At 32.0% G+C, this 117,040-nt stretch overlaps 5 protein-coding genes across 8 annotated transcripts in view; 3 read left to right on the forward strand and 2 right to left on the reverse strand.

Annotated features, from left to right (window-relative positions):
• The first annotated feature begins 22,458 nt into the window (after positions 1–22,458).
• On the forward strand, positions 22,459–72,241 carry LOC143046090 (protocadherin Fat 4-like). Its single transcript, XM_076219077.1, has 52 exons — positions 22,459–22,567; positions 23,132–23,271; positions 23,528–23,706; positions 24,331–24,434; positions 25,534–25,659; positions 26,339–26,400; positions 26,530–26,797; positions 27,449–27,673; positions 28,156–28,253; positions 29,522–29,690; positions 30,039–30,153; positions 30,659–30,777; positions 31,379–31,500; positions 32,440–32,618; positions 33,561–33,784; positions 34,311–34,494; positions 38,290–38,429; positions 38,933–40,180; positions 43,567–43,671; positions 44,269–44,409; positions 45,037–45,183; positions 45,863–45,979; positions 46,436–46,526; positions 49,687–49,817; positions 50,208–50,298; positions 50,622–50,755; positions 51,444–51,575; positions 51,996–52,176; positions 53,660–53,778; positions 54,409–54,618; positions 55,559–55,663; positions 56,533–56,652; positions 56,913–57,083; positions 57,441–57,693; positions 57,849–58,118; positions 58,435–59,037; positions 60,340–60,455; positions 60,983–61,090; positions 61,558–61,726; positions 62,330–62,424; positions 62,661–62,798; positions 64,133–64,238; positions 64,713–64,970; positions 65,431–65,567; positions 66,426–66,588; positions 67,173–67,310; positions 67,948–68,084; positions 68,600–68,785; positions 69,444–69,532; positions 70,052–70,138; positions 70,665–70,733; positions 71,258–72,241. The coding sequence occupies exons 2-52, from the start codon at positions 23,207–23,209 to the stop codon at positions 71,505–71,507; spliced, it is 8,994 nt and encodes a 2,997-aa protein (XP_076075192.1). The 5' UTR covers positions 22,459–22,567; positions 23,132–23,206; the 3' UTR covers positions 71,508–72,241.
• A 1,796-nt stretch (positions 72,242–74,037) lies between these two features.
• Positions 74,038–80,161, forward strand: LOC143046093 (uncharacterized). Its single transcript, XM_076219079.1, has 3 exons — positions 74,038–74,105; positions 74,560–74,718; positions 78,259–80,161. Exons 2-3 carry the CDS (start codon positions 74,645–74,647, stop codon positions 78,971–78,973), a joined length of 789 nt encoding a protein of 262 aa, XP_076075194.1. The 5' UTR covers positions 74,038–74,105; positions 74,560–74,644; the 3' UTR covers positions 78,974–80,161.
• Positions 80,162–81,016: 855 nt separating this feature from the next.
• On the reverse strand, positions 81,017–95,951 carry LOC143046092 (synaptotagmin-2-like). Its single transcript, XM_076219078.1, has 8 exons — positions 95,747–95,951; positions 92,228–92,393; positions 91,550–91,759; positions 91,219–91,352; positions 88,337–88,467; positions 87,565–87,726; positions 85,498–85,618; positions 81,017–82,719 (listed from the first exon to the last, which is right to left on the reverse strand). The coding sequence occupies exons 1-8, from the start codon at positions 95,841–95,843 to the stop codon at positions 82,397–82,399; spliced, it is 1,344 nt and encodes a 447-aa protein (XP_076075193.1). The 5' UTR covers positions 95,844–95,951; the 3' UTR covers positions 81,017–82,396.
• Positions 95,952–100,270: 4,319 nt separating this feature from the next.
• LOC143046105 (TNF receptor-associated factor 6-A-like) lies at positions 100,271–113,766 on the forward strand. 4 transcript variants are annotated; one of them, XM_076219102.1, is made up of 7 exons: positions 100,271–100,331; positions 102,747–102,892; positions 104,416–104,482; positions 108,303–108,407; positions 109,999–110,157; positions 110,685–110,849; positions 111,837–113,766. In XM_076219102.1, exons 2-7 carry the CDS (start codon positions 102,747–102,749, stop codon positions 111,996–111,998), a joined length of 804 nt encoding a protein of 267 aa, XP_076075217.1. In that variant the 5' UTR covers positions 100,271–100,331; the 3' UTR covers positions 111,999–113,766. The 4 variants fall into 4 exon arrangements, with proteins under 4 accessions (XP_076075217.1, XP_076075215.1, XP_076075218.1 ...); XM_076219100.1 differs by lacking the exon at positions 100,271–100,331 and adding an exon at positions 100,340–100,449; XM_076219103.1 differs by lacking the exon at positions 100,271–100,331 and adding an exon at positions 100,373–100,393.
• Positions 113,767–117,017: 3,251 nt separating this feature from the next.
• LOC143046094 (ADP-ribosylation factor-like protein 4C) overlaps positions 117,018–117,040 on the reverse strand; it is a 3,973-nt gene continuing 3,950 nt past the window's right edge. The window contains exon 1 of the mRNA XM_076219080.1: positions 117,018–117,040. This exon is cut by the window's right edge and continues 3,950 nt beyond it. The gene's annotated coding sequence lies outside the window, so the exon portion shown is untranslated.

Here is a 117,040-nt window from a genome sequence, read left to right on the forward strand (position 1 = left end):
TACAAGGAAAAGTCAAACAAGTCAATTATCTGAAGTTTCTTTCATTTAATTCTCTAAATAACTGCACTGGAAAACTTAAACCAGCTGTTCAGAAAGTGAAAATAATTATTCAGGTATTAAACTTAAAATTCAGTTTTATGACATTAAAAATTTGACAAGATTTTAAAAATAAAATTAACTTATAGGATGAAATTATGACTTTCATGTAATTGTAAGGACAATGTCATGAAACTTGTCTGAAACAATATAGATAGTAAATTTATCTAACTTTTCCATACAATATTGAAAGTTATGGTATTAGTATAGAATATCCAGTGTTTGAGAAAAAACTTTTTTAAAGGAATACAATTTTTTATCAAAATTATAGAAGAAGACAAAAAACCACCATAAAAATGCCTTACCAGTATTACTAATTAGAATGTTTTTCTTTCACTATTAGGATGTCAATGATTACAGTCCTAGGTTTAATTCCAGTAAATATTTATTCACTGTGGAAGAAGATGCTTATCAAACAAATCACATAAAAGTTGGCAGGTAAATAATAAGATTTTATGCAAATCAGGATTTATGGAAGGGATGATAGATTTATGAGATTGCACTCATATGTTAATTAAGAAATAATTCATGGAAGCCATCGATTTGTTGGACATGAACACATGGCCTGGGCTGTGATATTCAAATTTTATTGTGAGAGTTTAAGCTTGTATGGCTGTTTTATGTTACTTCAGATAGAGTTTTCATTCATATTACCTTATGTTATGACATGACGTCAATGTGCCAAAATCATTCATGAAATTTCGCAGATTTTTTGTTTGTTTTTTATTATATACATTTTTTATGTTCTTGAGCACTAAGAATAGGAATAATGGTAAAAATATGAATCATTGGACAAATATATAAGTAATAATCAACACTAATATTTCAAATGCCCTGAAAACTATGATGCTTTTTGTTACAAAGTGTACTTGTACATCTTTCTATGTACTTTTTAGCTCACCTGGCCCACAGGGCCAAGTGAGCTTTTCTCATCACTTGGCGTCCGGCGTCTGTCGTCGTCCGTCGTCGTCCGTCGTCGTCGTCGTCCGTCATCGTTAACTTTTACAAAAAACTTCACCTCTGAAACTACTAGGCCAAATTGAACCAAACTTGGTCACAATCATCATTGGGGTATCTAGTTTAAAAAATGTGTGACGTGACCTGGTCAACCAACCAAGATGGCAGCCACGGCTAAAAATAGAACATAGGGGTAAAATGCAGTTTTTGGCTTATAACTCAAAAACCAAAGCATTTAGAGGAAATCTGACATGGAGTAAAAATGTTTATCAGGTCAAGATCTATCTGCCCTCAAATTTTCAGATGAATCGGTCAACCCGTTGTTGGGTTGCTGCCCCTGAATTGGTAATTTTGAGGAAATTTTGCTGTTTTTGGTTATTATCTTGAATATTATTATAGATAGAGATAAACTGTAAACAGCAATAATGTTCGGCAAAGTTAGATTTACAAGCAAGTCAACATGACCGAAATGGTCAGTTGACCCCTTTAGGAGTAATTGCCCTTTATAGTCAATTTTTAACCATTTTTCATAAATCTAAGTAATCTTTTACAAAAATCTTCTCCTCTGAAACTACTGGGCCAAATTAATCCAAACTTGGCCACAATCATCTTTGGGGTATGTAGTTTAAAAAATGTGTGGCTTGACCCGGTCAACCGACCAAGATGGCCGCCATGGCTAAAAATAGAACATAGGGGTAAAATGTAGTTTTTGGCTTATAACTCAAAAACCAAAGCATTTAGAGGAAATCTGATGTGGGGTAAAAATGTTTATCAGGTCAAGATCTATCTGCCCTGAAATTTTCAGATGAATCGGTCAACCTGTTGTTTGGTTGCTGCCCCTGAATTGGTAATTTTGAGGAAATTTTGCCGTTTTTGGTTATTATCTTGAATATTATTATAGATAGAGATAAATTGTAAACACCAATAATGTTCAGCAAAGTTAGATTTACAAATAAGTCAACATGACCGAAATGGTCAGTTGACTCCTTAAGGAGTTATTGCCCTTTATATAGTCAATTTTTAACCATTTTTCATAAATCTAAGTAATCTTTTACAAAAATCTTCTCCTCTGAAAATAATGGGCCAAATTAATCCAAAGTTGGCCACAATCATCTTTGGGGTACCTTGTTTGAAAAATGTGTCTGATGACCTGGCCATTAAACCAAGATGGCCACCACGGCTAAAAATAGAACAGGGGTAAAATGTAGTTTTTTGCTTATAACTCTGAAACCAAATCATTTAGAGGAAATCTGACAAGGAGTTAAATTGTTAATCAAGTCAATATATATCTGCCTTGAAATATGCAAATGAATTGGACAACCGGTTGTTGGGTTGCTGCCCTCCAATTGGTAATTTTTTAAGAAATTTTGCTGTTTTTGGTTATTATCTTGAATACTATTATGGATAACGATAAACTGTAAACAGCGATAATGTTCATCAAAGTAAGATCTACAAATAAGTCAACATGACCTAAATGGTCAATTGACCCCTTAAGGAGTTATTGCCCTTTATAGTCAATTTTTAACAATTTTCATTAATTTGGTAAATTTATGTAAATTTTTACCAAATATTTTTCTCTGTTACTAATGGGCAAAGTTCATTATAGATATAATTGTAAGAAGCAAGAACGTTCAGTAAAGTAAGAACTTCAAACACATCACCATCACCAAAATACAATTTTGTCATGAATCCATTTGTGTTCTTTGTTTAATATGCACATAGACCAAGGTGAGCGACACAGGCTCTTTAGAGCCTCTAGTTTTGTATATTTATTCAGTTTGGTTAGGATATGTTGCCATGGTTTGTCTTTCAGGTTTCATGTTCAACTTATTTGTATCTTGAAATAAACTTCAGTTTTGTCATTTCAGTGTGCATGCATATGATAAGGATGCTACCGTAGAGTATAATACAGTTCATTATGGTATTAGTAATGGGAATAGTCGAGGAAAGTTTTACATTGACAAACTAAATGGTGATATACTCTTAGTGAAGAAGCTGGATTATGAAACAGAACAAAACTACACATTGTTGGTAATATAAAAATTATTGTTTTAACCGTAAATAAGACAGTTCAAAAAGATTATTTTTGAGCTCAAAAAGTCTAAATGGAAAATCATCCCTTTATGTATTAAAATCTAAAATTCCCCAGGGGCTATAATGCAATCATCTTGTCCATCCATACGAAGGTTCATCTTACAAATATTCCCATTACACTTTTCTCAGAAACTACTGAACAGAATGGCTTCATACTTAGTCATCAGCTTAACAGTGATTGTTTGTTGTATGTGAACCTATAAGATCTGTTAGATATCTTCTATATCTTCTCCCTGTTTGCAAATTCTTTGAATTTTTCAACATATTAAATGATCTAAAAAAGTTATGTTACAGTTTTTATACGCCGTCAAAATTTTGACGGGACGTATTATGGTATACAAATGTCCGGTGTCCGTCCGTCTGTCTGTCCGGCGTAAACATGTCGTACCGTAACTTGAGAACGACTTATCTAAATTTCATGAAACTTAATATAGTTGTTTTTTATGATGGTCAAATGATCTGTATACTTTTTGGTGAAAATAAGATTTAAACTTTTTGAGTTACGGCACTTTGTAACTAAAACAGGGGTGTGTTTTTTTTCACATGTCGCACTGTATCTCAAAAACGATTCTTGATTATTGCTTAAAACTTTACACACTTCTTAGTTATATCAATCTTAATATCTGTATACTTTTTGGTGATGATTAAAAATTTCATTTTTGAGTTATTGAGTGTTTTGTAAAAAAGGGGAGGTTTTTTTTTACATGTCGCGCCGTATCTCAAAAACAATTTATGATTATTTCTTGAAACTGTACACACTTCTTTGTTATATCAATCTAAAGATCTGTATACTTTTTGGTTTGATTCAAAATTTTATTTTAGTGATATTTGTAAAAAAAAAACCAGGGTGGGGGGGGTTTCACATGTCCCGCTGTGTCTCAAAAGCAATAAATGGTAATTGCTTAAAACTTTCTCAGAAACTATTTATGATTATTGCATAAAACTTCCACACAAGACGTCGGGCGTATCATGCGCTCATGGCGCAGCTGTTTATTTCAGAAACTATTGAACAGAATGAAATAATGTTTTGCCAGTAGCTCAACAGTAATGAGTTGTAATGCAAGTAGGCTTTTCAAATATGCCAGACTTCCTAGTTTTAGCTAAAGATTGCATGAAATGCAATCAAAACTCTATGGTACTGACTTGATATCTCAAAATCTTCCAAGGTTTATCACAGATTATTAGATACACAAAATATAGTGCATTGATCATAATATTCTATACATCCTTTTTCCATGAACATTTCCAGAAATTTATCAAAGAAACATATGCTCAGATATTCAATTCATAAAATGATGTTATACTTGTCAAGAAATTAAATTACTTTTTGCAAGGTGCAGGAATCTAATACATCTGTTTTAAAAAAAACAGTGATGCCATTATTCAAGTCATCTTTAAAAATTGGAGTTATCTTTCTTTGGCAAGAATTGAAGTTGAATCAACTTCAACCAAATCTTTTTCCACTGATAAATTAAAGGAATCTTTACCTTTCAGTGCTTACAAGCACTTTGATTATACTTTAAATTGTTCACTGAGTGGCCATTGGGAGTATGCTCAGCAAGACAACAAGTGCATTATTATTAAGTTACTGGTTTCTTCTCCTATTTCAGGTAACAGCTACAGATGGAAAGCCTTTCAACAAAACAGGGAAAATACTGACATCAACAGTAACAGTAGAAATAACAGTAAATGATATTAATGACAATCCTCCTGTGTTTGACAAAGGTAGGTAACTCTTACTACAAGAGTACTACATGTTATAGAGATGATCATATTAGAAATCAGTGTCTGCCTTTAACAACAATACAGAATACTTCTTCACAAGTAAGAAGAAAAAAAATATTTACAGTTATCAGGTTTCATTTTTTGTTTTTCCTCTAAATTTCTAGAATCTCCCACTTCATGCTTGTCTACAGTATAGTTCAGCAATCATAAAACTTTTTTTTAGAGATAGTTGATTTTTTAAAACTACTTTATTGTCATTTTTTGTGTTGCCTGAAAGGAGTACATGTATATCAAAACAGCTTTTTCAAAATGAGTACTTTTTTCAATAGTTTTTTTTCTCGTATTGTAATGAGAACTTTTATAGATATTAAAAGAATATCATGGAAAGATGAATGATTTATCTGTTTAAACCCAATTTTTTAGTGAGGTTCTGGTTGATCAGTCTTTTTCATGTTGTGTTTTGTAGACTGTTGTTTGTCTTTTGTCAGTTTTTATGCCCCACCTACGATAGTAGAGGGGCATTATGTTTTCTGGTCTGTGCCTCCGTTCGTTCGTTCGTTCGTTCGTCCGTCTGTGCGTCCGTTCGCTTCAGGTTAAAGTTTTTGGTCAAGGTAGTTTTTGAAGAAGTTGAAGTCCAATCAACTTGAAACTTAGTACACATGTTCCCCATGATATGATCTTTCTAATTTTAATGCCAAATTATAGTTTTGACCCCAATTTTGTGGTCCACTGAACATAGAAAATGATAGTGCGAAGTTCAGGTTAAAGTTTTTGGTCAAGGTAGTTTTTGATGAAGTTAAAGTTACATCAACTTGAAACTTAGTACACATGTTCCCTATGATATGATTTTTCTAATTTTAATTCCAAATTAAAGGTTTAACCCCAATTTTCACGGTCCACTGAACATAGAAAATGATAGTTCGAGTGGGGCATCCGTGTACTATGGACACATTCTTGTTTAAACATTTGATGAGTTTGTCTTTCATTTATTTATATTATTTGTGAAAATTTACTTGAAAAAGAAAAATCATTGACACAACACTTTCATTTCTACCAAAACCATACAAGATAGACCTATACTTCCAGGTCTTAACAAATTCATAAGATAAAAGATAAGATTAAATAAGGCTGTTAGTTTACTCATTTGAATTGTTTTACCTTTGTCCTTTCAGACTATTTATAGCTGACTATGAGGTCAGGGCTTTGCTCATTTTTTAGGGCCATACAGTGACCTAAATTTGTAAATTTTTGTGTCATTTTAGTCTCTTGTGGAGAGTTGCCTCATTAGCAATTATACCACATGTTTTTAGCTCACCTGGCCCAAAGGGCCAAGTGAGCTTTTCTCATCACTTTGCGTCCGTCGTCCGTCGTCTGTCGTCATCCCTCATCGTCCTTCGTCGTTAACTTTTTCAAAAATCTTCTCCTCTGAAACTACTGGGCCAAATTAAACCAAACTTGGCCACAATCATCATTGGGGTATCTAGTTTTAAAAAAAAAATGTGTCCGGTGACCCGGCCAACCAACCAAGATGGCCCCCATGGCTAAAAATAGAACATAGGGGTAAAATGCAGTTTTTGGCTTATAACTCAAAAACCAAAGCATTTAGAGCAAATCTGACAGTGGGTAAAATTGTTTATCAGGTCAAGATCTACCTGCCCTGAAATTTTCAGATGAATCAGTTGCTGCCCCTGAATCAGTATTTTAAGGAAATTTTGCTGTTTTTGGTTTTATTATAGATAGAGATAAACTGTAAACAGCAATAATGTTCAGCAAAGTAAGATTTACAAATAAGTCAACATGACCGAAATGGTCAATTGACCCCCAAAGGAGTTATTGTTCTTTATAGTCCATTTTTAATAATTTTCATAAAGTTTGTAAATTTTTATTAACATTTTCCACTGAAACTACTGGGCCAAGTTCATTATAGATGGAGATAATTGTAAGCAGCAAGACTGTTTAGTAAAGTAAGATGTACAAACACATCACCATCACCAAAACACAATTTTGTCATGAATCCATCTGCTTCCTTTGATTAATATTCACATAGACCAAGGTGAGCGACACAGGCTCTTTAGAGCCTCTAGTTTTATATTTCAAAGATAAATATAACATTTGGCAAAAAAATATTTTTTAATCAATCTCTTAATTGAAACTTAGACACTATTATTTTCTTATTCGTGCCCTCAAACGCAAATAAAGTATTTATGAACAAAATATCAAACACATATCGTATCTATGGGAAACAGCTCGCCTAGACAAGTGCAGCAAAGTTTTATTATCAAATAATTCAACTGTCCTCAAATAACTTTGCCAGCACACAAAGACCACAGCAACAGACATGTCTTACAAACATATCTACAATGAAAAATAATGAAATAGAATCTTTCATATCACAAAAACCATATTTTCATAATGTTCTTTTTAACATCTGCAGAAAAAAACGTATTGCGTTTACAATATTATAAGCTTATACAAAACATGTTCACAGGGGGGGGAGAGGCAGAGGTGGATTTATGGGGGCAGGGGGCCCGGCCCCTTGTTTTTGGGGAAAAAATTGGTTGCATATATAGGGAATCACTGACACATGACTGGGGCGGACCCCCTCATTGACAGTCAGTGGGCCCCCACTTATGAAAATTTCTGGATCTGCCAGTAATTAGGGGGGGGGGGGGAAACTTCACTGCACTAAGACTGAGCTATGAAACAGTATTTTCAATGTTAATTTTTACCGCAAATGACCAGTCTGTGCTATCATACAAAGAACTTTAAGGTGACTTATTGTTATGCTAAAATAATTTCAATACTATTGTAAACATAAACACATGTTCCCAATATAGCAACAAACCCATGTGCTTTTGATAGTTAAAAGATACATTTGTACAATGGCCATGTGCATTTGTGGATCCAGGAGGGGTTCCAGGGGTTGGCCCCCCCCCTTTTTTTTTTGGCTGATCAATGCATTTGAATGGGGACATATAGTTGCCCCCCCCCATTTATCCTGGGTTGGGAACCCCCCCTTTTTAAAATGGCTGCATCAGCCCCTAATGTAATGTGTTAAACAACCTTATCTACCCTCATAAGGGTCTTGCAGAGTTACTGGTAGTGTTCCATTCATAAGGATATTATTTAATGGGTTGCACAAAGATTTTAGAAAAGTATTTGTCTTTTGACCAAGAATCATCTGTCAACTTACACTCTGTGCCTCCTGATAGGAGTTTATATAAAATATGTTTTAACTGCTTTTATCAATCATTAAATCATTCATAGTTACTTCCCTTTGAAAGTGTAACTTTTGTTGTTATTGATGATAGAAAAAGATTAATGCAGTAGAAAACATTATAGATTATAAAAAATATCCCTTAAACATATTTAAAGGAAGAAAAATAAACAGCATTACAGTATTTGAAATAAAAATTGCTAAACAATATTATTTTAAAGACCTTGTTTTTAAAGATGATGTCAACTGTTATATAAATTGTGAACACAATAGTCATTATCTTACTAAACTCTTAATTTAAAAAATTCTCAATTTTGGCAGTGGTTCAGATAACTGGGCTACTTTATACAAACTATGTGTGCATCCTGCAGAAAATAATTCATTGCTAATACTACCGTTCTAATTAAATGATACAAAATATAAAATAAACTCACATCTGGAGATTAGGTCGTAAGAACTTTTCATAAAATTGATTGTTTCTGTTCACATAATCTTTGATAATGAAAAAAACATTATACATTTCTGACAAAGGGTGAATAACATATTTTATGTTCTCCAGTATTAATAATCTCATGTACATATTACCAGAAAAGTTTATAATCAGTTACTTCCCCTTAATTAGGCCAGTTTGTATTTTTAATGTAAAAAAAGATTTTTTTTGTAAAAAATGATATTCCAGATATCCAAACATTTTTTATTGTAATTTTGATTTTTATAGAAATAAAAAGCACAAAAATATGATTATTGTGAAGGATTATTGCAGAACGTTTTATATATACTGACCTATATATAACAATGAGGTAAAAAATATCTGTATTTTATTTCCACCTATTGTTTTTATAAAATTCCAAATTAATAATTATTCTAGAAAAAATTGTGGAAGTGGTCATCAATATTGGCCACTAAAGTATACCTGTTAAATGTAAATTGTATGTGATGGAACATCATTACTATATAAAGTCACTTTAAGTCAAGATAGTACCTTGTCAAAATCATCTCCCCATTTATAGCCTAGGCCAGTCAATTTTACAACCATAAAAATGGAAGCCATTGTATTGATGATGCTACCAATTTACCTCTTGAAAACCAATGAATTTATTCACATTGCACTATTACCATACTTTTTTGCCAATTGTATTTTTAAGACAAATGTATCTACTATCTGTTGAGCATCATTTAATGTACTTTTCAGTCAAATTAAAACTATTATCTGATTGGTTGTCAGATGAAATTTTAAAAAATTCAAATACATTTATAACACAGATGTCCCACTTACGGGTCCGCAGAAATACTGCAAAGGACCTCCTTAGTGCACTAAGAACAAAAATGTGCACTAAGGACCTGATTGAATGATACAACTGGCACAAAAAACATGGTATATAGAAATAGACTTTGTAAAAATACATAATTTCAAATTTTATAATTATATTTTTTTTAATTAGAAAGTTATTTAATGTTTTCTTGACACGTGCCTCAATCAGTTGATTGTCACCTGTGTAATCGGTAGAAATTCATGTTCGCTCAACCTTGACCGGTTTATAATCGACTTGTATACTGATTAAACATGTTTATTGTATGTCAAATTGTTCTTGTTTTTTTTTTGTTTTTTTTTGTTTCTGCCATGTTTATTCTGTATTTCTGTCTGTTATGTTTTTTACTTCTTATATAATAGCATATTTTCTACTCTTATTTTGGATTCTTTTATCCTTTTAATTTTAAAAGACAAATAATTGTGAACTCTTTACGGAAAGGTGAGGATTGATATTTGGTTGCTCAACGTCCAGTTACCAATATTTCATTCATTTTCCAGATGTCAGGAACCACACCTCACAGCAAGGTTTTTAAATGGACAAAACACAGGCAAATGCAAAAAGATTCTATTGACTATCTTTGCGGCCTTGGTCTCTATATGGTGATTTATTATGTTTTATGGGACACTGAACTCATGTTCTACAAAAACAAATATATTCAGTTTTCATGAGGTTTTAGTCTAATAAAAGGGTCTGATCTGATTTACTGAAAACTTGTTTACAAATGCATTACAAGTAATATGTATAGGTTGATGTTTAGCCGTAAACACATTTTTTTAGAGTGTAAATATGACCTATTTATTTCTTACATCTACTTCATTTTAACTTTTATGGATAGGTGTCTCATTGACAGCCATACCACATCTCCTTTCGCTTATTTTTGTTAAATATATTTTTTTCTTCATTTTCCTTGTCTTTTCAAATTTTAAAATATATTTATTCCATTATAAATTTTATTTGATGCCGAAAATAAGAATACGGATGCTATAATAAAGCGAAGTAAAACATTAACCATTATGTGTATGAGCATTATATATATTTATATATTATTTCACATACAAGCAGACATACTATTTGTGACACCCATTTCATTTATTTCCTTATCTTAAAATCATATATTTCCACAGTTAGTGTCTCTTAATAATGACAGAACGGGCTTTGGAGTCATATGATTAAGTTTACTAAATTATTTAGTTCGCCCTCATTGTGAATTATATTTCATACATCACTATGCTTTTTACATTATAAAACAAAATGGTATTCATCTTCAATTGTTGAAATAAAGATGGATTGTCAAAAAAAAGCATTGACAACAGAAATAAAGTTACCTTTCATAGAAGACAGTCATGATTTATATTCTCTTTGTAAAACATAAAGAAATGCTATTTCATAAAATAGTATTTACCTCTTGGAAGTTTACATAGCAATTTCCTTAAAAACAAAATAAAACAACAGCAAAGTAAACACAAAATTCAATTTTTTCTTTTTCTTTCATTAACTTGAAATTATACCACGCTAAACCGTTAGGTTTATTCAACAACAACCATTATTTAATCAATTAGTAACGATCAAATGACAATTGTTTATTGGATGGGCGCACTACGTTTGCGCGCATTTGGGGATTAAAATGTTTTACGTTTGCGCGCAGCTTTTGATTACATTTGCGCGCATTCATTTTACAGGTAAATTCAGGTAAAAATTTAAATTAAATTACAATTGACTATATATATTTTTTCATTTTCATAATAAACATGACTATCAATTATTAATTTTAAAAATATTTCTTAATTCAAATTATAATTTGTTCATATAAAATTGTAAAACAAATTTTAAAGTGAGCATTATAAACTCCGTAGTATAGCTCAAGACATACATGTAACTTCATTGCGAATGTTTCACAATAAAAAGTGTTTCAATGAATAGTGATCGTTTATATACGACCGCAAATTTTGAAAAAATTTTCGTCGTATATTGCTATCACGTTGGCGTCTGCGTCGTCGTCGTCGTCGTCGTCGTCGTCCGGCGTCCGAATACTTTAAGTTTTCGCACTCTAACTTTAGTAAAAGTGAATAGAAATCTATGAAATTTTAACACAAGGTTTATGACCATAAAAGGAAGGTTGGTATTGATTTTGGGAGTTTTGGTCCCAACATTTTAGGAATAAGGGGCCAAAAAGGGCCCAAATAAGCATTTTCTTGGTTTTCGCACCATAACTTTAGTTTAAGTTAATAGAAATCTATGAAATTTTGACACAAGGTTTATGACCACAAAAGAAAGATTGGGATTGATTTTGGGAGTTTTGGTTTCAATAGTTTAGGAATAAGGGGCCAATAAAGGGCCCAAATAAGCATTTTTCTTGGTTTTTGCACAATAACCTTAGGTTAAGTAAATGGAAATCTATGAAATTTAAACACAATGTTTATGACCACAAAAGGAAGGTTGGTATTTATTTTGGGAGTTTAGGACCCAACAGATTAGGAATTAGGGGCCAAAAAGGGACCCAAATAAGCATTTTTCTTGGTTTTCGCACTATAATGTTAGTATAAGTAAATACAAATCTATGAAATTTAAACACAAGGCTTATGACCATAAAAGGAAGGTTGGTATTGATTTTGGGAGTTTTGGTCCCAACAGTTTAGGAAAAAGGGGCCCAAAGGGTCCAAAATTAAACTTTGTTTGATTTCATCAAAATTGAATAATTGGGGTTCTTTGATATGCCGAATCTAACTGTATATGTAGATTCTCAACTTTTGGTCCCGTTTTCAAATTGGTCTACATTAAGGTCCAAAGGGTCCAAAATTAAACTTAGTTTGATTTTGACAAAAAATGAATCGGTTGGGTTCTTTGATATGTTGAATCTAAAAATGTACTTAGATTCTTGATTATTGAAGTTTTTTTGGTCCAGTTTTCAAATTGGTCTACATTAAGGTCCAAAGGGTCCAAAATTAAACTTTGTTTGATTTCATCAAAAATTGAATCCTTGGGGTTCTTTGATATGCCAAATCTAACTGTGTATGTAGATTCTTCATTTTTGGTCCTGTTTTCAAATTTCAAATTCTACATTAAAGTCCAAAGGGTCCAAAATTAAACTAAGTTTGATTTTAACAAAAATTGAATTCTTGGGCCTCTTTGATATGCTGAATCTAAACATGTACTTAGATTTTTGATTATGGGCCCAGTTTTCAAGTTGGTCCAAATCAGGATCTAAAATTATTATATTAAGTATTGTGCAATAGCAAGTCTTTTCAATTGCACAGTATTGTGCAATGGCAAGAAATATCTAATTGCACAATATTGTGAAATAGCAATTTTTTTTTTTAATTAGAGTTATCTTTCTTTGTCCAGAATAGTAAGCAAGAAATATCCTATTTGTGCAATAGCAAGAATTTTTTTTAATTGGAGTTATCTTTCTTTGTCCAGAATCAACTTAAATCTTTGTTATATACAATATACAATGTATATGCACTTTTTACTACCAACTGATAAATTTAAATAATCTTTACCATTCAGTGTTAACAAGCAGTTTTTTTACATCTTAATATTTTATGATGTATTTAAATGAGTAGTTATTGTTGCAAACTCCATTAGAAATTTGAATTGATATCAGTTTTGAAAAAGGGAAACGGGGATGTGAAAAAAAAGGGGGGGGGTTAAATTTTTCTCATTTCAGATTTCATAAATAAAAAGAAAATTTCTTCAAACATTTTTTTGAGAGGATTAATATTCAACAGCATAGTGATTTGCTCAAAGGCAAAAAAAACCTTTTAAGTTCATTAGACCACATTCATTCTGTGTCAGAAACCTATGCTGTGTCAACTATTTAATTTTAGATTTAAAAAGTTTGAAGAAGAAATCTTTAATTGATTTGTAAAATCTTGGCATTTGTTTTGTGTAAAAAAAAACCATGTAATGTCAAAAATTTGATCACAATCCAAATTCAGAGCTGTATCATGCTAGAATGTTTTGTCCATACTTGCTCCAACTGTTCAGGGTTCGACCTCTGCGGTCGTATAAAGCTGCGCCCTGCGGAGCACCTGGTTAAAATTAGTAAATAATTTAAGTTATTTTTTTAAAGTTACACCAAGGCACAAACATGGAGTTTCGGCACGTAACAACATGTGAAGTAATGAATTATACCTTTACCTTTTTTAAGATTAGCTATGTTTAAGCATTTTAACAATTTTATCTGTATAGATTTCTAGGATTTAGTGCTTGTGCAAAATAAAACGGAATTATCTTGCTCGAAATCCCACTTCCACCACATCGTTTGTGAGCAGGGTAAATAATTGAACAAATTATAAATAAATAAGTATTATTACCTGTATTTTACAGGGTTTACCTGTCAAAAAAATGCGCGCAATTGTAATCAAAAGCTGCGCGCAAACGTAATGATTTTTGCGCGCAAATGTAGTGGTAATGCGTGCAAACGTAATGCACCGTATTGGATAAGGTTGATTGAACATGATGATTGGGAAATTGCAATAAGCCAACCATTAGGGTCACGTGTCCAGTGGCACACGCTGATTAACAAGTCCTTTAACCTCAAAATTACAATATCTATTGTGACCATACTTTATAAATATGAGTTATATACTCATATCCTCTTATAACCAAGTTCTTTGGGGTCTTAAAACATCGTTTAATGTCCTTAGTGCAAAAACTTTCTTCTTAGTGCACTAAGAAGTCCTTTGCAGTATTTCTACACACCGCCCACTTACACTATTTTTCTATATTCAGTGGACTGTGAAATTGGGACATATTTAGTAGACAATTGCAAGAGTTACAAATATTTTTGGTCATGCATTGTAAAAACATTTATTTGGCAGTAAAATACCTTCACTTCATTTCCAGGGTATTGATAAGCTGTAATCCTTTCATGCAATGGGCCATTCTAATTACGGTAATTTATGACAGGTGGGGATGGATGGCGAGATTTTTTTTATACATATCAGAAAAAAATCATGAAAAACTACCTATCAGATCTTTTACCTTGAAAACTTTACTGCTGCAAGACCCTTAGAAGTTTTTTTTGCGAATAATTGTATGTGTCAGATGAAGAAAACAAAATTACACCCCCTAAGATGTATAAATTTTACACCCCTCAGAAAGGACCATCTATACCCCTTTAGAAGACATTAACTGGAATGGCCCAATATATTGCAGCCTCCAACAAAAAATGTTATTTGGTTCCAACAGACAAATTTTTATTTCCATTTTATGAAAGAACTGCCCCAGTTGACCCATGTTTATTAGACAAAACACATCATAGGGCATTGTGATATGAAGATATTTACTTTGAGATGTGAACTTTTTCTTGATAGAAGCATTAATTTGAAAATGGTATACATATAAGATAAGATAAGATAAGAAAACTTTATTTTGATTTGGCATAAGTTAAAATATACAACACAAGCTCTAAGGAGCTTTTGAACCGAATATAAAAATACTTATACATAACATAAAAACAGTCTAATTTGACATATAAAACAACCTGTAATACTTGGTTGACCCCCGTGAATCTCACATACATAGCATGCGATAAAAATGAGCAACAAATTTAGAATGAAGTAAAACATGTTAGACCAGAGCAACCAAAAGCAACATAAATAATAAACAGCTCAAGAGTTATCTGCAAACAGAACAGCGACATTCCAAACCTTTCCATGACTGAACAAGACTCTTAAATATGAAAAACTATTTTCAGTCCTGAAATGGTTTGGAAGGCTGTTCCATAAAGTAGCAGCAGCAAATTTGAAAGATTTTTTACCGTAAATGGTTGACTTTACTTGTTGAATTTCCAGAATATTTACACACCTAAAAAGATACTTAGTTTTTTTGACACTCACCAAGTTTTGTAAGCACACAGGAGCCATATTGTTTATAATCTTAAAAACGTTTCTAGAGCCATTGTTCTTATCTGTCTGATCTGCAAGGAGGGCACTTTAGCTTTAAGTAAGAGGTCCTCTTTAAGTAAGAGGTCCTCGTAGGAGCTGGTAAAATCCTCATATACAAAACAGAGTGCTCTTCCCTGCACCTTTTCTAGTTTTTTTTTTAATTTCTCTCTGTGCAAAAATGCCATGCCAAAGGGCAATTAAAATTACTAAGAATGTAAGTTTGAAAAATAGTAAGTTTACTAAGTCTTTATAAAACTGAGACTAAGCTTTTTAAAACATTTAATTGCTGTGATGCCCTCCTACAGATTCAGCTGATATGAACATCAAAATTTAAGTGATGCCAGAAGTCAATTTCAATGCCTTATAATTTTACTGTTTTTTCACATGTAAGGTTGGAATTTAGAATATGTATAAACTGTTTTTTTCAAAGGTCTTTTTGCCAACAGCCAAAACTTAAAACTTGTCAGGACTTGCTTGCATGTTATTTACCCAGAACTGTTCGATAAGTATTTTGGACTCAGATTCCCAGATTTCAAAGTTGAAATTAATAAATCAAAATCTGGAGTACAGAGTATTGTCATCTGCATATTTATATAAACTACCATTTTTAACCAAAAAAAAATATCATTTATAATTATAAATATGTTAAACAACAATGGCCCTAGTATAGAACCCTGTTGTATGCCTTTATGGATGTCAGCCCAACCACTCAGAATATTGTTGACGTTAATTTGCTGTTTACAATTAGATACATAGGACTTTAAGAGAGCAACTGCATGGGGGGGGGGGGATAAACCATATGCTGATAATTTATCTAGAATTATATTGTGAGGCAGGCAGTCAAAAGCCTTAGAAAGTTCCATTTATACTACTTCAATGGTTTTTGTCGAGCCTTCGACTTTAGTCGAAAAAGCGAGACTAAGCGATCCTACATTCCGTCGTCGTCGGCGTCGTCGTCGTCGGCGGCGTCCACAAATATTCACTCTGTGGTTAAAGTTTTTGAAATTTTAATAACTTTCTTAAACTATACTGAATTTCTACCAAACTTGGACAGAAGCTTGTTTATGATCATAAGAAAGTATCCAGAAGTAAATTTTGTAAAAATAAAATTCCATTTTTTCCGTATTTTACTTATAAATGGACTTAGTTTTTCTGCGAGGAAACATTACATTCACTCTGTGGTTAAAGTTTTTGAAATTTTAATAACTTTCATAAACTATCCTTGATTTGTACCAAACTTGGACAGAAGCTTGTTTATGATCATAAGATAGTATCAAGAAGAAAATTTTGTAAAAATAAATTTCCACTTTTCCGTATTTTACTTATAGATGGACTTAGTTTTTTTGCCAGAAACAAAACATTCACTCTGTGGTTTAAGTTTTTAAAATTTTTATAATGTTCTTAAACTATCCTGGATTTCTACCAAACTTAGACAAAAGCTTGTTTCTGATCATAAGATATTATTCAGAAGTAAATTTTGTTAAAAAAAAATTCGCTTTTTCCGTATTTTACTTATAAATGGACTTAGTTTTTCTTTCAGTTACTATTACATACAGTCTGCAGTTAAAGTTTATAAAACATTTATTAGATTCATAAACTATCCTGGATTTTTTACCAAACTTGGAAGCTTCTTTCAATCAAAAGACAGTATCGAGAGGGAAATTTTTATTGATGTTTTTCCTCATTTTTGTTGAGTCTGCGATTAACAGCAAAAGTAGGCGAGACACTGGGTTCCGTGGAACCCTTACGAATTTTTATCAAGAGCTTCACACTAATCTTCTAACACTCTGAGAAGTGTGGTCTGACACCCATGTCCATGTCTAAATGCACACAAAAAAGGATTAAATATTTTATCAAAGTACTCAGTTAGTTACATTTCATATATTTTTTCAAAGATTTAAGAAAATATGGGTAAGAAACTAACTGGTCTACAGTTAGTTTTTAATAATGGGTCACTCTTTTTATGAAGGGGGGTCAATTGAACTATTTTTAGTTTATAAGGGAAACTGTTATTTTCAATTGATAAATTAGCAAGAGTTTTCAGCGGTGGTGCAATATAAGATTTACAATTTTTTACTATTGTTGCTACCATTAGCTCCTGTAGCCTTCTTGATGTTTATTTTATTCAAGATTTTATCAACATTTTCTCTAGATACTTTCTTAAATTCAAAATCAGAAACATGCTTTCTGTTACTCAAAATTTCTTTTATTCTTTGGTGATTTGAGGGGTCATATACCACATCTGCTCCAATTTTGTCTGCTACTACAGATAAAAAATTATTAAAAACATTTGAAACTTCATTTGGACTGTTGGGCAATTTTGTCATTTTCACATAATAAGATTTTTTGTTCTCCACAGTTCCCCTTGTTTGAGAAAAATGGTTTGACTGTTTTCCAAAACTCGCATGATTTTGACCCACCAGAGCAAGGTTCTAAAAAGTATACTTTTATTGCTTTTCTCTTTATCTAAGTTACCAAATTTCTTTGTTTTAGGTGTCAGAATTACTCCTTCCAATTTAGAACGTATGTGAAAGTAGGCCTACTCGGACAAAAAATAGTGCATTTGATGTCATTGTTTACTAAAACTAACCAACAAATTGGCAGAAATGAAACTTTTGGTGAATATTAAGACCTTTTGAACCAAAATTTACTTGTCTATGAGTTTGCATTCAACATTGAGGATTTATGCACTCCATAGTGTACTAATTTAAGATTTCCAGAAAACCAGGGGTTATTTTTAGTGGTACCTCTATTCGGGAGACCTCTCATATGATTTTAAACATGGGTTGAAAATTGGCATGTAGAAAGGTGATACATGTACAATTCAGGATACACCTGGTGTCTATGAAGTTAAACTTAAGGTAAAATATTAAGAGAGCTGTGAAAATTGAAAAATTTGGTTGAACAGATAGGGACTTTTAACTGGTGGTCTGACACCTTTCTAAATTGCTCCCAATTTTTGTCACTCCGGTTTTTATACGTTCAAAATTTTGACGGGACGTATTATGGTATACAAATGTCCGGTGTCCGTCCGTCCGTCTGTCTGTTTGTCTGTCCGTCCGTCTGTCCGGCGTAAACATGTCGCACCGTAACTTGAGAACGACTTATCCAAATTTCATGAAACTTAATATAGTTGTTTCTTATGATGGTCAAATGATCTGTATACCTTTTGTTGAAAATAAGATTTAAACTTTTTGAGTTACGGCACTTTATAACTAAAACAGGGGTGTGTCTTTTTCACATGTCGCACTGTATCTCAAAAACAATTCTTGATTATGACTTAAAACTTTAAACACTTCTTAGTTATATTAATCTCAATATCTGTATATTTTTTGGTGATGATTCAAAATTTCATTTTTGAGTTATTGAGTATTTTGTAAAAAAGGGGGAGGTTTTTTTTACATGTCGCGCCATATCTCAAAAACTATTTATGATTATTGCTTAAAACTTTACACATGTCTTTGTTATATTAATCTCAATATCTGTATACTTTTTGGTGATGATTCAAAATTTCATTTTTGAGTTATTAGTATTTTGTAAAAAAGGGGGAGGGTTTTTTTTACATGTTGTGCCGTATCTCAAAAACGATTTATGATTATTGCTTAAAACTTTACACACTTCTTTGTTCTATTAATCGAAAGATCTGTATACTTTTTGGTGATTATTCAAAATTTTATTTTTGAGTTATTGAGTATTTTGTAAAACAGGGGAGCGTTTTTTACATGTCGCGCCGTATCTCAAAAATAAGTTATGATTATTGCTTAAAACTTTACACACTTCTTTGATATATCAATCTAAAGATCTGTATACTTTTTGGTTTTGATTCAAAATTTTATTTTGGTAATATTTAGTTTTTGTAAAAAAAAACAGGGTGGGGGGTTTCACATGTCCCGCCGTGTCTCTAAAACAATATATGGTTATTGCTTAAAACTTTCTCATAAACTATTTATGATTATTGCATAAGACTTCCACATAAGACGTCGGGCGTATCATGCGCTCATGGTGCAGCTGTTTATTAGAATATTGTGAATAAAGCATTTGTTTTCTATATATAGCTCATCTTATGCAGTTGCATGTTTCTTTAATATACTTCTCATTCTTTAAGAGGTTAAGCTGTTTTTATATTGATTTTTAAGTTGAGGCATCTATTTTCAACCTAAGACAGTTAATGGTAAAGATATCCACATGTTAGGTGCAGTTTAAACCCTACTCAAACTTTAAAGATTGAATTGACGTAACATATTAATTTTGGAGGGTTGGGCTTTTATACCTGATGGAGGCAGTACAGGGGTCTTTTGTACAATATTCTACTGTATGTTTTGGGACATGATTACCCACTTTGGGGATGTAACTTGATGTGACGTAACTATTTTACTTTATATGTTTAACAGATTTGTATAAATGTACAGTATCAGAGAACAGTACAGGTCCTATACCTGGTTGTAACCTTATTGTGACGTAACTATTTTATTTTATATGTTTGACAGATTTGTATAGATGTACAGTACAGGTTTTATAGCTGGATGTAAGCTTATTGTGACGTAACTATTTTACTTTATATGTTCGACAGATTTGTATAGATGTACAGTACAGGTTTTATAGCTGGATGTAACCTTATTGTGACATAACTATTTTACTTTATATGTTTGACAGATTTGTATAGATGTACAGTATCAGAGAACATTACAGGTCCTATAGCTGGTTATACCCCCGCTTTAAAAAAGGGGGGGTATACTGTTTTACCTCTGTCTGTCCGTCCGTCCGTCCGTCCATCAGTCCGTCAGTCCGTCCATCAGTCCGTCAGTCAGTCCGTCCCATGAAACTTTCGTCACATTTTTCTCAGGAACTACACATCCACCCTTTCTGTAATTTGGTATCAACATTTATATATGTCAGCCATACCGTGTGATGCGTTTTCAGATTCATCACTTGACAACTTCCTGTTTACCGAACACTTGTCTGATTTTACACATGATAGCCAAGTTGAAAATTTTCGTCACATTTTTCTCAGGAACTACAATACAAGGATTTCTGAAATTTGGTTTCAGGATTTATATAAGTCAGCTATACCGTGTGATGCGTTTTCAGATTCATAACTCGACAACTTCCTGTTTACCGAACACTTGTATGATTTTACACATGATAGCCAAGTTGAAAATTTTCGTCACATTTTTCTCAGGAACTACAATACAAGGATTTCTGAAATTTGGTTTCAGGATTTTTATAAGTCAGCTATACCGTGTGATGTGTTTTCAGATTCATCACTCGACAACTTCCTGTTTACCGAACACTTGCATATTTTTACACTATTAATATTATCCACTTGCGGCGGGGGTATCATCAGTGAGCAGTAGCTCGCAGTTTCACTTGTTGTATTTTGATGTGACGTAACTATTTTACTTTATATGTTTGACAGATTTGTATAGATGTACAGTACAGGTTTTATAGCTGGATGTAAGCTTATTGTGACGTAACTATTTTACTTTATATGTTTGACAGATTTGTATAGATGTACAGTACAGGTTTTATAGCTGGATGTAAGCTTATTGTGACGTAACTATTTTACTTTATATGTTCGACAGATTTGTATAGATGTACAGTACAGGTTTTATAGCTGGATGTAACCTTATTGTGACATAACTATTTTACTTTATATGTTTGACAGATTTGTATAGATGTACAGTATCAGAGAACATTACAGGTCCTATAGCTGGTTGTATTTTGATGTGACGTAACTATTTTACTTTATATGTTTGACAGATTTGTATAGATGTACAGTACAGGTTTTATAGCTGGATGTAAGCTTATTGTGACGTAACTATTTTACTTTATATGTTTGACAGATTTGTATAGATGTACAGTACAGGTTTTATAGCTGGATGTAAGCTTATTGTGACGTAACTATTTTACTTTATATGTTTGACAGATTTGTATAGATGTACAGTATCAGAGAACATTACAGGTCCTATAGCTGGTTGTATTTTGATGTGACGTAACTATTTTACTTTATATGTTTGACAGATTTGTATAGATGTACAGTACAGGTTTTATAGCTGGATGTAAGCTTATTGTGACGTAACTATTTTACTTTATATGTTTGACAGATTTGTATAGATGTACAGTACAGGTTTTATAGCTGGATGTAAGCTTATTGTGACGTAACTATTTTACTTTATATGTTTGACAGATTTGTATAGATGTACAGTATCAGAGAACATTACAGGTCCTATAGCTGGTTGTATTTTGATGTGACGTAACTATTTTACTTTATATGTTTAACAGATTTGTATAAATGTACAGTATCAGAGAACAGTACAGGTCCTATACCTGGTTGTAACCTTATTGTGACGTAACTATTTTATTTTATATGTTTGACAGATTTGTATAGATGTACAGTACAGGTTTTATAGCTGGATGTAAGCTTATTGTGACGTAACTATTTTACTTTATATGTTCGACAGATTTGTATAGATGTACAGTACAGGTTTTATAGCTGGATGTAACCTTATTGTGACATAACTATTTTACTTTATATGTTTGACAGATTTGTATAGATGTACAGTATCAGAGAACATTACAGGTCCTATAGCTGGTTGTATTTTGATGTGACGTAACTATTTTACTTTATATGTTTGACAGATTTGTATAGATGTACAGTACAGGTTTTATAGCTGGATGTAAGCTTATTGTGACGTAACTATTTTACTTTATATGTTTGACAGATTTGTATAGATGTACAGTACAGGTTTTATAGCTGGATGTAAGCTTATTGTGACGTAACTATTTTACTTTATATGTTTGACAGATTTGTATAGATGTACAGTATCAGAGAACATTACAGGTCCTATAGCTGGTTGTATTTTGATGTGACGTAACTATTTTACTTTATATGTTTGACAGATTTGTATAGATGTACAGTACAGGTTTTATAGCTGGATGTAAGCTTATTGTGACGTAACTATTTTACTTTATATGTTTGACAGATTTGTATAGATGTACAGTACAGGTTTTATAGCTGGATGTAAGCTTATTGTGACGTAACTATTTTACTTTATATGTTTGACAGATTTGTATAGATGTACAGTATCAGAGAACATTACAGGTCCTATAGCTGGTTGTATTTTGATGTGACGTAACTATTTTACTTTATATGTTTGACAGATTTGTATAAATGTACAGTATCAGAGAACAGTACAGGTCTTATAGCTGGATGTAACCTTATTGTTACAGACTTAGATACAGGCATCAATGGACAAAGTCAAGTGTCTGTGAAGGTATAGTTAATTGTTAATTCATATATCTGACTCAAGCAGAATAGAAAGTTCTTTTTCTAGATGGATTCCTTTATAATTTATTCCCCCAACATCTATAATAGATGCAATCATAAACTTATAGGAAGATATATGAAACAGTATTCTAGTCAGTAATCATTGGGACAAAGCTTAGACATTATAAACCTTAGTGTTGTCTCTTAAAAGAATCTTTAATATGTTACTTATGTCTTAAACTTTAAATTACACAAATGGTAAAATCCAATATATGACCTATTTGAACAAATGATTCACAAATGTTTGGAAAATTATACCATTGAGATTCCCTTAAAAAAACTTCAGATGTCTACTGGACTGAATATAATAAGGCTTTCAGGTAAAGAAAGCCTGATTTTTTTCAGTCCAGTTTTACTACTTTGAACATCTTCTTCAATTTATGTTTGTATCAAGCCACATATGCTACTTTTTTTTTGCAACAACACCAAAAGCTTTCTTTTAAGTCATGCTCAGAATAATCACTTCTGCTAGATTAGTCACTGTTGAATGAATATACCTATTACATTGCAGAATGATACAGGATTCCAAATAAAGAAGACAGGAAGTTTATGGCAAGTAGAGGTAGTCCGACCTTTAGATTTTGACATGGGACAAAAGATATATTATTTGAATGTGACAGCTGAGGATAAAGAAACACCATCTTTACATAGGTAAGGACAGCATTCAAAATTGATGCTTTTTAGACCTGTAAACCAACTTTGCAATAAATACACCTCTGAATTACATAAAGCAATAGAAATAACAAATCACTCAGCAATTTCTGAATGTTTTTCTGCTATGTATTTTTTTTAAGGAAATGAACTTAAGACTATTTTGCATTTATGTTTCAAAACTTTGTTTGTAGGGCAAGTACATATACCAGGGTGGACAGCTATTCAAATTGATTATTCTGAATTTATATTTTAGTTCTGTATTGGTTGAGGTTGTGGTAACTAATATAAATGACAATGAACCATACTTTATCAGCACTTCTTACACCTTTACAATACCTGAGGACATAGAGACGAATGTTCTGATTGGTCGAGTGATGGCTGATGATGTGGACCATGATAATCTAACATTCTCTGTCTCTGGTTCTGGTTCTAGTAAGAATATTTTTTTTTAATATTTTGTTGTACATAAAAAATTAAATCATGAAAATATTTTTTTTTCTCACCTTATCGACTGTAAAATATATATTATTAAATGAAAAATGAGTGTGATTTAAAAATACATATGAAATATGTTGTTACTTCTTTATGGCATTTCACATCATTTCTGCATTTAACATGTGGTATGTTTATTGCTACTGAAATGCCAAGAAAATTGTAAATAGCTATATAACTTCATTATTAGAACTTTATAAATTTAACCAAATTTGGTAAAAGCACATGGTACTTAGACAACACTTATAAATTAGACCACTAAAAAAGAATACAAAGAAAACTTAATTATCTAACCATTATAAGGTATTCCAAAAATCATAGTGATGTTAAGCAAAAGATTGACTTTCATCTAAATAATGTTTGTTTATAACAGAGGAAAATTTTCAGCCTTCTATAAAAAGTTGTCACATAAAAAAGTTACTCTTGAAAAGATAACAATTACGAAAGCAAAACAATTAGACGATATAGCAAAGTCAGTGCTATACACTAGGTTTACATCTAAAAAAAAAAATATTATAATTAATCTGGTACATGTGGTAAAGAAAGTGATGATTTTTCTTTCAGATTTTAAAGTTGATTATGTGACTGGAAATATTTACACAAATGCTGTATTTGTCAACAAACTAAATTCACTGTATTTCCATGTTGGCGTATTTGATGGTAGTTATGTAAGTAAATGCTTTTTATATACTGTTAATGCCTTATTGCACCATTGTTGCTTTTTTATACCCACGGCTAAACAAAGGTGTATTTTTTGGAGAGAGGGGAGACATCTGTCTGTTTGCTGTCCATACTTCTTATTTCTTGTCCAGCTCATTATTTTTTTAACATTTAACTTTAGGTTAACCAAACTTGGTATACAGTTGCATCTTAGGCTAAGGGTGTATCTTGCATCAAAGTCAGGTAACTCTAACCTTGACTTGTTTTGAGTAATGTTTGACCCCTCTGATAGAAAAACCATGTCTGGTTGGTGTCCAGCACATAACTTTTATGCCATTCAACTTAGGTTAACCAAACTTGGTATACAGTTGCATTATGGGCAGAAAATATATCATGTACCAAATTCAGGATCGTCTGATCTTGATCTTGACCTTTTTTACCCTTATAGTAGTAAAACTAATTTGTGTCTTGTGCATAAAAGAGGGGCGAAAGATACCAGAGGGACATTCAAACTTTTAAATTGGAAATAAACTGACAAGAAGACAAACAAACAATAGTACACAAAACAGCATTAACAAATAAAGACTCAGCCACATGAACCCCACCAAAAACTGGGGGTGATCTCAGGTGTTCTGGTAAGGTGAGCAGATCCTGATTCACATGTGGCACGCTCGTGTTGCTCATGTTAGTACAAACCCTAATAAGTCTAATTTGGTAGGTCATATTCATGAGAAGGGAACAGGATTATAGTTAGGTAATAAGGATCAAATCCAATATCATCTGTAAAATGGATTTTCCATTATGGTCAACCAACTTGTGATTTCGTCAGTGAAATTTACGGAGGGGTAACAATTGTATCATAGAACTTAATTTCAACTCCAGCTCACTTTGAAGTAAACTATTATTCCGAATATTACTGTTCATTATAAATACATATTCCTTTCTTTGAATTGACCAAGTATCAAAAGATACCCTTTAATTTTTAATTTTATTGATAAAGACTGAAAAATATATAGACCATTTGTTGGGGCGCATTACGTTTGCGCGCATTTGGGGATTAAATTATTTTACATTTGCGCGCAGCTTTTTATTTGCTTTTATTTGCAGACTTCTACTACCAATGTAACAGTCCACATCGAAGATGTCAACAATAACGTTCCACACTTTCTGAACTCATCTTACCATTTTAGTGTGGTAGAGAATGTCAACAATACTCTATTAGGAAGAGTACAGGTTAGTGTGTATGCATGAACCTTTTTATTACAGGGGAAGCATTATAAATTTCTTTTAATGGAACTATATATTCAATTTGATCATACATTTCAGTATTTTGGGTTTGAACTGTGAATTAACTTTTTAAAATAAAAGCAAGTGTTTACTGGCTTATAATTAATAGATTTGAATTTATACATCACATAAGTTTATAGAGTTATCTCCAATTTTAGATTGATTTGCATATTTTGATATCTTATTTTATTCTAGAATTGTTTGAGATATTATTAATTTGTTTCAAATGAAAAAGGATATTTTATTTTAATATAGTTAGTTCTCATAACATTTATTACAGAAATTATTAAATGGGGTCTTTAGATGAGATAAGATAAATTTGATTAAATCCTTAGGAAAGAGTATCATATTGACCTCTATCACATTTTGCTTAGCAGCTAGAACAAGTCATAGATTTATAATAATTGCACCTAGCTTAATCTAGTTATATGACTGGTATTTAGTTCCTTTGATATTCTAGCTTCAAAATCAAGTCAAGTAAATAGGATTTTAGTTCAGTAGCTAACAGTACATCTTGTTTTTCTATAAGATATAAGTTTGACATATCATGAATTGAGAAATGAAAAATTTACAAAAATCTATGATTGACATATGATACTTTAACATTGTGATTTACATATTTTAGGCAAAAGATTCTGATAAAGGGAACAACAGTAAGATCCAGTATACACTACTGTCATCAGAATGGTAAGTTATCTTTATTGTCTCTTTGTTTGATGTGAATAAATGTTACTTTTTCATAGTGGTAAAATTTCATGTCAGTCAAAATTGATATCATAAGTTAAAACACAATGTTGATATGTTTAAATCTTGTAGGGAACATAATTTGAAAGTCAATATTCAAACTGGTGCCATTTCTGTATCTGGCTCATTGGACAGGGAACAATTAGACAGCACAAATGGTAAAATATATGTTGTTGTCATGGCAATAGATCAAGGAACACCTCCATTGACTGGAACATCTGAGGTCATTATAGAGGTCAAGGATGTTAATGATAATTGTCCTAAATTCCCTGGAGATGATAGAAAGTATACGTACCTATTGACAGAATTAACAAAACCAGTCAACTTCCATATAGCAGATGTAAGTCACTAGTTTTAAGATAGTCATAATTTTGTAACTTTACTCATAATGTGCATAGGTTCTCTGGCAAACACAGATATGTTAACAAGGTTATTGACTATAATTTTCCATGTAAGGATTAAGGAAAATCTATATGTGTGAATGTGGTGATTTGTTTGACAATTTCAAGATCTCTATGTGTCGGATGAAGAAAGTCTCTTCACCCTTTAATTTTAGAATAAGTCTCAGTAAAACATATAAAATCCCATTTTTCTATTCTAACCTTTGTCTCTTTAATCTACCAAATAGAACATGAATAGACTTAGATAGACACTGTCTTAGTTAAAAAAAAAAACAAAAAAAAAACACCTTGCAAACCAGCTTATTTTTAAATTGGATGTAAAAAGTGATAGTTCCAATTTCAGGATGTATCCCAACATAGAAAAGGAATTTTATTCTATTAAGATGACTTAAAATAATTGCAGATTCTGGGTTTTTTTTATAACAAACTATCTGTATCCCATATCTTATTTCTGAAATGTTATATTTGATTTTATATATTATCAGTTTGACAACAATTCAAGACCCAACATTGTTTTATCATTTTGTATAAGGTTATTAACCATCTTTATGTGTGATAAATAAATACTTGTTTGTGTGTTTATTTTGAAGGCCATAGACAAAGACAGTGATGTCAGTAACAACGGAATAGTATACAGTTTAATAAGTGGTGGACCTTTCTTCATAATACATCAAAATGGCAGCCTCTCAGCAAAACAGAATCTTAAAATGGAAAACACTGCCAAAGGAAAGTTTAAAATTGTTATAAATGCCAAGAACAGCAAATTTTGTGGCCACATTTCTCATGCTTCACAAGAAGTTGAAGTTGTTTTGGAGGTAATAATAAAAAAATTACAAAATAGTCACAGATTCATATTTATTTTATCGTAAACTTTTTCAATCAGTATTCATGTAATATCTTATTTAACGTTATCCTCCCTAGATGGAGTTGTGTGGGAGATATAACATTTTAGGCTTTGTTTCATCTGTCTCATTGGCCAATAACTGAAAATGAGTAGAACATTATACACTTTATGGCTATTTGTCCACCATTACTGAACTTTATAGAAGTTCCTATAAAGATTTGAAACCATAAGAGAAATGTTCTGACATCACAAAAGAAAAGCGCTTGTTGTATGATGTTAATAGTTCAAGTGTCGCAAGTTCTAATGTCAAGTGTTTCAGATTCCAAATAAAGATAAAACCTATAGTTCATCAAACTTCAAAAACATTTTGCCTGAAAAAAGTTTCCCTGCTGACTTTGTGTTTCTTTTTTGTTTGTTTGTATTTTTATGGATTACATTTTACTTCCTCTATAGGATGTTAACAATCATTCTCCCAAAATGGCAAAGAGAACATTTTCAGTGACTTTACTGGAGAATTTTATAACAGGGTCATCTGTTATGAACAAAGAAAGGTTAGTGATTTACATTTTTTTAACTGTAACAAAGGCATTTACTTCATTAAACTGAAGACAACCTAGTAATGAGTTTCAGTTTAAATACTAAGTATTTAGAAGGTTATTGGATGGTTTTATTTACAGGTTTCAGTGCAAGGTACATGCCATTTTGATTTAAAAAGACTTTAAAGTTTTTGTCAGCCAAACAACCTTTTGTCTCTGTAAAACAAGTTTCATACAAACAAACTATTCCATACATGGAGGATTAAACTAGAATAATGAGATATCTACCTCTGTTAAAACAGGTGAAATCATTTGAACAAAAAACTAAAGAAGTTAAAAACAAAGCTTTTAATTCAATTGATATACAATAAAAGAGATTTAGTATTGATGTAAATGAGACACTAGCATTACACTACATATATTTTATAATTAAAACGGAAATCTAGAAAACAACAAGCAGTCTCAAAAGATGCCCTTTTTATATGGCAAGCTCTAATTTGCTACTCTGTAGTATTTGCTTGCTCATGGTAGAAGACCATACAGGGACATCTGGTTGTTAACTCCTCGGTCATTTGGTCTCTGGTGAAAAGTGTCTTGATTGCAAACATACCTTTAATAAAGTATTTTCAAGTTATAAATGAGGGTGTGAGCAGGTTTGTTAGATTACAATGCAAACACATGTAAAAGTGTTGTGTAATTATTGCTTATGGTGTTGCATTATCTTACAACTGACCTTATATATGTACTTTACAAACAGTTGTTCTACATTGGCACCATTATAACATTTAAATTAAATTTTCATATACAAGTGCATATTTTAGTGCAAACGTATGATAGCCAAAGAAACACTATTGTTATAATAAATTTACTAAGAAATCATAGAATTTGGAAATGCTCATGATTAAAAATGGTACAATGTTAACAGCTGAATTCATTATGTACTGTAAATTCAGAAATTATTGCAATGTTTTTTTTATTGGGAAATTTTTTTACAGGGTTATAATCCCATTAACTTAAACTCGTATTTTGAAATTTTCTATACCGGTATATATGAATTAAGCAGGATTTCTCAAGATTCCAAAAATTAAAATTGCATTTTCAGTCTCTGAAGACCGGTCAGGTTTAATATCATCAGGCCCTATAATTAAGTTTGTAACGGCATAAATTTCCTATATTTTACTAAAATTGCATTTTAGTCTAAAATGACAAAATCAAAACTATAAATGCATGCAATAATTTCTAAAGTTACAGTAGTGAATTAATTACACAAAAATGCCTTGTAGAATAAAAGCTACTGATGCTGATACTGATAAAAGATACAACACAGTAACTTACTGGATAACTAGTGGGAATAACAATAGTACATTTGTGATAGACCATTATACTGGAGATATCATCCTGGCCAAACAACTGGACTATGATGATGGTGGAAAGAAGTCTTACACATTAGTGGTGGGTATAAACATTATAAAAATTTCATCTTTAGTTGATAAACTGATATTTGAATGAAATGAGTGTAAAAAAGGTTGCTTGTGTTTTCATTAGTATTTTTACATGATTGTGAATTTTATAAGTTGTAAAATGAAACCCTTTTGTATAAGAATTACTAAGCATAAACATGTAAATGTATTTCAAATAAAACAAAAAATAATCTGTAATTGCTATGTGGTATGGTTTTTGCTCATTCTTGAATAGTGTATTAATGGTGACCTATAATTTGTAAATCATTTGGTCTCTGATAGAGAGTTGTCTCATTGAAAATAATACCACATTTTCTTATTTTTATACTGCTTGTTGTAGGTTTCAGCCATTGACTGTCTGGACTCTGTAGATGGACATTGTAACCATAGTGACACAGCTACAGTCAATATTGGTGTCACAGATATTAATGACAACAAACCTACCTTCACCAAAGGTAAAAGTGCATAAATAAATATATGACCATCTTACTGAAATTTAAAAAAAATTGTTAGGAGGTAACATGGGGGACATAATGGAGGTTAATAATTCGTTAAGGGGAACTTCAAATTTTGAATTGAGTTTCTTTCGTAGCTCATTATATTGAAAATCATGAAATATGGATAATGTCTAATATGTACAACATTACTATGAAATGAAAAGCCAGATGTGCATCGTCAGACATATCATGCTACCTTAAATATGCGCAATATATGTTGTTTCTGAAGTTTGTTGTTTCTGTAGTTTCCCGAAAAAAAATCGAAAATACTGTTATAAAACAGTACACTATAGCCATGAGGACAACCATAAGTACTTTCATGATCCTGATGCTATTATAACTAACATAGTTGTTTATATCCCTGTTATTTATTTTTTTATTTTTATGCATATTTCATTTGCTAACAACAAAATGGATAAGTAAAAAGTAAGACATATTACTGTAGATTATTCCACATTTGTAGGGTTATATGATTGTACAACAGCTGAAAACATGATAGGAACAATACCTGGCTGTAAGATATCTGCTACAGACAAAGACTCTGGACAAAATAGCAACTTTACCTTTAAATCAATGAATGCTGTAAGTTTATTGTTATAGGTTTTGAATGACACAATTTTAGCAAGAGTTACTTCCCTTTTGGCACAATATTGGAGGTCTTCAAGCACTAAATAATACCTTCATTTATTAACAAATTCAGCTCACTTTACTGACCTCTCAACAACCTGACAAAAGAACAGAAAAAAGTCCAAGGCCATTAACCAGTCTTCAACATAGCAAACAAATCCAGTAACCAGAGGGGGGCTTCAGCTGGCCCCTAAACACAAATGTGTAATAATTCAGTGAAAATGGATGTTCATTTCATACTATTTAAACTATTTGATTCAATGGGGCCCTCAAAATAGAATTTCAATTTATGACTAGGCCTTCTTCATACCACTGGAAGAGTAAACCATTTTAAATGAAATAGTTTATAATGTGTCTAAGTTTTATTTATCACATCCCAATAGATGTTTAGTTAAAAACTGTCTAATAACAATATTTTGCAAGAAACATATTGACAGAAACGACTTTAGACATTGCATCAAGAACATTATGTACATTGATGCATTGGGATATGAAGTATAAGTAATACATTTCTTGACGCAACTATTTAAGTATTCTTTTTTTTATCTATTTTTAGAACTACAGTATGACCAGCACGGGTGGTGTTATATTGAACTCAAAGCTTGATTATGAATCTGGTCAGACAGACTACACTGTGATTATAGAGGCCATTGACAAAGGAAAACCTTCACTTACTGGGTAATTATAATGTTAAATTTCATATTTTCATGAAAATTATATTGATTTCAAATTACTGCTCTGGATGTGCCAAAACTTGGGATCCGAAAATCCAAGAAAAGAAAAAACACAAAAATTAAATGAAAGCCAACACTATCTATGGTAAGGTAGTTGTTATTGAATGAAAATCTCATTTTTAATATGACTATGTAGTTTTACCCTTGTCTGTCATTTTGAAATTCCTCTTTGAACAGTAATACAGATTCTTTTTTTCTAAATACTTCACCTATTGAGCTGGTTTTCAGTATGTGAGACTACTATGATGAGTTACATATCAAGTTTATGTTTGGGTCCACTGTGCTGATTTTGCTGAATTTACAGGCTTCGGACTTAAATAATTAACAGTCATAAAGACTTTTTTTTTTAAATGCCTTCACATATTTAGCTGATTTTTAGTGAGTGAGTCTTCTATGATGAGATATAGATTGAGTTAATTATTGGTTCCTCTTCCCTCTCCCCTGATTTATGCCGAAATTAGAAGATTTGGACTTTGAAAATTAGTGTTGGGCTTATTCTGTCGTTACGATACACCTAGTTTGTTTAAATAAGTTCAAATATGTTAACTGTATCAAATTAGCTAAATAATAAAGAAATATCTTCTTGTTTACAAATAAAAATGCCTGGGACAGGCTGTCAATAAAGATATCAATCTATAGGTGTTTCATTGGGATGAGCTAAGGAAAACATCAAGCAAATACTAAACCTTATTATAAAAAAAATTATACCTAAGTTGAAACATTTCGAAATTTCCCTCAAGGAATGTTATGGAATGCAATTTAAACATCCAGATAACTTGCATGTGTTTTTAGAGACATTTTTTAAAATAACATTTAAAGAATGAATTTTAGAATAAACAATAATATTAATAGTGATGTTTATACTGGTGTATTTCTACCACAGATCAGCCACTATAGTTGTCCACATAACAGATATAAACGACAATCCACCAGTGTTTGGAGGAAAATATGATTTCAGTGTGCCTGAAAATGAACCAATAGGAAGTTTAGTTGGTATAGTCATGGCTACAGATTTGGATGCTGACTCAACATTGAAATTCAGTCTTCTTAATCACTCCAAAGGTTTGTGAAAGGGGGAGATGTAATCTAGTCCAAAGATTTATATAGAGGGAGGATATCCAATTGTACTAGTCTGTCCTGTTTTATTTTGTGACATAACAAGATACAAAGATATGGCGATTTCACAAACTAAACAATAATTTATCACATAAAAGGGTTAATATGAACTATTGCCATCATATATATATAATTCGTCTAAATATATATATATATGAACAAGTCTAAATTGAAAACAACGTTCAATCCTTTGATTGCGTTGGATAAAAACCGCAATTTTTATATGTGTGCATGTAACAAATTTCGTTGTATATATATTTGTGTACAGTGGAAATATATCTCTTGAATGTAATATGAAAATTACTCCTGCTTTGAACTAGATTGACATGCTAAGCCTTATTTTTAATTTCTTATTTACAAAATAATAATCTTCAGAAAGACATACCACATAACACATTAGTCTGACTCCTGAAAAATTTGTCTCTGTTTACCCTTCAATGTCCTATGATTAGGAGAAAAGCAGCAAAGAATACTGTGGATAAAAATTGCAACCTCCCCCTCCTGAGGCCAGCATGTTACCTTTAGACTCCTTGGGAAGTTGTTTTGAAATAGTCCACATTTTCATCTTCTGCTCAGAAACTGGTAAGCTAATTATTTGAAAGCAACAGTTAAAGATGGCTGGAATAATGTTTTGAACATCTTCTTTGAAATTTTATTAATTGATCAGGTAAGATTTTAAAAAAAAACATGGTCAGATCTAAATCATAATTCTGATTGGTCAATTTTCAAATGGAATAAAATTGTAAATTCCGTGGTATTCATATATCTACTTGAAGCTTGAAATGCTTAATTAGGTAAAAAGGGAGGCATTGTAATGGTTTGAGAATTTCATTTTCAGATGTAGATTTCTATGAAATTAAAATATTATTGACTTTTTTTCAATTATAGATTTTACAATAAATAATAATGGCCTGCTACAGTCTAAAATGATGTTTGACTATGAGAAAGGTCCTACTAAGTACAACATACTTGTTAAAGTATCTGATGGGAAACACAATGTAACTACCACAGTGTCTGTAAATATACTGAACATCAATGATAATCCACCACAGTTTACACAGAACACTTATAACATCAGTGTGATGGAGGATGTAAAAACAAAGACAATTCAGGTAATACTTTTTTCAAAACATTTCCTTTTTTCCTTTTTAATTCCATCTAAATGGTATGAAAAGAATGAAATAAATGCTTCTATTTATTATTGCTAATGTTTTTTCTTTTTTTCAAAAGACTAAATTTTATGTGCCTAAATTTTTAAAGGTAGGTAGATAATTATGGAGAAATTAATTGTAACTTGTATCATCGTTCAATACTAGCAACTTGATATATGTTTCACACAACTGGTAAACTCTTGCTAGTGTATTATACAATTTTGAATTTTTAGAATATTTTTTTTTGTTCTACAGATTAAATCCTTGTTGTTGAAAAATAAAAAAATAAATCTCTGTTTTAGTAAAAGAAATGTTTCTGTATCAAGCATAAGTTGTTAGTCTAATTGATTTTGCAAATTGATGTTCACATCAAGATTTTTTAAAAGTTCTGTGTTTATATTTCTGCTTGAAAATTTTTTTTTTTATATATTTGACATATAATCAGAAACAAATGTTTGTTCAATTACCTGTATTTTTAACATTTTAGGTTATGAATGCAACTGATTTAGATAATCTTGGTTCCATAACGTACAGTATTGTTGGTGGAGATGTAAGCTGTCATGATGTCTTTTCAATGGCTTCTTCAGGGATTTTATATATAAATGATACACATAACTGCCTGGACTATGAACTAAGACCAGTTCATACATTACTAGTTCAAGCCTCGGATGGTATGTAAAAAGTTTCTAGTGTGACCTGATTATGTAATTCGAAAGCAATCATCATTTTATACTCTTTTTCATTGTCCTTTTAATGATGATGACAACAATAATAATATTTACTCCGGTAATAAATCAAGTTTTGCTGGAAGATAAGAATTGCATATCTGGTCTTCTTAGAGGTAAAACAGAAAATAAGTGGTGGTATTATTTTATACCCCAGACTATTATGCAGCAGGAGGATACTGATTCATTTATTTTCGTGGGTACCAATTTTCGTGGATTAAGAAAAACTTGCATGTACGTGGATATTTGATTTCATGGTTTGACCAATCTCTCCATACAAAGCCTACGAAAAAATTGTGATTCATTGATTATTAGAATTCGTGGTTCACTTGTATAAACGAAACCCACGAAAAATTGTTATTCAACAGTATATGTATTTAGACCTGTCTGTAAGTCAGTCATTTTCAATTCCAAAAACTTTATATCAAATTGCAACCATATTTGGATATTTAGTCACAATATTATAATGAGAATTGAGGGAGATCCCTATCAATATTGAGGAAACTGTCTAAAATCATAATCTAAAAGAATAATATCATAAAGTAAACAGAATTAAAACCAGGCCATCAGGTCAAAATCAGCTTTGCATCTTTATAATTGGGGATCTGTGTTTTGTAGTTTGCTCTCTTATGGTACTTTAATATATTTGGAAAGAGTGAAATATCTAACAATAAATAACCACCAATAGAAAAAAAGTTTGAAAAAACAACATTTTGTCTCCTCTAACAATGGTAAACCAGTTATGGGACCTTTGGGACATTTGAGCTTGCTCATAAAAGGCTCTTAATTATCATTTGCATTTATTGTAAGTCTGTCACTGGTAGAAAAGATAGCAGAGATGTTGTCAGGTGAATATATAACTCTTAGAGAATGATAATTGTTGTATATTTCTGGCCTGTATGCTACTGGTCTAGACGGATTTTCTCCCCACTTGTAATTTGGGCCTTATAGTTCTAAGTATATCTGTCTGTCTGTAACAAATTGTATCTAGAGAACTGTTATAATTTCAAAGTCAGTCTGTCTGTCTGTCTGTCTGTCTGTCATGGAGATTTTGAAAAGTAAAGTTGTCAGGTATAATTTGACAATTTTATAGATATCTAACCTTTTGTGCATTTTAACTTAAAAACATGTAAGCTCTAAAAGTGCTTTAGCTGCTTCAAAGACTGTTAAGAAAAACATAGAAATACAATATTTTTTAAAAGTGTATGTCATTTTGGTCTTTGAATTGGAATATACAATCTTTAGAATTTCTAGAGTTATGCCCCTTTTTAACATGAAAAAAATGCAAAGCTTTAGTATGGGCATTCATATCCTTAGACACATTCTTCTTTAATTTAATCAGAGCTGCATAATTGGCAAATAAATTTTGTAATATTATGCTTTATAGATTTGATTTGATTTTTGGTGTTTTAACGCCTGTTTTAAGCACTGCTTTTGGGCTATTTAGTGTGGGCCAGTTTTTATTGGTAGAGTATGCTGGAGAAAACCACCTTGATAGGAAAAATAACAATCCTAGTCAATAAAGATTTGAGTCGAGTGCACCTGCATGAGTGGGTTTTGAACTCACAACCTCAGTGTTGACTTGCTAGTGATTACAGTAGTAACTTAGCCCCTAAGCTTTATAGAAGATCTTTCATTATTTTGTTTTCATGAATGTTGGGCACATAGTAAATTTTAGCATGCACTTTAAAAAGTTGTAAAGAAAAATTTTACCTACATAAATTACTTTTTCAAGTTTCAGTTTAATTTTGCCATGTTTAAGTTAAAATAACTTTATATCACAAAAAGTATTATCTTTACTAAATTTTAAGTAATGGATTTGCTATGTACAAGTCGTTGCATAAACAAAGAAGCAAATTGTGAAGTTAAAGACATTTTTCTAATTCATTATTCCTGGTTAGTTGCATTTATAAGTATAAATACCAATTAAGATAACCAAATTTTTAGGTTTCTTCCCATGAACTTAAACAGTGGAATCATTTAAAAATAAATGTAGCATTGAGAACTACTAAAAACATGCAATGTTCAAATTTTATATATTTCACTTTTGTTTTTTCAGAGTTATGTCCCTTGATAATTCATTTGAAACCTATATGACATATCTGAGATATTTTGATAGCCAATACTTATTATTAGCTATGACTTGTCTTAGTTAACCCTCCTATCCTATTCAGAACTTAGTGGAAGGTCTAAAGAAAGTGTTTATTTACTTTATCCTAGTATAACCAGTACCAGTAATGGAAATATCAACCAGTATTGAAAGGCCTTGACTATATATAGTATATAATTTAAAAGGAAGACTTAAATATATTTTTAAAATATTGTTTGCAAAATTTAACAAATATATACAGAAAGCATATTTGTAAATCTGATGTTTTGTCCAAAATTCAGTCATTCAGATTTTCAAACAGATGTTATAGAATTTGATGTTTGCTAAGAAATTCTCGGGGGAAATTGAAAAGGTGGTGATTAAAGGGTAATAACTGTGAATAATTTAAATAAAACTCTTGTCATACTTTAAATGTTATAAACAAAAGATTTATATGCACCTGATAACTTTAAACTAACCATTTAAGTTTTAAAGTTTCAATTTATCAATGTATTTTGTGTTATATTTAAAGTTCTTAGTAAAAGCAGATTTTTGTTTGGGAATATCCAATATAAGATATCCTTCAATTAGTCACATAAAATATCAATAGACTTTTAAGCAAATTACACATCTTTAAAAAAAAAAGTCACATCCTTAAAAGGATTCAGATGGTTAGGTTCTAAAGACCCAATTACCAAAAAAATAGGGCAAAATCTCCCCTGTCCTGATTAAGCACTGGACATTAAAAGGATAACAGCAACTAATCAATTATTATCAAATCCATAAAATCAAAGAAAAAAAATACAAATAATAAGAAATGCAAACAAGTTTCAATTTTAGAAATTTTATTAAACCTTCTGTCACTAATTATAGATCATTTTAAAAATACATGCATTTAAAATTTGTTGAATAACATACTAAATCAGAATTAAAAAAGTTTTCACAGGAAACGAGTAACCCTTCATAAGTTGTTATCAAGTATCAACATAATAGAATCTGATCGTAATCTCATAAACTGTAGACATGACCTCAGTAGATTGTCGATGTGACTCATATATAGATATAACTATAGACAGACAAGTAAGGACATGCAATAGTATAAGGCTGTTTTTCCTTAGTTTAGATATAACTAGAAGATGTTGTATGAGTGCCAATGAAACAACTCTCCATCCAAGTCACAATTTGTAAAAGTAAACCATTATAGGTCAAAGTACAGTCTTTAACACTGAGCCTCAGCAGAATTATTTGTGGAATGTAAAATATGATAGTTGCTTTCCAGTTGTCAATTAAAAAAATCATTTCTATTTTTTTGTAGATCTCTATCTTGTCAAATAGGTTTTGAAAGAGTTTTTTCAGTTGCCTACAATGGGTTGTAGCTTTCTTTCTTGCATGGCTATTTAAAAAAAATAAAAACTCTTAACTGGGAATATAAGAAAAATTACAAAAGATTGAATAAATGTATACATTGAACATGTTATGTGTATGGTTATATTCATGCAGTCAAAGTTTCACTTGATATGGTTGCTATTATTATATGGTATCTACATTGGAAAATACATATGCTGAAGATAACTTTATGCCATCTTATATATTCTCTATAGGAAATGAAATAGAAAAAGAATGAGGTATTTTATGTTGTAATATTATTGTAGGGACACCATTCTCACATACCAGCAGAGCTTTGATCATGATCAATCTCGAAGACAGAGACAACAAACCTCCTGAGTTTTACTGGAAGACTTATACTGCTACTATCAAAGAGAATAGTCCAGCCGGGAGTTCAGTTGTTAAGGTAAAAAATTATATTGAATCTCTGGATGCCAAAATTCCAAAGCCTGCTTGTATTCTTTTTTTTAAGAGGAAAATCAAGGAACTGTTTGAATGTCCAATATAGACATTGCCTTTCATGTGATTTGTTTTAGTTTCAAAATTTGTAAAGAAAATTTACTTGAAACATTGTTGTATGAAAATAAGAAGATGATGTGCCAATGAGACAACTCTCCACAAGAGAACAAATGACAAAGAAATTAACAACTATAGGTCACTGCAAGGCCTTCAGAAAATCCCATCATATTGATACATATCATAAAAAAAACTTACTCACATAAACCTCCTCCTTGTCATATTAAAAGATATCGTGAAAAAACCCTGATCTAAGAGTGTTGTCTGTACTGTAGGAAAACGATATAGCTTAAAAAATGAGTGAGTCTTTACTTTCTAAAAAATATTTTATGCAAAATATATTTTCTAAAATTATATGAAAGGAATAGAATGAATATGACTTTATTATTTCAGGTTGGGGCATCTGATCCTGATTCCACAAAATTGATATATACAGCTGTCAATTACACAGATGAATTTGAATTCCAACAAAATATGTTAGTAACAAAGAAAGAAATAGATGCAGAAGTCCATCAGAGATATACAGTGAATATTTCTGTCTCAGATGGTTCAAATGGACATGATTACGCTACTGTTGATGTGTTGGTAGAAGACGTGAATGACAATGTACCTTTCTTTACCTCCAGTCTGAAGAACTTCTCTATCCCAGCTAATGCTCTAGGCAATAGAAGAGTTGGACAGTTGACTGTGAAAGATAAAGACATATCAAATAGAGGTTTTACATTCTATCTGGCAAATGAAGATCATTTCAGGATAGATAACATAACAGGAGAATTGTTTGTAATGGATGATCACGTTAAGTTCCAAGCTAATGTGGTGTACAATATGACTGTCAATGTCATGGACCATGGACAACCTCCATTGACTACATCGGCAGAAATAAACATTTTCATTGACATTACAAATCACAACCCTCCAAAGTTTATAAATGGGCCATACTCAAAGAGCTTAAAAGAAAATACCAATATCAATTCTAGTGTGATAACAGTTCAAGCTGAAGATAAAGATCCTGGAGATGCTGGCGTTGTCAGGTATAAACTGGTTCCAAACTCAAAATACTACGGCAAATTCTATATTAATGAAAACTCAGGAGAAATAACTCTTGTGGGTAAGCTGGACTATGAAGGAGATCAATTTTACGAGTTGACTGTGCTGGCAATAGACAAAGCTGATGATCCTAAAACTGCCATCACCCATGTTCAAATACACATAACTAATGTTAATGAAAAACCACAGTTCTTGGAAAAAATGGATGGATTATGTGTAAAATCTCCTATAACTAAAGACCAACTAGTTGCTATAGTTAATGCTAGGGATCCAGATGCAAATGATGTTCTAAGTTATTCTCTTAACGATACAACAAATTTTAGAATTGGAAATGAATCTGGTGAAATCAGAGCAAAACATAATGTGGCTAGCAATTTAACAATATCTGTCATCGTCAAAGATAAAGGCGGACTGATGGATACTAAAGAAATAGAATTATACAATAACCCCAGTCTTGTCATCACACCCGCCATTATTACTGTGGACGTGACAGAAAACAGTACCGACCATTACATAACTAAAGTCAATGCAAGTTCTAAACAGACACTAACCTACACATTATTCAATTCCACTGGATTCACCATTGATTCTAATGTAAGTACACACACTATATGTGTTTAAAATCGTCATTTTAGTTCAATGGGACTTTCACATATTTTTAACCACCATAGCATTTTTGACGGGATCTTTCTCAATACAATCACTCAATTTGGGTTAAAATTTTACATAGCTACCCTTAGATTTTAAGTAGATTAATACACTCAAAATATTAAGTCAACAGCATAATGAAAAAATGTTGGAGCATAAACTTCTTTTTTAAAGGTATGATTTTACCATTTTGACAATAATTTAAAGGAACATAAGATAAAATTTCATTTTTGTCTATTTTATTCTTTAATAGTTGGAAATGATTAGATACACATGGTTCATTTGTCTATATTTAAGCGATGAGTACTCATGTAAATTAGCAGTCAAACTTGTTAACACTATTTAATTCTGAATGAGATTTTCACCAAAATGAAGCAAATTTAAACATATGAAATAAAGTTAGTTATAGGTTGCATTTCTGTAAATATTGACAATGCAATTTCCCATAGGAACTCCTTTTGCCGCTAAAACTGTACCACTTTTACTATGAAGTTTTGAAAAAAATCTTATCCTAGAATTGAAAGTTCATATATGCACTACAATTTTTTTCAAAGGTCAAAATATAGGACTGTGTGGCATATTTTCAACGTTTATATGCCCTGAACTTTCAGAGTTTAAACTAACACTAATTTTCTTAACTACCCCTACCTCGAAAGGAAAGAAGGGTTACCACAGATTTCAATGTAAACAATATGCACATGTATATTTACTGGTAATATTCCCAAGTTATGTCTCTGTGAGATGGAACACAGAGAGCATAACTGGGAACCAGTATGTAAACAAAATTAATTATGGCCCTGCCACTAAGTGGTCAGGGACATATAGTGTTACCCTTGTCCGTCATTCCGATATTCCGTCATTCCGAAATTCCGTAATTCCGTCATTCCGTCATTCCGCAACAAACCATTATACAGAGTTTTTTTCTAAACAGTCCTTTAGATATTGGGCTGAATTTTGATATGTGAGTTAACCATGATGAGTTACAGATCAAGTTTTAGTTTCGTTCCGCTCCACTAATTTTTGCCGAAATTACGGGCTTTGGACTTTGAGAAATTGTTGAAAATCACAGTTATAGAGACTTTTTTTTAAACGCCTTCAGATATTGGGCTGACTTTTGGTATGTGAGTTAACCATGATGAGTTACAGATCAAGTTTAAGTTTCGTTCCGCTCCGTTAATTTTTGCTGAAATTACGGGCTTTGGACTTTGATAAATTATTTAAAATCACAGATTTATTTTTTATACGCCTCCAGATTTTAGCTGATTTTGATATGCGAGACTACCATCATGTTTGAGTCCATATGTGTTATTGAAATTGCAGATTTTTCTAGTTTTTGGGACGGGGCCATTCGTGTTGCTTTGACACATCTAGTTTTTTATGAATATTCTAAATCTCCCCAAAAGAGGCGTGGTTTGAGAAACAGCTGACGCTGTATTTACAAAGTGCAACCTATATATTTAATTTTGCAGATTTTGTTGTAGAAAATAAATCTCTGTTTTGCCAAAGTTAACCAAACTTGGCCACAATCATCATTGGAGTATCTAGTTTGAAAAATGTGTCCGGTGACCCTGCCAACTTGAACCAAGATGGCCTCCATGGCTAAAAATAGAACATAGGGGTAAAATAAAGATTTTGGCTTATAACTCTGAAACCAAAGCATAAAGAGCAAATCTGACATGGGGTAATATTGTTTATCAAGTCAAGATCTATCTGCCCTGTAATTTTCAGATGAATCGGACAACCGGTTGTTGGGTTGCTGCCCCTGAATTGGTAATTTTAAGGAAATTTTGCCGTTTTTGGTTATTATCTTGAATATTATTATAGATAGAGATAAACTATAAACAGCAATAATGTTCAGCACAATATGATCTACAAATAAGTTAACATGACCAAAATGGTCAGTTGACCCTTTAAGGAGTTATTGCCCTTTATAGTCATAGTTTACCAATTTTTCGTAAATTTTTGTAATCTTGTACAAAAATCTCCTCCTCTGAAACTACTGGGCCAAATTTAACCAAACTTAGCCACAATCATTATTAGGGTATCTATTCTCCAATTCTTTCCACTTCTCAGTCATTACAGCTGAATGGATGTGCTGGGCCAGCTCTCCTTTACCCGCTATTTTCGATGATGGTTTACTTTTAGATGATTAACGACTTACTACTTTAGATGACAGAAACCAATCCAACGCTGTACAATAAACGTTGTAGTCGGTGTATTCCACGTTAACATGCACTCCAAAACCTATTGTTGATGGGGGAGTGTTATGCTGATTAACGTCTGAGGGCTGTATCCTAGGTGTTAAATGATTGACCTTCATTTCACTGCCTCACGGCTTTGGTCCTGATAACGCTTCCTGTCATCTTTAGCACTACGTCCAAGACTCATCTACCAATACTCCATCATCGAGGTTAGCGGGCTGCCAAACTGACCAAACTGGCCCCGAAAGCAGCTGTTGTTAAGAAATAACAACAAAATAGTAAACAAACAAAAAAGAACTCTCAAAACCTATATGGCGACCTCCAAAATGGCATCCACCACCTGTTCCTGACTGATGGCACAAAATTATTTAAACGCTTACCAATCGCCTTCAGGGACCGAGCCGACCGTGCGAGGGCTGTATAGCCAGTCAAGGTCGTTAAAAACTTCCATTTGTTGTTGTTAGGGTATCTAGTTTAAAAAATGTGTGCGGTGACCCAGCCAACCAATCAAGATGGCTGCCATGGCTAAAAATAGAACATAGGGGTAAAATGTAGATTTTGGCTTATAACTCTGAAACCAAAGCATTTAGAGCAAATTTCACAAGGTGTTAAATTGTTTATCAAGTCAATATCTATCTGCCCTGAAATTTTCAGATGAATTGGAATTGGGATTTTGGGTTGCTGCCCCACAATTGGTAATTTTTAAAGAAATTTTGGCGTTTTTGGTTATTATCTTGAATACTATTATAGATAGAGATAAAATGTAAACAGCAATGATGTTCAGCAAGGTAAGATCTACAAATAAGTCAAATGACCAAAATGGTTAGTTGACCCCTTAAGGAGTTATTGCCCTTTATAGTCAATTTTTAACAATTTTCATTAATTTGGTAAATATTTGTAATTTTTTACAAAATATTATCCTCTGTAACTAAAGGACCAAGCGTATTATTGATACAGAAAATTGTAAGTAAATGTAGCAAGAATGTTTAGTAAAGTAAGATCTACAAACACATCACCATCACCAAAACACAATTTTCTCATGAATCCATCTGTGTCCTTTGTTTAATATGCATATAGACAAAGGTGAGCGACACAGGCTCTTAAGAGCCTCTAGTTTATTTTTATTTTTAGGGTACAATAACATCAGATGGACCACTGGACAGGGAGACTGAAACAAAGAAAATAACAGTCATACATGTACAGGTCAACAGTTCTTCAAGTTCTTGTCTAGCGCAGGTGAAAAAATGTTAAGATTATTTTTAATTTACTTTTCAAATAGTTTGCCAGGTGTAACAAATACGATATAAAAAAGATATGGTATGATTGCCAATTAGACATCAAGAGACCAAAATGACATAGAAATTAACAGCTATAGGTCATTGTATGGCCTTCAACAATGAGCAAAGCCCATACTGCATAGTCAGCTATCATTCTTTTACAAAGTACTGTAAAGATTGTCTTTTCTCCAAAAGGGTGTTTATACATGTTTAACCTATTTTTAATTTACTTTCGATAATGTTTCAAAATTTTATTGTAATTATTCTTCTCATTTTGGGCACCATAATTGGCAAAAAAAATATTTGTTTGTTTGTGTGTTGTTTGTATAGCTTTTTTTATAAACTTTGAGACAGTGTTAAACATAAAGTATAATGAAAATATGTAGATTTCAAGGAAACTTAAAATGAGAAAGAGTATGATTTTAGCAAAATAAAATTGTAGGCATACTTGGTCATACTATGTGTTGGATATTTTGAGTACATATCCAAAGCATATTTCAATCTGTAATAATAAGAAACATAGGATTGAATGAAACCCAGATTTTACATATTACAGGTCAACATTAATATCCAAGACATTAATGACAATCCTCCACAATTTGGGTTCCAGTATGACACAAAAACTATTCCTGAGAATTTGTCAACAGGAACATGTTTCTTTCCATTACCTGTGGAAGATCCTGACTTAAATACAAAGGTAAATGACTCTGTAATTTTTTTTTATATACCGGTACAGGTGAATATTTTGTCTCTATGTCTAGAAATATACAGGAAAATTGTAAAATATTTTGGCTTTAGTACGCAGGTAAATAATGCTTAAAGATAACAGGTAAAAAATCTTTTTGGTACAGGTTTTTTTTTTTTTTAAAGTATTTACATATCGCCATGAAATTTTCTTTTTTAAGATAAACTACAATTCAGACCATCATGAAATTTCAAAGAAAGTTAACAAGATTTTAGCTTGCTATATGTATGATGTATTTTGATATTCATTGCTCATTAACTTTTTTGTTTACTGAATACTTATATATTTGAGGGCATTATGGCCATGATCTGAAAAGACATTAGGCCAGTACAGATTCCTCAGTTAAAATCGATTATCTCTGGACATAACATGCTTACAAATTTTAAAAGTTGTATGAAATCAAAGACATTGAAGTACACAAATAAAAATAATTTTTTTTAATTGTCCAATGTAAATGCATCTTTTAAGGTTCATATACATATACATTGTATTCCATTTGTATTATGAAAATGATGGATTATTTTATTTTTTATAGTAATTCTACTTATAATTTATTTCTTTGTCTTTTCCTTTTCTCAGCTTAATTTCAGTATTATAGAAGATGATTCCCATGGCAAGTTTAAAATTCAGCCATACTCCAACCAAACAGGGGGGTGTCTTGTCTTAAAAACAAGTCTAGATTATGAATCTATGCCTGATAATCTAAATGGATTATACTCATTAAAGGTAAGCATTTCTAATTCCCAAAATTTTAGTTTGAAGTAGATCAAATTATTTTTTCATTTTGTTTTCTATAAAGTTGTGGTCACTTCAACTTGAAACTTAGTTTAAATGTTTATTATGACATGAACTATAAAATGAATCCCAAATTTCTATTTTTAAAACTCATCAAACATAACCTGTTTATAATTCAGTAATGTAAACATGATTTTTTTTTTTTAATAAAACTTACATCAGTGGTTATCAAATCAAAACATTTTGAAGACCAATTACCAAGTTATTAAAAGGCATTGAAAACCAAAAGTTCCAAAAAGTCTGCCATATCTGGACCATCTATGTCTGTAAAGGTGTTGAATGATTGATTTTTAGATTTTATTAACAGTAAATTTACACAAAACAACTGTATCAAGTAATGACTACTGAGCTTTGTGATAACATTGGGGAAAACATCTACAAGCAGTGGTTTTTAAATACAAAAAAAGGACCACACATATAATTTTACACTCCTGACTCATTTTGTCAACATTAGAAAGACTAATTTATGAACAATTCAATAACAGTTGGGACTTGGGGTGCAAAATAATTTATTATTTATTTGTGAGTAATTTAAAATGAATAAGATGAATATTTTAGATGAACTTGAGATACTATTGTGTGAGATTATTTTATATTAATTATGATTTAGGCAGAAGTAAGTGATGGTAAATACAGCAGTACAAGAGAGATCAAGGTCCACATACAAGATATCAATGATAATGATCCTATATTCAATCAAACACAGTATTATGCTGAAATCAGTGAAGTTAGTACATTTGTATGTAATGTTTAGTGCTATCATATGTTATAAGACTTCGAATAAGGAATAGACAGTAAATTTGATAATGTACAAGGTGCTGGTTATATCTAAAATGGAATTCAGTTTATTTTGTATATCAAATTAAGATCTTTTTGAAAAAATATAAATAACCCTTAAAAGAGTTTTTATCGAGAAGTGTGACAATTCACAGTTCAAACACATTTTCTACAGCTAGCCAAATAGATATTTTGGGCAAGATGTTGATTGTTAGAAATTGTCAAAGAATGTTTTATACTTGGATGTGCTTTGCCATAAGGCTACCATTATAAATCAGGGGTATATTTAATATGGTTCAGTTGATGGTTTAAATCAGAAACTTTACTCATGTATACAATATTGCTTAATTGTTTAATTTAAAACTATAAAGAAATATTCACATGATTTTTATTTGTGTTATTATAGAATGTACCTCAATATACCAGTATAATCCACATGACTGCCTATGATAAAGATGCTCTAGATGAGGGGAAATTGAAATACTCACTTGAAGGAGGTAGGTACCTATATATTAACTCAAGCTCTTTAATTTGTATACATTAGTATTTCAAGTTGAACTGCAGTTTAAAGCCCTTTATACTGCAACTAGTTGTGTTTATTTCCTAAATATAGTAACACAGCTATATTTTGTGCAATGTCAATTTCATCATGGAACACCTTTTCCACAGTTAGAGGTTCATTAAGGGATGAAAATAAGTTTGAAATCTGTGTTACAATTTAGATAGCTATCAATTTATTTATTTAAGTTGCAGTATAAAAACAATATTAGGTCAATGTCAGAAAAATATCAACTTTTATGTACTCGGCGCAAAACTGGGGAATAGCTCGGTAGAACCTCGCCCTTCCCCAGTTTCTCAGCCTCATACAAAAAAGTCAATATTTTTCTGATATTGACCTTATATTGTATATATATAAAATTAAGAAGATGTGGTACAATTGCTAATGAGGCTTCTCTCCACATGAGACCATATGACACAGAAATTAACATCTATAGGTCACTGTACGGCTTTCCACAATGAGAAAACCCATACCGCTAGTCAGCTTTTTAAAAGGCCTTGAAATGATAAGTTAACATCATTAACAGTAGAGAGAAAAACATGACCTTGTGCAATGCCAAGATACAGTAGCCATTTTCACAAAAAAATCTAAGTGTAAAATTAATCTTACGATAAAAATATTTAGTTGAATTGTTAAGGAATATTTTAGACTTACGATAAATTTTACACTTCAGATTTTTTGTTAAAAGGGCTACAGGTATTGACAGAGTGTAGAGCTATTAGGCCACAGACCACAATTAATTCCTCTATCAGTTCTTTATAACGTTTTGTATCATTAAAAAAATTGCACCATGCACTTTTGTCAAATTTTTTGTGTGTGTAATGTATAGTCTTAGTCCAAATATATATCCAAAATTCAGAAAGATTGACGCAACCACTTTTACAAATTTAGCCAATACACATCCATACCCCTATTGACAAGTCAAGAGACAGTTCCAAAAACTGTAAATATGACCTTTTTGCACTTGGCCTAATCACTCATTCCACATCAAAATCAGTTTAAATACAACATCCAAAAATTTATTTCACCTCTCTTAAAATCTAAGAAATGAGTGAGGAAGGGAAAGAAAAAAAATTAAGGAAAAATACACTCTATTTAAAGGGAACTATATTCGTGGACAACGAAAAGCGGGGTCATTAATTGTGGTCTTGGGCCTATTAGGGGCCTAAAACTTGACCAATTCTTATAAAACTTGGCATGATTTAAGCTTAGTATATTATAAAACAGTTTATTAATTTCAAAGCCATATGATACCAAATGAAAAAAATGTGGCATTTTTTATATCTGAACTTTGGGGGCTGAATTGTGGCGTTGAATTAGGACAATTTCAACTATCAAATTTGAGCTTCTAAAAACCAAAAGATACCAAAACTAACACTTTTTAATTTCTCTATGTATAAGTTATCATCTTTTTAAAGCAACAGATAGCATACTTCATGTATCAGACTTATGAAAAATGGCCAGAAGTTAATTTTATATGAGCCTGTGCCAAAAAATAGAGGTTTGCAAATAAAGTGAGGCCTTATAACAAATGTAACATTTTTCACTTACCACAATTTTCTGAAGTTGTTAAGTTATCAAAAAAACTATATCATGTTATAAATGTACTTTAAATGGAAATATAAGTTTCAAATAGCATAACATATGTGGATAAAATGGTCTTTAGCGGTGTCAAGCTTATAAAAAAAATTGTCAATTTAGGCCGTTCCCCATATTTGCATATTAAAAAGCATATAAATGATATGAGAGATGGAGATATGCTTCTTTTTGCTTAAATCTGTGCTTAGATATGATAAAACATGGAACCTGGATGTAACAAGACTGTCAATTTCAACTATATATGTAGACAGTATGGTCTGAGGCAAAGTTTATTAACTTTACTGTTTAAAACCTGAATGAAATTTCAGCCTCAAAAGACCAATATTTTAACCACTAGCTATCCAACAGAAGAAAATAAAGGTAGTCTGTGAAACAGAAATGGTTAAACAACCAGTAATAAGTGTTTTTAATATAGATTCAGTGCAATCTGCTTAGGAATACAATTTTAAGTGCATAGAACTTCACATTTCACCTGCTGCGTATACTGACCGTTAGACTTGGACTATTAAAACAGCACATTTTGCACTCTTTTTATGTTTATATCTACTTTTTTTTGTGTTCAGAGTTCACAAATTAGTAAAACAACTGTAATAAATACCACAAACACAAATAGATATCAGAAAAAATCTGTCAGAGAGAAATTAAGCATGCTGTTCTGCAAAAATATTGAAAAAAGTGAAATAGCTACATTTGGGCATTTAACCTGAAAAGTGACTTTTCCACAAAATTTCTATCAAATGAAAGTGAAAACCATTTCTTCTCATGTAGTTTGACAAATTAATACCAATAGATCATTCAGAGAAGATGTCAAAGTAAAAATTCAAAATTTGCTGAAATGCACTTCTTAGGCCACAGACCACAATTAATTCCTCTATCAGTTCTTTATAACGTTTTGTATCATTAAAAAATTGCACCATGCACTTTTGTTAAATTTTTTGGGTGTGTAATGTATAGTCTTAGTCCAAATATATATCCAAAATTCAGAAAGATTGACGCAATCACTTTTACAAATTTAGCCAATACACATCCATACCCCTATTGACAAGTCAAGAGACGGTTCCGAAAACTGTAAATATGACCTTTTTGCACTTGGCCTAATCACTCATTCCATATCAAAATCAGTTTAAATACAACATCCAAAAATTTATTTCACCTCTCTTCTTTCATTTCCACCCAATAAAATCTAAGAAATGAGTGAGGAAGGGAAAGAAAAAAAATTAAGGAAAAATACACTCTATTTAAAGGGAACTATATTCGTGGACAACGAAAAGCGGGGTCATTAATTGTGGTCTTGGGCCATTATAATTAGAAACTATTTTTTTATGTTTGATTGTTTTGGTGGGGGTGGGGGGTCTTTTTATTTAATTGTCCACAAGGAAAGTGTGTTTCTCAATTGAATTGATTTATTTCTGCAACATGCTAAATAGACCTCTGATAGATGTATTGTTAAATAACCTTTTATTGACATTATTAACCCAAGTTATTTCTTATGTTTTCAGATGATAGTATGTATTTCATCATTCAGAACAGTAGCCATTTTGGTGACTTAGAAGTGAACACAAACCTAAATAGAGAAAACCGATCATCATATACAGTAACAATTATTGCCCATGATTCTGACGGACATACAGTGAGTTATAACATTCAATTTAGTCTGGTAGTATAAGATGTTTCTGATCAAATAGAATATATTTTATCTTAGGTTCACTTTGTTTTCTTTCAATGATTTCAATAGCATATGCCTTTTTCAAGATATCTTTATTAATTACTTAAATTCATGTTTTTAAAATTCTTTTCATGGGTTAATATAAAACTCCAATGTGTAAAATTAGTTTCAAAATCTGGAACTTATCAATAAACTGAACTGGAAATTAACTCATATTTTTAAGAGAGACTAATCCATCGAACTAGCATATCAACTTCATATGTACCAAATAAGTAATGCAGGTGTATCTTTATAATGCTCTGTCAATCTTGTTTACCAATGCATGAAGTTAAACTCAAAATGTTTCTGTTACAGGGAAGCACAAATGTAAGCATAACCATTTTAGATGTCAATGAATTCAAACCAAAATTCAACAAAGACTCATATTTGTTTGAGACATTAGAAGGTAAGTTACATTAGAATTCATAATTATGCAATTTTAAGCTAATAAAGGCATAGAGGTTATTCTTGAATTTAAGATATTGTTTAAAGCAATGAGACAATTAATTGATTCAAATGCTTCTTTAAATCATATGTTTTAAAATAATTTACATGATGTGCCAACAATTTCATACCATCAAACATGGAGTTGATAATCTGAAACTTGTGGTATTATCCAATCAAAATGAACATACCAAAAGTGTAACATCAGAATTATGTATCTTATTTTCTTAAGAATGTGTACAAATAGTTACAATGTTTTACTTTGATCTGAATGTTTTCTTTCAGGTCCTAGCAGTAAAGGTTTTGATATGGTGATATCAACATCAGACCCAGACTTGGGTGAAAATGGAACAAATAGTTTTACATTGATAAATGATTATGGTGGATTGTTCAATATAACTACATTACCAAATAATACTGTAAGTAAAAGGGGTGTGGCAGTCCAATATAATATATCAGTTTGAAATAAGTGGAAGCCTGAAATATTTAAAGAAAAAAAAAACGATGTTAGATTTCTTATTCATGTTATCATGAGGTTTATGTTTTATCAATACCACATCAAATGAATGTGATGAGTAGTTTCAGAAAGACCAGGATTTAAATACATCAACATGGCTACAACTATGGACATACCTGCCAACTGTCACTATTTGTGGGGGATTTCCCCCATGAAGGCTCCTAAAAAATAATTTTGAAAGATCAATTTTGTCCATAATTTTTAACAAAACAATTAATTTTAAAATGGCCATAGGCTTGTTAAAGTAAGGAGAAGCCAAAAAACAGCTTTAAAATGTATTTGAAGGCCCCATTGAAGGTTTTGTAGGACTACAATAGCCATTTTGCACGTAAAACCCCCATGGGCATTTTGAAAAGTTGGCAGGAATGTATGGAGAATTTCAAACTCCTCAGAAAACATTGAATTAATATGGTACATGTAACATATTGCAAATTTAATCCATTAAAAAAATGCTAACTTTCATACATTTGACAAATTTCTGATCTACATCTTTTAGTAAATAGCACAGATGCAATATGAAGACTTTAACATGTCATACTTGTGTTGATGATATTTAAAATGAACAAATAACAATGACATCTGTATTTTAGGGTGTTATAACAGTGTTGAAGGAGCTTGATAGAGAATCTCAAAATAGTCAGAAAGAAAATGGAACAGCTGTTTATAGGTTACATGTAAAAGCCGAGGACCATGGAATCCCAGCTAAATCTGAAGTCACTGTGGTAAGAAGACTAAAACAAGATAGCAACAAATATCCAAGCTCAACCCTAAATTATTCTTAGGTATAACAGGGAAAACAGTCAACAAAGTAAATACTCTAAATAAGTCTGTTATATTTGTACAAGTTATGTCATGACTGCCAGACATGACTGTGCCTGAACCCTTGCAAAGCTTGAATTCAATGTTTTGCACTATGATTCTAATGAAGAATGCCAATGAGACCACTCCTCTCAAAAGACCAAAAGACACAGAAATTAACAAATATAGGTCACAATACGGCCTTCAACAATGAGCAAAACCCCATAACACACAGTCAGCTATAAAAGGCCCAAAATGAGAAAAATGTAAATTAATTTAGATAAGAAAAACTAACTACCTAAATACATTTCAGCTGATTTTATTATTAAATTGCTTTGTTTTAGGTGGTTCTACATGTAGAGGATATAAATGATTGTAAACCACAGTTTACCCAGCCTCATTACCATACTGAAGTGTTAGAGGGGTCACATAAGGGTTTTTCTATCCTGACGGTCACAGCCACTGATTGTGATTACTTAGAACAGTACAACAACATAACATTTAGTTTAACAGGCACAGACTCAGGTAAGATATGATTGTGATTACTTAGAACAGTACAACAACATAACATTTAGTTTAACAGGCACAGACTCAGGTAAGATATGGTTGTGAATACTTAGAACAGTACAACAACATAACATTTAGTTTAACAGGCACAGACTCAGGTAAGATATGATTGTGATTACTTAGAGCAGTACAACAATAATTTAGTTTAACAGGCACAGACTCAGGTAAGATATGATTGTGATTACTTAGAACAGTACAACAACATAACATTTAGTTTAACAGGCACAGACTCAGGTAAGATATGATTGTGATTACTTAGAACAGTACAACAACATAACATTTAGTTTAACAGGCACAGACTCAGGTAAGATATGATTGTGATTACTTAGAGCAGTACAACAATAATTTAGTTTAACAGGCACAGACTCAGGTAAGATATGATTGTGATTACTTAGAACAGTACAACAACATAACATTTAGTTTAACAGGCACAGACTCAGGTAAGATATGATTGTGATTACTTAGAGCAGTACAACAATAATTTAGTTTAACAGGCACAGACTCAGGTAAGATATGATTGTGATTACTTAGAACAGTACAACAACATAACATTTAGTTTAACAGGCACAGACTCAGGTAAGATATGCTACTATGGAAAAGAAGTGGGATTTTTTTTTACAGTAAATTTTTATTTTTAACAGCTTACATACCTGCCAACCCTCCTGTTTTGAGCGGTCCAAATGGTGAATTTCCGGAAATCTCCCGCTTGCCGGTCTGCTCCCATGCAGGATTATAGAATCTCCCACTTTCGGATATTTCAACCCGGAATTACCTGCATTTACAATTCTCAGGCTTTTTCATAACTGTCAATAGAAATAAATAAACAATCCCCAATTATTGGAAAACTTTGGTCAGTATTTTTTTATGTTCGATTTATAAGTAATAGAAATTCATTTCTGCTCCATCAACTGCAGCAAAATACAGGTCTTTGTCTGGACCAAGCGGTAGTGTAAAAAAAGAAGAATTAGATAGCTGCAAATCGATGTCAAGCAGACTAAATGAAATTTTTCTAAATTTTACGACCGAGTTCAGTGACACTTGGCAATGAATCTTCATGTTCAATCAACTTTCATAATCAAAATTTCCCCATCAGCTATCATAGATCTCCCTCTTCGAAGGTTTCAGAGGTTGGCAGGTATGCAGTTTGTTTAAGCTGACATTACCACCTTGTTAAAGAAATTGCTTTACTGCTATACACTAACAATCATGGAGATCAATACCAGACAAATCAAAAAGATAAGTACACATAGGAGTCTTATTTTATCTTGGTGTATGTAACTTGCAGAGGTTTCAATGTGATGTAACCATGAAAATGGAAAATTAGTGGGAGAACAAGATACCAGGTAAATTATGAATGTCCTGAAATATTGGAAAAGATGAATTCAAAGATGATATTGTTTCTATTGAAAATAAGATTTTGCATTTTTTTTTTAATTTTCAGATCTTTTTGAGATTAATAATAGTGGGGAGATCCATCTAAATACCACTATCAGTGTACAGTCCCATAAAGACAAGTTCAATCTGACAATTGTTGCCACTGATTCAGCAAACACTAACCAGGTGCGTAAATAGTGTTTATATATCATTTGAAAAAGTACATATTGATGGCAGATCTTTGATCTGTTGAATTATTCCTAACATTTTTAGACTCTGAGCGACATATTGTATAGATATAGACCAGTACTTGTCTGCTGTATTTTTTTGAAGACTGTAAATTGACCTTATGATGTCTCATGTAGATATATACCTTACATCTCCTTTCAAAGTCAACTTTTCAGAGATTTTTTTTTCTCCACACGTGGTCTATTTTATTAAGATTGTTTTAAAATCTTACAACATTTATATATTAAAGTTTTTATATAAAACAGCTTAATTATGATTCAGGAAACGTTATCTGATTTTCTTCTGAGCAATTTTTAGTGCAACAACCAATCTAATGTACTAAACTTAATAGACTATAGACCATAAATATCTCTATTTATTTATGGTCCGATACACACAAATATCAAATATATTAATCAGTTCTTATGTCTTTCATTTGATTAAAAAATTTAAAAGAAAAATCATTATTGTCTGTGATCATTTCGAAGAATTGAAGATTGAAGATTGAAGCAGTAAAATATAGTTTCTATTGCCTCTTGAATGAAAAATTATTCATAGCAAAATTCATTTTTTCTTTCACTTTTTCAGGTCCCACTAACTGTATTGATAACTGATGTTAATGATCACGACCCTGTGTTTACTCATCCTATCTACAATTTTTCCACCCCTGAAACTGATGGCACTGGAGACATCGTGGTTGGATTAGTCAGTGCTACCGATGAAGATTTAGGACAGAATGGTATCGTTACATATAGTATCATATCTATTGATGTACAACATGTCTTCAATATTTCACAAGTAAGTTTCAAACATGTTTACATGTATTAGGTTGTAATTTCTTTGGGTTTGTATGCCCTCCCTATGAACAATTTAGTGTTGTTTATATAATCAGGAATGATAAACATCAATCCTGTGAATAAAATTTTTAAATTTTGACTTCTCAAAAACTACAATTTTTTAACCCAGAAGCCAAACATTTTTAAAAATTTTCACCTGAAAAATAGCAAAATGACATTATGTTCTTTTTCTTATGCTTAGATTATATAACTAGTACTGTGTATAGATTACAACATGCCCTTTTCCATATTGGCCCTGGTATCATCCCAAGACTCTAATATCGGCCATAGGCTTTAGCTGAGTTCGATATGGGGCGAGGGGATGATACCAGGACCAATATGGAAAAGGCATGTTATAATCTATTTATCACATATTTAAGTTCTGCAGACAGGAGAAAAACGTTCAATTATGACTATCTGATTAACTACAAAAGGTAACATCTAAACAAATTTATCACATTTTTCATATTTTATTTTTTCCTGTACTGCATACCAATATATTGTTACATTCCCCTTAATTTTTAATATGGTACTACACAAAAGCAATAATTTTGGCATTATTGAGGCTAAATCAAAGTTAGTTGCACATTGTTAATAGTAGCTATTGTAGCAAAATTCTCATAATTTTCAGTACAAATGCTGTCATTGTTAGCCCTCAATGATGTGACGTCATTTGGAATCATGGCACACTTACCAATAACCTCTTTCTTGCCACAGGCAATTTAAAGGTTATAACATATGCAAAACACAACGTATTGATAACAAATATGTGATAAAGGCTTTTACAAATTTGTAGCAAAATCAACAAGTTATGAAACTACTGTATAGGGGAAGAAGTTGTGCATTATTTGTGTTGTTGAGTATATATTGCAATTTAGTTTTTTGCTATAAAAATTTTACAGGATGGTACCATTACAGTAATTGGAGAACTAGACAGGGATCAGTGTATTAGTAATAGGTACCCCTTTACTGTTATAGCCAGAGATAATGGACCATCTAAACGGACTGTGAGTATACCTCAGGATAGGGAGGGGTGTAGTGTTGGGTAGACAGAGATCAGTGTATTAGTAATAGGTACCCATTTACTGTTATTGCCTGGGATAATACACCTTATCGCTAATCCCGGCTGACCCAGCCGCTTGAACTTTTGACGCATACAACAATCCCTTTTCCATTGTGGCGTCACATATTTTGTTTTATGACGTCAAAATTTTACTGGAACCTGTGTGATATCCAGTAATGGCGGACAAATAACGATAAGGTGCATGGAACATCTAAACGGACTGTGAGTATACCTCAGGATAGGGAGGGGTGTAGTGTTGGGTAAACAGAGATCTGTGTACATGTATTAGTAATAGGTACCCATTTACTGTTATAGCCACGGTTAATGGATTGTCTAAAAAGACTAAGTATATCACAGGATAGGGTTGGGTTGGGTTGCCACAATATAAAAGAAGATTAAAGCTTGTAGGCAATGTAAAGCTGTAGATTTGCATATTCAACCAAATATTTTTCAAAGTCAGTTGTGCAAAGAGCTCATATTCTGTTATGTTATGATTTTAAAAAAAAATGATGTTCTAAGTCATTGTGATAGCATTAGGGATCTAGACATTTGTGTTTAGCCTTAGATTTGTATTAACCATCTTTGTACATAAAGAACAGAAGAAAACAATCTTCAATGAATATCCCTATAGTAATAGAATATAATGTGAGGTAATTTCTATGATCATATGACATTGATGCTGCAGTCAAATGTTAAAAGTTGACCCCTAATGAAATACCTGTATGGTTTTCAATGTTGTGGACTGCTTGATGACAAGCTTTAGATGTATAATACATTACTATGCATTCTCTGATTTGAACTCTTTTTTTTCAGGGTTACACAGAGGTGATAGTATATGTTACAGACATAAATGACAACTCACCAATCTTTACAGAAGAATGGTACAATGGCACTGTACTAGAGAACTCACCTGATGATACAGAAGTTAATATTGTAAGAAAAGTTAATTAGGAGGAAGAAATTTATAGATAGAACTTGATCATTTGTACAAATAAGATATACAAAAAAAACTATTTATACATCTTACATAAGCATGGGCCTTGAAGGGGTATCATCTTGTGAGCTTTTTTCACAATACTTGTTTATCATAATATCTTTATACATAACTTTTTGTGAATGATTCAAACATTGTGATAATTGAATTTTAGTAGAATTGTTTATTGAAACTGTAATTTCATGTTTTCTTTCCACAGCTCCCACCAATTAGAAGCACAGATGCAGATAGTGGTAAAAATGGAACTAAAGGAATAAGATATTCCATAATAGGAACAGGTCTTCCTTTTGACATTAATGAGATCACAGGAGCAGTCTTCACCAATGGGTCTGGTCTGGACAGAGAAAGTCAGCCTGAATATACAATACAGGTATATTTGTCAGCATTCAAGGTCTAAGCAGAAAAAAACTCTACTGCAAATTCATTACTATTCATTTTATACTCATTTTCATGGTTTTTGTAGATACACAGATAACCATGAATTTAAATGATCAACTAAATAAAAAATAATCAGGTTGTATGCAAAATATGACAAAACTACAAAATTACATATCCACAAAAAGGCAAATTTATCACTATTGAAATGTCATTGATTTATCTATGCATAGCAAATAAAAATCAGTTATCAACAATTGAAAATCCTCAACATATATTTATTATAAAACATACTATTTATTGAACCTTTATCATTGTTTTTTTTTTTTAAATATTTTTAATTTTTGTTTAGGTCAAAGCTGCTGACAGATATGGTTTAGGAAACAGTAACATTGTCATGGTTACCATTACATTGCTTGACGTCAATGATGAACCACCACAATTTACCAAAAACAATTATATCTTCTCTGTTAATGAGTCAGCTGTAGCAGGTCAAAAGGTCGGTGTTGTTATGGCAACAGACGAAGATGTCAATGGCAATACAACAACAAGATACAGAATAGGATCAGGATCAGATGGAAAGTTTTATGTGGATATATTGTCAGGTATGCTTCTATCATATCAAATTTTTAAAACCCTTGACTGTTCTATAAATTAATGGTTTGAAAATATTATCAGCCATTTCATGATAATAATGGTCATGATTCAGAGCTTAGTATGGATATATGTAGTAACAATTAATTTTCCTTCATCTTTCTAGGTGTGATATATACTAGTGGTGGATTAGACAGGGAAAAGAAGGCTAAATATGAAATAAATATAGAAGCATTTGATGGACAACAGAAAACAAACAGTACTGTTACTGTATATATAGAGGATGCAAATGACAATTGTCCTGTCTTCAAACCTCACAAATTAGTTGTCCAGGTACCAGAAAATACCCAAAATGCATCTGTAGTTTATAACCTGACTGCCACAGATATTGACCAGGGAGAAAATGCTGCTGTTTCATTCTACTTAAATAGTTCAGGTGTTTATAACTCTTAAGAAACTTCCAGAACTGATATTTGTGCTCTATCATCTAATAAAGGGGCTTTTTTATATCTTTTCCTTTGTCTTATTTTCAATATGATATTTCCTCTTTCGTTGTCACGTTTATCAATTCTTGTGTTGTAAGCAATATTTATGTTTTAATTTATTTTGACCCAATTTGTAAAACTTCTTTTGCTCTGAGCTCTTGGTGAGACTGGCCATAACCTGTATAGACACTGTTATTATGCAATGTAAGAGATTTTGATTATCAGGGTTCTTCATTGATCATAAGTGTTTTATACCTCTGTTTTCAGATACTTCACCATTTATCATATCAGGTGACAATCTGATATTAGATGGAGCTCTAGATAGAGAAATGAAGGATGAGTACAGTGTTAAGATTTATGCCAAAGACAATGGAATTCCAGCCTGTGTGGTCAGCTCATATTTAGAGGTCCACGTAAAGGATATTAATGACAATAGTCCTATATTCTACAATGCTGATGGCAGTGTCATATCACAAGCTGATGCTACCATTATAGAAAAGTCACCTGTTGGGTCCCCCATTTTACTACCAAGTGTTAAAGATAATGATATTGGTGAAAATGCAGAAGTTGAGTTCTCGTTATCAGCAGAAAAATCAGACATTTTGAAATATTTTGGAATAAGTAAAAAAACTGGAGTGGTAACAATCAAAGCACAAGTTGATTTGAATTCTCTAAACCGTTTACATGTGTTGGACAAAAATGCCACAAAAACAGCTGCTTTGGAAATGTGGGTCATAGCCACCGACAAAGGAAAGCCAAACATGTTATCAGCATTAAACTTGACTGTCACAGTAGAAGGTATTAACGACCAAGCACCTGTTTTCTTATCGCCAGAATATGATATCACAATACCTGAGAATGTAACAATCGGTAAGTATGGTAATATTATACAAATTCATTATATTGAACAATATATCATGAAAAACATTTCAGATACAAATTTTATGTGTGTTTTTACTTACTAATGTTAATGATATGACATATCTAAAAGTCCAGAGGATTTTTGTTTAAAAAAAAAATTTAAATGAATGATGGCAGTATCATATAACTTTTTTTGGCCATACAATAACCACGCTTTTTATATAAAACAATAAAGTGCTCCCTCTTTCCATTAACTATCATTCAAACATTTTTACCGATGCAAGAGGCTGTTTTATATCAATTTGCATTCAGATAAAAATGATTTCACATCTTGATTGTTTTGGGTGTAGGATTTTTATGGGACCACAAAAAAATTTGCAGTCATATATTTGTCATTGTCCGCGTCGTCTTAAGACATTTGGTTTCCGGACAATAACTTTAGTATAAATGAATAGAAATATATAAAATTTAAACACAAGGTTTATGACCACAAAAGGAAGGTTGGGATTGATTTTGGGGGTTATGGTCCCAACAGTTAAGGAATTAGGGGCCAAAAAGGACCCCAAATCAGCATTTTTCTTGTTTCCAGACAATAACTTGTGGAACAGTGTATGAATCTCTCTGAATTATACCACAAAGGGATAGTAAAAATTGGCTTTGGGGGGTGATGACTCAAACTGTTTAGGAATTAGGGATATTAAAAAGAGGGAAAACAAGGGTGTCCTGGTTAATGGATAATTACTTCATGTATTTATTAAAATGGGTAATTATGGTTGCAAACTCCATTGGAAATATGAATTGAGATTATGACCATATCTTGAGGGAAAGATTCTTTTTTGGAAAATGGTGGGGGGGTGGGGGAGATAACAAAAAAATTGGAGGGGGGACATTATTAAGAAAACTTTCTTCAAATTTATTATTTTTGCAAAAGAAAAGGGAGGAGGGGGAGTAGGGGGGTCAATTTGCAACAGCATAGTGTATTGCACAAAAGCAAAAAAATGAATATAAATTCAAATTGCATAACCAATTCAAGTTCTTTGGCTACAGTTATTCTGTGTCAGAAACCTATAATGTGTCAAATATTTAATACAATCCAAATTCAGAATTGTATTAAGTGCAAACATTGTGTCTATTTTTACCCCAACTGTTCAGGGTTGGACGGACCTCTGCAGTTGTAAACGGCTGCACTCGACGAGGCAATTTATTCTTATTTAATAAATGAATTGTGTTTATTAATAATTGACACTAAATAAGATATTCTATTACATGTAATACATTACAATTCATAGCATGCATTTTATATATTTGTAGGCTCTGTTGTTGGTACAGTGGAGGCTATTGTGGAAAATGGGACAAATCATAAACTTCACTACTCATTAATTACTAACTCTGAGTCTAGCAAGTTCTTCAGTGTAGCAGAAATATCTGTGAGTAAAACTAACCTTGAAAGTATAACTGCTATAACCATGATAACATTTTTTATTCAATATTGATAGAACTTGAGTGGATTTTCTATATGAATAGGATTTTAAATACACCTTATCGATATTTGTCTGCCATTACTGGACATCACAAAAGTTCCTGTTAAATTTCAACGTCATATTAGAAAATATCTGACGCCACAATGGATAATTGATTGTTGTTTGATGTCAAAAGTTCAAGTGGGACTGATACTTGGGTCAATCAGGACAGATAAAGAAGGCGAGACATGATTTCAGTGTGTGCACTCTTGTTCATTATTGGTTTGTTTCTCTTGTCAGAGTTTTGGATGGATCAAACATTTCATTCATTTTTTAGATAATTACTGGACAGAAAGCATCTACAAGTTATGTTTTTGTCATATGCTTGTTTTTTAGAATTATTTAGATAAACTTGAATGGAATTATATATTTTTTATCTAATAATGTTAGATTTTGTCTTAAAATCTGTTAATAATCCCCTTAAATATTTTCAGGGTAATATAACAACTGTGGCTACCATTGACAGAGAAAAGACACCTGCTTTTCATTTTGCTGTTCAAGTTAAAGATGGCAAAATCCCAGAAAGAACGGCTTATTCAATGGTATGAGTTTGTTATATCAAAAATGTAACAAAAAGGATAGATACAAACATGTAATATGATCATATGATAGGGTTCTTTACTGGAGGAAAAAAGGGAAAACTTAGCGGACATACATTATTTGAAACATGAAACCTTCAGTTGCCACAAAAAGTGCACTAAAAATGTAAAGACTTTCATATGGCATTTCAAGATATTTGCTGGAAATCTGACAACAAATTACAATTAAAATGTTTAATAAAACAGATGTACTGAGTACATAATTTTGAAACCACTTATATGATATAAAAATAATAAAAAGTGGTAGGATTAGTCTTTTTTATATTAACCTGAATTATGGCTCTACAAATTTATAACTTTTTTTTCCATGATTGAAGATACTGTCTATGGCTACAGACTTTTCATATGAGAATATTTTTTTTATATCTTTTGAGAACTATTATCATTTTTACAATTTTGTTTTTGTTCAGGTTAGCGTGACAGTTACTGATGTAAATGACAACCATCCAGAGTTCAAACAAAGGTCATATGAATATATAATTGAAGAGAATGTCTTATCACCAGGGATATCTGTCACGGCAACAGATGCTGATAGTGGTGAAAATGGAAGAATTACATATTCATTGGTTAAAAGTCCAGGTAAAAATGACAAAACATGTTACTTGATCCCAAAATGTTATAAAAATTTGAGTTCCTTAGGTGCATGAAAATCCTTACTCTGATTTTAGACAAAAAAAGATAATCTTGCCATGTAGTGTACTTGAATTTTTTATAAAATCAATTTAATTATTTTTATGCCCCATTTATGGGCATTTTGTTTTCTGGTCTTTGCTTTTGCCCATCCATTCGTTCGTTCGTTAGTCGTGCCGTCCATCTGTCCGTCCGTCTGTCCCACTCCAAGTTAAATTTTTTTGTCAAGGTAGTTTTTGATGAAGTTTAAGTCAATTCAACTTGAATTTTAGTACACATGTTCCCTATAATATGATCTTTCTGATTTTAGTGCCAAATAAGGGATTTTACTCCATTTTCACCGTCCACTGAACATATAAAGTGATAGTACGGATGGGGCATCCATGTACTATGGGACACATTCTTGTTTAAAACAGCCTTGCAGGTGAAAATTCTATGAAACCTAAAAGAAAATAAAACCTGTGTCAATCCAAACACAATAAACTTAAATGAAGAGAGTATAGAGGTTTCATTTTCTGTTCAAATAAGTATTATTGTTATGTCTTTTAACAGGACACCAGTTCCTTCTGAACAAACAAACAGGAGTGCTGAGTGTGAATGGAACTTTAGACAGAGAAGAAGAAACCTGTTATAACTTAACTGTTCTTGTAAGTTAACATAACTGTCCCAGTAAGGTAACAAAATGGTAATGTCCTTTGCATAATATTTTGTCCCTTGACAGTTGAAAAACCAAAAATTCCCTGTACAAATTGTTTTACATAGAATAAAGCTGAGTCATTGATAATATTCCAGTCTATAGTTTCTACCTTCCTGGAATCATTTCTCTTCCAGTTCAGTAGATATTTGACTAACAGTAAACAAATAATCATCCATTCAATTACAGGCTGTAGACCATGGAAGCAGTCCTCTATCAAGTTCTGTAGAGGTCATGGTAACTGTTACAGATCAGAATGACAACACTCCAAAGTTTACAACTAACAACAGAACTTACTATGTCAAAGAGAATCAACATCCAGGACAGGTGAGTGTGCTGATTTAAACTTGAATTACAATGTTCTATGGAAGTATGGAAAGTCATATCTCTATGTAAATCACTGTGCATGTTGGCAGTTTCTGAGTGGGATTTAAGTTATGATGTACTTAGGATGGTAAAATGCAGCATATCAGATCTCTGTGTAAAGTACTGTTAATTGTGTAGTGCTATCAGTCATTATGTAGTTCATTGTATAATGTATTATGGTTGATGAAATGTGGTATGTCAATCTTGAATTGAAAGTCATACTATCTAAATTTCATACAAGTGTGACAGAATTGCTTCACATAAGTAGTAGATACTTAGCTGTAATGGTTGGGCTAAGGAAGGTATTCTTAAGCTCAGTTGTTTATAGTGGTGACTTGTAACCAGGGGTAGAATTTAAGCTTTTTTGTGTACTGGCCAGCCGAACCAGTGGACTGAAAATCTACTGGTCCGGCTCCAAATCTACTGTTAATTTGACAAACACTTATTTATATAAATGATAGACGTTTACTTGGACAGTGCTTTCTTTTACATATGTTAGACAAGAAAGTGCTTTCCTCTCCTTTATTCCCGTAGATTTGTTGTGCTGTTCTGATTGTTCATGAGCAAGTACAGATTGAGAATCTAACTCAAAATTTGAAGATCATGTTACAAAAATACATTTCTGATCTATGTCTGTCACTGCAAATTTTTCACATGTTACACAAGTCATTACATTGCGATGGACTATATAATTTAACCATTCGCGATCTTTTTCCGAGGATTTCTGATATTTACTTTTCCTTTTGTCGATTTCCGATCTTACTTTTGGTTGTCACTAATTTTAAAAAAATTTGTCCGGCGATTTATCTCCTTCTAAAAATTTCCACATTTTTTGTTGTTATGATGAAAGCTCACTTGAGATATTTTAAATTAACTTGATCAATTGTAAAAATTAGTACCCCCAGTACCGTGGAATTGAAAGACTGCATTTTTTTACCATGCAGTTTATCGCTATTCATTGAACCCTAAATTTCGCAAGTAATTTTGTTTTGTAAACAAACCGAGATTACGATGCAATCAGTGATTGTTATCGACAAATTTCTACTTGTCCGCCGGACCACCAGCTTACAAAATCTACTGGTCCGACGCAAATTCCACTGGTCTCGGACCACTGGACCAGCGCCAATTTCGACGCCTGCTTGTAACACAGAGGTGTTGAATCCCAGAAAATGTGATTTTGAAATAATAATCATGCTTTCTGGTTACACAAGCAAGACATATTTCTATGTCAACAGTTTAGGATTTCTATTTATGATAATAATCATAGAAATTAGAGATTGATTTTTATATTGTAGTATGTATGTGTCCTAAAAGCTGAGGATCCAGACAATGGTGTGAATGGTTCTGTCATCTACATGTTTTCTGGAAATGCATATCCACAGTTTGACATAGATCCCATGAGTAAGAGTTATAATTCCTCACTGAAGTTCTATATTGATTTTAGATAACTTTGTTTAGTGATATGATTGATTAATTAAGTAACCAGAACAATTTAAAAGAGATACAGAAACTGATGTCAATGAGGCAGCAACTTCAAAATTAACGATAAGAAAAAATATCTAGAGTCTAGCTATTTTTTTATGAAGAGTTACATAAATGGTATATTTCATTTTATTTAACCCTTATTGTAAAGGTTCTAATTTGCTTTCTTTCATCTTGCATATCATGTAATGATGGTTGTACCTGGTATGTCTCATACATTTCTGATCTTAAATACTAAGCTATAGATAGTGAGAATATAGATAAGTCATTTGACATTATTTTATTTTACCAATTATGGGCCATACCAAGTGGGGTGGGGAATGGGGGTAATCAATGAAGTGATGTTTACATGTTCATATATTTATAGTATATATTTTATTATTTTTTTCACAGGTGGTAAAATTACAACACTGGTTAGTCTGGACTATGAAGTAAAGTCTGTCTACAACCTGACAGTGATAGCTATGGATCTTGGTACACCTTCACTCAACTCTACCTTTGACTTGACTATAATGGTACAAGACGAGTATGATACAGCACCACAGTTTCCCCGTAGTTTATATGAGAGAACAATAGATGTAAATACACCTACATCTACAGTGATACTGGGTGTTACAGCTGGCCAGTACATTAAAGAGTATAAAATAGAAGGTATGGTTAATTATTTACTCTGTAATTATTTATTAAAATTTAATTAAGTTATATTTATTATGATGAGATAGCAAAGCATCACATCAAATATTACTTCTATTAAATAAAAAGTTTTAAAGTCTTAATAAAAAAAGAAAAAGACTGAAGATATCAAAGGGATATTCAAACTAAGAAGTCAAGTTGACAACGCCATGGCCAAAAAAAATGGAAAGAAAGGTCAAACAACAGTCTACAAAAAATAAGATTTTGACAGCATACACAGGAGTAAATCATGTACAGATTTAATTTAACCATAAGACTAGCAAATGGCTTTACAACTGATTTATGATATGGATAAAAGATGTGGGTATACATCATAGATGCAGACACCCAAAATCACAACAAGCTCAACAATTTGAGTTCTAGAAGTCAATTGAAAACAATTTATCTATTTGATAATTGGTTTTTGTAACCTTTTTAGATGGAAACAATGGAAATCATTTTGGTATTGATCCAGCATCAGGGATAATAACTCTGTCTAGCAGATTAGGTACAAGTGTACTTGAGTATAAACTGAATATTTCTGCAACTGATCATATCCAGACAAAATATACACAGGTATGTACAACAGTGTTATAGAGTAGATATATTGGGTAAGTTTGCATGTGTACGAGAAAACTAACAGCCTTATTTATGTACAAAATAACACACTAAAACAAATATTTAACACAACAAAAGACAACAACTACTGAATTACAAGCTCCTAACAGGGACAACAGAATAATACAAGAACTGTTCAAAACAATAAACAAACAACACATATGATCAACAGCAACAAACACCAACCACTCAATGACTGGCTCCTGACTTGGGAGCTTTGTTTGTTTGCTGTTTTCCTCTTCCATTTTTTGATGGTTGGATGGTTTTGCTGTCATGATAATTGTGTCATATCATCAGAGTATTCCATGCAATGTTTTTCTAGCCTCTGTGGGCAAGTGGTCTAAATAGTTACTACTGTAATCACTAGCCAGTCAACACTGACTCGACTGAGTTCAAACCCCGCTTAACTCCAATCTTAAAGAACTAGGTTGGTAGTTTTATCAGGGCACTCCAGCTTCCCCCACCAATAAAAACTGCCCGCCACAAAATAGCCCAAAAGCGGTGCACAAAAGTTTGGTTAAAACACAAAAAATCAAATCAAATCAAAGAAGGTGTTAAAAAGGTTGTTTGGGGCACACGAAATACATATATGTCATAAATAGCAAGTTTTATGAGAGATGTATGTGTCTTAAAAAGAAAATTTTATGAGAGTCATATGTGTCTAAAATACAAAAATTATAGTAAAACTTGTACAAAGGATATGTATAGACATTCTATTGTACACTATCTGTTTCCTTTTTTGACATTGACAAGAAACTGTTGATAAGGCATGTACTAAAATTGTAAAAAAACAGCATGTAAATTTATTTTTGACAGGTTTTGATTCATGTAACAACCAATTTTGTACAGATGAAAAATAACACCTTCACAGCTACTATACCAGAAAATATGAATACTACTACACAACTGATAGATCTGAATTATACTGATGGTAGTAATACAGTATTCTCATACCAGTTGATACAGATAATACCAGATGGTAAGTTTACTAAAGCAGACTGTATATCTGAGATGTAAAAAAAATTAGGATGTTAAGATTAGATAACATATTCTATTCCCAAAGGCAGTTTCAGGTGTAGGATGTGCTTGGACAAAGGGCCTGTGTCGACCTTATAAAGCCTTATTTGTGATAAATGCAAAGACTTTTTACAAGTATCACTCAAACATTGGCTTGCCAAGTGGACCCCTTTTTCAAAATACTGAATCCTCACCTGATTCTTATGTCCCGGGACTGAATGTTGGCAAACTGCACTAGTAAATCCATTCAAGGCACAAAGAAAGCATACATTAAGTCCTGTTGTATTTGATTTTAACTATAACTTAACTATCGTAAAAATAAGAATCTGCCTGGCACCCCTACTGTGTCCGTTAAATATTTGTGTCTGTTAAATATTTGCCTTAAGCTGATTTGATTTGTAAATTTTATAGAAAAAAACAAGTTAGTATTTATTCTCAAATGTGCATTATTACATAATTTCTTGTTCTACTGTCATTTGAAAACTATTTTAATGGCCTGAACTGAAAAAAAAGAGCAGGGTTTTGAAAAATAATTTGTATTTTTAGTGAAGGACACATTTATATTAAACCAGACAACAGGAGAATTATACTGTATAAAGCAACTAGACAGGGAAGATATAAATCAATATACCTTTTATATCAGGGCTGTTCCATCATCCAACAGAGCTAAAAGATCTGTAAAAGGTATGTTTAAATCACTTAACTCAATTTAATCAGTATTAAAGCTTGTTTTATTTGATATTGCAAGTATTGTTATGGAGAACTTTGTCAAATATGAGGCCACCAAGTCAACAGCAGTGAACTAAAACTGGAATTCAGAGGAAATTTTGTTTTGCTAACTTTTAAATTAAATTCAATTATCCTATAATTTTTCACTTTTTTGTCCAGTTTTATAGATAGTCTTGAATTCTTCTTTTCTCTTGGGTGCAGATGCCTCAATATTTAAAAAAAAAAAAGGATACCCTGTTTAAATCCTTTTCAGGTAATACCTGTAAATAGTCTCAAATATTTCTTATGCATTCTTTAACATCTTTTCACGTGAAGTTATGATATATTTCACATTTGAATGCAAGTGCACATTCTTGCCATGTGTTTTTTGTTCCCTCTTTACTTTATGTTATTCTCACCTCTAATATGGTATCATTTCTATTTTCACCTCAAAATCATATTTCTGAGAACATGTCAATAAAAGAATTTCATGTTTTTTGTGGAGAAAACATACTGCCATCTTTATACAATAATTTTCATACAAAGGATTAAATACTCATCATATATCATTGTTTAGACAAAACATTATCACATTAGAATATATTTTTTGTAGATTCTCCAGGTGACATAAAAGTGGTTGTTTATGTGCAAGATGAGAATGACAACTCCCCAAGATTCTCTGCTGGCCCAGTACTAACAATGGGTGTGTCAGATACAACATCGGTAGGGGACCTTGTGATTACACTTAAGGTGAGTAGTTTAAGAAAAAAACAGCCTTTAGATTTTTGATATGAATAAATTCTTACATTGGGCATGTATGATACAATTGTAAGGGTATAACAATGTGAACAATGAAGATCAGTATATAATGTACAAGATATTAACTCTCATAATTTTCCAGTGGAGAGGTAAATGTGTCATATGTACTGGTAATAATAGTATGGATGTTGTGGCCACTGTGAATGTGAATACTTACACTCAGGTATAGAGAGGAACTGATGTTTGGTGTGTAGTTTGTAACCACCATAAGGTAAAAGTGTTAAAGTAGTGAATGGACAGCTAAGGGAATAAGAAAATTAAAAATATATGATTGCAACTGAGGGTTTTTATCTCCAAACCTGTTTGTTTGTAGCCAACCTCTATTATTATTAATTTTTTTTAAAGAACAACTTATTTTTGACAGCCAAGAATTTTGTTTTATTTCGAAATCTGACTTTATTTTGTATATCATTTAGAAATTCATAAGAATAAATGTCTATTTATAGGCTGAGGATGTAGATATAGGAGATATCATTCAGCATCATATAACTGGTGGACAAGATAAAGACAGCTTCAGTATAGAGAATTCTACAGGCAAGATCTACAGCCGTATCAAAGTAGAGGATGGGAAAACTTATACTGTCATAGTTACTGCTAGTGATGGCAAGTTCTCTACAGATATCACAGTGAAGGTAATATGTCTTAATTTGTTAACCACTTCTGTGGTATGGTTTTCACCTCAAACAAAGGGGTGTGAGTTTGTAGCCTGGCCAGGTCAAACCATAGACTTTAAAATTGGTATTTGCTGCTACTTCGCTAAGCAGGTTGCATTAAGGAGTAAGAAGAAGGACTGGTCAGCTCGGCTTCAGAATAATGTGTCCAGCTTGGTTGCAATGTTTTACACATGTTGATCTAGTAAATAGCAGGGGTTGTATTCATATTGCATTAATATATTCTGGTCTTCAATATGCATTTTTATTAAGTAGTCATCTATCAGCATTAACATCTAATTTCTTACTTGCTGTTATATAAATTAAAATATCATAACTGTTCTTCTCTGTTGAAATGTACAATAATTTGAATACCCGTATCAAACTTAGCATTAAGAATATTTTTCAAGAATTACAATTATGATTGGTAAGTGCAATGTATTTTGAAATTGTTGCTTTATCGAAGTCAGAACTGTGACCTTAAAAAAAAACTAAGGCTCATTTCTTGTCATGCTCCCTGTTTAAGAATGATTTATTATGTGATTAGTGGCATTTATACATATCATTGCTATGCCACATTTTGGATTAACTTACTGGTTGGCGTAGAATACTATTAAATCTAGTATAATTTACATTACAGTTTTTGGTGATTTCAAGTTCAGACAAAGTTGTATTAACAATTCCAATCCCACTGCCTGAGTTTGAATCCAAAAGTACAACTATCCTGAGGTAAGTTATTGGTAATATCAATAAATTTCAGGATTTTTTTTACCTTTTAAAGCTCCACTGTTCAATGGTAGACTATTGCCTGGATAGGCTATCCCATTTGTTATACTAGTTTCAAATAAGAAGATGTGATATGAGTGCCAATGAGACAACTCTCCATCCAAGTCACAATTTGTAAAGTTAACAATTATATGTCAAAACAAGATGCCTTCAACACTAAGTCTTGGCTCACAACAACCATTGAGCTATAAAATACCTGGATATGTTTCTGTTGATTGACTGGGAAAAATCTTAACAATTACTGAGATCTTTATTATATGATATGATATAAAAGGATTTATGTATAGCATATTAAACAACAATTGTCTTTTAAGTGCAATTACTTACAATGTTTGAACTTTGTTCTGTTGTGATTTTCCTTTTTCCTGTTATTTTCATCTAAGTTTTAGGTACAACAGGAGACAGTTTACTACTAATTGTAGGTACCAATTTATAATTGTCATATTTGTCTCTCAATTTCAGAAATATAAGTCATATTGTTGGATTTAAAGTTGAACTGGAAAAAAGTGGTGTTCATGTTGACTCTAAAACTCATCTTGATTGGTCAAAGTAAGTTAATATATATGTATGACTCTGAACCCTGATGGTACTCCGAAACCACAATGGTCATGCAGATGTGTGATGACTTAAAGCTGAAGTGTATTTTTGATCACGCAGAAGTGTGATGATTGCATTGTGACGCTATCTTGTTTATAGCTACAACAAAATGCACTGGTGGTTATGCTGAAGTGCAATGGAATTCATAAATCATGTCCACAGGTCGATGTAGAAGTCAATTTGTTTGTTAGAAGTAGCTTTTTGTTAATGTTTAAAATGTACCAAAAGTATAACCCATTTGATTCAAGACAGTCATGATAAAATGTCATTGCATTTTCAGTTCTCACTCTAATGGCATAGTGTACATTATACTTTTTAAATACTAGCTTAAACAAAAACAAAAAGAAAGAAGTCGGTCATACAATTCTCAACCTATAAATTTTATTCTCTTTAATATTGTTCTAATCGAACAAATATTTAAGTTTAATTTTGTTTATCATTTTGAAGATCATTATTGTAAACATATTTTATCTTGCAGGACAGATATTTACTTCCATGGTATTAATGAGACAGGAGGATTCATACTACCTCAGCAGACATCATTCAGGTAAATCAATATTCTAGTTTCATGAGAATTGGTAATGTACCATTTATATTTCAAGTCCTTATTTAATGTAATTTTATAAAGATAGCAGATTGTTTATAGATTTTGTACAGACTCTGCCACTTAACAGTTCAGTTATGGTGTATATACTTGTTTATCCTTGAAGACTTCATGTTGACCTCTATATTAACTGTTTGAAATGATACTGTTGTTGAATTGCTGTCTAATTGATATAAACCTGGTATCTTCTTTTACTCATAGACATTGTTTCCATGAGAACTGTGGAAGGTGAGACACAGGTCATTTTGTCTACATGCAACTACGTTGTTGGTCATATATGGTAAAAAAAATGTTCGGAGTGTCTTTATTTAATCTTATTAGCACTTATTATCCTTATGTCTCAGTATTTTCTTTGTTCCACTTATAAGATATATATTTATACATAATTTTGTAAGAATCGTTTCCTAATCTCTGAACAGTTAATTTAGAATTATTTCAGATTATTGAATTATATTTTCCCTTTACAGAATAATTCATGAGAAGAGTAAAGAGATTGCGTCCTTATTCAGCCCACCGGAAATAAAAGTGATAACATATCATACCCCACTAGTGCCTCACAAAATGTCTGAGGCAGAAATAAAATTTTTAACGACCATTCTGTTAAAGACCAAATTCCTGGATATTTTGATAATACTGAACTCCCTCTCATTTGTTATATTTACAAGAAATCTACCCGAAAATATGTGTTTAATTATAGCCAATTGTGTAAAGATGTAAATATCACTGAAAATACACCTATGTCGTGTAATTGCAGTAATTCAGAATACACCTATGGACCAATTTCCCATGTTATAACAGGAGACCTTAACATCGTTCGCGACCGAGAGTTAAAATCATTCCTCAGTAAAGGACCTAAATATCGTCCCCCGTCAACTGTTAACTGGAATGAGTGTCGTAATATCATCAACGACTCACTCCGCGCCTACTGTTTGAAATGGGTAAAACGGGAAAAAGCTGACAAAAAATCTTTGGACTCTTTTTTTAATTCAGTAATGAAGATAGTTGATATTCGAATACAACATTTTAAAGAACATTTTACCCTCAACAAAAACTATAAAAACCCTATTTCGCGTATCAAAAATAAACTAACAGAACTAGCCAAGGAATTTGTTTTTGTCCCGGCTGATAAAGCTGCTAATAATATCATTATTGTTTGACGTAAATTTTATATAGAGGTTCTGCAAAAGGAAATCACCAATTCACCAACATTCCAACTGACTTCATTTTCAGAAAACGACATCTGTAACAAACATAAACTTTTAGCTACTTCTTTACAAGCAGAACCAAACACAATGAAAGTCCCAACTATGTACTGGCTTCCGAAGCTGCACAAAAAACCTTACAAATATAGATTTATTTCATCTTCCAGCCATTGTTCAACTACTAAATTGTCTGTTTTACTTACTAGTACACTTGGTACAATAAAAAACCTGATAATAAATTGTTCAAATAAGGCCTTTGAAAATAGTGGAATTAATTACTTTTGGAGTGTCAAAAACTCGTTGGAAGTACTTGATAAATTGCATGCATATATTGGTGATTTTGAATCTGTTCAAAGTTTTGATTTTTCTACCCTATATACCACTTTGCCTCATATTCTTATTAAGAAAAAATTCACATCCCTAATTAACTGGGCATTTAAAAAGTCGGAATGCGAGTACATATGTTCAAACTCTTTTAGATCATTTTTTAGTAGCAATAAACAAAAGAACTATGTCAATTGGACATGCTTTGATACTATTTATGCACTTGAATTTTTACTTGATAACATTTTTGTTCGCTTTGGAGATTCCGTATATCGTCAAGTTATTGGAATTCCAATGGGGACTAACTGTGCACCACTTATTGCGGACCTGTTTTTGTATTGTTATGAGTTACAATTTATGACTAAAATTAGCAAAGACCCATCAAAACAACATTTGATACAAAAATTTAACAATACTTTTAGATATTTGGATGATATATTGGCTCTAAATAATGACGACTTCAGTATGTATACTAAAGAAATTTATCCTGTAGAACTTACTTTAAATAAAGCTAATGATAACAATGACCACTGCCCTTTCCTCGATCTTGATATCTATATCATAAACGGGAAGCTTAATACAAAAATTTATGATAAAAGAGATGATTTTTCATTTCCTATTGTTAATTATCCATTTTTAGATGGTGACGTTCCCTTGTCACCATCTTATGGTGTTTATATATCTCAACTTGTACGATTCGCTCGTGTATGTAACAATGTATTAGATTTTAGCGAGAGAAATTTATGTATTACTGAAAAATTATTACACCAGGGTTTTCGATATCACAAACTGGTCAAAACATTTACTAAATTTTATCACCGGTATAAGGAAATAATTCGTAAATATAACTCAACATGCAGACATCTTATACGTTCAGGTATTTCACATCCAAAATTTTATGGAAATATTCTTTATAAAGCACAAAAATGTCAGTATTCTCCTCAGAAACTAACAAAACCTTTAAATAGACTTATTAAAAGGGGATATAGTTACGATACTGTTGTCAGGTCATTAAAGATTGCATATTTTGGCTTTAACATTGATTCACTGATAGGGTCTTTGCATCGGAACTAAACACATTTATTTCTTAAAAAAAACCAGTTGTTGGCATGACACGGGTTATGTTCTTCTCATATATTTTATGATAGTATGATACTAAACCCCTAACGGGATGGATTGTACCTGATATTCATATGATGAAGACATAATCTTTCAATCAGTTTAATTGAGGTCTGGAGCTGGCATGTCAGTTAACTGCTAGTAGTCTGTTGTTATTTATGTATTATTGTCATTTTATTTATTTTCTTTTGTTACATCTTTTGACATCAGACTCGGACTTCTCTTGAACTGAATTTTAATGTGCGTATTGTTATTGTTTTACTTTTCTACATTGGCTAGAGGTATAGGGGGAGGGTTGAGATCTCATAAACATGTTTAACCCCGCCGCAATTTTGCGCCTGTCCCAAGTCAGGAGCCTCTGGCCTTTGTTAGTCTTGTATGATTTTAAATTTTAGTTTCTTGTGTATAATTCGGAGTTTAGTATGACGTCCATTATCACTGTACTATTATGCATATTTTAGGGGCCAGCTGAAGGACACCTACGGGTGCGGGAATTCTCGCTACATTGAAGACCCATTGGTTGCCTTCGGCTGTTGTTTGCTCTATGGTCGGGTGGTTGTCGCTTTGACATATTCACCATTTCCTTTCTCAATTTATTGTTGACAATTGGAGTTGTCATATTAGTTTCAAGTTTATTGGCTTTAATAGCTGCTAATTATACTTGGAAACAGTAAGTTAAAATTCACCATTTTAGAATCTGATGCATTGTGGGTGAAACTTATACCAAAATATTTTGATTGGTTAAGAAAAAATTTAACGTAACATCATTGGCTAAAAACCGATTGTTCGTACACCAAAATTTCAAGAAAAATCATTTTACCCATAGGCCATTAGTTTCTGAAACAGTGAATTATCCCTTATGTTCATTTTTAAGGATTTTGCTCACAAAATGATCAGTTATATACAAGATCAGACCATCATTTGACTCCTTACAGGATATATATTGCATTTAAATGAAATGACAATTTTACCAATATACATGTTTTCCTCATAATCTTTAAAAAATATTTTTTACTAACAGAAATTTTAATTGTGAATTGTTCAAAGATCTGACAATAATTTAAATTGTGTTAAAAAAAGGTTCAGAAAAGTTCATTCAAAATAATGTGTGTTATTTTTTTCAGATTTAAGAGATCACACACAACAGCAAAAGACAAACATTGGGAACTGAACAGTATTAATTCCTCCCATGCTAATGGATCAGTCGTTATGAGACAGAATGACAACGGATATATCAACCCAGCCTTTACTGAAACAAGGTTTACCGAAAGGGAAGATCAACTGTAAGTTTTATCTTCAGAATAGACAAATAATTATTCTTTAAAAAGTTTGTATCTTTTACTTATGTGTATGTGATGAAGGGTACATGTATTAAAATTATCACAAATCTAAGGAACCCAATCCACTGAATGACAAGTTTTATCACCAAAGGTACATGTATTAAAATTATCACAAATCTAAGGAACCCAATCCACTGAATGACAAGTTTTATCACCAAAGGTACATGTATTAAAATTATCACAAATCTAAGGAACCCAATCCACTGAATGACAAGTTTTATCACCAAAGGTACATGTATTAAAATTATCACAAATCTAAGGAACCCAATCCACTGAATGACAAGTTTTATCACCAAAGAAAAAAATCATTTTCAGGAGGACTTGAGGACGTACAAAAAAAGATGAAAAAGGTATCCATAAGTAATACAACGATTGACTTTTTAAAGGAGATATTCTCTGACTTGATATGGGTTCTACAGAATATAAAGGTTACTTTTGAAGGGTTGTAAGATGTAAAGAGTCATTCATCTAAACATAGCATCTCAGAATCTTTTATCTTTGTTAAAGTCTGGTCAAACAAACAGATTTGTCGGACATGACTGTTGTAATGATTGTAAATCTTTGACATCACAATTAAAACCTTTATGGAAGAAGGCCAATGGCTGATACATCTTGAAAATTGGTTTAATTCTACAATATTGTAAAGTATTTTCTCTAATGGAATTTTTAAAGCAAACAATTAAAACCATCAAAATAGTCTTTTTACAGAAAATATGGTTAACCTTGTTTTCGAAAGTATGTGTATTAAACCAATGCATATAAAGCCTTTTTTTGTGAATTTGCAATTTAAAATAAACATTCAAAATAATTACCTACAATTTTTCAGCTGTGTATATTTATATGGTAAGAAAAAGGTTTATCTAGCATGAACTGATAGATTGATATGCATGTTTTGTTTTTATCTATGCTTTATCAGGAAATACTAACAGGTGAATTCAATAGTTTACTACTTCCAATTACTTATTTAACCATAGAATTACCTGGTTCTCAGATACTTGATGATTTTACAATATAAATTATACTACGTTATATTGACACCACTGGGTCAATGCCACTGCTGGTGGACGTTTTGTGATGTGATCCCCAAGGATATCACCAGCCCAGTAGTCAGCCCTTCAGTGTTGACATGAAAATCAATTATGTGGTAATTTTTTTTAAATTTCCTGTTTTCAAAACTTTAAATATTTCGAAAATCTTAGGGTTTTCTTATCCCAGGAATAGATTACCTTAGCCATATTTGGCACAACTTTTTGGATTTGGAATCCTCAATGCTGTTCAACTTTTTTGACCTTATAACTATTTTGATATGAGTGTTACTGATGAGTCTTATGTAGAAGAAATGTGCCTCTGGCATATGAAATTATAATCCTGGTACCTTTGAAAACTAATTATAGTCCGCCAAGTTCTGGGTTCTATGTGTCTATACAATATAAAAGATAATGAAAGTAGAAATTTATCAATTTAGAAGGGGAAAACTATGAAAATAGACTGAAAACTACTTTTTTAACTTAATATTACATAGATTCATGAGCAATTAAGGTATCTGTATAAAATATATATGGTTGGTGTTTGTTTTAATTAACATGATGATATCTGAGAACCAGAAAGTTTATTTTTATTCTGTCTAATATTATAATACTTTTGTTGTGATATAACCCACTTAACTATAGAAATAATTTAATCTTATTCAGTTTATTTAGTTTAGTTTATATTCAGAGTAGAACTATGAATATTTTTATACGCCCGTCAAAATTTTGACGGGACGTATTATGGTATACAAATGTCCGGTGTCCGTCCGTCTGTCTGTCCGTCTGTCTGTCCGGCGTAAACATGTTGCACCGTAACTTGAGAACGACTTATCCAAATTTCATGAAACTTAATATAGTTGTTTCTTATGATGGTCAAATGATCTGTATACTTTTTGGTGAAAATAAGATTAAAACTTTTTGAGTTACGGCACTTTGTAACTAAAACAGGGGTGTGTTTTTTTCACATGTCGCACCGTATCTCGATTCTTGATTATGGCTTAAATCTTTAAACACTTCTTAGTTATATTAATCTTAATATCTTTATACTTTTTGGTGATGATTCAAAATTTTATTTTTGAGTTATTGAGTATTTTGTAAAAAAGGGGGAGGGTTTTTTTACATGTCGCACCATATCTCATAAACAATTTATGATTATTGCTTAAAACTTTACACATGTCTTTGTTTAATTAATCTAAAGATCTGTATACTTTTTGGTGATGATTCAAAATTTCATTTTTGAGTTATTGAGTATTTTGTAAAAAAGGGGGAGGTTTTTTTTTACATGTTGTGCCGTATCTCAAAAACAATTTATGATTATTGCTTAAAACTTTACACACTTCTTTGTTATATTAATCTAAAGATCTGTATACTTTTTGTTGATGATTCAAAACTTTATTTTGGAGTTATTGAGTATTCTGTTAAACAGGGGAGGTTTTTTTTTACATGTCGCGCCGTATCTCAAAAATAATTTATAATTATTGCTTAAAACTTTACACACTTCTTTGTTATATTAATCTAAAGATCTGTGTACTTTTTGGTTTTGATTCAAAATTTTATTTTAGTGATATTTAGTTTTTCGGAAAAAAAACCAGGGTTGGGGGTTTCACATGTCCCGCCTTGTCTCAAAAACAATATATGGTTATTGCTTAAAACTTTCTCAGAAACTATTTATGATTATTGCATAAAACTTCCACACAAGACGTCGGGCGTATCATGCACTCATGGCGCAGCTGTTTATTTCTCTATAATTTCCTTTTAGATAGGAACTTCTAGTATTTAAATATTTGTTTTGTAGATTATTTGTTTATAGATGCTTTTACGCATATTCTGTATATTTTTCTTTTGTATGTGTCATCTAAGTTATTATCAGTGAAACTCTCTGTTTTCCATAACCTTTCAAACTACTGCACTGAAACCAAATTGATTTGAAAAAGTTGAAGTCCAATCAACTTGAAACTTAGTACACATGTTTTCTACAAGATGTATTTTATGAAGATATTAATGTAACTCCTCCTTTACAATTTATTCTTATCTGTACAAAAAAAAGTGTCTCTTATTGTTAAATTTAAAGTAAGTTACAGTGAAACCAATGCTATTTTTACAGTAATTTTCTAGTTAAGTACTTATATAGTACTGTATTTAAGACAGAAACAAAGAACATATTGAAAGCACATGTTATATTTGATGCTGTACTTAAACTAAAGGAGTAAATAGTTAAAATTTATATATCAAATTAAACTGAGGTAACTTCGTCCATTGTAACAATGGACGAAGTTACCTCAGTTTAATGTTCAAGTGGTTAGTATTTAAAACTGTTTCATTTGATGTTAGAGATATAAGTATTTGAATAAGACATTTAGTTAATTCATATTAAACAAGGACTAAGAAAGGTTTTCATTGAGCTTAGATATTCTTGTAACAGCAATAACAGATGTCATTTAACTTTATTTTTCAGGCCTGCTACTAACGTGATTGAGAGTGAGACTGTTAGGAGGAAGAGAGAGTATGAATCACAAGAAGTTGTCTTAGATCTTCCACTGGAGCCTATAGATGCAGGTCTACAACCTCCTGTCATTGATGGAGCTAGGGAAATGAGTCTGAATGGATATGACAGTGGATTAGAGAATGAGATAGATTCCACATCGTCGGCCAGCGGTAATGCTGAGGATGCTCTACAGGATAAAGAGATTAGGATTGAGACAGTGGTGGAAGGATCGGAGAAAGGAGATACTGATAATTTAGTAGGAGCTGGTCCATCTCATGGACAGGATGTGTTTACATTTGATATGGAAACAGGAGACACTGATGATGATATTGATGATGATGAAGTGGAAGACAATGGAATTAAAAGACGAAAAAGTTCTAAAAAGAAATTTAATAAACTTATGACAGTCTTTCCTTCTAAGATTGAAGCAAGTGATACTGATACAGATGACAATCCAGATCAAAGTTCTTCTCATAAACATTTAAGTAGAAAAACTGATAGTGAACTGGAAGGAAGTCAAGATCAGCAATCAGGGGAGATAATTTGTACAAAAGAAGATTCAAATTCAGATTTAAAACAAAATGTAAAATTTGAAACACTACCTGACCAGAATGAACAAATAAACAAAGCAGAAAATGATGATGAGGAGGATGAGGAGGGGGAAATTGAAATAACATCATTTTAATTGCTTTCTATGATTGTAACTTAAGATATACTTTTACATTGTCATGTTTTCTAATCTTCTTTTCTCTGTCTTGTCAAGGATTTGTATAGTAAGATCCTTTTCAAATTTTCATCACTTGGCATCCGGTGTCCGGCGTCCGTCCGCGTCTGTCGTCTTTCGTCGTTAACTTTTACAAAAATCTTCTCCTCTGAAACTACTGGGCCAAATTGAACCAAACTTGGCCACAATCATCATTTGGGTATCTAGTTTAAAATTTAGTGGCGTGACCTGGCCAACCAACCAACCAAGATGGCCGCCATAGCTAAAAATAGAACATAGGGGTAAAATGTAGATTTTTGCTTATAACTCTGAAACCCTAGGAGTTATTGCCCTTTATAGTCAATTTTTAACAATTTTCATAAATTTTTTAAGTTTTGGTAAATTTTTACCAATATTTTCCTCTGTTATTAATGGGCCAAGTTCATTAAAGATAGAGATAATTGTAAGTAGCAAGAATGTTCAGTAAAGCAAGAACTTCAAACACATCGATATCACCATCACCAAAACACAATTTTGTCATGAATCCATCTGCGTCCTTTGTGTAGTATGCACATAGACCAAGGTGAGCGACACTGGCTCTTAAGAGCCTCTAGTTGGTCTTGCTTATATGAAATAATTTTCTGCTGATAAATGCAATCAATTGAAAAATACAAATTATGATTGCAGACATTATTCTCACTTCACAAAGGTTCCTGTAAAATTTTGACGTCACTCACGGTCACAAACTAAAATATCTGACCCCACAATTGAAAAGTGAATGTTGTATGATGACAAAAGTTCAAGTTGCTCATATTTCCTAATAGAGATAAGGTGTATGAAACTTTTAATATGAATATAACACATGTGTTCCTTACCCCTAGTACAACTGTTAAAATAACCAAGTGAAGAATTTGTATTTGGAAGTGAGGTCAGAGATAGTCTACATATTATATTCAGGCATAGTCATTTTATATGTATGAGTGAGAATAGACTCTTGTATGCCAACACTTGTTTATATTTGCTCAGTAAATATTAAAAGTGCAATATTAAATTTCAACCCGAGTGCCTTATTAACCAATAAATATGAACTATTTATTTAAGCTATATTGATATACAATTAATATGTAATTTTTATAAATCTATGAATTAGAAAATATATATTTTTTTACATTTTGTGTGTTTTATCATACAATTGCCCTATTGGCCTTTGTTGTTGAGTTGTCTTGGTTGGTGGAGACAAACATTTTGGAAAGCAAAAAAAAACAGCAAACAGGCTTAGGTATACTTTGCCTAATGGAATTGAAACTTAAGTCTCTATACACTACAAATATATAATATTGGAACCAGAAATTGGACCAATAGTAAATGTCTAAAATGTGGAGACATTATAACCCAATGCAGCACAGACAATTATTTTACAGACGCTAAATCAAACAATACAATAAAAGGTTTGTTGTAACGCTAGTTGTTCAAATATCTCATATTGGATTGCACAAGATAGAAAACTTTATGATAGATTTTTAAATAAAAATTTATGCTCTTATAAAATTGTTTCAAAAAAAGAGTAGGAAAAAATGGGTCAATTTTTATTGCTCATATAAAGAAATAGATAAAACTGATGATTCTATAATAAAAATCAATCTTTATAAATCTATTTGAGTTGTCTTCTCCTAGAAAGCAAATTATTTTAAATGTTGTTAATCAATCTTAACCAATCTTTAATTTGGTATTAAAATAAGATAAAATCATACAAATTTCTTCATTTCAGTGAAAAGTTTGTATTTATACATAAAAAATTTGCTATTTTCAGTAGAAAAATTCCTTTTCTGTTCATTACATAAATATTTTAGGTGAACATTCCTACACTTTGTGAAGATATGGTATTAAATGATAATACTTCAAATTGTATAAACGTATTGTGAAATGCAAAGAAAGCTACATGCATTTCTAAAAACAGGATTTCTGCTGAGAAGTTTATTTTTAATTGAAGTTCAAGTGTGATGTGTAACAAAAATAAACAAAGAATTTGTTTTCATCCTCATTTTTATTTCCCATAACTATTGTAAGTAATGAAGACATTTTGATTCTATTTTTATCACAGCTACAGTTATGTCCCTTGTCTACAAAAAACACACATAATTATTGAATTTTGATTCAAAGCTATATGTTGCTAAAAGCATGAATAAGCAAAGATCAATTGTATAAAAAAAAATAATTCTGATATTTTTTTTTGTTCAATCATTTATGAAAGTGATATAGTGAAATAATAAATTGCTTTTAGCAGCAAGTATGATTAGATTTTATCAAAATAAGGTAAGAAACATTAATGATAACTCGACCTTTTTGAATCAGTATTCATGTGAACTTTAATTTAACCCCATAGCTAAACAAGAATTATGCATGCTTTATGTGTTAACAGTTATTAAAAGAAAAGAATGTCAACATTAAAAGTAACAAAGGTAAATCATTTGATTGACTGATTCAATCCACAAAAAACATTCTTATACAGGTATTAACAATAACAAACTTATTTTTTAACCTATTACATGAAATCAAACAGACATAGAAAAATCCATTTGCACCAGGTTGCTATCTATTTATCAGTGGCGGATCCAGAAATTTCATAAGTGGGGGCCCACTGACTGACCTAAGAGGGGGCCCACTCCAGTCACGCTTCAGTGATTCCCTATATAAGCAACCAAACTTTTTCCCAAAAAGGGGGGGGGGGGGGGGGCAGGCCCCCCCCCCTAAATCCACCTCTGTTTATTTCTATGTTTTTGTTTATATCTTGTTATCTGATCCTTTGTAGTTTTCGGAGGTAATCTCGATAGTTAATTAGATGGTGTCTAGAGTAAAATACACATGAGATTTTGATACATATTATCTAGTATATGCATTGTTAACTGTTTATTCAAGACTTATTATATTTTGGATATGTTTTTCAGTATGTTTTAAATCAAATATGAGAATCTGAGTCAAATCGGTAATAAAATAAGTTTTCCTTCCATATACATATGTATAAATATTTTGAAATGATAAACTGGCAAAGATCTTCAATATGAAGGAGAGTTAATTAAAAAGATTTTAGCCATGCCCCAACATTGTTTTCTTATTCAAATATTTTTAACAGAAAATAATGCTTACTGACCTAGTGTCAAAGTACAGTTTACGATGAGAAAAAAATTTACAGCTTAAATAATGGTAAACATACTAATCTGAGATTCTACAATAATACAGTGAAAACTTGTGACCATTAAATGGGCATATAGCATGTCAATCAGGAAATAATGTCTAGATTTCATTGGTTAGTGAATGCCATTTGCAAACATTGCAACAGGGTTGTAAGGCCTAGATATCGTTAGTCAGTAAATGCCATTTGTTAACAGTAGAGCGTTGTTGTGAAGCTTAGATATCATTGGTCAGTGAATGCCATTTGTTAACAGTAGATCGTGGTTGAGAAATCATTTCCTGCCAATGAACTAGATCCTCTCCACGGGCATACATGAACGATCCAACAATGGCTTTTCCATAGATTTCATTTTGTCCTAAATATTTTTTTGGACAGACCATGATTGAGACAACAAAATTACAAGTCTCAATAGGCTGTCCTGCTGTACAGAAGGAGAATGCTTCATTGAATGTTTGGTCCTCAGCAGTGGGTCTTACCATTGTTTTCTTTGATTTGTAAGGTCGACGAGCATGGTTCATCTGAACTTTGACATAAATACCTGAAAATATAAAGAACTTTAGTATGAGATTTTATTCATGTGGTTATATAAAGGTTACTATAAAATGGCATTTTGATGGAGGAAACCTTACATGACAACTTAGAAGCCTTTTTGATTCTGACACAGCATATGTATATGTGTAGTATTCATATTGACAGGCTCCTCCATGACTACTATGTCAAGCTTCCAGAAATTATTTTATTTTAGATTACATGTATCATTTATTCACATCTCTGTCATGATACACCATTGATTTACAAGTTTTATATGAAAGGCATTGTAGTTTCTTTTACCTGCAAGTTTAAATATATTCTTGTTGCTAGTTAAATAAACATTTCAGGATGTTTGATATATAACATAATTATGTAGGTCTTTAAAAAAATATTTGTTCAAAGTCATTTTAAAAACAAAGTGACCTACAAACCACAAAGTCATCTACAGAACACAAAGTCATCTACAGAACAAAGCCATGTGCAATCACATAATCATCTACAAAACAAAAAGTAGTCCACAGAATCTTGTACAAAATACTTATCCATCTACAAACCACAAAATCTTCTACAAAACACAAAGCCATGTAGTAGCTACTAAGTCCCCCACAAAACACAAACTGTTAAAGCCATATATAAACCATGAAGTCGTCTACAAACTGCAAAGTCTTATACAAAACACAAAGCCATGTACTAATCACAGTCTTAAATAAAATACAAAGCCATACAAACCACAGTCTTATACAAGGAATAAAGCCATTCTAACCACAGTCTTATACAAAACATAAAGCCATTCTAACCACAAAGTCTTATACAAAACATAAAGCCATTCAAACCACACAGTCTTATACAAAACACAAAGCCATTCTAACCAGTCTTATACAAAACACAAAGCCATTCTAATCACACAGTCTTATACAAAACACAAAGCCATTCTAATCACACAGTCTTATACAAAACAAAAAGCCATTCTAACCACACAGTCTTATACATAACACAGCTATTCTAACCACTCAGTCTTATACAAAACAGAAAGCCATTCTAACCACACACTCTTATACAAAAAATAAAACCATTCTAACCACAGTCATATACAAAACGCAAAGCCATACTAAGCAAACAGTCTTATACACAAAAAAGCCATTCCAACCACACAGTCTAATACAAAAAATAAAGCCATACTAGCCACACAGTCTTATACAAAACACAAAGCCATTCTAACCACAAAGTCTTATACAAAACACAAAACCATTCTAACCACACAGTCGTATACAAAACACAAAGCCATTCTAACCACACAGTCTTATACAAAACACAAAGCCATTCTAACCACAGTCTTATACAAAACACAAAGCCATTCTAACCACAGTCTTAATCAAAAAATAAAGCCATTCTAACCACATAGTCTTATACAAAACACAAAGCCATTCTAACCACACACTCTTATACAAAACACAAAGCCATTCTAACCACACAGTCTTATACAAAACACAAAGCCATTCTAACTACACAGTCTTATACATAACACAGCTATTCTAACCACACGGTCTTATATAAAACACAAAGGCATTCTAACCACACAGTCTTATATAAAACACAAAGGAATTCTAACCACACAGTCTTATACAAAACACAAAGCCATTCTAACCACACAGTCTTATACAAAATTCAAAGCCATTCTAACCACACAGTCTTATACATAACACAAAGCCATTCTAATCACACAGTCTTATACATAACACAGCTATTCTAACCACACAGTCTTATACAAAACACAAAGCCATTCTAACAACACACTCTTATACAAAAAATAAAGCCATTCTAACCACAGTCATATACAAAACGCAAAGCCATACTAAGCACACAGTCTTATACAAAAAAAAGGCCATTCCAACCACACAGTCTTATACAAAAAATAAAGCCATACTAACCACACAGTCTTATACAAAACACAGTCATTCTAACCACAAAGTCTTATACAAAACATAAAGCCATTCTAACCACACAGTCTTATACAAAACACAAAACCATTCTAACCACACAGTCGTATACAAAACACAAAGCCATTCTAACCACACAGTCTTATATAAAACACAAAGCCATTCTAACCACAGTCTTATACAAAACACAAAGCCATTCTAACCACAGTCTTAATAAAAAAAATAAAGCCATTCTAACCACACAGTCTTATATAAAACACAAAGCCATTCTAACCACACACTCTTGTACAAAACACAAAGCCATTCTAACCACACAGTCTTATACAAAACACAAAGCCATTCTAACTACACACCCTTATACAAAACACAAAGCCATTCTGACCACACAGTCTTATACAAAACACAAAGCCATTCAAACCACAGTCTTATACAAAACACAAAGCCATACTAAGCACACAGTCTTTTACAAAAAATAAAGCCATTCTAACCACACAGTCTTATACAAAGCACAAAGCTATGCACATACCACTAAGTATTAAACAAAGCACAAAGCCACGAACCTCAACTGATTGTCAAAAGAAACTCCGAGACATATTACATACACAACTCTGGACTAAAGTCGAGTTTAAGCTACACAACACAACTATGGACTAAAGTCGAGAGTAAGCTACACAACACAACTATGGACTAAAGTCGAGATTAAGCTACACAAACAGCATAACTCTGGTGGGACGAACTGATCCACAAGGTCAGTGACTATCTCCAGTGGCTTCACCTAAATCATCACTTTTGTTTTCATGACTGTTTAAGGTGTTACTGTCCATAGAACATAATTCTACTTTACCAACCGTTTATCATGTCATAATCCAAATGACGCAGGTGTCGTGCATTCAGAATGATAACTTTGATCTTGTCGTTGCTTGGAAGGTAAGATAGTCCTATATGTATATCTCCTAGGGCATTACATATCTGAAATCACAAATTACAATGCAAAGCCATGAATGTTGTCATTGCTTGGAAGGTATTAAACATAGTCCTATGTGTATATCTCCTAGGGCTTTACATATCTGAAATCACAAATTACAATGCAAAGCCATGAATGTTGTCATTGCTTGGAAGGTAACATAGTCCTATGTTTATCTTCTAAGGAATAACATATCTAGTAACAAACTACAACGCAAAGTTGGCCAAAGACAAATACACAACAGAATGTAAATGTAAACATTTCAGTTGGAAACAAGAGATTTGAATACATTTTACAAAGTTGGAACACTTAGTTGCACGTGGTTTCGTGTAAAGTACTCCACTAATTATTAGACATTGAAGAAATATTCAATTATCATGGAGTGACTGTACGATAGACATGCACTCGCTTACATGGCACAACCTAAATCTACTACAACACATGCGTTATCATAGTCTCAGACACATTACAAAGCACCACGACATGCACTCGCTTACATGGCACAACCTAAATCTACTACAACACATGCGTTATCATAGTCTCAGACACATCATTACAAAGTACCACGACAGATACCAAATTATACCATGATTCAGAAGCTGAGTAATATGCAAATTACCTGCTCTTGGGCAAAGTGTTTGGCTGTGGTGTTATTAAAATATAGCCTTGTTTGGTCAAAACGGTACGTGAATTCCGAAGCACCATATAAGACAATCTAATTAAAACTGAAAATCAAAAGTCATTTTCGTTGGTTTCGTCCGTTTCGTATGAGAAATTTAGTCTGTGACAAACGGGCCATCTACGGATCTCTCTGAGAGTTGTTGCAAGGGTTCTTTTAAAAACTTTGCAGATCGTGGAACTCTCCTGTATGCAATCAAATTAAAAACCGATTAGAAAAAAATCTGTGCTACAAATATCCCATCGCTCCGGTTTTCTGATATGTTGCACGCGACTATACATGTATATGGTAAGATGTGGTGCGTTGCTCGTAATGCTAGATATCTTAAGCAGCTCCTGAAATATTAACTCTACTGAAGACCCTGGGGTGAACTCTGATAATTTTAGTGTTGCTCATTACAAAAAAATAATCCGGTCATAAGTTATATTCGATAATTAACGTAAGTACAGTAAGGGGTGCGACATTAAAGCCACAGCAATCAGGACATATCTGTGGATATTTGTAACACAGATTTCTGAAACTGTCAATCAAGTCAGTGTTGCAAACTTTCAAACAAATGACTTCAAATCATGAAGAACCATAGGGACCGTGGTTTTCTCTGGAGGTGCAACCCTTTATTACAAAAATAAAATAATGCAAGCAACGCAACATCAGTTTATAACTGGGAGATAAAGATTCGATGCGCTGCTGGAAATTTGGTACGTTAGTATTAAAGTTCACAATGGGAAAATAATAGCCATTAAGGTTAAGCTATATATGTAAAACTGTATCTATGGTGTCCCATACATAAAGGATTGCAAGCAATCAGTACCAGAGTAGAAGAACGTTAAATTTACTGAGTGAATCGAGTTCATATATTCGGTAATAATTCTAAATATCAGCAAACAAAATTTAAATCTTAAAATTTGCGGGATAAAAAAATTGTTTTTCCCTTGCAGGAGCTCGTATTCATGCTATTAGGATATCATGGCAACACAGACTGCACTTTGTCCAGCGTTTTACACCACTCGGCTACATAGAATGATCAGATATCCCAATAGCATGAGTTCGAATCCCGGCGAGAGAAGAACAAAAAAATGCAAAAACTTTGGTGTGCTGATATTTAGAGTAATTATATAAATAATATGTGCTTTCAGTCGTGTATCACCATCAATGGTATCATTTCGTGAACCGTGTTCGAATAATTATTTGGCTCTTTTAGTCCTATTGTTTTAATGGTCTGCTTTGCGATCTGAAACTTAAATAATCTGAGTAATCGATAGTATCACTCACATGAGAGTTGGGTTCCAAGTCTCGCCACATTGTGGTAACTTTTGTCTTGTCAATATCGCATAAAGGAATAAATGCATGACCAAGGACGTGCCTCAAACGACGTCTGTCCACATCATACACAGAAAATCTCAGCGTACATTTGTCTATATCAACTGCAGACAGCTAGAATGTAAAACATCCAATTAGTCCAGCAACATCCTGCAGTATTTTCACATACATAAAACTAAACACATTTCAAATTGCTTTCTGTAAGTTCAGAAATTATTGCGATTTAATCATTTTAGACTAAAATGCAATTTTTATTTTATTTGATAATTTGGAAAATTTTAACAATGGAGATATTTAAGACTACAAAAATATTAAATATGGGATTTAGTTATTTCAGACTACAGAAAATTGTGACATAGGAGAAAACTCTATTTCATGATCTGGCGGAATTCTGATATGAGACCCCTATTTGAAAACAAAGGATATCTTTAGTAAACACGAGGTAGAGGCAACAAAGGAATCCATTAAAAATCATCAGTTGAAGAAAAAATGCATACAAAATATCAATTTGATGCTACCATATATGTACCTCAAAAGTCGTCAATGACTGAACCTTGACATCATAAGACGTTTAGTGTTTACTACTTTTCCTATACCAATTTTCTCAATGTTTTTAACATTTGAGTTAAACATATTGATCAGAAGCCGAAAAGCAAGAACCCGTCAATCGACATTGTAGTTGTTGACAAGTTTGCTGTCACATTTGACTTCAATCTTGTTATACCTGGAAACTGAATGTTTCGTTGTAGATAGGTGTTAGGGTTTTCTTCTTTACTTTTGATGTTTTTGAATTCCTTTCATCTGGTAGCAAAAATATTCTCACAAACGGGTCTCTTAGTTGGCCATTTCTGCGACCTGTAATATTATAAACACACTCAGTCAATTAGTGGAGGCCGTTGCGATTGACCAATACATTCAGACAAATATCACCCGAGTCTAAAAGGTTGTTACGGAGGATTTACCAAAATGGAAAATAACACATTCTTCCGGGACGAACCAAGTCAAGGGTTTTATTTTTTCTGAGCATGCGGCAATATAAGCACCACCCATAAAAGCCATATTTTTATATTATGCTTTACTGAATAACCAACAGCTGGTATATCGGCGGCAATTAGTTCGTTTTCAGAGAGTTTATTTCTCTCCTTATAACTTGATAATTTGCTGGCTTATTTTAGGTTAAAACAAGAATGTGTCCAAAGTACACGGATGCCCCACTCGCACTATCATTTTACATGTTCAATGGACCGTAAAATTGGGTAAAATATCTTATTTGGCATTAAAAATTAGAAAGATAATACCATAGTAAACATGTGTACTAAGTTTCAAGTTGATAAATTGGAGTTCAACTTCATCAAAAACTATCTTGACAAAAAACTTTAACCTGAAACTTGCACTTTCATTTTCTATGTTCAGTGAACTGTGAAATTGGGGTCAAAAGTCTAATTTGGCTTTTAAATTAGAAAGATCATATCATAAGAAACATGTGTACTAAGTTTCAAATTGATTGGACTTCAGCTTCATCAAAAACTACCTTGACCAAAACTTTAACCTGAAGCTGGACAGACGGACGAACGAACGTAATGACGAACGAACGGACACACAGACCAGAAAACATAATGCCCCTCTACTATCGTAGGTGGGGCATTAAAACTAAACCGTCTAAATGAGCCGAAGAAAAACGAATTATTCCAGAATACCGGTATGCATGAAGTATAATGTCGATGTCTTGCAATTGAGATGTTCCCCTCGTATATTTGTCTAGTTTTATACAACATAGATATTCTACATTCACATGCTTCGGAATATTTCGATGTCCCCCTCGTTTGTTAATGCTTAGAAGCATTATAAATCTAATATATTGCCAAATCAATAGTGTGCAGACTTTAATCTGTAATGGCCTTCAGGACACCGACAGCTTGAAATTTACTCAAGACGGCCTTGCGTTTAAAGTGAAACCGACTTTTGAATTTTCACAACTGTATGGAAATTGGTTGACTTTGGTCGATAACATCTGTTGTGTTAATAAATGATAATTTATTACTAATCTTCATTGATCCGTTTTCCCTTGTATGTTGTAAAGTGAATGAACTAATAAGCTTAAATTTCATTCAATATCTAAAAGTAATGAGACCTTTGAGTCTGGATAACCCTCCCATCACCACCAATCAATCGAACCTCTCACGCTCGTTAACTTTAGAATTAGGTTTGAACACTCAAACTAACAAAACCAATGTTTTCCCCTTTTGTTGTTTTTAATACGAACCCCTGTTTTAAAGAAGTTCTTGGTTTAAGCACAAAATGGCAGTCAGTAATCTCCGATTTTAGCTATCATGTCCATTCTATTTACAAAAACATTTACTAAATCGGAGGTTTGACCTTTTAGAAGAGATTGTTCAATGACGTTTTTAGACTACACATCTTTATTTCAGACTCTAAAGGTTCATTTACATGTATAAACATTACACACAATTAAGTCATTTTTCTGTTAAACAGGATAAAATGTTGAAATATTTACACTAACAGTATGAATAATATCTAAAAATTCAAGTATGCATGTAACTCATTGTACAACATTCTTAACAATGTTGGAAAATACGATAAATCACCGATAATCGTATTATTCAAACAATGTTAGAAAATACGATGTGGGGGAAACACGATAAATCACTACCGATAATTGAATTGACCGAACACTATTGGCGGAAAATAAGATAAATCATTAACGATAATTGAATTAAGCGAACAATATTGGGAAAAAAGATTAATCGCTACCGATAATTGTATTGACCGAACAATATGGAGAAAACGCGATAGCTCACTACCGATATTTGACAAATTGTATTGACCGAACAATCTTGGAATATAAGCTAAATCACTACCGAAATTGTATTGACAGAACAATGTGGGGAAAACACGATAACTCACTACCGATATTTGTATTAACCGAACAATTTTGGAATACAAAATAAATCACTACTGATAATAGTATTATTCAAACAATTTTTGGAAATACGATAAACCACTATTGATAATTGTGTTTACTGAACAATGTGGGAAAAACAAGACAAATCACAACCGATAATTGTATTGACCGAACAATGTGGGGGAAAAAAAATAACTCAAAACCCATAAAAAAATATTTGTATTGACCGAACAATTTTTGAAAATAAGATTAATCGCTATCGATAATTGTATTGACCGAACAATGTGGGGGAAACTCGATAACTCACTACCGATATTTGTATCAAAATGTATATTGTAACCTTAAAAACAACTTAAGCTCCGTGTTGAAGACCGTACTTTGATCTATAATGGTTGTTCTTTTACATGTTGTGACTTGAATGGAGAGTTGTCTCATTGGATTGCATACCACATCTGTTTATATCTATTGTCCTTTTCGTACTCCTCTAGAGGTTAAGGTAGGAAAGAGGGTAGTGTTTAAAAAAATCTATTTAGATACCTTATATAGTAATAGATATTTTTTTTTTTTATTAGGACTTATTTACAGCTAAGGACAGAGAAAATATTCGTGTTTGAATTTGTTGTCTGTTATTATTTACACACTCAAAAGCCACAAATCCAGAAAAGAAGTAACTCTCACAGTACCTGGTAGTTCTTTGACTTTCACTAGTTTCACATTTAGTTGTTCTACAGCTCCATCGTACACCAGGGTAAACCATATTCTACCATGTTCACTTGGCGGGAAAACTCCAGAGTCATCGTCTGATTCACTTTTGGGCCTGGAAATTAAAATTTAACCGTGTAATTTATTTATTTACTTTAACTTTTTTGTTTGCTCGGAAAAATCTTGTGTTACTTTATTTCTAGAAATTACATAAATCAAATATACAATGACAAATTATGATTTGTTTATACTGTTTAATTCGACATTATTTTATGTATAGGAAGGACAAATTCGATTGCGAAAAATATTTACCTATATAAATCTGGTCTGATTCCAACACAGTTTTCGGGTGATAGGAAGTTAATCTGTCCACTTTCATGGTCTGAATAGGGTTGTATACGTTCAGGAGGCAGAATGAAGTCGGGTACACATGCAGAGGTAGCTGATCGTACCATAACATTCCGTGCATCCGCATGAATATCAGGACATGATTTTCTCTTTGGAAATTTTGGAGAGGCTGACCTATTGAAATTCAGATCATTAAATACAGTTTAACGATCTTTTCGTATTGCCGTATTAAATTTGGGTTAAAAATGCAATAAAACATAATCGGTTTTTTCTTTTCGATTTGTTTTTCCTGTAAAGTTGAATTATAGGTATTTGTTATTTAAAATTGAAAATTATATATAAGTTTGATCTGTTTCCACTTTGCTCTTTCTAAGTAGATATTGGTGGAATATGGAAATAAGCAGAAATCTATTTTCTAGTCAGCAGTGTCAAAGTCTCATTTACTTGTCATAAAACTGCATGGGGTTTAGATGTTTATATATATATAGATTGCTTTTTTTATAAGATCTTTTAAAATTTATTTACTCGTTTGTTTGTTTGTTAGAATTTATGATTTTTTCTTGATTTTGTTGTTGTTGTTTTTTTGGGAGGGGTAGCTAAATTGATATCAAAACCAAATAGAATAATTGGTTAACCTTATACCTAGAAATTGGTGCTGATTTAGAGGTCGATTCATCGTCTAAATCGTAATATTCAAAGTTCCATGCTTTCCGTCTTTGGTGTTTTCTGTAGATGACAACAACAACGACGACAGCAACCAAAACGAGGACACCACTCAAACTACCAATCACAATACCAAGGATTTCTCCTGTTAAAATAACTTTTTATAAGATGTATAAAGGATAACAACACAGATAATGGTAAACACTTAAATATAAAAGATAAAGAATTTAAATAATTATTATTGAGTGACTCTAAAATGCTTTACAAAGCAGGATGTATTCGACTAATGTTCTTTTTATTCCTGGTACATAAGTTGGCACCAAGAAGATTTATAGCAGGACTTCAACATCAGTCATCTTACACTTTTACAAATAATAAAAAATTCTATAAATATGGATGATATTAATTTTCCAATAGCGTTTTCTCATACTTCCCAGAACTTCAAGAAATACACAACATTTCTCACTATAGAAAATTTTATTTTTGAACTTCACAAAATTGCGTCCACTAATGATACTTTAAACATGGAGTTTTCACCTGAAGCACGCTGAATAGAGGACAAATTACAATATACGAGATTTGAAATTGAAATATCTGTATTTTATGACGGTGAACCAAGCAGGTGTAGTCAATAACTTCTGATCAATAAAACTTTTATCTTGAATTTCCATTGAATAAGATATATATGGAGAAATTATTACAAGTAAAACTAATTTTCTTCTCAATCACCGTTATCATAAATAAAATTGTAATATATATTGCGTTTCCTTTGATTCGAAATATAAAAATAACTCAATATCCGCCGGGTAAAGTGTTTCTTTAATCCGGAAAAATCCATCAATTGAAATCAAAGATTTGCCATGTTCGAGACAATTTTACGGATTAATTATTAAAAATAGAAGATGTGGTATGATTGCCAGCGAGACAACTCTTTAAAAGAGACCAGATGAAACAGAAATTAACAGCTATAGGTCAGCGTACGGCCTTCAACAATGAGCAAAGCCCATACCGGATACTAGCAGTCAGCTTTAAAAGCCTGAACTTCGGGGAAAACAATGAAATTAAACAAATGTGAAATACAGCAACAAACGACATTCACTATATATTATGTGGCGAGTGTAACTAGTTTGTTGGTGCCAAACCCTCCCCATAAACTGGAACAATGATGTCGAGTACTATGTTTCAAGATTGGACTTCACTTGAACTTCATCAAAAACTACCTTGACCAAAAACTTTAACCTGAAGTGGGACGAACGGACGCAGTTACTGACATCTAGTTCTAAAGCCAATTACATCTAATAAAAAATCATGGATCTAAGACTAAAATATCTATAAGCACACATCCAACATTCAATTTAGGGCATTGACGTCACAGAAAAACATGAAATTGTGTAATGCCAAGATACAGATATCGAAATATTGTAGAGCTATGAATATGCTTATGTCACAAAAATAACATTTAGTTTAATTTTCATTTACTGATAACAATATGTATACTTATGAAAACAATATTTAAAGAGTATTCAATTATACAGTGTTGAATTGGTAACCTTTTAGAATAAGTTTATTTGAAGGATCGACGAGTTTACCTTGATCGTATCTAAGTGTATGGGATTGGTGAACATCTTCGTTAACTCTAGGATGTGCTATTCCGTTTGAAATATGTTTTATCGAGGAACAGCCAAAATTCATAAACAAAACAGTATATCATTGGAAGAATTTAGTAAAGGTTTGAAGTAATGTGTGGAAAAACGAAGTCCTGGCTTTATAATTTACAAGTATAAATAATATGAGATCCATTGAGATCCATTGAAATCCAAAACGTCCCAACAGACCCCGTTAGATGGAGCAAAAAGAACATCGTCATCCAAGAAAGGAAAATGTATAATATTGAATACAAAATCAACCCGTTTATTTTAATTTTAGTGTAGAGTTTCCCCGTGTAAAACCGAAATATATCTAATTCTATAGAAAATTATAGTTGTTACCGTTAATATTTGAATAATTCAAAGTGAGTTCCTTAAGTTCCTTGGTTTCAGTATTATTTTTTTCCAAATACAATCAGGATATCGCGACGGTAAGTGTTGTTGACTTTATCAATTAAAAGCAATTTAGATAGTTTTGCGTTTGGTCATACATGCAGTCTTATACATATATTCTTGCCTTTAGGATGTAGACGGACATTGTATCACGATTATATACTTAATATTCTATTTAAACATTTCATATTCATCAAACAAATCACGATATCGTCACAAAAATTCACTCATATGTGTAAATCAATAAAAACAATTCTTTAATCATAATACATTTAAAAATCTAATTTAAATGAAAAGATATGATCAGCTCATGAGTATTATACTTTTTATATTTCAATAAGCCTGCTTTGATTTTTATACTTCAACATATTATTTATTTCAAAATAACACAAACAGTAGTGGCGGATCCAGCCATTTAAAAAAAAAGGGGGGGGTCCCAACCCAGAGTATCCAACTATAGGCTCCCATTCAAATGCATTGATCGGCCAAAAAAAAGGGGGGTCCAACCCCCGGAACCCCCCCCCCCTGGCTCCGCCACTGAACAGATACATTTTGTTTGTGAAAAATGAGAGCAATATATCATATAAGCACAGGAATATTTTAATTAATAAAAACACACAGAGTTCCAGGGGCTCATCTTACAATTAACATAATTTGTAAGTTGTACTTAAATTTCATTTTTGTTTTTTAATATTTGTAGTTAAAATGAGTTTTTATTTAGCTAATTTAGGAGTAATTTTCCCAGTCAATCAATGAAACTAAAACGATTTTTTTACGCGACACCTAGCTGTTCAAAATATGTATGAAATATTTCCTTATGTGTGTTAAATAACAATAAATCAATCGATCTTAATGTCTAGAGTTACAAGGATGGTTAAAAGACTTAATCTTTGAATCAGTTCATATGAACTCCTTGAATCTAGCATGTTTGTCAAGTCGATGCCGACATTTTGAAAGTCTTCCTTACCTGACCACTGTCCATAGTTTCAAAATTTGAATGAATTTTATTTTTTAATGCCTTTGACTTAATTACATTTCAATTTATTTATCAAACTTAAATTATGAGATACTAGTATTTGTCTGCTGACATTTCAATAATGTATAATGCGCTTTTTGTGCTAGTTTTACCACATATGTATCATTGTATAATAAAGTACGTCTTGTTTCAGATAAAGCCCTCAATTTTCTAACTAATATGGATTCATTTAATTTCGTGGGTACTAAGTATTCATTTTTGTAATTTTAGAAAAACTAGTATATTTGTGGATATTTAATTTCGTGGTTTGGGCAAATTCCGCATATATTCCTGTAAAAAAAATTGTAATAATGTTAACATTTAAATTCGTGGTTCTCCTGTACCCACGAAATCCACGAAAATTATTATCCAATGAATATTATTAAATTCACAGTACATAGGAATGACCGAGGGAATACCTCCCATGTAATATAATAGACTTACCTGTTAACAAGACCCCGGGGCCTGTTCCTGGTAATGAGGTGGCGGCTGTATCTGCAGCCATTCCATCTGACTTACTGGCAGTCCGAATAGTTCCCATGCCAATCTAAATACCTCCCATGTTTACATTTAGAAAAAGTTTCTTGGTCGTACACTTCTATATAGAAGACGTGTACAACACTTCACTATCTCAATGAAAAAGAAGGTATAGTACATAAATAAAGATTAGAAATAGTCGATACTGTGACGTCAACATCTGTTATAGGTTACTATATAAAACATGTTATGCTATATAATTTAAGATTTTCTTATTATTTACTATTACTACTAGTATTTTACGTCTTTTTTTTATTGTATGATAGAATAAAAGAATAGTAACATATAATCATTAACGCAATCCTATATTTGTGAAGAATGGAAAAAAGTTTAGTCAACATAAGCACAATAATAAGACCGTTAGTTTTCTTAATTGAATTGTTTAATACATATTTTTGTTATGTCGGGGTATTTTATTGCCGACTATTCTGTATGGGTTTTTCTCATTATCGAAGGCCGTACGGTTGTCTATAATTGCTTACCGCCGATTTACTCTACTCGAATTTTGGTGGATATTTGTCTCATTGGCAATCATACGTTAACGCCATTTTTTTTTACATTGTATAAAATAATTTATGATATGTATAGTATATTTATGTATATATACGTCTTTTGTAGTATATTACTATGAAAAAGTTGTAGGGTCAATAAGTCCTTATTTTTTGCCTTAATTTGGTGCAAATTAACCAATTTCATATATGTTCTTAACTAGGTCCTTGGTATATTAATATGTGTTCAGAAAATAAAAAAAATAATTTTCTAATTAAACGTGCTACCATGGTAATAAATCATGACAAAATATGTATATTTTGTTAAATTGCTTTGAATTTTCTTATTTTATCAATCTTCTTTATGGTATATTTTTTATTACAAAAAACTATGCACCTAAGAAACAACTTTGTGTTGTGTAATGTGTTGTGTTATGACTATGTTAATAGCTATAATAAAGCTTTTCTGGAATTGTTTTGTTGTTTCTAAGCTGAGCAAATTGTTTCCAAAATATACAAATCAATAGAATGCAAAAAATTCGTAGTTATATTGGTTTTCATGAATTGTGACATCATATACATATAGCTTGAAAAATCGTGCATGTGGCATTTATGAATTTTCTTGATCATATATATTCAAAATTTGAAACAATTCTCAATAACTTTGTTTTCTTGTCCGTACTCCTTTATACGTCAGAAGATCTACAATCTTTGAAAAAAAGTAAAATCACAAAAATACTGAACTTAGAGGAAAATCAATTCGGAAAGTCCATAATCACATGGCAAAATCAAATAACAAAACGCATCAAAAACGAATGGACAAGAACTGTCATATTCCTGACTTGGTACAGGCATTTTCAAAAGTAGAAAATGGTGGATTAAACCTGGTTCTATAGCGCTAACCCTCTCACTTTAATGACAGTCTCGTCAATTTCCGATATATTTACATTGATGCGTTAAATAAACAGACACAATAAATAAAATAGTCAAAATATGGGTACATCAGTCATCATCGTATAACAATTTTAAAAGGAACAATTTAACAGAACTGAATTGACTGATTTAGGGAGAAATGCAAAGATGTATGCCGCAAAATAATATTATTGAGGGCAACTTACAAATACTGGATTTCTTTGTGACTCTTTCTTTTCGTCTCAGCTATGTATATTAGTATGATGTCCATTTTGACTAAACTAGCTGAAGCCCATCTACCGCTGCGGGATTTTCTCGCTGTTTTGAAGACCCAGTGGCGGTTTCGGCTGTTTTCTGCTCTTTGCCCGGCTTGTTGTCTCTTTGACATATTTCCTATTTTGGTCAATTTTATTTTATGATATTTATAAAAAGATAAATTATTGACAGTATCATAAGCAAGAGAGATCTTGCAGTGGCTTGTTGCACCCCATCTTTCAATTTTGTCTGGTTGGCAATGAGTTGAAGAGCTGCAAAGTGCTCCTCTGTCAAAACTACAATCTAATTAAAAACCGATCTCTCATCGCTCCCGTTTTCTGATATGCCGCTCCCACGCTCCCACGCGACATATCAGAAAACGGGAGCGATGAGAGATCAGTTTTTAATTCGATTGTCAATACTAGGAACTAATTGTGAGTAAAAAAAGTATTTAAGGACGCATAGTTATGAGATAATCCTGATAGCCATGCATAATTGGTAAATGATTAAGTCGAGGATTTCTACACATTACTTCAACTCTTTACTAAACATTATACTAGATACAGTACACTTAGCCTCGATATTTTAGGGGGGAAGGGGTTAGCTCTTTTTTTTTTTTGTGTTGTTCGTTTTTTGTTTTGTTTTGTTTTGTTTTGTATTGTTCTTTGTTATTATGTTTTGCCTTGATCCAACGAGTCATGCCCTTTCCTTTTTTTGTTGTTGTTGTTTGCAGTTATAAGGTGTGCTGTTACGTCACAGTGGCGGATCCAGAACTTTTCCTAAGGGGGACCCGTTGACTGACATAAAGGGGGGGGGGGGCGCTCCAGTCATGCTTCAATGATTCCCTATATAATCAACCAAATTTTTCCCACGAAAGGGGGAAAGCGGCCCCCCTCCCATGGATCCGCCTATGCATCACTGTTCCAAGAATGAAGAGGATTGACCGACCTGACATACATGTTTAACTCTTGCACATATGTACAATGTACCGTGGCGAGTACAACTGAATAAAATTGTAAGTTTTCTGACAATGTATATATATTGTTCATATGTGACAGGGTTAAACATGAATGTGAGCGGTCAACCTTCTCCATTACAAGTACAAATAAAGCAAACATTTATTCATGTACCTGTTAGTTGTGTACAATGGTTGGCAGATTGCTGGATAAACTCGTTTACCTTGTGTTTGAAGAGGCATTAGCTACGAGATTTTTTTTTATTCAATCATTAATGAAAGTAGTATAGTGAACTATACGTATTCGCTTTTAGCAGCCAATTTTGTTTAGTTTTGTCAATATGAGCAAATAAACATCGCTGTGGAATTATTCACTTGCAAGTGTATATTTCAACCTCATTCAATCCGTATTCGGCATGTGATGGAATCCGCATGTATTCAGCTATTGAAAAGGAAAATATTTCCATCAGTGAAAGTCATACAATGGTAAACCCGAATGATTCGGTTGACTGATTTGATCCACACAAAAAATATCATTCTGTTACAAGTAAAAATGATGATAAAAATGCCTTTTAACCAATAATATGAAATCGAACAGACCTAGAAAAATCTATTTGCACGTGCTCTCTTTCTATTTCTATTTATGTTTATGTCTGGTTATATGAACGTCGGCAGTTATCGTACGTTATCTTGATGGTTAATAAGATGAAGTCTAAAAACAATAAACATGAAATGTAGATACATATTGTTGAGTCCCGATCCCGTACATTGTTAATTAATGTTTAAACGTTTTAGTGTGTCATGAATGAAATAAAATTATGAGAATTTGAGTCAAATCGGGGAACATTAACTTGACACTCAATGCGCCTTTAAAGTAAGGACCTGTAGCTGTTGTTATAAAGTTGTTTGTGTGTTTTCTACTCGTTATTGTATGCGATATTTGCCTCATTGACAATCAATTTATCATACCACAATCGTCTGGTCTTTAACAATGAGCAAACGATACTGTATTATAAGCTATATAAAAGGCATGCCAAAATGGGAAATAATTTAACCAGAAATCAAAGGCCTGATTCATACTAGTTTTTGACGAATAATTTCGTCATCAGTTTTTAAATGGTACTTTTTTCTTTCAAATATTCTATTTTAAAAATGCATAAGTTATAGGTTCTAAAACCCTTTCCCTCAGTTCTATTGTTTGCCTCAAAGTGATCGAATATGCATAAAATGCAAAATCAAAACTTGGTCCCAAGTACTACCAGTTTAAATTGACGTTTTCAAAGAAAATATATATATATATATATGCGTATGCGACATTTATTGCTTTCTGGTGGGATTTTTTTCATTTGTTAGCTAAGTCACATGCCATGATGTATTATTTGATGATAAACAAACTGTCACACGTTTATATCACAGGGCCGCACTTGGTTCAGAAAAAAAACCCACCTCTATACCTTAATCTGGGACTTTATACTAACTATACTATTAGTATAATAGTCCCAGCCTTAATATACTAATTTTTTTTAATGCGAGTTAAGCACCTTGTGTTATATTAAAGTATATGTGGGGGGCGGGGATTCTAAGACAAGTGCCTATAAAATAACTCAAAAGATCATGCCATCTGCTTTAAATTAAAATATTTTAAATGGGGGGAGGGGTCTTAAATTACAATTTTAAAATGGCATTTTTGTAGGAAATATATATTTTTTACTTTCTGATATCATACTTTCTCGCTGGAACATAATATGTTAACTTAGAATATAACAGTGAGTCCCAGGATCTAGACCGAAAAGATTGTCGAGTTTTTAAATTTCCCGCTGAAAACTGTCATTGCGCAATACAGGAAGTCCATTATCGCGGGTTTTCTGAACAGCTGAATAAGGTAAACAAACGAAGAAGTGTACTCGATTATTCAACACTGAACAATGTCAAAGTTTGTCGCCTGTTCGTCAGAAGATATACGATACTGAATATTTAATATTGAACTATTATGGACAAAAGTAGATATAATCTACCTACATTGTGGCTTATAATTACAAACAGACTGTGACAGTCAGTCTGAGCAGTCAGTCTATATATACAAGCTCTCATGTTGTAGACTGTAACAGATGTGTACATATATGTCTCTGACCAGTGGCGGATCCAGGGGTTGGAAACCCCCCCTTTTTTAGGACGATCAATGGATTTGAACGGGGACATATAGTTGGACCCTACCTTTTTTGTCCTGGTTTGGGATCCCTTTTTAAATGGCTGGATCCGCCCCTGTTGGCTGTAATGAGGGCACAGGGGGGTCTGGGCCTCCATTTTGTGGGGGAAATTTGGTTGATTATATAGGGAATCACTGAAGTATGACAAGTGGACCCCCCTTAATTAGGTCAAAAAATTGAAAGTGGTGCGTTAAAATCAGTTGATTTGTTTATGGTCTTACAGAAAGTGTACATTTCATCTTAATCTTTTATATATATTATATTGGTACGTCAAAAACTTTTATCTATATGAAGAAGAAAAAATGAAAAAAAAGTTTTGAAATTTCTTGTAAATATGTTCAGATTTAAAAAAAAATCCCTGTCATGTACCTTCATGTATTCTTGACATAGTGAAGTTAAGTCCTTTTAAGCTTGCTGTTCCGTGTGAGCTAAGGTTCTGTGTTGAAGACTGTACTTTGACATAGTCATATAATAGTTTACTTTTACAATTTATGATTGGATGGAGAGTTATCCTATTGGCACTCACCCCCAGGGGCAGATCCAGCTAATTTATAAAGGGGGAGTTCCTAACCCAGGACAAAAAGGGGGGGGGTCCAACTACATGTCCCCATTCAAATGCATTGATCATCCAAACAAAAACCGAGAAACCCCCACCACCGCCTGGATCCACCACTGAATCAGACATATCTTATATCTACATGTATGTAGATGCAGATGTGATAGATTTGAGACCATTGTAATAACATATAACTATGTCCCAGGATAGATAAAGCAACTATATAACTATGTAAATATGTTTGTGTTGCTATAGCATGTAACTACTGCTTTGCAAATAAAGAATTCATTCATTCATTGAACTGGTTAGGATTAATACCCTAAATCATTGGAGAAATAAATTTTCAGTGCAAAGAATTTTTTTTAGTTTGGCAAAAATAGTGAAAAATGGTTTGTTTCGGGCAATGGTTAAACTTTTAATTATACAAACAAACAAAACAAACAAACAAATGATTTATTAGAGTCTCACCTCTTTAAAACATTTGATATAAAACACAATATAATATTAACAATTTATAAAAAAGCAACTCTAAAATGACCTTCTGCTGTTGTTTTTTCTATGGTCGGGTTGTTGTCTCTTTGGCACATTCCCCATTTCCATTCTCAATTTTATCTATCATCATGAAACATTTTTCTGTTTTCATTAGCTAGTAAATTTAAATGCCAATTATTTTGGTACATAATAAATAGTTTGTTTTCAATATCTTTAATAAAAGACTTGCTCAAAATACATTCAATATTATAATACTGACTAAGATCATAGATTATAGCAAATTTTTGGATTTCCCTTCAATTCAAAAATATTTTTTGTGCAAGTAAATGCATATCCCATTTTGGGTACTATATTGGAATGGGATTCTATATATCCCGTTTGGGTAACTCTTTCTAATCTGTATAACTATGACTGCAGATAATAAATACTTTTTATGATTAATGCCAGTGACATGATAGTAGATGTATGAGTGTATCATCATTGAGACAGCAACTCAACAAAACTCAAGAGAGAAATCAAGTGTAAAACTTTTCCCAACCCATCTTTGACAGATTTTGTTTTGACATCTCATAATATGACATCTTATATCTAAATTCATAATTTCAATACATGTGCCAGAAATTCATTAACCACCTAACTAAGGTGTCATAATTTTGTGATATGAATTGAGTGATATTAATTAAATTGACACTATGCATAGCTTCTCTTTACCTTAGACAGCATTTATGATTACTCCAATTAGAAAGACAATATATATAATTATACTTCACAATCAAGTTTAAATTGTTATGGTTTTATTTTGAAACAGAAAATTAAATAGTTCATGATTATTATATAGGATATATTAAACAAGGTATGTTCTTTGCCTTCTTTTTTTGTTGTTATTTTAATACCAGATATAGTAGAAAAGGTTTGATAAAATCATTTCTCAAAAACTATAGATTTAATGAACAATAAAAGGGAAAAATTAATAATCAAGATGTTTAAACTTAGAAAAGGAAAAAAAAAAGTTATATTTCACTATGTTTTTTTTAAATTTTAGATGTCAGGTCGACCAGATGATATAGACTTTGAGGAGGAGATTGACAGGAAGTATATCTGTCCTATCTGTCTGGCCGTCCTGTGGGATCCTGTCCAGACATCATGTGGTCATCGCTTCTGTAAACTCTGTCTTGGAGGGCTGGTCAGGTAATATTTCTGTAAACTCATACTATAATGATAATATAAAAAAGGAGATGTGGTTTGATTGCCAATGTAACAACTTTCCACAAGAGACCAAATGACACATAAATGAACAACTATAGGACACTGTACAGCCTTCAACAATGACCATAGGCCATAACACAAAGTCAGCTTTAAAATGTTGTTTTTTTTTAGCTCACCTGGCCCAGAGGGTTAACTTTTTACATTTTGAACTTCTTCTAGAAAACCACTGAATGGAATGAAACCAAACATGGCATGAATGTTCCTTATGAGGTGCTGACCAAGTGTTGTTACTTTGTAACCGATCCATCATCCAAGATGGCCGGCAGTGGGGGACTTAGTTAAAAATAGGACCCAATGGGAAATACATACAAATGTCTTTTTTTAGAGAACCACTGAATGGAATGAAGTCAAACATAGCATAAATGTTCCTTATGAGATGTTGACCAAGTGTTGTTACTTTGTCGCCGATCCAACATCCAAGATGGCAGCCATCGGGGGGCTTAGTTTAACATAGGATTCTATTGGAAATGCATACAAATTTCATCTTTTAGAGAACCAGACTGAATTGAATGAAACCGAACATAACATTAATGTTCCTTTCCTAATGAGGTGCTGGCCAAGTGTTGTTACTTTGTAGCCAAATTTTATCTTATTTTTATATGATTTCAAAAACCCAGGTAGAGTCAGGTAAGCGGTAACAGGCTCTTGAGAGCATCTAGTTTTATCAGCTACCTGCTTCATATAACACTTTTATCATAAATTGTAAGTAAAAAGTAACTATTTTTCAGGTAAAAATCAGTTCATAATTAATATTAATAATGGCACATTACTGCATGTCTAATGGGAACTTTTACTCATTTGTTTTTTTCTGTGTGTTTATAGCTGTTCATAGCTAGATCATTATTTCATTTATTGTAAATCTTTGATCACTGTTTTATGACTATTTGAACCAAATCTTTAGTTCAATTAAAGTGATTTAAAAGTTTTCTTATCTGTATAGATGTAGCAGCTGTGTTAACCAGAATAGTGTTCATTGATAGATTTTAACAAAAAATTGACTTTTTCACAAATATTGGAAAGATTTGAGTGCAGATATTACTAAGATAACCTGATTATAGATTATATTGACCTTTTCCATTCAGCTTTGACCTAATGACCAAAATTGCCAGCTAATGGTCATATAACTGAATTTGTTAGTCATCTTATGGCTGAATGTCCTTTCCTTTATAGATAGTCCCCAATTCACGAAAAAATGGTACCTTAAAAAATAAATTAATACACAAAAGTTTATTCCTCTGACAAATTTTTTACTGAGCTTTGACCATCAACATATATTTTATCTAAAGACAAATTTTCTCTTCAAGATGATTCTGTGAACATATTACTGCATTTTGCTATATGACCTTGATTTATGTCATTGGAAATTCACAGTACATGTACATGAAAATAGTTATAGATTTTTTAATTATTTACTTAACATCTTATCCAAGATATTTGATTTTCAGAGGATCTTCGAGATTTGGGATGTCAAGGTGTCCAGTTGACAAAAAGTTTTTCAGTGTTACTGCAGATGTAAGTATTATATGTCAAGAGTTTCAGGCTTTAAGGATGTTTGCTTTGAATTTTTGCCAGATATCCTGAATCCTCTGGTTTTATCTATTTAAATGTAGTGCAATGACAAAAAAATTTCCTCGTTTCCTCGCTAACCCCTACTTTTCTTTTCATTATTTTATTACATATAGTTAAAAAAGCAATATTTGAAAATCATATAAAATCCTTGTTATTTTTTCATAATTTTTGAAACAAAAAGGGTGTCAATGTTAAATGTATGAAAAGTCTACAGAGAAATATTTCCCACCAAATTTGAATGGCTTATATCTCAAAAACATGCACATTGACCCTTCACTTTTTTCTTATTTTTATGCAGTTAAGCTGCATTATGCGAGCACCCTAGATTTGTGTTCTACCCAATAAATACTGAAATACTTGCCATTGTTATTATCTAGCTCGCTACTATGTTATATATAACTAATTGAACACTTTTTTAATACTTTTTATTCTGGATTACAAAAAATATGACCAGAAAAACCTTAAATGATCGTCGATTTATCCAAAAGTTTTAAAGTTACACATAGGAAGTAGTGCTTATTAAGAATCCTTGTGTAGTTCATTATGACTTGTGCTTTTAGCTAAGATGTCAAAGAACAATTGTATGAAATATTTAATCGCCGAAAATCTCTTAAGACAAGTAGTTTAGATTTCCCAAATGACAAAAGTCGTAGGAATATTGTTTGTCATCAATACGTAGTACAACTACGTCAGTAGTCTATTATATAATAAGTTCAACTGTTCATGCTGTTGGCGGCAATTTCAAATTAGTCTAGAAAAAGAAATTTTCATAGCTTTTCAATTTGGAGGCAAGTGTGCAAATTAGCGGTGGTCCGAGGTCCGCGACCTTCCACTTTTGCAAGCGGAATTTCGAATACGATAGTTGGTTTCTAGCTACGCCCGACGTAGTCACCTTCCACTTGAAAGAAAATAAGAAATTACTTTGCAAACCTTTTCACCATGTTCACCAAAGTCTCCAATTAAACGAGCTAAAAACTTATTTTTATCATTATTAGTCATGACAGCGATGTTCATTTTGTTCAACCGCTAGCTTTATACAGAAAATCGCCGACAAATATTGTATAAATTCGAGTAAAATCGTATCTGATTGACACAAACAACATTGTAAACACAGAACAATGGCGGCCGTGAAGATCAAATTTTATAATATCGGATCCGATTCCGGAAGCGGATAAGGGTAATTCCGGGTTTGGCGATCATTTACAAAATAAATCCAAGCAGGTGAAACAACACATCTATGCATGGTAAATTAATGAATATAAACACTAGAATTGTAAACCAAAAGATATATGTAAAAGAAAGAAAAATCAGAAAAATATTTTATTCAGAAACTCAAAATTACTTTTTGACAAATATTTAATTTAAAAATCCAATACACAGTGACAGCTGGGAACAGTATATCTAACAATATACATGTTCATGGTCACAGTCTAAATTGTCTTTATAAATGATAAATGATGATAATGCATGTGAGATGCTTTTAAAGTGTAAACATATTACTGCAATTTCGAAGGGTTATTTGTTTTTCTCAATTTTGAAGGGTCAATTAAAGTACCTGAAAGTTTCTTTCTTTATTTTCACAATTAATGCAACTATATTATATATACCTTAATGTAAGTAAATCATATGATATATAGGTGGCATTCTTTGGGCCACTCTACCCCCTCCTGTTTGATAACTTAGAAACGGTTGAGCTCCCCACCCCTAAACCATATGAGCGGCAGATCCAGGATTTTAGGTTAGGAGGGGCGCAAACTTAAATTTTTGCCGAGCAGAGCGAGGCTAAAAAAATTTGAGGTAAAATTATCGGAATATTCTTTATTAAGCTAAGAACAACCCATGCTTTGCAAATTTAAGGGGTGTGCAAGCCCGCAACCCTCCCCCCGTCTGAATCAACCCCTGCATATATTCAAGTATAGGACAATATGATAAATAAAAAATGAAATATAGGGGGAGTCCCTGGAGTTACCCCACCCCTCCTGTTTGAGAACTTAGAAACGGTCGAGATCCACACCCCTTAACCATATATATTCATGTTTGTGACAATATGAAAAATCAAATGAAATATGGGAAGAGTCGCTGGGGGTCACCCCACCCCTCCTGTTTTTTCAATTTAAAAATGGTCGAGATCCCCACTCCTAAACCATATATATTCATGTATGGGACAATATAACAAATCAGATGAAATATAGGGGGAGTCCCTTGGGTCACCCCACCCCCTCCTGTTTGAGAATTTGAAACCCGTTGAGATCGCCACCCATTAACCATATATATTCATGTACGGGACAATATAACAATTCAAATGAAAGATAGGGGGAGTCCCTGAGGTCACTGTTCACCCTCCTGTTTGAGAAATTGGAAATGGTCAAGATCCTTACCCCTAAACTATATATACTCATGTATGGGACAATATAACAAATCAAATGAACTATAGGGGAAGTCCCTGTGGTCACCCCAACCCTCCTGTTTGAGACCTTGGAAACGGTCGAGATCCCCACACCAAAACAATATATATTCATGTATGGGCCAATATAACTAATTAAATGAAATATAGGGGGAGTCCCTGGGTCACCCTACCCCTCCTGTTTGAGAACTTGGAAACCAATGAGATCCCAACCCCTAAACCATACAGTGTATATATTCATGTATGGGACAATATAACAAATAAAATGAAATGTAGGGGAAGTCCCTAGGGTCACCCTACCCCCAGTGGCGGATCCAGAAATTTTCATAAGTAGGGCCCACTGACCGACCTAAGTGGGGCCCGTTCCAGTGGTTCCCTATATAAGCAACCAATTTTTTTCCCAAAAAGGGGGTGGGACGGGCCCCCTGCCCCCCCTTAATCCTCTGCCTACTTTGAGAACTTGAAAACTGTTGAGATCCCCACCCCTAAATTATATATATTCATATGTATGGGACAAAATAACAAATCATTTAGATTTACTATGGGCAGGTCAGTCAGACCTCACCTTTGATCCCTGTTGTAGTGAACATTTGTCTGATTCGTGTCTCATAACTTTTGTACTATAGAACACAAACTCAGTTTTCTTTCCAGGGAAACCAGTCCATTCATACTATTACATGTTCATACTAAGTCAAATTGAACTTCTAGCAGTCAAATAAAACCAAGGTTAACTACCAAGTAGAACAACTGCAATCATTTGGGAACTTGTACCACTGCAGACTCACCATAAAAAAATATGCATTGATATATGCATTGCTTTTGAAACCTTGATAACATGTTAATTATTTGCCTTAATAAATAAATCATTAGATAAACATGAATGTACTATATATGAATGTTTAATGTTCAGGCAACATTGCCACAGTCATAATTACGGTTGCCTTGGTTTTTGGTTAACTGCCTTCAGCGCTTACAGCGCTTTGATTTAGTTTATTTATTTATAAAGTGTCAATTTATAACAGTATTTTAAAAAGCTTGTAATTTGTAACAGAGTAGAAAACATCCTTAAGTCATTAAAAAGTAAAGTATAATAAGCAAAAACAGCCAATGATTCCAAAGTCATTTCAAAAGAGTAAACTTGCATTTTTAGGATCATGTTGTAAAATTATGAGAATTCCTAAAATAGATTTGTTTTCTTTGATGGCATCACATGTGTTTATTCCTATGTGCTGACATGTGCTTTAGATATTTCAGAGTGTATAGATGCATGATTACCAAAAGATGCTTTATTTTTTATATGGATAGATTTTTTAGAAAGATATATAGATCCCTAATGTTTTTTTTTTATTAATTTTTCAGTTGTTTGAAGACAATGCTTTTAAAAGAGAAGTTTTATCACTAAGAGTTAAATGTAATAATCATAACATTGGATGCAATTGGAAGGGTGAACTTCGGGATTATCAGGTAATTATGCATACTTTGTGTTTTATTAACTTTCTGATTATATGTACTAGATACTGAAACAAGTTGGAGCTTTGAGTAAAACAGCTTTATTTTGTTCGTTCTAAAGTACTTACATATAGGTAATCAATTTCAGGGAAAAATTGACCAAATTTTTTTTGGTTCAAGATGTCTAAATCCAGTTCAAAGGGAGATAATAAATGTTTGCATGATATATTTTATAGATTTTATTTCATCAGGAAAATTATAATAGTAAAAGAATATTTGCTTTCTTCATTTTTGGGATTTTAAATATATACATATATCTATTTATAGTGAAAGAGCACTAAATGATTTTTAAATTGCCTTGTATCTTGAACGATTTTCCTGTGACATTGACCAAGAATTATCTGGTAAAGGGCTCAAATGAAAATCTAAAATATGCATTCGATTTTTTTTCTTGAAAACAATATGTAATTGATTATCAAACTTATAATTTATTTATCCCTATTCAAATATGAGTTAGCTGAATTGATAAAATGTCAATAGAATTGTCAATAATCATACTCTTCTGTAATATGCCTGAAATAAACCAGTATTGTTTCTTACAAATTAGACAGCTTTTCTTGAAAGTCCTATAAATCAAGTTATAACAAGAGGCTGTCACAACGACAGCAAACCAGATTTATTAACATTTATTTGTGTCCTGGCAATATCACAAGAACCATAACTGATGAATGCTGAAAGTGAAAATCGTCAATATCAAATTTGACCTCCATTTTGTAGTCAGTATCAACATATTAAAATTTGAAAAGCTTAGATTGAATGGTTCATTAGTAAATGCAACAACGTGAATGGAAATACCATTTTACGATCTTTCAAGAACCATAACTCCTGAACGGTAAAAGTCAAAATCGTCATTATTGAACTTGACCTCTATTTTGTCATCAGTAACAACATATAAAAATTTCAAAAGCTTCGGTTGAATGGTTTATGAGAAAATGCACGGACACGACTGGAAACATCATTTTTCAATCTTTCAAGAACCATAACTCCTGGACGGTAAAAGTCAAAATCGTCTTTATTGAACTTGACCTCCATTTTGTCATCAGTAACAATATATTAAAATTTGGGAAGCTTTGGTAGAACAGTTCATGCGTAAATGCACGGACACGACTGGAAACTCCATTTTTCAATCTTTCAAGAACCATAACTCCTGAACCATAACAGTCAAAATAGTCATTATTGAACTTGACCTCCATTTTGTCATCAGTAACAACATATTAAAATTTGGGAAGCTTTGGTAGAACAGTTCATGCGTAAATGCACGGACACGACTGGAAACTTCATTTTTCAATCTTTCAAGAACCATACTCCTGAACGGTAAAAGTCAAAATCGCCATTATTGAACTTGACCTTCATTTAGTTGTCAGTAACAACATATTACAATTTTAAAAGCTTTGGTTGAACGGTTCATGAGTTAATGCACGGACAACATTTGATTGCCGCCCGCCGCCCTACATCCCCAAATTAATAACCGACATTTTTGTCACAAAAATCCGGTTTAAAATGAAAAAAATCTTTGTTGACGAAAAATGTGTTAATTTTTTTATAGGGTCATATAGGTTCCTGTTCATATAGCCAAGAGAACTGTGTTTATGGTTGTGGAATAAGAGTAAAGCGACTTGAACATGACGATCACAAACAAGTTTGTCACCAAAGACCTGTTAACTGTGAACACTGTGATGAACAAATATTCTATGCAGATTTAACAGTAAGTATATACCACACATCAACTAGGCATTCTGTTAGTATTAGAAAAAAACAGTCAAGGTTATGGCTTAAAAGAATTTCTCACAAGACAAAATATTTTCCTAATTTTAAGTGTATATATTATATAGTTTCTGTGACCTTCTGACTTAATATTGAAAATTGTATTTTCTTCTTTCCATGTGGAATTCTCTAGCTTGTTTTGGTAAAGGTTGGAAAAACAGTTCAAAAGAAAACATAAAAGTTCCAAATATTTGACCTAGAGACCTCAAAATCGAAAGGGGTGTTTGTCATTGCATGAGGCATAGCAAGTCAAATTTGGTTAAAGTTTAGCAAATGGTTAAAAAAAACAAACATGTAGAAACCAAAGTTTCAGTCTATGAATAATGGTATTGAACTTGGTCTTTAGTCTATCTGATCCAATGGTGCATCATTGCACCAAGTTTGGTAAAATATGGTACGATTCAAAAGATAACACTCAGAAAGAAAAACAAATTGCTTATATATCACTTTATATTTGTTTATTTGTAGAAACATCAGGTATTAATGTGTGAACACTTCCCTGTACAGTGTACATTGTGTGGTCAGACAGGGATAAAACGTAAAGATATTTCCTCACATATAGATGTAAACACTGGAGACTGTCCACAAACAATCATCCCCTGTAAATATGCTTCATATGGATGTCAATTTCAGGTATTTATAACTATTTTCATTTAGATTTTTCAAAACAAACTTTTGTGAAAACATTTACAAAAGTCTGGAACCTGGTGGTAATTGTGTTGGGTAGTAGTCCCTGAAATAATGCATTGAAACTATATATATCATGGGACAGATTTCTTAAAGTGAAGAAATAGACACTCACAATTTTGGATGCACTGTTGCTTGGTCATGGCATTGGTGTAGCTTCACTCTATTGTTAAAATATGTAATGCAGATAAATGTATCATACATATATAGGATATAATGCAATTCTAACACCAAAAAAGGAAAGTAACATCTATTAAAAGAATATTCAAAAAATGAAAATCTTAGGACTTGATGTTTAAACAGGACATACATGTAGATTAGCTAACGATAAGGGAAAAAATAAGAGCCTCCTACAACCAAGTCATTTGAGATAGAAAAGACCCACAAAGATAAACATGTAGAAACAAATGTCCATTTTGAGATCATACAAACACAAAAGGCAAAAGGACTATTGTAAATTGAGAAATAATTGTATATGTTTATTATTGAGAACGCACAAAAATGTGAGATATCATAATGAGATTTGTAACTTTAATTCTCAAGTAGTCACATTATTCAGATTAATAAAAGCCTCACAATTATTTCTGAATTTACAGTAATTTATTTCTCCTCTTAACTTTACATGAAGTTTTAAAAATAGTTGGATAATGGACCACTAACTTCAACAGAAGTCTACACAAGTTAGATAGCAGGGTATTTACTATAAAAATAAGCTTATTTAACATGAAATGCTGCCTTTGATGGTCATAGCTGTTGGTTAAATATACTACTAGTCTCATCATAGACATTGAAATGGAATGATACATTTGTAGTTGCTTCTGAAAGTTTTGAGACCATCATAAAAGAGCAATTTGATTTTTGACTGAATAAGTTGATTTATAACATAAAAATTCATTTTAATACTATCTAATACATACCTTTCTCATTGTGTAGGATAAAAGACGTTGTATGTCTGATCATTATACAGCTGATCCAGATCATCACATACTGCTTCTAGTCCAGCATAATGCCAGTCAAGACAGGAAGATAGCCGAGCTGACCAGTCAAATGGAGAAACTAATGTCTATAGCAAAGAATGTAGTTAAAAATAGCTAAAACTGTAAATGTAATTGTCCAATGTGGTTTTGTAATTGTTTTGCCAAAGTTAAAAAATATGAAAAAATGTAACGCTTGTTTCAGAGTTTAAACATACATTTTAATTTAAAAAAATAAAAAAAACTTTAATTCTACTTCAAGTAATTTGCTGGTTCAGATTCTGAAAATAATTGATACAACTAGATGTGTGAATATATATTTTTAAAACACCCTATAGGGGACATAACTCTACACAACCTTTTTTAGTTTAAATGTCAAAATAAAAGTTGTTCAACCCCAATCACCATTATCATGACCTCTGCTATTGAAACAAGATAATGTTTAAAAACAGAAACATGTCTATGATCTATTAAGTTTTTTTAACAAACCTTTTATGAACTGACATTGTTGAAATGGTTCTATGTTGCTGATTTTTCCGTATTATATTTGAATTACAGTCAAAATTTGTTCTCATGAAGTTATTATTGTAAATAGAAGCCAGATGACCAATGAAGGCTCCATAGAGGTGTAATATATCATATCCATTTTATGTTTTTATTTTACTTCTTGTATATTTTTGAATACAGTATAGAGTATAGATTTATTGTATAATGTCATAATGTATTATGATTTTGTATAATTCATCACATATGTTATAATGAATGGTGCTTTAAATATTGTTTATGACACAAAGTCTTTCAGTTGTAAAATAATGCTTTTGATTGTATATTTTTTGTGCTGTCTCAGTTGTGTTTGTTTATCATGTGCCATACATGTACATGGTGCATATATTTTTTTTCATCTCAGGAAAAAGCGATTTGAATTTTGTTTGAGAATACGCTGCACGAAAGTTGTCTGAATTTTCTAGATTTTTACCTTTTTTTGCCACTAGATGTCCCTTTAGAAAATGTTGAAAAAATTATGAGTGGAAATGACATGAATTAATTAAGTACCAGTAGCCCTTTTCACAAAAAAAACTTCAGTGTAAAATTTATTCTAAGTCTAAAATATTCCTTAACAATTCAACTAAATATTTTTATCGTAAGATGAACTTTACACTTAAGATTTTTTGTGAAAAGGGCTACTGGTATTTCTATAAAAATACAACAGATGGAAGCCAAAATTACACACAATTTCATTTAGTACATGTAGTATGCAATTTTATTAATAAAAGTGTATTTTTAACTAATTTTTTCTGATTGTTCATATGACTTTTATTTCAGTTGCTATTAAAAAACCTATTTCAAATCCTAGTAAAAATCAAATATATATGTGTATTCTTTATAGGTTTTCCTGTGCATAAAGGTATATAATCCAGATTCAACATGTAAAAGGGGAGATAATTTACTTACTTCAATATACAGAGAGTATTGTTTCTGGGGATTCTTTTGTGAGTTTACTCATAGTTCTAATTTATATATAATGTTAAGTGAACTCAAGATTATACTGGTCTTTCGATTTATTGATGATATCTGTTAGGGCAGCAACATATTTCTTTAACTTTGAATAAAATGCTCATCTGTCAATGTAATTATGATATTTTTTGGACACTGCTACATATTTGCTTAAATCAGGGTAATGTTTGTCGTTCAGAATATATTTATATATATTTTTATTATACTGTTTAGTAATCTAAATAACTTTAGTCTTTCAGGTTCTTTTTTTGTACGTTTATCAGAAGAGTATACATATGATATGTAATATCTTTACAAAATATGCAATCCACTTTTGGAATATTTTGTCTTTCATTGTATTTTTTGTTCTTATTTCAATAAAAATCTGTTTTTAATCATTTGTGTCCTTCCTGTCATTATAGATTTGCAATAGTTGACAACTTGCAATTACCCAAATGATACATATATGCACTTCAGGGATTTTTTACACTTAATTTTTAGAAAAGAGTCGCCTGTGTCTGGGAATACAAGGAAATAACCCTGGGAAAAAAACTTATCAGTAATCCTACAGGAAGCCCTCAATAACCTTAAATCAAGTTCTGGATGCATTATATCATTGATTTGTTACTGTTATCAATACATATAAAGTTGATTATAACATGGCAGTTTATTTTAGCAGTTGAATATCATAGTCTAATTTAAATTATGAAATTATCATAAAAATTATGAAACAGCTATTCACCCTAGTTCAATTAAAGTAGGATGTAAGCAATTATAGTCAATTGTATGACCTTAAAAAATGAGTAAAACCCATACTGTATAGTCTGCTATAAAATGAGTAAAACCCATACTGTATAGTCTGCTATAAAATGAGTAAAACCCATACTGTATAGTCTTCAAGAAAAGGCTCTGTCATAAAAAGTATGAAACAATTCATTTGAGGAAATGAAGTGTCTAATGCATAACAGTTTATGAAAAACAAATATGATAGACATGAACCAACTAAAACCACTGAACTACGGGCTCATGACTTGATACAGGAACATTAGGGGTGTGTTGGGTTTTAAACATGTTTGAAGGTGCCAACCCTCCCCTAATCTGGGACAGTATTGTTCATTTTAAAGACATATGCTAAATACTCTTTCTTTCTCTATAAAGCTATTGAAAGTTGCAAAATCTCCTGCTTGGTTCCTGTTAACAATATTGATTTGTCAGTGGTGGAAATCAGATTAAAAAGAAACGGGTAAGTAGGGGCAAAAGATAAACCCCTTTGCCAAACTATGGGTGAAAAGTTTGGTATATTGTAGTATAAAAGAATAGCCTGGCTAGAGTACATAATATAAAGCCAACCTTGTATTTGATGTAGAAAGTATAAATCCCTGCCTAGCTTGGATAGATGGTACTATGACAAACCCGACTGGAATATATAGTATAAAGGCAAACCTGGCTTTTGTAGATTTTCCAAATATTACCAGGTGAGAAAATACAATCGTAACTTGGCAGGAAAATAATATTGCATCAAACCTGGCTTTTGTAACTGCAACTTTTTGTCGATTCATTAAACTGGCCATCCTGGCCTTTACTTCTTGATATGAAACATATTCTTTCATGTTATCTTGTATGTTTGTTTAAGTGAAAGTGATCAGCCTCTTTTACCAACAAATCGGCCATTTAGGGACTATGTTTTTGGCTCATGGTGACAATATTGAAAAAATGAAGGTGTGGTATGATTGCCAATCAGACAACTCTCCACAAGAGACCAAATGACTCAGAAATTAACAACTATAGGTCACCAAAAAGCCTTCAACAATGAGCAAAGCCCATACCACACAGTTAGCTATAAAAGGCCCCATATTGACAAATGTAAAACTCTGAGACCATTTGACAGAAAGCTGTTATATTTTGCAGGATTGTTTGTTGAGTAGTTTATATTTTTTGTTGTGCTTTTTCTTATTCAATAACTTTTATAGGAGTTATGGGACTTATACCATATTTTTTTATTGTGACAATAACACTTTTTGATTGATAGATTATTGTTTAAGGGGGTTCGCGGGTCTAAATCATTTATATAGGATTTCTCTATATTTTTCTATAAATGAACTTTATCTTATAGTTAATAGAAAAATAAAATAAAAAAGTGGGGTCACCGTTCATTTGGGCTCACAATCTGCCTTCGATAGAAGCATACATTTTTGTAAAGGTGTTTTTTTTCTGTTGAAGTAATAGGAGAAATAAAGGTAATATCGAAATAAAAAAAGAAATTTATTTCAGAAATCGCTAAAATTTTACAATAATTTAGTTTAAGTACAGCTTATATGGAAATTATATTAAAAAAGATATGTCACCGATGAGTTGGAAAAGATATTTCAATTTAGAGCCAAAAAATGGCATTTTTCCACCAAAGGGAGATAATTTGGAACTTTTTAAATGATGCATACATTTTGAAAGTCATCTGGGGCCAACACAAATTGATTGTTTTGAATGATTTTTGTACCATATGATAAAGTAACAACTACAAAAGGAAATAAATAAAATTTGTAATGAAATACAAATGTTTAATTTTTTTCTGAAATTTGTATACCCTCGAGCCTCCTTAATGCCACTTTCAGCACATTTGTGCTATTTCATGTTGGTCATTTTTTATTGGTAAAGGTAGCCCAAGAGAACCATGACCTTGGAAGGAAAATCTGACAATCCTACTGGATTAAGATTGGAGTGGAGTACACTTGCTAATTTCAGGTTTCCAACACAACCTTAATGTTGACAGGCTATTATACTGTAGTTGACCACTCAGGACCCCTTATTTTATACCTTGTGAAGTCCTCCCATAATCTATTTTGTCTAATAAATATTCCTGATTTAAATCTTTCCAACCATTATAAATGTATTTATACAAATGTAGGAATGATGATTTTAAGACCGTTTAAAAAGCTGACAATGTTTCTTTCTGCATATTGATTATTTCCATGCATGGCAGCAATTACACCATATAAATTCCCAATTAGCCCTACTTGAAATCTTAGAACCTTTACTAGGCCAGTTAGAGCTTAAACTACTCCACTGCATTATATATGCACCTGTCCAAAGTCAGGACACAGTAATTCAGTGGTTACTGTTTGTTGCTGTTTATCATTTTTTTTCCTTATATTGTTTCTTACATAGGCTGTTGGTTTTCTTATTTGAATTGTTATACATTTGTTTTTCTCATTCTTGAAGGCCACATGGTGACCTATAGGTGCTATTTTATGTCAATTAGTGTGATGGAAATTATCCCATTGGAAATCATACTACATCTTTTTAGTCTTCTATCTTATTTACATGTATGGCATGACGGGTCATTAAATGTCAATTATCATTACTCTTTTGCTCATGCAAGAAGCTATAAAAAATGGGTGAACTTCCCAACAATGGCAATGAGTTTTTCACAGTGTGATTGCATTAAAATTAAGTATTATATTTTTAATAGACCTAGTTGAATTATCACAATTGTAACAATGACACTAATTCATTTAAGTATCTTGGACTCAGCAGATGACTGGACAGCTAAACCCATCTGCTACAATAAAGTACTAATGAACCTAATACAGGTGTCAACAGGTAAACATCTAATCAATATCAAGAATAAACATGAAAACAACAAATTCAATAAGTTTAAAATTTAATTAACAG

The sequence above is a fragment of the Mytilus galloprovincialis genome, chromosome 9 (genome assembly GCF_965363235.1).
Source record: "Mytilus galloprovincialis chromosome 9, xbMytGall1.hap1.1, whole genome shotgun sequence".
NCBI lineage: Eukaryota > Metazoa > Mollusca > Bivalvia > Mytilida > Mytilidae > Mytilus > Mytilus galloprovincialis.

Excerpts from the sequence above, each read along its gene's own strand:
- LOC143046090 (XM_076219077.1), top strand. The coding sequence starts at position 23,207 with ATGGGACAAAAGATATATTATTTGAATGTGACAGCTGAGGATAAAGAA. Across the intron at positions 43,672-44,268 it reads CAAGTTCTTGTCTAGCGCAG|GTCAACATTAATATCCAAGA; the intron begins GTGAAAAAATGT and ends TACATATTACAG. Across the intron at positions 46,527-49,686 it reads GAAATACTCACTTGAAGGAG|ATGATAGTATGTATTTCATC; the intron begins GTAGGTACCTAT and ends TTATGTTTTCAG.
- LOC143046093 (XM_076219079.1), top strand. The coding sequence starts at position 74,645 with ATGAGACAGAATGACAACGGATATATCAACCCAGCCTTTACTGAAACA. Across the intron at positions 74,719-78,258 it reads ACCGAAAGGGAAGATCAACT|GCCTGCTACTAACGTGATTG; the intron begins GTAAGTTTTATC and ends TTTATTTTTCAG.
- LOC143046092 (XM_076219078.1), bottom strand. The coding sequence starts at position 95,843 with ATGGGAACTATTCGGACTGCCAGTAAGTCAGATGGAATGGCTGCAGAT. Across the intron at positions 92,394-95,746 it reads CCCCGGGGTCTTGTTAACAG|GAGAAATCCTTGGTATTGTG; the intron begins GTAAGTCTATTA and ends TTATTTTAACAG. Across the intron at positions 91,353-91,549 it reads ATCAGACCAGATTTATATAG|GCCCAAAAGTGAATCAGACG; the intron begins GTAAATATTTTT and ends TTTAATTTCCAG.
- LOC143046105 (XM_076219102.1), top strand. The coding sequence starts at position 102,747 with ATGTCAGGTCGACCAGATGATATAGACTTTGAGGAGGAGATTGACAGG. Across the intron at positions 110,158-110,684 it reads TATTCTATGCAGATTTAACA|AAACATCAGGTATTAATGTG; the intron begins GTAAGTATATAC and ends GTTTATTTGTAG. Across the intron at positions 110,850-111,836 it reads CATATGGATGTCAATTTCAG|GATAAAAGACGTTGTATGTC; the intron begins GTATTTATAACT and ends CTCATTGTGTAG.